At 42.8% G+C, this 144,179-nt stretch overlaps 1 protein-coding gene and 1 long non-coding RNA gene across 7 annotated transcripts; one reads left to right on the top strand and one right to left on the bottom strand.

The window, feature by feature from the left end:
- Positions 1–24,866: 24,866 nt before the first annotated feature.
- LOC143707250 (uncharacterized) lies at positions 24,867–25,352 on the top strand. Its single transcript, XR_013193132.1, has 3 exons — positions 24,867–24,989; positions 25,071–25,121; positions 25,193–25,352. It is a non-coding gene; the product is annotated as an uncharacterized LOC143707250 (long non-coding RNA).
- A 12,125-nt stretch (positions 25,353–37,477) lies between these two features.
- On the bottom strand, positions 37,478–139,031 carry LOC143706809 (uncharacterized). Of its 6 annotated transcripts, XM_077199150.1 has the most exons (10): positions 137,737–139,031; positions 137,283–137,310; positions 137,031–137,116; positions 119,098–119,221; positions 118,953–118,995; positions 118,356–118,450; positions 114,686–114,771; positions 114,507–114,601; positions 43,251–43,450; positions 37,478–41,427 (listed from the first exon to the last, which is right to left on the bottom strand). In XM_077199150.1, exons 8-10 carry the CDS (start codon positions 114,554–114,556, stop codon positions 41,093–41,095), a joined length of 585 nt encoding a protein of 194 aa, XP_077055265.1. In that variant the 5' UTR covers positions 114,557–114,601; positions 114,686–114,771; positions 118,356–118,450; positions 118,953–118,995; positions 119,098–119,221; positions 137,031–137,116; positions 137,283–137,310; positions 137,737–139,031; the 3' UTR covers positions 37,478–41,092. The 6 variants fall into 6 exon arrangements, 5 of the variants coding, with proteins under 5 accessions (XP_077055265.1, XP_077055263.1, XP_077055262.1 ...); XR_013193030.1 differs by lacking the exons at positions 37,478–41,427; positions 43,251–43,450; positions 114,507–114,601; positions 114,686–114,771 and adding an exon at positions 118,110–118,290 and having other exon boundaries at positions 137,031–137,133; positions 137,737–139,019; XM_077199148.1 differs by lacking the exons at positions 118,356–118,450; positions 118,953–118,995; positions 119,098–119,221; positions 137,031–137,116; positions 137,283–137,310 and having other exon boundaries at positions 138,922–139,031.
- Positions 139,032–144,179: the final 5,148 nt, after the last annotated feature.

The raw sequence follows: 144,179 nt of genomic DNA, 5'->3' as shown, positions 1-144,179 counted from the left end.
CATTAAAAATCCCAGGGCACTTCTCGTAAATAGTAGGGTTTAACCCCGGTGTCCTGGCCAAGTTCCATCCAATGGCCCTTGCCAATCATAATAATAATAATAATAATAATAATAATAATAATAGTAATACATTTCATTTGTAATGCGCTTTTCTTAAACAGAAAATAAAATAAAACAGAAATAAACAGAAACAACTAGGGCAATAAAACATTAATTAAAGAAACACAGCTTAAATAAAACACTTAAATAAATGTGTCTTAATCAACTTTTTAAAGAAAAGTCTCCTAGACCACCATCAGTGTCCTCAACCAAAAAAAAAGTCTCCTCAACCACCATCAGTGTGCAGCATTCACTTGAATAATGCGACAGCAGCCACAGTTCAATCATGGCCTCATAATAATCCCCATCCATTGAGGCCGAAGCAAGTCAATCACAGGCATGCAGGGAGTATGGAAGGGCGATGCAGCTCGAGTTCCCTTGAAAGGGAACTTCTCAGGTTTCGTATGTAACCCTGGTTCCCTGAGAGGGAACAAGAGGCTGCGTCGCCCTGCCATACTCCATGCATGCCTGTGATCGACTTGCTTCGGCCTATCAGAAGCTAGCGTGGTCTATTACCCTACATGCGGTGGGAACCCCATACCCACTACGCCATAATAGCAAATGCCTGTTCTGTGTGAAGTCATTGCGCACACTAAGAAGCAAGCAAACTAACAAATGTATGCGGTGATGACCAGCCTGCTGCATCACAGATGTCATGGAGGGAAACCCCCGATAATAAAGACTTAGAGGCAGCCATACTCCTAGTGAAATGGGCCCGGACAGCCAAAGGTGAAGCCGGACAGCCGCTTCATAAGCAAGTGAGATAGCCTCGACAACCCACTTACTCATTATCTGCTTGGAAGCAGGGTAACTGTTGTGTTCTCTAGTGGGGGTTTAATAATGCATTGAGTTAGTGTTCAGGATGGATAGAGTTTGATTGTGCTGGGAGCATTCTGTTATGCCTGAAGAATGCATGGTTCGTTTACTTGGGTCTGAAAGGACAGGAAGTTTTGAAGTAAAAGTTACGATAAGTTGATGCTACTCGCTGTGTCAGTGTGATCCTTCTCAAACATAACATTTGGCGACGAGGATGGCTGATATCACACTACCACCTCCCGCTCCTTTCCTTGGTCTACCTGGTGAGCCTCTGATTTCCTGAACTCGCTGGTTACAGTCCTTCGAGACTTTCATCTTGGCAGTGGGGATGACTGATGTGAGCACAGCCCGCAAAAAGGCGCTGTTACTGCATTGCTTGGGAGCCGAGGGTCAGCGGGTGCTGGGAACGCTTGAGTCAGACACACGAAGCGATTACGACACAGCTGTGGAACTACTGACCGCACACTTTGCGGCCCCACAGAACAGAAAACTATTGCGCCGTTTTCTGTTCCGCCAAAGACACCATCTGCCGGTGAGTCAGTACAACAGTACGTAGCCAACTTGCGTGGATTGGCTAGCACATGCAAGTTCGGTGTGTTACAGGACGAAATGATTCGCGACCAGTTGATTAAACATACCAACAACGCAAAAGTATGTGAAACTCTACTATTAGAACCGGATGATATATCACTGTCCAGAGCAATCACGATTGCATTACAAATAGAGAGTGCAGCTGCATGTGCGTCGGCTTTGACTAAACAGCAAACAGTCACAGACTACTCAGCCCCCTCCCCCATGCCCCCATCAACATTACAGCCCAGCCAGAACAACACTTTGGCGACAGTAGACTCCTCAGTAATGCTACTGAGACGCCCGCAGCGGTCTCGGCCACGCCCAAAGCACTAGTGTCATGACCCTGTGATAACTGTGGATCATCATCTCATCTGTCTAGAGCACAAAACTGCCCAGCCCATGGCCAAAAGTGTCGCAACTGTGGCAAACGTAAACATTTTGCTTCAGTCTGCCTCTCAGCTCCAGCTGAGACACCCACTATCATTCACAATGTCTACTCTGGACCAGTCCCATTTAAATCATGCTCAGTGCACCTAAATGATGGATGTATCCCACTGCTTTTGGACACTGGTGCTAGTGTGTCTCTCTTGAACAGGCACACATACAGTTGTTTTTTCAGAGCGCTGCCACTTTCGCCACCCTCTGCTTCACTCTGTGGCTATGGTGACTGAAAGATTGATCTAGTGGGTTCCATACAAGTGAATGTTGGGTATGGCAACAAGTTGATACCCAGCTTTACCTTCCATGTTGCCCGTCGCGGGGCCAATCTGATGGGTCTTGATCTGTTCTCGGCTCTGGGATTGCGATCCTGACAGTCTCCACCCCTTGGCAACAAAAATGGCCGTCCCTGTTTGAAGGCTTGGGTTGCCTCACTGCTTTTGCCCACCAGGTTGGTTACTCCTTAACCCCGTTGTTAAACCAGTCATTCAACCACTTCGCCGCATTCCCCTGACTGTCCGTGATGGTGTCTCAGCTGAACTTAAGCAGCTGCTGGACGCTGGCATTATCGAACCAGTGGATGCATCGCCCTGGGTCTCAAACCTGGTGGTAGCTTAGAAGAAATCAGGGGCCCTACGTGTGTGTCGACCTGCGAATAGCAAATAAGGTAGTGATCCCGGACAGGTTCCCACTGCCTACATCGGAAGAGCTCACTGCTCAGTTCCATGGCTCAACTGTGTTCTCTAAATTGGATCTCAGACAGGGCTACCTACAAGTGCCTCTCCACCCCATCAGCAGAAACCTCACGGCCTTCGTGACCCATGCAGGTGTGTTTCGTTACACGCGCATGCCATTTGGATTTAGCTCCGCCCCCAGCTGTTTTGAAAAAATCATGGTGTCAGTGTTGGCTAGTATACCTGGGGCGGCCATTTACCTGGGCGATGTGGTTATCCATGGGCCCACTCCTGAGAGTCATGATTAACGCCTCAGCAGAGCTTTTGACTGACTGTCAATGCTGAAAAATGTGTTTTCTCTGCACCGACCGCTGAGTATGTGGGTTTCCGACTGTCGCCGGAAAGTGTCACACCACTTCAGTCAAATGTAGAGACCATACTGGCAGTTCCCGAACCAGCTCGGCTGTACAGGTTGCCTCCTTCCTGGGCATGACAGGCTACTATCTAGCTGTGGGTGTGGTCACAGGCATGCTCTGAGGCTCAAGTGTGCTCAAGGTGCAACTCACTACAGCTCCAGTGTTGGTTCACTTCGAAATATCTAGCCCCACCTTGGTGACCTGCGATGCGTCAGCTACAGCCATAGGAGCAGTGCTGTCACAGACTCAGCGGGGCGTGGAGAAGCCCATCGCCTTTGCGTCGCAGGCCCTCAATCAAACGGAGCAGCGGTACTCGGTGGGGGAACGTGAAGCATTAGTCTGCATCTGGGCCTGCGAGAGGTGGCACTTGTATCTCTATGGCCGCGCTTTCACCCTGAGGACAGACCACCAGGCCCTGACTGCACTGCTTTCTACGTCAGGGACAGGCCACAGACCACTGCAGCTACACCGCTGTTCCGACCGTCTTCCCCAGTATAACTTTGACCTGAAGTTCACCCCTGGCAGAGACAATGTTGTGGCTGACCTACTGTCCTGCACTACTCAAACGCACCCTGACAAGCATACACACACTGACACAGACCGGGTGGAACGGGACATTGTCGAGATGTTACACACACCCCTCCAGGCTGTCGTATCGTTACAAGAACTGAGGGACGCATCTGAACAGGACCCGATTCTTTCTCAGCTCCGTGTCTATATTCGTAACGGCTGGCCTAAGGAGATATAGGAGGGGCTGGTAGCATTTTCCAGAATAAAGCAGGAGCTGTCCTGCTGGAACGACACCTGTGTGGCATGCGGCCTCTGCACAGTCATCCCCAGCACCCTATGTGCACGTGTCTTGGCAATGGCTCATGAGGGCCACCTGGGTATTATGAAGTTGAAACAGCGCAGCAGAGGCCGGGTTTTGGTGGCCAGGGATAGATAAAGACATTGAGGCACTGGTGAAAGACTGTGCCGCCTGTCTCTTGAGCGGTAAGACGGGTCACCAGGCCCCCCCACCCTTACGACCTCTTGCTTGGCCATCGCAGCCCTGGGATCACCTGCAGCTGGACATATGTGGTGAGATACAGGGAGTTCCTCATCACCAGCGCTTCCTAGTGGTTGTCTATGACCTGCACTCGAAATGGCCCGAGCTCATTGCCACCGGCTCTGTGACCTCCCAGGTCATAATCAACTTTCTGGACTCTCTGTTCTCCCGCTGGGGTCTCCCAAATACTATCACAACGGACAATGGCCCACAGCTGACCTCGGCTGAGTTCACTACGTACCTCTAACACAAGGGTATTCGCCACATCCGCACGGCATACTATCATCCCCAGGCTAACGGTGGCGTCGAATGCTTTCACCAGTCGATAAAAACTTATCTATCAGAGCACACCTGTTTCAGGGATTGACCTTCTCACAGGCCATCCGTTACGCACTGCTGCATTACAGGGCCAAACACTCTACAACGGGGGTCTCTCCAGCTTTCCTCATGCTTGGCCGTGAGCTCCACCTTCCCCTCGACAGGCTCAGCCCAGCACTGCCTCAGGGGCCATTACCAAGTGTAAGAGCCTTTGTTGAACGCCAGCAGAGGCGGATGAAGCAAAAATTCGATTTCTCAGCACACGCAAAGGTTCCTGACATAAAGGCCGCAGATTGGGTCAGGGTTCGCAGGCCCCACAGAGACCACAAACTAGCTTCGTATTGGACTTCCCCTCTCCAAGTTACTCAGCTTGGCCCAGTCACCTTCTTGCTTAGTGACGGCACGCGGTGGCTTACAAGCCGCCTCCGCAAATTACCGGCTCCGGCACATACAACAGGTGTTACATCTCAAGCCACACCCTCACCTTGGGGGGTGGTGATGGTGCAGTGGATAAGACACATGCCTTTGGTGTGAGAGACCCGGGTTCGAATCCACTGTGAGACACCGATGTGTCCCTGAGCAAGACACAGGCTGCCCAGCCTCATCCTTGTTTTTCACCACGGCCTGTTCGCACTCGTTCTGGCCCGGAGCACTTAGGACTTTATGTCAACATTTCATGTTTGAAAAATCTATAGGATGGGGGGGAATGTTGTGTTCTCTAATGGGGGTTTAATAATGCGTTCTCTAGTGGGGGTTTAATAATCCATTGAGTTAATGTTCAGGATGGATAGAGTTTAATTGTTCTGGGAGCATTCTGTTATGCCTGACGAATGTATGGTTAATTTACTTGGGTCTGAAAGGACAGGAAGTTTTGAAGTAAAAGTTACGATAAGTTGATGCTACTCACTGTGTCAGTGTGATCCTTCTCAAACATAATAGTAACCTTTCCTAGATGACCCGAAACAGAAAAATAGTTTTTCAGATTTATGCCACAGGGCACATGCACAGGCATCTGTGTACATAAGCATCCAAAGCCCGAACATGGGACAGCAGATTAAGTTTTTCCTGATCTTGTGTAATAAAAGGTGGAGGACAAAAGGCCTGCAGCATGATTGGGCCCGAAACATTAGTAGGGACCTTAGGAATATAACCCGGCCTAGGGTTAAGAAAAGCCTTCACCATGCCAGGTGCAAATTCCAGGCACGAGGGAGCAACCGACAAGGCTTGCAGATCTCCAATTCTCTTGATAGAAGAAATAGCAATGAGAAATAAAGTTTTTAGAGTAAGGAACTTTTCTGAAACCTCTTAATTGGGCTCGAAGGGAGCCAAAGCCAAGCCTTCCAATACAACGGCCAAATCAAAAGCCGGTGCTCTAGTAGGCAGTGCAGGCCTCAGCCTCAGTGTGCCACGAAGAAAACGAATAATGAGAGGATCTCTTCCTAATGATGCACAACCCAGAGGGGTGTGGTAAGCAGATATAGCTGCCACATACACTTTCAAGGTGGAAGGAGATAATCCAGCAGATAAACACTCTTGTAAATAATCAAGTATTGTACCAACAGGGCAGTGAACAGGATTCAGTTGCCGTTCTAAACACCAGTCAGAGAACAGTTTCCATTTCAGTGCATGAAGTCTTCTTGTGGAAGGAGCTCTAGATTGGAGTATGGTCTTAATGACCTCGGTCGAGAGACCAGATTCTATGAGCTGGGACCCCTCAGGGACAGTAGGTCCCTTCCTCATCAGCCTCCTCTGAGTGGCACGGCTGTGAGCCAGCTTCTCCTGGGCATGGAGATCCAATGGCTCTGTGGAGACCATACCACCATGGCTCCTCCCTCCAGCAATGCGGTGGTGAGATGCCATCCTGGTTGTGGCCTGGAGCACCATCAGGCCTTTCCTGCTCAATGCCATCCCTGGATCTGCACCTCCCTGGACTTTCTTCTGTTCCATACCATCCCGGACTACTGTCCTCTGCCAAAACTCCTCCATCCACCTGTCTGCGCAAGGTTGCGCCTTTCTGGGAGGGGGCGTAATGTCACAATCAGAGCTTTTAAAAAAAATTGTTTTAGTTACTTATTTATTATTTGTTTAATTAATTTTCTCTTCCTTTACTGTTCTTGTTAATTGTTATGATGGGAAAAAAGGAGAATGTATTGATACCAATAAATACATCTTTACAACATTTTTTTACTTAAAACTGAATTATAAAACATAAAATGTTAGCATATCACTTATTCGTTTATGAATGTATATTAATGTTTTGTAAATTATTAGTTCATCATTAACTAATAGCTTAAATGACTCATTACTGTACATTATTATAAAGTGTTACCCTGTCTTTCTCTTACACAGGCATGGTTAGTGTACTAGTTACCAAACCTGTAATATCCTACTGCCACCAAGCCATCACTCTGCACTGCAATGTATCTCTATCTGATGAAAAGGGTCGTGCATTCCAGGTTACTCATCTAAGCTGGATTAAAGAATCAAATAAAACAATATGCTCGGAAAGCAATACAGCAATCAGACGTTTTTTAAGCTGCCAATATATAGCAAACAAACAGCTGGTACTAACTATTGCCTATCCAAAACCAGGTGACATTGGACGCTATATCTGCAAACTCAGATCCTCCCATGGACATACAAATGCTGATACCAATGTGACACTGGGTATGTAGGCTGAAATTTTATGATAGGGAGTGAATGATCAACTTATTTATTCCTTCAACAAATCCTTCACCATTAGATCAAACTGTTCTAAGAACATGATAAGTCTATGCAAAATTGAGGGAATCATTTTTTATTTATTTATTTTGTGTTTGCTTTTCTTCAGAGCTATGGGCAAATTTTAGCCAATCCAATTTAACTTTGTCATTCAAGATGCATTTTAGCATCACAAGTCAACATTAATCAAACTATCTTTCTTTCATCAGAGTGTCCTCAGAAAATTGTCCAGATATATGAAGATAGGAACAGGGTGACATGCAAGGTTGAGAGGTCAAAGCATGATGGGCGCATCCACTGGTTTCATGGAACAATCAATCTAACAAGTCAATCAACTCAGGACATTTATTCTGCTGTTGATGGATCATATACAGTGATTAGTTCTCTCAATGACAGTTCAAACTGGAAAACGTATAACTGTTCATACTGGGTACCTCAAATTGAGCAATATATAGCAAGCAAGAACATTGTTATGGAACATAACACACACTTTAACAGACAGTCTCTCAATAGTGGCAGAAGGTCTGGTCTAGTCTTCTGTTTGTGTCTCCTATGGACGCTCATTCAGCCCTAATGGCAGCAATAACTGCAAAAAGCTAATTTTGAACCTTACATCAGCGGACGGATTACACACATTAATACACTAAAATGTACAGATCAAAGACACCAATTATATGTTCAAAGTCTTGGTCTGCCTAATCACAATGAGGTAATAACCTGATGATAACCTGAAAAAGAATCTTGGCTTGGGCTAGAAAATAAATCCAATTACATCATATAAAAAAAGAGCATGTATTGATACAAAGATAAAGCAACAATTAAATGAATCTGAATAACATTACAAACTAATGTAAATATTAACCAAAGTTGTTCTGGGAAACGTAACTAGTACAAAAACTCATCCCAAGTCTCAATGATATTAACAGCCAGCCAACACTCCCTACAACTGTTATTTTTAGCTTCCCTATATGGAGAACCTTAAGCCGGTGCATTAAAAATGTGATTCAAGCTAGTTACAAGTGTCAGCTGTTAAAACGCATAGTTGTTATCTTTGCAGCACAAACAGAAAATTCATGGTTTAGTTTCAAACAAAAGTGAAATGTTACAATTCACGCCATAGTCCGGGTTAGTTGTAACATACTCTGGGGTGAGATGTAACATTATGATATCCACCGGGGTGATATTTAACACTATGAAATAAGGATTTAGACCAAGAAAATATTTTGAAAGCTTTTTATTCAACACAGAATTTTTAATATAATTGATGCATGTAACAAAAATGAATAAAATGAGCAAATGTGACCAGCTTCAAGAATTGAACACTATTTGTGTGTGTGTGCGTGTGCGTGTGTGTGTGCGTGTGCGTGTGCGTGTGCGTGTGTGTGTGTGTGTGTGTGTGTGTGTGTGTTAAATTAGCACAAGGGTTCCCAACTATGTTCCTCGAGCTTTTTTACAACAAACCATCACTGAACTTACTTAAGCTGGACTGTGAAGCTGTTTTCTTCTTTAAACTAACTTTGTTGCATTATTTTCCTGTTATCTCTGTAAAGCTGATTTGAAACAATCTGTATTTAAAAAGCATTATATAAATAAAGGTGACTTGACTTGCATCATAATAAATGCTAATCATAATCATAATAAAACTGAAAAACGTGTGTGAGCATGTTTGTTACTGTCAGTCATTCTCAATAAAATTCCATACAATTTTTCCACAGATCTTACAGATTTCCCAGTACTTATACATCATCTGATGCTCTCTTCAAAAGTCTGAGAGAAACCCCACAGTTTGTCTTTCTCTCCCAAGACCTAGACCAGGGGTGTCCAATCCTGCTCATGTAGGACAGTTATCCTGCAGAGTTCAGCTTCAACACCAGTGTTGTGCAAGTTACCTCCAAACCTCCAAACTACATTATAGATTACTTGTTACTGTTATTTAAAAATAATTCTTTACCTTACAATATTACTGTCTCAGAATTTTAATGCGCTACATTACTCCTGTATTACTTTTTAGTTACTTTCACCAAAATAACTACAGAAGTGGACTTAACATTGTAAAATGAGAAAATGATTACAGAGCATTTTACATCCAGTAGAAGGCAATATGATGTAGCATGACTGTGGGCTATCCAGGCTACTAACAATGTAGCATATAATTGGCAAAGTGAAGGCTAAAGACAATGCAAGAAAGGATGACAGAATCACAAACGATCCAAGTCTGTTAAAAGCATGGTAGAGGTAAAGGGATTATCTGGCAAAATCTGGGAATGGCTTGGGTAGGGATGGGCATTTCAAGCAAAAATAATATTCGAAGATCGCTGGGTATTATTCGATTATTATTTGAAAATCGCACCCCTCCACCACATGCACGCACACATGCATGTATAGGCTACACACCAGAGCATGTGAACAAAGCGGAGCGGTGTGAAGCTTAAATATAAGTTTAAAAAAAACTTAAACATACGTTTCATATTTATATTTAACCCTCTGAGGTCTAAGGTGTTTTTGGGGTCCTTGAGATGTTTTGACATGCCCTGACATTTGTGGGGTTTTTTTTAGTTGCTTATAAACATATTAATGGCAAATGTGTAATTACACTCTATTTAGCACAAACAGGGCTACCATAATATGTGAGCAAAATGTATGTACATGTTTGTATTTTTGAGAGAATATTGTTTATGCATGGTTGTTGATAAAACTAAAAATTAAAGTTTCTGAAATAAGGCCACAAAACACATACTAAATATGTGTACACAATACTTTTGACTATTGGCTGTTGTGTCCTAGAGTTTTTGCTTCAAAATGATCTGAAAATCATCCTGCCTAATCATTCACATAAAACAATACATTGATTTAAATTTTGTAAAACACCTTTTGTTTGGAAAGGCAACCCCTTATCATGAATAATTCACACCTGAGAAGACAATGACTCGCATAATCAGCCTTTCATTCAGGTGTGTCACACAAGAAAGAATGTGAGGAGAAAAAAAAAAAAAAAAAAAAAAAAAAAAAAAAAATATATATATATATATATATATATATATACACACACACACACACACACACACACACACACACACACACACACACACACACACACACACACACACACACACACACACACACACACACACTGCCGTTCAAAAGTTTGGGGACGGTATGATTGTTAATGTTTTTAAAAGAAGTCACTTATGCTCACCAATTCTGTATTTATTTAATTAAAAATACAACAAAAAATCAGTAATATTGTGAAATATTATTACAATTTAAAATAACTGTTTTCGATTTTAATATATTTTAAAATATAATTTATTCCTGTGATTTTAAAGCTGAATTTTCAGCATCATTACTCCAGTCTTCAGTCACATGATCCTTCAGAATTCATTCTAATATGATGATTTGATGCTCAAGAAACATTTCTCATTATTATCAATGTTGAAAACAGTTATTTACATTTTTATTTCAGGATTCTTTGATAAATAGAAAGTTCAAAAGAACAGCATTTATCTGAAATAGAATATTTTGTAACATTAAACACTACCGTTCAAAACTTTGGGGTCAGTAAGTATTTTTATTTTATTTTTTTGGGGAAATAAATAAAATAAATCAATACTTTTATTCATTAAGGAGGAATTAAATTGATCAAAAGTGACAATAAAGACATTTATAATTTTATAAAAGATTCTATTTCAAATAAATGTTGTTTTTAACTTTCTGTTCATCAAAGAATCCTAAAAAAAATGTTACACAACTGTTTTCAACATTGATCATAATCATAAATGTTTCTTGAGCATCAAATCCTCATATTAGAATGATTTCTGAAGGATCATGTGACACTGAAGACTGGAGTAATAATGCTGTACATTCAGGTTTGATCACAGGAATAAATAATATTTTAAAATATATTAAAATCAAAAACAGTTATTTTAAATTGTAATAATATTTCACTATATTGCTGTTTTTTGTTGTGTTTTTAAATAAATAAATACAGCATTGGTGAGCATAAGTGACTTGAAAAAAAAAACATTTAAAAATCATACTGACCCCAAACATTTGAACGGCAGTGTATATCCAAATATAAATGAAAGTCAAAAGCACATTTTTAGTACATAGTCATACCTGGAAACAAATCCTGTTCAAATAGGCTATATGGGCCATTCTACAGAATTTGTTCAAAGTTAGAGTTCGAAACATCTTGAAAAGAAAATTGTTTTTCCCATAAATTTCTTATTAAGTATTCTTTTTAAAAGTAGGCATTTTATCATACATATTGTACAGTTAAGGATTCATTAGTTTGATATAGCTTACATTGGAACAAACACTATAATAACATCTTAGTTGATGAGTTTATTTTTGACAGAACATACTACAGGTGCTGGTCATATAATTAGAATATCATCAAAAAGTTGATTTATTTCAAGAATTCAACTTAACAGGTGAAACTAATATATTATATAGACTCATTACATGCAAAGTGAGATATTTCAAGACTTTATTTTTTATAATTTTGATGATTATGGCTTACAGCTTATGAAACCCACAAAATCAAAATCCCAGAAAATTAGAATATTACATGAAATCACACAGTAACTACATAGGAATACCATGGTCATTGAACTAGGTTTTGGTTATTTTGGCAGTGTGGGCAGGTGCAAATCCTCCTGGAAAATGAAGGAAGCATCTCCATAAAGCTTGTCTGTTGAAGGAAGCAGGAAGTGCTCTGTGCTGGACGGGACCAGCGGTGAAGGCCTTGAGCTGGGCGGGACCAGCGGCGAAGAGGGCCTCGGCTCTGGCTTGACGTGAAGCTCTGGCTGGACGTGGCTGACGTGAAGCTCTGGCTGGACGTGGCTGACGTGAAGCTCTGATGGTGACATGGCGTGCCACGGGATGAAGCTGTCCAGACATCTAGAGAGAGCCTCTCTCCAATCCAGACCAGCGATGTCTGGGAGTTCCCGTGGATCTACCTCCTGGGCCCCTAGCCGGTAACCAAGAAGCAACTAGGGGAACGAACCCCCATGTGTATTGGAACAGATCGCGGCTCTCCATCGCCAAAGCCGTGATCTGTCCAACAAGCTCCCAGCTCATCTTGTTTGTTTGGTCGGTCGTTCTGTCACGGTGTGTGTATGGCAGGAAACAGAAAGAGACGAGGATTTCCAGAAACAATCACTTTTACTTCTAAACAAAACAATAATTAGATGCAGGCAGGGCATACACTCAGGTAACATAGACAACGACCGACCAAGACTAACTGAACAGAAGGATACTAAATACAGATACAAATCAAACATAACAAGGTGAAGACAGGTGACACGGATGAAGATAAAGATGAACAGGCTGGTAATTGAGGGAGTGAGTACAGGTGTGGAAACAAGAGGGATTCTGGGTAGTGTAGTGAAGACCAAGACAGACAGGTGCAGACGAAGACTGTGACATTATATTTATTGAAAGTAATTAAAAAACTGTATTTATTGTTTTATTGACAGGAAAGTAATTAAAAAAGTGTATTTATTGTTTTATTGACAGGAAGCTTGCTTTTATGAAATTAAGTACACATTACCATTTACTGAAGTTAACTTTAATTTACTTATTTTTTTGCTGAGTTTTTCATTTACTTAATTCTAGGGAGTAGTATAAATGTATACACTATTTAAACATTGCTAATTTCTTTTTTTATAAATAATAAAAATAATAATATTTTTGTCTGCATCTCTCACAAATCACACAACTAAAATACAAGTAAACAGATGGTTTTTCAATCATCAACAAAGTTACTAAATTACATTCACAGTAGTCTTGACACAGATGGAGTCAGTAATACTTCATAACTAGTACAACTGCATTTCACCAGGGACTGTAACCCTATTCTTAAAAAAACAACAACAACAACATTTAAACCTAATAGCCTAACCCTCCAAAGCATTCAAGCATTTGGAACATTCAAACCAGCACTCTGAAATAGTGTTTTTTAAAGTATGCCATTAAAACCATAATGCATTAAAATATCTTCATAAGCAGCTGAATGTGTAAAAGGTTGAAGCTTGTAGTCATGCCATAGCATAGATAACGTCTCGGTTACGTATGTAACCCTCGTTCCCTGAGTAGGGAACGGAGACGTTACGTCAGATGACGACAAATGGGGTTTCGCTTAGAACACCTATCGACTTCGAGTATTACAAAACGAGCCAATGACAAAAAAATGCCATGGGTCTGCGGAATGTGCATAGCGTATCTACGCCTTACCTCGTGGGTATAATAGGAGGACGCTGGCAACATGCAGATATGTTTCTTCGCTGAGGAGCCGAGACTGAACTCAGGCGATCCCCGCGGCACAGCGGAAAGTGGCAGGAAGACGTAACGTCTCCGTTCCCTACTCAGGGAACGAGGGTTGCATACGTAACCGAGATGCTCCCTTTCGTTGTCACTCCGAGTTACGTCGGATGACGACGAATGGGGTTACCAGTCTAATCAAGCCACCTTCACACCTGTCTTCCCGTGCCCTGCGTAAATCTGAGATCCCCGTCGTAAGACTAGCAAGGACTCCTATTTAACACAGGAATACCAAGGTACACTGGGGAGCATATCCCACAGTTTAGAAGAAATATGCAAATATTGCCAGTCCAAACGGGGGGACTTAGAGAATACACATATGACCCGAAGGATGCATATGGAGAACATTGGGGTGTCCAGCCGCAGGTGGAATATTTCAACCCCAGGGGTGGCAAGGTGGCTTGCCAAGGGAAAGACACATGCTCAGAGAGGCTTACAGTGGAAATACACATGTGGGGGTCGCTCAGAAGAGGGACCATGCACACGGGAGGCACCTAGCCGACGCGCAGGCAATAGACACTGGCACCGACGTCAGGAGTGCTGGAGGAACTCAGGGCTTTCGGAGAAGCTCACCTGAGGAGAATATCGCACATATCCAGTCCGTGGAGTGGAATGGCGAGCAAGCGAAGACACCTGAGCGGGTCCAGTACTAGCTGGTTGAAGCGAGTACATGAGAGGACACTGGCTCCACTCGGAGATTGTAGAATCTGGCGAATGTGTTAGGTGTCCCCCAGCCTGCTGCTCTGCAGATGTCTGTTAGCGTGGCGCCATACGCTAGAGCCCAAGAGGACGCCACCCTCCGGGTGGAGTGGGCAGTCACACCAAGGGGCACGGTCGACCTTGCTGCTGGTATGCCAAAGCAATGGTGTCCACTATCCAGTGAGACAACCTCTGCTTGGAGAGAGCCTTCCCCTTCAGCTTCCCACCATAACAGACAAGAGCTGGTCTGAGGTCCTAAGGCTGGGTCTGCCTCCTCCGAGGGCAGCGCTTGCAGGTTCACCACCTGGTCCCGGAAGGGAGTGGTAGGAACCTTGGGCACATATCCAGGCCGGGGTCTCAGGATCACGTGAGAGTAAGCCGGCCCGAACTCCAGGCACGCTTCGTCAACGGAGAATGCGTGCAGGTCCCCTACCCTCTTGATAGAGGCCAGTGCAACCAGGAGCGCTGTCTTCATCGACAGGAGCTTAAGCTCCACTGATTGCAAAGGCTCAAAGGGAGCACTCTGCAGGGCAGTTAGAACCACGAGAGGTCCCAAGAGGGAACCAGAGGAGGGCGAGGAGGATTCAGTCTCCTCGCTCCTCTCAGGAACCTGATGATCAGGTCGTGCTTCCCCAAGGACTTACCTTCTACCAAGTCATGGAGTGCGGCAATAGCGGCAACATAGACTTTGAGGGTGGAGGGAGACAGCCTTTGCAAGGAAGCACGACACCGACCGAGCATCTCCGGGGGTCTTCTCGGCGAGAAGAGCACCAGCTGACAAAGAGGTTGCACTTCAACGCGTAGACGTGTCTCGAGGACGACGCTCTAGCGGAAGTGATGGTAGCCACCACTGCAGGTGGTAGGGTACTCAAATCCTGGTCCCGCCCATGAGCCACACGTGGAGGCTCCAAAGATCGGGACGAGGGTGCCACAGGGTGCCCCGTCTCTGAGAAAGAAGGTCCTTCCTCAGAGGAATGGGCCAAGGAGATGCTGTCGCGAGGAGTATGAGTTCGGAGAACCAGGTCCGGGTGGGCCAGTAGGGCGCAACCAGAAGGACCTGCTCCTCGACCTCCTTGACTTTGCGCAAAACCTGCGCAAGAAGGCTTACTGGGGGAACGCATATTTGCGGCCCCGCTGCCAGCTGTGCGCCAGTGCATCCGTGCCAAGCGTGCCCTTGGTCAGGGAATAATACAGGTCGCAATGGGTCGAGTCGTGAGAGGCAAACAGATCTATCTGTGCGTCCCCGAACTGGTCCCAAATCACCTGAACTGACTGGGGATGGAGTCACCATTCTCCAGGGAGGGGCTCAAGCCGTGAGAGCTCGTCGGCTGCACAGTTCAGGACTCCGGGAATGAAAATGGCTCGAAGCGACCTCAGATGCTTCTGACTCCATAAGAGGAGGTGGCGGGCGAGTTGCGACATACGGCGCGAGTGTAGACCACCTTGACGGTTGATGTACGCTACTGTGGCGGTATTGTGTGATCGGACTAGTACATGTTGACTCCTGAGCAACGCCCGGAAGCGGTGCAGAGCAAGGCGTACTGCCAGCAACTCGAGGCAATAGACATGCCATACTGCTCAACACTACATGCGAGAATCACTGAGCTTCAGGAGCAACCTTGCTCAACACCTAAGTGTGAAGAAATTCACTGAACTTCAGGAGCATTTCTGCTCAACACCTGGGTGTGATAAATCTCACTGAATTTTTCAGGAGCATTTCTGCTCAACATGAGAGTGAGACAGCATGTCCATTGCGCATGGCGCCCCAGCCCGTGGAGGCATCTGTTGAGACAACAACATGCCGGGAAGCTCGTTCCAGGGGCACTCAGACCCGAACTGAGGTTCGACCACGGGGTGAGTACTGACGGCAGGTCGGAGTAACTGGTACTCGGAGGGTGCCGTGTTGCCATGCCCACCTCGGGGCTCGGTCGCGAAGCCAAAGCTGAACCGGTCTCATATGAAGCAATTTGAGCAGCATACCGCGGCTGCAGATGCCATATGCCCCAGGAGCCTCTGAAAAAACTTCAGTGGAACCGCACTCTTGTCTCAGGCAAGTCAGCAATGGCTGAGTGGAGAAGGCGACCAAGTCCATACCGAGAAAAGAGCTCCTCTGCACGGGGCAAAGTTTACTCCTTTCCCAGTTGACCCGAAGGCCCAGACGAGCTAGGTGCCGGAGCACTGGGTCCCTGTATTCGCAAACCTGGTCTCAGGAGTGAGCTTCAGACAGCCAGTCACCGAGATAGTTCAGGATGCGAACCCCGTGTTCCCATGGAGGAACAAGGCTGCCTCAACAACCTTGTGAAGGCGAGAGGATTCAGGGCTAACCCGAATGGGAGAACAGCGTACTGATATGCGCGCGCCCTGACAGCAAACCGTAGGTATGGTCTGAGTCGAAGGAGAACGGAGACATAAAAATAGGGAAAAAAAATAGGTGCCCTTCAGGTCGATCGCTGCAAACCAATCCTGTGGCCGCACACATCCAGAAATGCGTTTGGCCAGGACCCACCAGACTTCTCCGGGACAATGAGGTAGGGGCTGTAAACCCGGACCTCATTTCGGCTGGAGGGACAGTCTCAATCGCACCCTTCGCCAGTAGGGTAGCAACCTCCGCTCTCATGATAGGGGCATAGCCATCGACCAAAGTGGAGCGGACTCCCCTGAAGCGGGGAGGAGACCGTGCGAACTGAATCGCATAGCCGAGCCGATGGTTCGCGCGACACAGCGGAGCAGATAGGGAAGCTCTAGGCAGGCTCCCAACTGTACCAGCGGCATCAAGAACCACAGACGTCCCCCCGGTGGTGCAGCGAAGCGGAATGACCGGCCCAGACGTGGACGGCATAGCAGCCCGGTGTGGGTGCAAGGTCATAACCGCACCCTGACAGAGGAGGCCAGGGAAGGACCAGCGTTCCACGGGGGCCTGCTCTGTCAGGGGTCTGGCAACAGAGGGGGACAGGGGCGAAGCGGCCCGTGGACGGCACGCCGTGTCAACCGCCTCTGGGACAGAGGGGGACGAGGAGAGCACGGCTTGTGGGCGGCACTCTGTGTCGTCCGAGAACTCTGTATGCTCAGAGACGAGAGAGTCAGCTCTTTCTGAATAAGTATTCTTCCCCAGCCCTCTACCGGGGAAAGGAGTGGCCCTGCTACCAACTCCTGGAAAGAACTGAGTCTCATCTCTTAGCAGCCCATCTCAAAAGTGCCGCTTAACCCGGCGTTTAGCGGGGGGCGGGGCTGGAGAGGGCTGTGGCATCCCCCCTACGGTCTTGGAACCGTGGGAGGGCGCCTTCGGCGTTGGGCAGACTGAGAGATCTGAGCGGACGGCGGGGCCGTCGGGCAGAATAACCTCAATTTGCTCACGGGCGGTTGAGAACTGTTGGGCAGAAGCACTCAACCGCACCGCCGAAGAGGCCGACCTGGGAGATGGGGGTGTCGAGCAGACGGGTCCGCCCGACATTCAGCACATCAGACCGGTCAGCCCCAGACTGGCGAACATCACCTGACTCCGAGAGCGTACGGCCACTTTCGTCGCTCGGAGAGCAAGGTCAGTGGTGGCGCGCAGCTCACTGAAGAGCCTCGGGTCAGTCCCGCCCTCCTGCATGTCCATGAGCATCTGGGTCAGGTAGACCAGCAGAACGGTCATGGGATGCAGTGAGGCGGCTGCCTGTCCTGTGGCACTATAGGATTTCGCCACAGATTAGTGTAGACGAAAAGACCTACAGGCTTGGACGGGTGCTTAGGATTACGCCGGGAAGCACTCTGAGGACACAGTAGCATGGCAACAGAGCGTTCAACCAGGGGGACCCCAGTGTACCCATGAGCAGCGGCCCCTGAAGGGAGGAAAGGCGGATGAGACCAACGAGAGGACCCATGATCTCATCATGCACGTACGGTAGGAAAGATATTGGGGTTTGCCGTGGACGCGGGTCGGCGGCCTCACCCAAAAAACAATCGTCCCGGGAAAGCATGGCCGTCATCTCCGGATCAGACTCAGGCACAGCCGTATGCACACCAGAAGGTGGCAGCTGTGACGAGTCATAACTTCCAAAAGAATCAACCCCACCTAGTGATGCTGCTATAGACACAGCATCATCCTCTGTAGCTTCAAATGAAAACACACGGGCCACCCGAGGGTAGACTCGTGGAATCATCAGTTCGCTAGCGGGCACCGTCATTAACCCTCTGAGGTCGGCTATCGCGCAGGCGCGATAGTCTCGCTTTTTTTATTATCAGTGCAAAAGAAACTCAAAATACTCTGTTGATTTTGATCTTACATATTAAGTGTTGTACATCATTAGATCCTGATAAGTGTCCATTTTTTGTGTGGATACTCACAATAAAAATAAAGTGTTGTGCTTGTCGCCAAATAAAGAAAAACAAACATGATGCGCGTTCTGCCTTCTCTCTGTCAGTTAAGTCCATTCTGAAACGCGTCCAGAAATTAACTGTAATTCCGCGAATACTTGTCATACAGGCACGAGTGTTTTTCCATAATGAAGCTTGAACTCTCTTCTTTTAAATTAATTAATTTATATAAAAAAACAAATATTCTCAGTTTATGTAATCTGTATGAAAAGAGAGAGATGTCAGTCTTTTTCTTTCCAGCTCATTATACCTGATTACGTGTTAATGTGCCACGCCCACGGAGAGCGCGCGGTATTCAAACGCAAATGATCTAAGGCAAGCCATTCAAACATGCCAACGCCCACCAGCTGGATTATACAACGCATCGTGTTCAGTAAGTATCTTACTAGAGCTGTGTACACAGTGTATCCCTACGCTGTGAGGAATAATACCATCTAATAACACTGTAAAATGTACCAGAAGTGCTGGTAATTTCATTTCGCGGAGCAACGGATCCCGCTGATGTAGTAAGTCATTTATTCTCAAGTGCTTTGTTCTAATCGCGATATTGAATAGTGTCTGACTGTAAACGGCAAAATGACTGTTTAAATATGAATTGCGTATCTGTGTGTAGGCTAAATGATGAATGAACGGCACAGGCGCGTGAGCGCTTTGTTTACTACAGTTATACAGCGCGTGTCTGTGCCGATCATTCACTCTCGCACCTACATTAGTAAACGTTATGTTTACATGAACACATCCAAACTATATTGCTATAGCCTACTAAGATGAGTAAAAATAGACTGAAATATGTTGAAATAAAATGTCTGTATAAGCAACAAACTGCAAATTCACATGTATATGCTAATATATCATACACAATATGTTACAAATATTGTAACAAAGACTAAATATGAATGTTTAGACAAGATTTTGTGATTAGTTTTGGATAGATTATAAAGTTTTGACTGTAAAAAAAGAGTACTGTCACATTAAATAGGTATGGTTTTGTTCACCAATTTCTGCTCATAGTTAAATATACTATAGTATGATGTTTTGTCAAAAATAAAGTAGGTATGTTGAATTATCAACTAAGATGTTATTATAGTGTTTGTTCCAATATTCAACTAATGAATCCTTACCTTCTTTAATACGTATGATAAAATGTATACTTTTTACAAAGAAATACACTTGAAATATTGTTAAAATTGTAATTGTTTTTGTAATTGTAACCTATTTGTAATTGTTTACAATTTCTAATTGTAAAATATGTATATATAGATAATTTATTTTGTCCTTGCATTCTTTGGGACCCAGTGACACACCTGTGTGAAAGGGCTAATTAATATGCAGCTCATTATGTATGTGGCACATTATCCGGCCTTTGTCTTCTCAGGTGTGAACACGCCTCCACGCATATTGCCTTTCCAAACAAAAGGTGTCTTATAAAATTTAAATCAATGTATTGTTTTGTGTAAATGATTAGGCAGGATGATTTTCAGATCATTTTGAAGCAAAAATTCTAGGCAACAACACCCATTAGTCAAAAGTCTTGTGGACACATATTTAGTATGTGTTTTGTGGCCTTATTTCAGACACTTTAAGTTTTAGTTTTTTCAATAACCACGCATAAACATTATTCTCTAAAAAATACAAACATGTACATACATGTTGCTCACATATTACCGTAGCCCTGTTTGTGCTACATTGAGTGAATTTACACCTTTGCCATTAACATGTTTATAAATAACTGAAAAAAGCACAAATGTCATAGCATGTCAGAACACCTCAAGGACCCCAAAAACCCCTTAGACCTCAGAGGGTTAAAGAGGGGGGGCTGGGGCGTGGACACAGAGTCGGCGCCTTGTTCCAGACCAACACCCTCAGGTCACCCTGGCCACCAGCCGAAGATCGGGTGGTGGATGAGGGGACTCTCACTCTTGCGAGTTCACAGAGTCTCGACCCAGATCGCCGTCACACCAACACCGGAGAGTGAAGCTCGTCTCGTAGAGCGAAGTCAGAGATGGCTGTGGAGTGAAGAAATACTCTTGGCTCCGAAGCGAAAACATATCTGCATGTTGCCGGCGTCCTCCTTTTATACCCATGAGGTAAGGCGGAGATACGCTACGCAAATTCCGCAGATCCATGGCATTTCTTTGCCTTTGGCTCGTTTTGTAATACTCGGAGTCGATAGGTGTTCTAAGCGAAACGCCATTCGTCGTCATCCGACGTAACTCGGAGTGACCACGAAAGGGAACTTAATCTTTAAAGATGAACTGAACTGAAAGAATCAACGTTGATAATGTGTTGTTTATGACAATTAAAAGTAAATTACACTAAAAAATTTTATTCAAAATATCAATATAGGTTTTTTTTAAGCAACACAAAAATTGCGCTTGTTAGTGTAAGAATGCTGGCAATTTCGATGACGTCACTGGCATGGTAGGACCCGAGAAGGTATATAGGCAACAGCTGCAGGTCCTATATACACACACGAAAATGAGTAATTTTAATGGCATGGGTTATGCATTTGAGCCTGTGAGGGACCGGCCAGTAGTATCTGACTACCACCACATGGAGCAAAATCAGTTTCAGGCTCCATCTACAGTACAGGATCGTTTGGGGGGGGGTGACTGGTGTGGGTGTGGTTGCTGCCGGAGCATGGACACTGCACCGGAAGCGATCTGTTGCAGAGAGGTCAACCTGGAACATTTATTGATCGGCGAAAAATGCATCACCATGCACCGTTCATTTTGGATGCTGTGCAGTGAGAGAGACATGCTGGAGGTGGCTGTGCTATCACTAAGGGCTGTCCGAGCTGAGACAGTGGAGCGCCCCATAAGTAGCAGGCATGTAACAGTGTATTTTACGAATTGGCGACTGGGCTAGGCTAGGCTAATTTGTTATATCCTTTTCTCAGACTGTTTAGGTTGACAGCATACCGGCGGATAGTCTCAGACTATTTACATGCTATGGCTTCCCTGCTAGTGTTGGTTGGCAACGAAGTAGCTTACCATGCCAGTGACGTAGCCGAATGTTGAAATCCAACATGGCGGCACCCGTGTAACAACAACAACATTTTCAACGTACCATTTAATCCCTTTTAACAAATTCTGCCATTTTAACAATTGTACCAATGAGAATAAATAAAATACATCTGTTGTATCACCTTTACTCAAATTTCAGTTCAGTTCATCTTTAATGCTTGCACTTTTGGGGAGAGTTTGATTCCATCAAGTTATATAATATTTTTTTCTTTCTTAGTTTCTTTCTTCTGTTGAACACAAAAGAAATTGTCATGATTCTGCCATCATGTCCTTGATTTTTCCTAGTCTTGTGGCAGGATCATGACAGACCCATGTTTTGTGTACAAGCGCATGGTCTGTTGTTTGGGCCATGTGCTTGTGTTGTCTCGTTCATGTAACTCCGCCCCCTTGTTACCCTCGTCTTGTCATTATTGTCTAGTCAGTTACACCTGTCCTCGTCATTAGTGTTCCCTATTTAATCCCCTTGTGTTTGCTGTCTTGTCGGTTCATTGTGATTCTTACCTGTGTGTTACCTTACCTGTGTGTTACCTTACCTGTGTGTTACCTTACCTGTGTGTTACCTTACCTGTGTGTTACCTTACCTGTGTGTTACCTTACCTGTGTGTTACCTTACCTGTGTGTTACCTTACCTGTGTGTTACCTTACCTGTGTGTTACCTTACCTGTATCATTCCTTGTAAGTATCCTGTCAAGTGTATTGTCTAGAGAAAGTTCTACTGTTTGTTTGTAGTTGTAAAATATCGTTCATTTTAAAAATAAACATCTATTCTAAATTTACTGAAACACAGTGGAACAATTATTTTAGTTTTAGATAAATACAAAATAAAGAAAATCATCATAAATTTTCAGAAAGTTGAAGAAGTAAATCCCAAAACATCATTGTCCACATAACGTATGGATTTATTTACAAAGATGCAATACGTTTAAAGTTTTGATACAAAATATCCCGAGTGTTTTTCTCCCACACCGGCGTTTTGACAGTCTGTGATTCAGAGTGGAGGAGGAATGTGTGTGTGTGTGTGTGAGCGCGTGTGTGTGTGTGTGTGTGTTCAGTGAGCAGTATGAGACGTTGTGAATTGTTTTGTTAGTTGTTTTGTTGACTTACTACATCAGCTGGATCCGTTGCTCCTTGAAATGAAACTACCAGCACTTCTGGTACATTTTCCAGGGTTAGGGATATTCTGTGTACACATCTGTAGTAAGATACTTACTAAACACGATGTGTTTTATAATCCAGCTGGTGGGCGTTGGTATGTTTGAATGGCTTGCCTTAGATCATTTGTGTTTGAATACCGTGCGCTCTCCGTGGGCGTGGCACATTAACGCGTAATCAGGTATAATGAGCTGGAAAGAAAAAGACTGACATCTCTCTCTTTTCATACAGATTACATAAACTGAGAATATTTGTTTTTTTTATATAAATTAATTAATTTAAAAGAAGAGAGTTCAAGCTTCATTATGGAAAAACACTCGTGCCTGTATGACTGTCAGGAATCAATCGGACTCATTTACATCCACCACTCAGAGATCACTCTCCCCGGAGTATTAACCACACACACCTGTGCACAATCAAATACCTCATCACCCAGCTCAATAAAACACTCACAGATACTTAAGTCTTTATCAACACTAGATTATCAACATTGATGATAATGAAAAATGTTTCTTGAGCATCAAATCATCATATTATACTGATTTCTGAAGGATCATGTGACACTGAAGACTGGAGTAATGATGCTGAAAATTCAGCTTTGATCACATGAATAAATTACACTTTACTATATATTTACATAAAAAAACAGCTGATTTACATTGAAATATTATTTCACAATATTACTGGGTTTGTTTTGTATTTTTTATCAAATAAATGCAGCCTTTGTGAGCATAAGTGACTTCTTTAACATTAAAAATCATACCGACCCAAACTTTTGAACGGCAGTGGGTGTGTCTATATATATATATATATATATATATATATATGTGTATATATATATATATATATATATATATATATATATATATATATATATATATATATATGTATATATATATATATATATATATATATATATGTATATATATATATATATATATATATATATATATATATATATATATGTATGTGTGTGTATATATATATATGTGTGTGTGTGTATATGTGTGTGTGTGACTGAAAAATCTAAAATGTATTCCTAGAATCGTGCAGCCCTATAGTTTGTCTTGATATCAACATGTTTACAGGTGTTTATTTATTTATTTTTTAGAAAGGGACCAGAGGGTTGTTTCATAAAAGCCGCTTAGAAAAGCGGGGATTAAAGTCCAAAACCTGACTTGAATGAGCTGAGCTAAACATCCGCGCTTAAATTGGTTCCATAACAGTAAGTTGAGGATCATGTGATCTTACTAATTTGAGTCAGGTTTAAATAGTCTAGATAATTGCGCGTGCACGCCATTGTTTAAAAGTCCTGAGAAGTCGAGCATGGGTCAATCGATTTACTGTGGGCTACCATGGCAACAATAGGAAAAGATAGAACAGCGATGTTCACAGCAACGGAACAGCGTTTGCTATTGGAAAAAATATGAAGAATTTAAAGATGTCATCACCAAAAAAGGCAATACAGCGGCAATAAATAAAGCAAGAGAGAAAGGTTGGTAGGAAATTGCTGATCGTCTCAATACGTAAGTAGCGGTGTAAACTATTTAAAATACTTTATCAACATTGAATGTGTGTCACAATACATTGCAAAGTTTGTGTGAATAACAGTAACGTTAATTGCTTTCACGCAGCAGCAACTTAAGTGAAGGAAAAAGAACCTGGCAGCAGATGAAAATAAAATATAAAAATATAGTTCAGAATGGTAAGTAAATCTAATGGTATGTACATATGTAATCAATGCCAGCTTGAAGTTACAACTATTCAGGTTTTTTATTATTATTATTTTTAATTGCAGCGACCAAAAAGAAGACTGAGGTTGCTGGCACTGGGGGAGGGCCACCACCAGCCAGCTTCATTCCTGCAGAGGAGCTGGCTTTGGAAATTAATAAAGGGAGGCCCGTCATTGAGGGAATAGAGAGAGGGGGGGGCGGCATCACCTAAAATCATATCACATAGTATAAGGACTGAGTATATAAAAGGTGTGTGTGTGTGTGTTTTATTGTCATTATTCCTTCCTGACTAACTGATTTCCTCCTTCCTTAGGCATTGTAAGCCTAAGTACATCATAGCAGTAATGTCATGTAGAGGTACTTGTGCTACTGTAATGGTGCATTTTGGCACAAAAATATATATATATTTTTCTATCAAGATTCTGTATGCTTTATGGATCCACCAGACATCATGTTGCCAGTGAGTATGAGACCTTTTAAATCAGTCATGTAAGCTAATGAGTTTAACTGAGTTTAATCAGTGGTCACAGGGAGAAGGCCCATCAGTTGAGGAGGATAAGGAGACTGTGTCTGTATGTTCAAGGAGGCCTGAGGTACTCACAGGTTCCATGCTATACTGTATTGAATATTAAAAAGTGTACTTGTGTGATAAAATGATCATAATCTGATTTCAGGATGCTGACACTGTTCTAGAGCCCTCTCAGTCTGGGACCACATGTGACAAAGTGAGTATTAAGAAATGAAAACAATGTGACAAGAGTATTCAATGAAATAACTTAAATCTATGTTGCTACAGAACCCAGAAAACATAAAAGGAGTGTATAAACGCTACGTCCTTACAAATGGAAGCGATTGATATCGACATCCAGTATAAAAAACTGAAGATGAGGAAGTTGGAGCTGGAAATTCAACAGCTACAGAAAAATGCAAGTAGAACTACCATTTAAAAAAAAAAAAAAAAAAAAACATTACCTTTTTGATCACTTCCCACAACATTTATTTGTGTGTTTTCACCCCTAACAGGCAGATTCACTCTGAATAAAGACAAATTACATTAAATACTTTGACTTCTGTGTGTTTGTTCAACTAAGGAGAAAGTTGAGGGGCCAGTGGAAAATTTTAAAGGCTACACATGGTTTAGTCTATATTAAGCAAAATAATTATTTGCATATGTGTCTCATATAAGTCTGCCTGTATCGTTTTCTTCCAATACTGCTTAATTTGCCCCAGTCTTCCTCTTGAACCATCATTGGTTGCCTCTCTCTCCTCAGACAAGCAATGTTATGGAGCACTACACAAGCAACTACAATGTCACATGCCCTAGGTGGAGTCCCTCTGAGGTGCTTCAGGCACTGAAACCTTGACTTTATCAGCCCAAATGCCATCTCAATACGACCTCTTGTGCGTGCATGGGCAATGTTGTAGCGGTGCTGTGCCTCTGTCTGGGGCTCCTGATAGGGAGTCAAGAGGTAAGGCAGGCATGGGTATCCCTTGTCTCCCAGCAAAACTCCTGAGAATTCTCCTGCATAGACAGAATGAATGAATATATATAGATATATAATGTAGTTTTTTTTTCTTCTTTTTTTTTAGGACTTTTTGCGATTAAGTGATTACTAGCATACCTCTTGCTAGTTGCTGGTAGAGAGATGAGGCTCCAAAGATTCTGGAGTCATGCACAGAGCATGGCCATTTGGCCTCTACATTTGTGATGATGCAATCTGCATCACTTATCATCTAAAATAAATTAAACCTGTAGGTCACTACATTTTAATTGTAATGAACTAAACACTGGTGCTCAGCTTAGTACAGAACACTCAGTGCTAGAGCATAGCCTTCAATATCAACTCAGTGGGATCATACCTGTACATTAATGCTGTGTACTGATTTCCTATTCACAAAGTCCGCTTCATGTGGACCAGACGGACACTTAATACACACATGGGTGCAGTCCAATGCACCGATAACATTTGGGAAACCTAGGAAAATTATTTGTTTGTTTTAAATATGTCCCATGTAAAATCAACAGTCAAGAAATATTTCCATGTTTTATAGATATTTGAACTTCATAGCTATTCCATGAAAGGCATGTTTAATGGTACGAATAGCTTTGTTGCCAGGGAATGTGATGAACACATTGAGTAGTCTTTTTAAAGAAAGGTACACAGTTAGTACAGAGCGGCAAACTGATGCTTTGCTGATATTCTCTGCATCTCCAACTGTGTACAAAAATGTTCCACTGGCAAAAAAGCGAAACGCAATGCACAGTCTGTGGGACTGTGAGCGCTCTGTTGCGGCGTGTATTATTTGCAATGTATGGGCTTAGTAATCTACAAATATATGCAATCCCATCTCTTGAGAACCCATATCGCTCATACAGGTAGCTGTCATTAAAAGCCAATGGGTCTGACCTGTCTCTGAAAGTTCTCTCTCTTTGAAATGCCCTCCGCAAGACTATAGCCCCCTCATCCACCACCTCATCTATGAAAGGACACGCCATGGTTAAGTTTGGAAATGAGTTCAGCTCCCTATTTATATACTTTTAATTAATTAATTACCAAACTCATTAACCAAACTCACCAATTAAACACACAAGTTTTGAACAATTCTTAGTGTATTTATACCTTATAATTTCTTTCATTTATTAGTAAAGTACATTTCCGTCTTTATTTATTTATTTTTTTTATTTTTTTATTAATAGTGGTTAAGTAAAATAAAATGACATCGAAATACCAGCAGGTGATTATAAATGGTATGCTCGTTAAGCCTGAACTCAGACTTAGCCTGACAGTTAGCCTGCCCCGGACCAGGTTAATTTGCCAGCATAAGTTGCCGGGGTAACTAAGTTTGAACTTTTTTAAGTTTGATTTATGAAACCGAATCTACCAAAAATTAGCCTGACTAACCGAAATAAGCCTGGCTTATACTCTAATCTTGGTGGAACAACCCTCAGATGCCACTGGATGAGTCCTGCTGACTTCAACATTCACATGAGTCTCTGTACATGAACATGGTAAAATGAAAAGTCAAACACCTTGGACATGACAGGTATGTAGGCTACTATGTTTCAGGAATGGCACAAAGGTGTGTGACTGTTTAAGTCTTTTTCTTTAGATCAGTGTGTTTACTAATGTGCTTTCTGTCCTTTTTTGTGTATCTTTGGATTATGTTGTGTTGTAAATAAATCCAGACAATCTAAAAGCCATTCTTTTTTTAATTTTTCCTCATTCTTTGTGAAAGGCTCCTCATAATGATCAGGCCTGATAGCACCTGATAGTAGGGCTGCACGATTATGGCCAAAATGATAATCACGATTATTTTTATCAAAATTGAGATCACGATTAATTATCACGATTATTTGTTGATTAACCAAAACAAATTTTATTGTCTAATTATAACTGCATTCACATCCATTTTGTGCTACATTCCTGCTGCTGAACAAATATGTGCATTAAAATAAAATAGGTCTTCTTATTTACCAAAATTCAGCGCATCTCCTTAAAGAATAAATAAAAACAAAATAAAACCATAAAGAAAATGTAAAAAAAAAAAAATTCAACAGGGCACTATTTTCCATTGTGTAAATATACAGTATTTAAGGAAGCAAAATATTAACTTGCATTGTACCTGCAATGGATGTGAATAAAACACAAAATATACAGTCGATAAAAAACAAATATAACATAACAGAATGTAAACAAATGAGAACATTTTACGGCAGAACTATGAAGAAAAGTCTAGTTTACAGGTTTTTGGAAAGAAACACTAGCCTATCGACATTTTCTGGCTTGAGGGATGAGCGAAGGCAGGTCACCACATTCCCCCCTGTGCTGAACACCCTCTCAGAGGGAGAACTTGTAGCCGGGATGCCCAAGTACTTCTTCGCCAGTTTTGAGAGACGTGGGAAGAGTCTCTGATGTTCCCTCCACCAGTCAAGCGGGTCCTCCTCACTGTCTAGGTTACCTGATTGTAGGTACGACTGAAGCTCAGAAGATATAGCTTGTTGTTCTTGGAGAGGACTGAGTCTTTGTGTGGCTCCCTCAGCAGCAGCAGTCTTAAAGAAACTCCCCAAAGTCTTTTTCTTTTTTGTTGTGGGTGCATTGGCATCCTCAGCAGTCTCACCATGAGGATCAGTTGGGCCCATCTCCTTGAAGTGTGTAGTAAATAAGATATGAATAATGAATAGCCCTAATAATCTAAATCTATTCAAGACTCATTTCCAGAGAGTACATTACACCACTGGATTTCATATAATTTTAATCCACTTATAAAAAAAAAAATCATTAATTTATCATACATTCTGTGAATCTAAAATCAATATTATTACTTACAGCCATGGTTGCAGGTGCAGTCCTCGCCATTTCAGAAGTCAGTCTGGCATGAATTTGTGCAACATTGTCCTCACTGACGTAGCTCAGCTTGAACCGTGGATCAAGCGCAGAAGCCAGATCAAGCAGTTCTTGTGTCAGAGGGTCATTGTATTTTTCATCCAGATAGCTCAGGATTTTTGTCTTGATGGTGCAGGTTAGGTCTGTCTCATCATCGTTCACTTTCAAGATGGAGGATCTGAAAAGGTGGAGGACTGGCTTCACAAAGGAAACGCTGACATACTTCTCACTGGAAAGCGCATCAGTAAATTCTGACAGAGGGCTGAGGGATTTATTGATGGCCTCAAGAACTTCTATGTCCTGCCAAGTGGGGATGAGGTGTCGGGCTTTTCTGTCATCGGACAAGACCTGAGATATTGCCCTCTGCTGCTCCAGGACTCGTGCAATCATAGCCTGCCTTGATCCCCACCTTGTGGGACACTCGGTCTTCAGTGTATGCTCTGGAAGCTTCAGTTCTATTTGTGCCTTTGTTAGCTGCTTTTTACGTCGCCAGCTGTACGAGAAACTGCTTACCAGCTTTTTGCAGAGACCCACTGCTCGGTCAATCCGAGGATCTCTCATTGCATACTCTAAGAAAGAACATGAACAAATAATATGCCAAATTAAACCAAATATTTGGTAAACAACCACAATCATATTATTCAAGATTTAAGTTAGTTCAATCCTATGTCAGACAACATGAGTAAAACTGTTTGGTTTCTCAACACTAGCAGAAATAACAGTTGTTATGGCTATATTGTTATTATCAGTAACATATTCACACACATTAACATAATAGGCACTGATTAACTAAAATTAATTATCACAAATATAGCATAAATGGTTAATTAATTATATATTTTTAATTAATATACAATTATTTTAATTCATTTTGCTCCTCGAAATGAAACCAAAACCAACACTTCTGAGGTAAACTTCTCCAGTATTATTATTAATATTAGGCTATTCTTATTCCTCAAAGCATAAAGTACATGAATCTGATGGATCACCTCAGATAATTTGCGTTTGAATAGCGCGCGCTCTCCGTGGGCGGTTTCACATTAGACTGACATCTCTCTTTTCATACAGATTACATAAACAGAGAATATTTGTTTTCACTTTTAATTAGAGAATTTAAAAGAAGACAATTACATGTTTATAACGATATATTGATCATGCATGTTTGCAATTTTACAAAAGCACAATGTTTTTTTTTATTGTAAGTAGATACATACAAAAGTAGACATCTTACAGATTATTTTTTCATATTTATTTTATTCTGTATGACCATAAATTACGGAGTAATTTAAGTATATTTTGCTAAGAATATATTGGAATATATTTTGGAAAAAAATATAAATTTATATTTTAAATTTATATATTTAATGTAATAAATATTTACAGCAGGGACAGCAGTTTGTAAGGGTTAATATAACTTTTACTCACCTATTACTAGATGTAGTCTGTGGCCAAAGCACTGTAGCCTAGTCCAGTTATTTAGAGAAGCTGCCTTAACCACATTAGCTCCGTTGTCTGTTGTAATGCAGACAAGCCTCTCCTCCTGCAAGCTCCAAGAGGCCATCGCCTCCCTCAGACCCTGGGCAATTGACTCTCCCGTGTGATCTTTCGGGAAAAAAGACGTTTGCAAGCATCGACTCTTCATTGCAAAATCCTCATCGATGTAATGAACTGTCAAACTCATGTACGGTTCCATTGTCCTGCTTGACCAAAGATCCGTTGTAGTTGCAAAGTACTGTACATTGGCAAGATCACTCTCTATTTCCCCTCTGCGTTTTTTGTACATCGCAGGTAGTGCCACCTTGGAAAAATAATTGCGCGAGGGGATCACGTATCGTTTATCCAGAGTGTTGACCAAGAATTTGAAGCCTTCGTTTGTCACCGTGTTTATTGGGCACATGTCTTTGGCCAAATAAAATGCGACTGCATTCGTTATTTCACTGTGTCTTTGGGAGGTGGATGGGTATGGCGATGCGCTAAAAAGGCTTGCTTCAATGGATGTCTGAGTTGATGTGGGATGATTAGTCTTTGCAATGCATTTCTTGTTCCTTATACATTCATCGTATTGAACTTTATGTTTTTTTTTTTAAGTGGTTAAAGAGGTTCGTTGTGTTGCTTTGTGGCGCCAACACAACTTTACGGCACTCTTTGCATATAACCTGTTGTTGTTTTGTGTCACTTGCCTTGAACCCAAAATGCTTCCACACAATGGATGACGATCCGATTCTCGGTACAAGCTCCTCAGCCTCGCCCTCTGCTACGTTAGACATTTTTTTTGTTTTCTTTGTTTATAGCCTTATGACCCGCTATCTGTTATACGTTACTCTGTTCTCTGTGACTGTCAACCAAGCTGCGCGCGCGCGGTGCATGGAATCACGTGATCAGACAGTGGTTTACAGAGCCTAGATTCGCTTACAAAAAGCTTTGATAAGGAACGCAATGACGCATTTTAAATATCGCTCGATCACGCGAATTTGATCGTGGGGAGCCAAAATCGTGATCGTGATTAAAATTCGATTAATCGTGCAGCCCTACCTGATAGGGCCATTAGGGGAGGGACTTTGTCTTTCTCAGGTGTAAAATGCATTCATATTAATGAGAGATCACGCCTCCTCGCATAAAGCTTTCTCACAGAAAACATGTGATACAAATTCTAAATCAATATATTGTCTTATATAAATGAGTATGCAGGATGATTTTCACATGGTTTTAGAGCAAATATTCTTTGCTATGTGATAAAATTTTCAAAAGAAATAATCACTATGGGTTTTATAACCTTATTTCAGTGACATTTGTTTTTTGTTCTTTTTGTTTCGTTTTTTTAAGTACATACATCAGGAAATGGTTGGGAGTTCCACGCTGCCTCAGCAGAGTGGGAGTTTATAGTAAAGGGGTATTGCAGCTGCCAGTCTCTGCTTTAACCGAGGAGTTTAAGTGTGCCAAGGTCAGACTGGAAATGACTTTAGAAGAGTCACGCGACAAATGTGGCAGCCCCTGTGGTAAAAACTGGTAGAAAGTGGTCCGCAAAGAAATCTGTAGTAGAGGCAAAGGCTGACCTTCAAATTGGGGATATCGTGGGACAGATTTAGCATGGAAGAGGGGGTTTTGGGCTCAGTTTAGCTCCTCCTAAATGGCACAAGGCAAGCCCAGCTCAAAGGAGGAAGCTGGTAGTCAACGAGGTGCGAAAGCAGGAGGAGAGGATGAGATGTATAAAGGTCATTTCCCAGGCCAAGCAGGGAGAGTGGATGAGATGGGAGAGTGTGGAACAGCGCAAAATGGGCTGGCAAGACCTTTGGTCAATGGAAGAGAGTTGGATCAGTTTCCTTATTAGGTCAACATATGATTTTCTCCCATCACCGCAGAACCTAAACCTCTGGGTAGGAGAGGATCCCTCTTATCCTTTGTGTTCATCACCTGCCACATTAAGGCACATTTTGACAGGATGTAAGGTGGCTCTTAGCCAAGGTCGGTTTACTTGGCGCCATGACCAAGTATTGCGATGTTTGGCTTTAGCATTGGAAGGCAAGCGTAGTATGCCCAATAAGTTGCCGCCTGTTCTAGCAAAACATTACACGCAGAAGTTATTTTTCCTCCGCCCAGGCGAGCAACCACCAAGAAAAGGTGCTAACACCAATTCTCGCCCAGGACAACTGGAAGCTGCTAGGGACTGGAAGATGCTGGCTGATCTTGATCAACGGCTTATTTTTCCACCTGAGATTGCCACCACTAACCTACGACCAGATATTGTTTTGTGGTCTGGATCAGCACGCATTGTTCAACTGATAGAGTTAACAGTGCCATGGATGGATGCGGTAGATGAGGCATATGAGAGGAAGAAACTGTGGTATGCTCATCTGGCCACTGAAGCAGAACAGCGAGGATGGAGAGTCTAGGTTTATCCATTGGAAGTGGGTTGTCGAGGTTTTGTGACACACTCTACAACCCGATTCCTCAGAGACGTCGGATTCAGTGGCCAAGAGTTGCGTCGCACAGTAAAGAACTTATCTGAAGCAGCAGAATGGAGCAGCAACTGGCTGTGGTTGAGACGGAAAGATTCTAGCTGGCTGTGTACAGGCCGCCATGCTACGGTTTCGTATAATTCTTGAAAACTTGAAGAGTCTGTTGGTGTATTTGGATAGGTTGTATAGTATTTACAGTCATTACGTTCCTGTGTATATTGCGTGAATGACGGGTGGTTGGGCAGATATTGTGTTTTGCGGTATGTGGTATGCCATACGGAACCGTTGCCACTGAAACTGTATATTAACGCACCAGTGGGGCTCGACAGCCTTAGTCAAACGGGTTGGCGCGTATGGTTGGGTTGCGGAGAGATTGTGAGATTGTGGTTAGGTCTCAGCAGCAGGAGGGATGTAGAGGTCAGTAAGCTGGGCTGAGTTGAGTAGGGGACGGAGGGAGGTGACTCTGGGACGCCAGAGTCACTGTCGAGCCCTCTTGAGGTGTCGTGGGCAAGTCGACAAAACACTGAGGATGGAAGGTGCCCACTTGAAGACCCTAGAGATTTCCCCTACTCAACTCAATCCAGACGGTTGTCATGGGGGGACCGCACTGTGGTTGCAGCCATTGTGTGTGCTGACGCGTGTTAACACTAGACAGAAGGAGATTTACATCACCATATGTAAAGAAGCGTAAATGGATGGAGAAGCATAGGTTACTGTAAAGCTATGTCTTAGTTGGTGCTTATCTTGGCGAAAGCCGAGTACCAATCAGCATGAAGTTTTAACATCTACTCTCGTGTAATGGAAATCTTGTTTTTTCAAAAAACCACGCATCAAAATTATCATCTTAAAACTCCAAACTTTTACATACATGCTGCTGACATATTACTGTAGCAGAGATTGTGCTGAATACAATGTAATAAGACTGTGGCAAACAGGACGGCCGAGGGACGTGAGAGAACGGCGCGAGGCCGGTGGTGCGATTGCTAATGAGCAACACCTGTGAAGCACACCGGTCTCGCATCTCTCACGGAGGAGCGGAAGCATAAAGGAGGAGAGACGACGTTGATGGTCGAGAGAGGAACAGGCCTGTATTTTAGTTGAGTTTTGTTTCATTCGGTAAATTATGACACTTTTAATGCAATGTTGACATTGTTTAAAATGTCTTTGTTATGACAACTTGACATTAACAAAGACAGAAATGTCTTTGTTATGACAGCTTGACATTAACCAAGAAATCATAACCTGTCAACCTGTCACAAATATGTCATAACAGGTCTAATTATCAAACTTAAAGTTATTTAGCTTTGTGTTAACATTACATTACCCTGTCATATGTTTTGGTTGGTTTTAACTTTGGTTGTCATGACACCATTATAACTGTGACATGAATATTTTACTTGTCCTCAAGTAAAGTGGAACACATTGTACTAGTTATAAAGATATCATTAAGGGTTATTACACTGTCAAATGCTTTAACAACAGTGTCATTAATATTTCCCCTTACCTCAAGTAAAGTGGAACACGTTGGACTAGTTATGATTTCTTGGTTAATGTCAAGTTGTCATAACGAAGACATTTTTGTTTTGGTTAATGTCAAGTTGTCATAACAAAGAAATTTTTTGTCTTTGTTAATGTCAAGTTGTCATAACAAAGACATTTTAAACAATGTCAACTTTGCATTAAAAGTGTCATAATTTACCGAATGACACTTAATGACAACAGTCATAAACATTCATAAAGACTCCTTCATGTTCATGACAGGTGTTATGTCATGTTTATGACAGTGTCATGTCAGTCTTATGCACACCCCTTCAAATAAAGTGTTACCAAACTAGGTTTAAATTGTTTGAATACATTTTAGTAACATATTTGTTATTATTCATTGAGTTATATACCTTATTTATAATAATTTATTTTTGAAAATTTAAAAATGCTGTTTTCTGTGATGGTCGAGTTTAGGTGTACGGAGTAGCATATGCTGTTACAGTACAAAAATCATTGACAGTTGTTATATTAATAAACATTATACTTTAGGTCACTGTTAAACAAAAATCATCACAGTAATCTTCTAAAAGATATATAGAAGGTACGACTGTATTAAAACTTTAAAGATATAATTTAAACAATCTTTTCATTTTAAAAGATCATATTTAAACTTTTAAGTTTATACTTTGAAATAAATTTTGTACGAACAAACCTTTTGCTCTGGAAAGGCGTTAGCAGACTACCATCACGCGATGCTCATCTGCTCTGTCACCCTATATCCTGAAGCTTGCATTATTGTCAGTATTTCTCTGAAGATGTGCTGGTGATCGGAAGGACCTCCTATCAATGGGGGGTCGGGCTGAGGCATCACGGATTCTAAATGTCATCATTGTTGCTCTCTCACTAATGATAGGCTAATGATACTACTTAAGGAATTATTTAACTTTTTCACACAAATGTGTGAGATGACTTGTGAGACCCCCAAAATTCAAAGTTCTTTACATGCACCCTGATAATAAAAAAATATAGTCAGGTTTTTACACACACCATCGATGTAGAATATTTGTTTTTATTAAGACTTTTAATAATTCATTGAATTTAATTTAAAACATCTTTTATTTTTAAAAGGTATAATTTAAACTTGATTAACTTTTAAGATTAACACTAACAAAACATTCACAACGTCTCATACTGCTCACTGAACACACACGCAAACACACGGGCTAACACACACACACACACACACACACACACACACACACACACACACACACACACACACACACACACACACACACACACACACACACACACACACACACACACACACACACACACACACACACACACACACACACACATTCCTCCTCCACTCTGAATCACAGACTGTCAAAATGCCGGTGTGGGAGAAAAACACTCAGGGATATTTTGTATCAAAACGTTAAACTTATTGCATCTTTGTAAATACATTCATACGTTGTATGGACAATTATGTGTTTGGATGTACTTCTTCAACTCTCTGAAAATGTACAATGATTTTCTTTATTTTGTGTTTATCTAAAACTAAAATAATTGTTGCACAGTTTGTGAACGGATTGTCAGGGTATTTATGGGTAGTCTTGATTAGTGGCAGCAGATGAAATTAATTAGAATTCTAGTGATTGAGATCAGGTGGGTGGAGTGATTAGATCTGGTGCTGAAGATGTTGTTGGCTGTGACACAAGCTTTATGATGGCAGTGAATGGGTATATATATTCCATAAGTCCATCAAAGACCATCCATGATAAAAGTGCTCTACACAGCTCTGGGGGGTTAATAAAGGCCTTCTGAAGTGAAGCGATGCGTTTGTTTAAGAAAACTATACATATTTAAAGCTGCAGTCCGTAACTTTTTTGGGTTATAAATTATCCAAAATAAATTTGAGCAAGTACATAACCAGCCAGTGTTCAAAACTATCTGCTTGCCTTAGCTCGATTCAAAACGTTAAATTTGTAACAATGTTTTGAATTCCAGTGGTACTGGTGGATTTCTGCAAGAAATTCGTGCATGTCTTTGCGTCATATCTGTACACATAGATGTCCCGGCTAGTAGGCTATACTGCATGTGAGGATGTTGGAGGTGGAGATTTATAGCTTTTTCTCACAGTACTTGATATAATTAAATTTATCAATTTGATGGCGGATCCAGTAAGGTTCAAACGACAATCACCAGTGACAACTGGAGATTCACCCGTTGTAAAATGCAAAAGACTTCGGACTTCGGAGTGGCTACAGAAAAAAAGAGACTGCAACCGGGCCCATGCATAAACAAGGATAAATATCGGTAGGGCTTTTAAAAGGCGTAACATGGGAACCACTGGCGGTTGCTGGTCTTTCAAACAGGGGAAGCTCTTTTTTTTAAAAACTCGACTGTCAGGTGTGGGGATGGAGAAAGGAGCGAGGACTTAGGTCGAGTCATAGCGCTGCCATAGTCATATTCCCGCAATGAGAACATGAGCTATTCACAAAAGTTGCCTCAGCGTGCTGAACGCCCAAACACGAGAGGCAACAATTGTGGCCGTCTGCTGGCGCCAGGGACCGACCGCATCCAGAAACGCACAAGCGGAATGAGATCCTGAAAAGGACGCAGGGTCACGCTTATGTTGCTCTTTTAGTTGAAAACAAAAAATATAAAAAAGAAAAAATAGCACTCTCAGTGCTGAAGCACCCAGGGATAGCCGCGGTGTAATCAGGGGACACACTCAAAGAGGAACGCCCACCGAGACCGACACATACACAGAGACACACAAACAATGCTGTGAAAACAGCAGTTGTGAGCTGTGATGCTCGCGGCCACCGCTGATCGCGCCTTCACACCAGCACTGGAACAGAGTATTTTCCTTTTGAAGCAGTCTTCAACGTCGCAGCAGTTTCCAGAAACTCAGATTTGAAACGAAAGGTCGGCGAAAGACAATGAGTGTGTGCGCCCGCTTCTTGTTTATACCCACGCTGCGGGGCGGGGCGCGTGACGCTTTTCACGCACGGCAACGTTCATTGGCTCGTTCTGTAGTAGACACTCAAAGTTGATAGGGCTCCCTGAAGTGATCCCAATAACGCCGTCACGCCGACGTCACGTCGAACATGAGCGACTGAAAGGGAACTATACTTACACAAATTTGCAACATTACACAAAAAAGATTTTAATGCAGAAGAAAACCAAAATGGTCTACACATAATGTTATGTGGATGCAGGAGATGAACCCAAATGCAGACAGAGTGCGATGAACACAAGGTTTATTGGTAACAAACAAGAAAACAAAACCCACGAGGGGGCAAAATACAGACAGGGCAGGGAAACTAAGACTGACAAGACTAGACTATGACTATACGAAAACAAACAATACTACTAATAAAATGTTCACAACAACACAACCTTCCACAAAGTATTCACAGGTAAGATAAGCACGGAGAATGATACACGCATTGTTTGATACACGCAAGGGGATTAAATAGGGAACACTAATGACGAGGACAGGTGAAACTGACTAGACAATAATGACAAGACGAGGATAACAAGGGGGCGGGGTTACGTGACGAGACCACACAACCACATGGCCCAAGCAAAAGGCCATGTGCTTGTACACAAAACATGGGTCTGTCATGATTCTGCCACAAGACCAGAGAAATCAAATGACATGATGGCAGAATCATGACAGAACCCCCACCTTAAGGAGCGGCTACCAGACGCTCCTCAAAGGGAAACTAAACACATGACAAGACAGACCGTGACATGGATAAAAACCAACAAAACATGGAAAACACTAATAAAGGCATACAAGAAAAAATAATAACAGGGTTGGGATGGAACAATAAAAATATCAAACATGGCAGGGGGGGGGGTGGAGGAATTACAGAGTTCATGGGGGGTGGTCCAGGGTGGATGGCTGTGCTGGGGGTCTTAGGTCCACGGGATGAGGGCTGGGAACGAAGAATCCGGGCAGGCTTGGAGGGAGACACACGAGGACGAGACTTAGGTAAAACAGTCCGGGGTTTCGTGGTGTCAGGGGGAACAGTCCGGTGACTAGTGGCGACAGGGACGAACGGGGAAACAGTCCGGGGATGAGACATGACAGAGGAGACAGGGGAAACAAACGAATGACCGGAGACAGCGGGGACTGCCGCAGCACGTAGTGGAACGGAGACAAGGGGATTATCAGGCGGTAGGGGGGCGGGAACAAGAACAGAGCTCCCAGAGGTAGACCCAGAATCAACTCTCCAGAACTCCGATTCGGTGACCGCCATAGGCTCTGAAACTGCACCCTCGGGTGCAGCGCTCTCGGCGGCAAGCTCGGGTGCAGCGCTCTCGGCGCCAGGCTCGGGGACTGAGGGCAAGACAGGACGGACAGGGACTTACACGACAAATAATCGGATAGGGTCCTGGCAGCTTTGATGAAAGGCATCTCATGTGTCTGAGGAAACAGACTTCAAAACTGCATCAGCCGCTCGATCGGCCGCGGCTCTCATGGCAGGCTTCACTGTCTCAGATCTCGCCCTCTCAGGAATCGCGCTTCCAGCAGCAAATTCAGGACAAGCGATCACAGATGCCACCTCAGGAACAGCGGTCACAGCAGCAGACTGAGGAACAGCGCTTAGCGTTGCAGCCTCCGGAACAGCGCTCTCAGCCACAGACTCTGGAACAACGCTTATGGTTGCAGCCTCAGGAACAGCGGTCGTGGCTGCAGACTCTGGAACAGCGCTTACTGTTGCAGCCTCAGGAACAGTGGTCGTGGCTGCAGACTCTGGAACAGTGCATACTGTTGCAGCCTCATTAACAGCACTTGCGGCAGCAGACTTTGGAGAAGATGGCGATGGAAAGCGGGAAGCTCACTTCTTTCTCCTCTTTCTCTTTGGCCGCGGGGCAATGGTCACAGCAGGGCTCGCGATCGGCTGGCCGGGCTCAACGGAAGACGAAACGGGAACAGGGAAGGCCACTTCTGGTTGGGTGAGGTCAGATGACGATGACTCCGAGGGGGAATCCCAAGAAACCCGTCTCCCTAGTTTCCCACGGAGGTCAGCGGGTGTGGAAGACGCCTCTGGTGTCGTGGGGGAATCAGCCTGGTCCCCAAGCGTTGCGACACCTATCATTCGACCCTCGGGAATGATAGGTAGGCGGGCAGAAGGTGAAGACCTCGAGGATGCCACCTCGGACTCCTCCCGGGAGAAGTGGTCATACAGACGAGAGAAGTTCGACAAGATCCATTCACCCTCGGGTGAGTATGGAAGGGTGACACTCCTCTTGTTGAGGGGAGAAGACTACCAGACTTCTCTAAGGGGGTTCGGATAACGCTTGGCAGGGACAGGCAAACGGTCTGCAGGGTTCGGTTGTGGTCGGTTCATTCTGTTATGTGGATGCAGGAGATGAACCCAAATGCAGTCAGATTGCGATGAACACAAGGTTTATTGGTAACAAACAAGAAAACAAAACCCACGAGGGGGCAAAATACAGACAGGGCAGGGAAACTAAGACTGACAAGACTAGACTATGACTATACGAAAACAAACAATACTACTAATAAAATGTTCACAACAACACAACCTTCCACAAAGTACTCACAGGTAAGATAAGCACGGAGCATGATAAACGCATTGTTGGACGCAATGAACCGACACAGGACAGCAAACACAAGGGGATTAAATAGGGAACACTAATGACGAGGACAGGTGAAACTGACTAGACAATAATAACAAGACGAGGATAACAAGGGGGCGGGGTTACGTGACGAGACCACACAAGCACATGGCCAAGCAAAAGGCCATGTGCTTGTACACAAAACATGGGTCTGTCATGATTCTGCCACAAGACCAGAGAAATCAAAAGACATGATGGCAGAATCATGACACATAAACCAAAAGTGCCATTAATTATGATCTCTGGGAACAGGTTACTTGGAAGAAAAAATAATAACACAATAACTTACACCCTCTTATAAGGAGGATAAATGTTACATGAGATTAAACTGTAAATTAGCTTTAGCTTTAAGTTTAAATTATTAAGGTCTGCAAACATTTCACCAATAAAACTTGTTCTGATGAAATGTAAATGCAAATGTTCTGCAACAGCCTCTGTATTCAGTGTCACAATTGTAATAGCTTCTATTACAGAAAGCTTTAAGTAAAATGCAGTCAGTGTAGGTAAGTGAATAAAATATCTTTGTCAAAAGCTCTAAGTCTTTTGCAAGCTCAATTTTGAACATAGCTGTCCAAATACAGAAGAGACATGAGCTATTTTTTTATTTAACACCTTGAACAGTTTAGTTCCATAATGGCTCTACCACACAATAGTGCTACTGGCTCCCAAATCCAGAATAAGAAATGATCACAATCAGCCCAATTATGTAATCATGCCATTACTGCATCTAAAATTAAGCAATTACAGAAGTTACTAAATTCAGGCCTGGTTTCAGTGACAGGGATTAGATTAAGACAGGATTAGGCCTTAGTTCAATTAGGACATTTAAGTACCTTTTATAAATGTACCTTAGAAAAACACAACTGGTGTGCATCTTGAGACAAAACAATGGCACTCACCTATTTTAAAATATGTCAGTGCAAATTGCTCTCAGTTAAACAGCTCAAACATGCATTTTAGTCTGGGACTAGGCTTAAGCCTTGTCTTTGAAACCTGGGGTCAGTGTTCTATCAGGTGATCTATCGAATGCAATCATATCTCAAGACATTAACCCATTGCATTAAATGCTATATATATTATATTATTATAGGTTTATATTCTTTTCATACTTTAAGGAGATCAAATTAAACAAGGAAAGCGAAATGCTAGCATTGGTTGGAAGGAGATACTTATAATAGAGAAAAAAGAGAAAAACTTATATTTTCAGTCAGAGTTCCGTTCATTCTTTAAGACCTTCTCTTTCAACAAGTCCAGTATGACCTGCCTTTCCTGACTCTCCAGCTCAAACCGTCGTTCCCGCTCTTTTCTCTCTGCTCCAAGACGCTCTCGATCCAGGGCAATCTTATTCCTCTGGATTTCTAGCTCCTCTCTTCTCAGTGCCATCTCCTCCTCTCGCAGACTCTGCTCTGCTTCAAAGCGCTTTTCTAGAAAGCTCAGGATCTCTGAATAAGTTTGGCAGCAGCACTGACATGGTTGTTTGGCTGTAGGAGCTGTGAGCTCGGGCTCCTCCTGCTCTTCAGGTGCTGGGCTTGGTATCACTGTTAAACATTACACAAATGTGTTTAAATTAGATGCAATAAAAGCTAATAATCTTCAGGCTGTATGTTGTTTAATGATATACAGGTCCTTCTAAAAAAATTAGCATATTGTGATAAAGTTCATTATTTTCCATAATGTAATGATCAAAATTAAACTTTCATATATTTTAGATTCATTGCATACCAACTAAAGTATTTCAGGTCTTTTATTGTTTTAATACTGATGATTTTGGCATACAGCTCATGAAAACCCAAAATTCCTATCTCAAAAAATTAGCATATCATGAAAAGGTTCTCTAAACGAGCTATTAACCTAATCATCTGAATCAACTAATTAACTCTAAACACCTGCAAAAGATTCCTGAGGCTTTTAAAAACTCCCAGCCTGTTTCATTACTCAAAACCCCAATCATGGGTAAGACTGCCGACCTGACTGCTGTCCAGAAGGCCATCATTGACACCCTCAAGCAAGTGGGTAAGACACAGAAAGAAATTGCGGCGTGGCATGGACTCAATCAGCCTGTGGCACTGCTGAGGTGTTATGGAGGCCCAGGATGCTTCGATAGCGGCCTTAAGCTCATCCAGAGTGTTGGGTCTTGTGTCTCTCAACTTTCTCTTCACAATATCCCACAGATTCTCTATGGGGTTCAGGTCAGGAGGCTTGGCAGCCCAATTGAGCACAGTAATACCATGGTCAGTAAACCATTTACCAGTGGTTTTGGCACTGTGAGCAGGTGCCAGGTCGTGCTGAAAAATGAAATCTTCATCTCCATAAAGCTTTTCAGCAGATGGAAACATGAAGTGCTCCAAAATCTCCTGATAGCTAGCTGCATTGACCCTGCCCTTGATAAAACACAGTGGACCAATACCAGGAGCTGACATGGCACCCCAGACCATCACTGACTGTGGGTACCTGACACTGGACTTCAGGCATTTTGGCATTTCCTTCTCCCCAGTCTTTCTCCAGACTCTGGCACCTTGATTTCCGAATGACATGCAAAATTTGCTTTCATCCGAAAAAAGTACTTTGGACCACCAAGCAACAGTCCAGTGCTGCTTCTCTGTAGCCCAGGTCAGGCGCTTCTGCCGTTGTTTCTGGTTGAAAAGTGGCTTGACTTGGGGAATGCGGCACCTGTAGCCCATTTCCTGCACACGCCTGTGCACGGTGGCTCTAGATGTTTCTACTCCAGACTCAGTCCACTGCTTCCGCAGGTCCCCCAAGGTCTGGAATCGGTCCTTCTACACAATCTTCCTCAGGGTCCGGTCACCTCTTCTCGTTGTGCAGCGTTTTTTGCCACACTTTTTCCTTCCCACAGACTTCCCACTGAGGTGCCTTGATACAGCACTCTGGGAACAGCCTATTTGTTCAGAAATTTCTTTCTGTGTCTTACCCTCTTGCTTGAGGGTGTCAATGATTGCCTTCTGGACAGCAGTCAGGTCGGCAGTCTTACCCATGATTGCGGTTTTGAGTAATGAAACAGGCTGGGAGTTTTTAAAAGCCTCAGGAATCTTTTGCAGGTGTTTAGAGTTAATTAGTTGATTCAGATGATTAGGTTAATAGCTCGTTTACAGAACCTTTTCATGATATGCTAATTTTTTGAGATAGGAATTTTGGGTTTTCATGAGCTGTATGCCAAAATCATCAGTATTAAAACAATAAAAGACCTGAAATATTTCAGTTGGTGTGCAATGAATCTAAAATATATGAAAGTTTAATTTGTATCATTACATTATGGAAAATAATGAACTTTATCCCAATATGCTAATTTTTTGAGAAGGACCTGTATGTGGTTATAACAATTTCCAAACTAAAAGCTCCTTACCAGCAGGTGGAGCTGTTGTTACTGACAGCACAGTGGATTTGTCAGGCTCAAGTGATGATAATCCTTCCAGTACTCTCTTCCTGAGCTCTTGATCCTGGTATTTATTTTCCCCACTCGCTAGAAGATACTTCTCAGCTTCCAGCTCCAGCACTTCGTGCAATAGGTCTTCTTTTTGTGCATATAGGCGCTCCGTACCAAACCTGAACATCATAAAATCATATCTAATAACTTATGCCACAAAAGCCACTCAGATTAAACTTGAATATTTTTTTCTTAAAATGTTATAAGCATTTAAATTAAGCTTTCTGGTAGTTCCTGACCTCAGCTTTTAAAAGCACTTTTCTGTGCACAAAAAAGTTAACTGACCAATGTAAAGCCTGGTTTATACTGGCCGCGTCCGCACAAGCACGAAGGTGTGCACGACAAAAAATGATGTCATCGCTGTGTGGGCAGTCGTGCGTGTTGAGTGAATTAATTTCGCGTGGTGGTGTGCATGGCATTTTTTGTAACTTTTTATGCAGCTCAGTTTCCAAAGATGCACAACTTCGAGCCAATTCTGTCCGAGCAGATACGTCTGCACCGTCATCTATACCGGTACCCAGTTTGCGCTTCTCTACATTTACAAAAGCTCGTTGAGAAAACATGCGACAACAAAAGTGAAAATCAGCGAAGAAATAGCTAGAGTTGCCGAGTTCCCCTTTAAGTCTTCTCACCACTGCTTCATGGTGGTTTGGAGGACAATTACTCTGAGTCGCCCCCACCCCCATCGTTTCTAAAAATAGTACAGTGGCGAGCGCGTCAAGTATAAACGCCTCGTCCGTTTGGGCAGGATCGCAGTCAGAAGAGGCTTGCCGTGCAGTGCGTAGCCAGATGAAAGTATAAACAAGGCCTCATACTCTAATGCCTCATTTAATAAGACATCTTAAAATCCAGTTATGACATCATGTATAACTATCTCACAGTTAAAGGTGCACAAAGTAATGTTTTTGGACTTCATTCTAAAACTTGCAACATCAAGCAAAAGCAAATATGTTCTGTTGACCAATGTCATTTTTAGAAAATCCTGTTTAACACCCATGTTGTTTCACAACCAAATTTTCAAAACCTGTTCCCTTTCAAGGGAGCTCGCGTTGCAATTGACGCAAAGGGAACGCTTTGCGTGATGATGTATTGAAGCACATGTAAAATCAGTCCAATGGTGTTTAAGTTTAAGTTTCAAGGGAGTAAAGCCTGTTTATGCCATTAAGAAAATTACATTCTGTCAAATCAATTTTGTTTTAAAGAAATGTTCATTTTAAAGCAGCGCTCATTCATCAGTGTATAATGTTACCCTAGAGATGCACACATCAACCGTCGCCGAGTCCGCTGTTGAAGGTGACGATCATCCATTTATAATCACGCGTAACAACACATAATGATTGTAATTTGACCACCGGGTGCGGATACTTAAATCAGAGAAAATTATTGGGGTGGATGGATGATTTGTTTTTGGCTGCGGATTCGGTTGACGTTGGAGCTTATCCGCTTACTCTAAAGCTTACAGCTTGGGGTGAAAATGGCTAACATGGTTTATCAAGTTAGTGGTATTACCTCCTGCATATTCTATTTGTGCATGACATGAGCGCACACAGGGCGTGTCTTCTCCAGTTCCTGCTTACCAGGTTGTTCATGAAACCCAAAATGTGCCCAGATGTAGGCTTTTAAAGGTGCAATGTGTATCTATTAACAGAAATGCAATATGACATCCATAACTATGTTTTCAGTGGTGTATAAAGAACTTACTTAATAAACCGTAATGTTTTTATTACCTTAGAAAGAGACATTTATATCTACATAACCGCGGGCACCCCCTTCTATGAAGGTCGACATATTGTGACGTCATGTTTCTACCATAGCCGAACGCGAACAAACAGCGCTACAGAGCGCGTTTCATCACTACCTTGAAAGAGAAGCAGCAGAAAGCTAGAAGCTAGCCATAAACACCGTGAGTACGGAGTAACACTTTTCCCTTGTCAGTGGTGTAAAATATGTAGTTGGATTGTTTCATGTAACTTAGTTCTTCTCCCTCGCTGTGTTGTGGCTTTGCTATGTGGGGATAAATGTGCTGGTTACGTTCGTGAGACAGCTGATTAGTACTCTTGTCATGGACCGTAAAACAGTAACATTACAGGAATCACCAAACCCGTCGATCGCGGTCGACAAATCGATCTTGGAAGCATTTTAAGTCGATCGCGAAGAGTTTTCAAAATCAGAGAAAAAAAGCCTATTGTGTGTAGTTAATGGTGTCTAGGGGATGCGGAGGCGCGCGCTGTTACAATCATGCCATTTTTGCCGCGCGCACCTTTGGGCTCATGTGGACGCGTCGAGTTTAAACAAGGCTTTACGCTTTAACCAGCTCAGCCACAGTAACAGCTCATATTCAGCCAGCTAAACTTTTACTACCCTGTTAGAAAAAATATATAGTTGCATAGTTTCATGTGGTTCTTCTCCCTCACTGTATTATGGGTTTGCTATGTGGGGGGAAATGTGCTGGTTACGTTTGTGAGACAATCCGCTGATTACTATTATTATATTATATATTAAGACCCCTGATCCTCACCTGACTATGGCTTTGTAAACTTTATCCATGATGTGGTTTATAATGGACTGTGGTACAGAAACAGTGACAATGTTACACACTCTTGGCTTACTCTGGCTATTCTCTGCTGTCTCAGACGACATGTTTATCCCATGTTAGACACCGTAGCTTCTTCGAAAGGGAGGGGTGAGCAGTGGGCTGAGCCCTTAGTGCAACTCGCAGCCGAACCGCTGGATGTCGCTAAAAATCACACACTGCACCTTTAAAGTAGTTGGAGCATTTTTAATTAATCGCACTCGCGCCTTGCCTCCCTCTGACATTGTATGCTACAAAGCACTGTAGTGTTACAAATTTATTAAATGTTTAATTTAGGTTCAACAGTATTTTAACTGAAAAAAGTTCACCCAGTCCTTACCATTTTGAGGCATAGATGATGACATTAACCTTTTGTTACTTCTCAAGAACAGCTGGGCATTTGTCTCTATGATAATGTTAAGGTTTGAGTGATTTAATCAGGTTGATTAGATTAGCATCTCAAGGCTCTGAGTTACACTGTCATGCTGATGTTTTAGAGTCTCTTCACCTCTATGTAAATCCCTCCCCCTTGAAAGGTATATAAACTACAATGTATACTGCCTTAGTTAGACTTGGACGACTACAGCATTGCAACAGCAAAGTCCTCAATAAAGAGTAACTTCTGCTTTGAAAGATATCCCAACGTCTCCTGGTCTCTGAAGAAAAAGTTTCCAAAAGCACATACGTGATAAATGACGTCAGAAAAGCATCAGTGCATTATAATCGGTTATGGTCTATTACTGAACCAATACTAAATCGTCCTTGTCTGCTACGCGATGCATCGTAAAAACGATTAATTTTGACACCCATAATATATATATATATATTATTCAGCTATGGCGAGCAAGCAGCAGTTCAGAATGTGTATGCACCCCAGCCCGCGTTATTTAACGGGTGGGGAAACACACGTTCTTTGTGTTGTTTGTTTGGGAGAGGAGCATGCACAGTCAGCGCTCGAGGGCGCTGGCTGTGAGCACTGTGATGTGCTTCCATTGCGGACGCTCCGATCCCGCCTGGCGTTCTTTAGCGAGGACGCCCAGGCTGGCGTTCCCCAAGGCTCTGGTCCCGCTGCTGCTGAGGCACAGCGAAGGCTTCACACTTGGGGTTAACAAATGGATCTGTCAGCGGGGTTAGAGACGGGCTCTGCCTTATCTCTGCCCTCACCTGACAGAGCCAGTACACTGTATCAGCGTTTGGAAACAAGCGCTGCGGTTTCTTCTGCCCAGATACAGGCACCAACACTACAACTATCCAGTTCCGAGGATCCAGTCTAATCGGCGACGCCGTTAATTCGGTCGTCGAAAGGTTTCAGGAGTCAACCAAAGAGGCTGCCAGACTCATGTCTCCGGGGCTGCTGAGCGGGAGCAGCCCCAAACATCTAAAGCCAGCTCCTCACACCGTTCCACTCAGAAACAGAGTGTGGCTTCCCGTGCTCCCCCGGGACACAGAAAGCCCACTCAACAGCAGCCTTCTGGGCCTAAGACGGATCTGAGGACAGTCATTATGTCCAAGAAGGCAGCAAAGAGAAGGTCCTGACGTCCGAGGAAGCAAGCCATCTAGGCCAGTCGCTCACTGTACAACAGTTTCAGAGACTGTTGGGTCTGATGGCAGCAGCGTCCAACATGATAACTTTTGGCCTGCTGCACATGAGACCCTTGCAGTGGTGGCTCAGGACCAAAGGGTTTTCCCCGAGGGGGAACCCTTTTTGCATGATCAAGGTTACGTGGCGATGCCTACGTGCCCTGGTTATGTGGAAGAAACCTTGGTTCCTGTCCCAGGGCCCCATGCTGGGAGCTTCTTGTCATCGCAGGATGCTAACGACAGATGCCTCCCTCAGAGGCTTGGGAGCGATCCTAGAGGGACACTCGGCTCAGGGTCTATGGGGGGACCGTCACCTCTCCTGGCATATCAATCGCCTGGAGATGATGACCTTTTTTCTTGCTCTCAAGTATGTCCTCCCAGACCTCAGGGGCCACCATGTGTTGGTCCACACAGACAATACATCAGTGGTCGCCTATATAAATCATCAAGGGGGTTTGCGTTCGCTGTGCAAACTGGCCAAATCCTCCTGTGGTCCCAGGGCAAAGTTCTTTCACTCAGAGCAGCCTTTCACTCAGAGCACCTTATATCCCGGGGGCCCAGAACATAGGAGCAGACATCCTGTCGAGACAGGGGCCGAGGCCCGGGGAATGGAGGCTCCACCCCAAGGTGGTGGAGCTGATATGGAGGGAGATTGGCCAGACCCAAGTGGATTTGTTTGCGTCTCGAGAGACGTCTCACTGTCCACTTCGGTTCTCCCTCACGCATCCAGCTCCTCTCGTACTGGATGCGATGGTACAGATGTGGCCGAGGCTCCCGGGAGTTCTGGAGACAGTTCGCAGGGACCATCTCCGCTTGCTTCTTATAGCCCCACGGTGGCTGGGCAGAATTTCGTTTGCAGATCTAGTGTCTCTCCTCAACAGGAATCCTATGGAGCTTCCCACCAGGAGAGACCTGCTGTCCTAAGCAGAGGGCTCGATATTTCACCCTCGTCCCGAACTATGGAACCTGTGGGCTTGGCCTCTGAGGGGGCCCAGCTCATAGGGACAGGTCTCTCAACCAAGATTGTGGAGACCATTCTATAATCCAGAGCTCCCTCCACAAGGAAACTTTATGCCCTGAAGTGGAAGGTTTTCACTTCATGGTGTAGTGGCCGTCAGTTAGACCCAGTTAACTGCCAGGTTGGTACAGTGCTGGAGTTTCTGCACGATCGGTTCACTGCATGTCTATCCCCGTCCACTCTGAAGGTCTATGTGGCACCCATAGATGCTTACCACATTCCTTTGGGTGGGATGTCTTTGTGTAAAGATCCCTTGGTATCTCGTTTCCTATGTGGCACGTTGAGGCTGAGGCCTGCTGCGCGCACGAGGGTTCCGACTTGGGACCTGGCGATTGTCCTCCAAGGCCTTTCCCAGGCTCCCTTTGAGCCCTTGGAGGAGGTTCCAGACAGTTTTCTGACTTTTAAAACTCTGTTCCTCCTCGCTATTTCGTCTCTAAAAAGAATAGGAGATCTTCAGGCTTCAAGCAAAGAATGAGCAAGTGGGTGGGAAGACTATCTCACTTGCTTATGAGTCGACCGGACAACCTTCACCTATGACTGTTTGGTCTCACTCAACTAGGAGTTTGGCGGCCCCAAGGCCTTATTGTCAGGAGTGCCTCTACAAGACGTCTGTGATGTAGCAGGCTGGTCCTTACCGCACACATTCGTCAGGTTTTATTCTTTGGATTTGGACTTGTTGAAGATTTTATTAGTTAGAAAATAAGTAATTTAGCTATATATTTATACACAATTATTTCCTCTCTGTGTGACTTTGGATTTCCTTTTCTCTCTGTGTGACTTTGAATTACCTCTGTGTGTGATCTTTGAGAGGCCTGGAATGTTGCTGGCTGCAGAAAATTCTATTCTAAGAAGTCACGTGGGAAAAGACCTTCTCCACAAATAATCTATAGATTTGTGACCATCTTGGTGGAAAGGCTTGGTATATAAGGGAGAATGAGAAAGACCTCGAGAGCGTGTCTTCTGCAGAGAATGTTAGGCTTTATTTGTTCGAAAAAAAAAGTCTGTTATTTCTGAAATCCAAGATCTCTGAAGTTATTTCCACAAAGATTGAAAACCACAACATTTGGCACCCCAGATGGGACACCCGTAGGAGCTGGTGACGAACAGTGGCGGGCTTTGCCAGAACGAGCGATACAAACAAAAAGTGGCCACAAGGTAAGCAATTTTTGCTTATAGTTTGTGTAGTTCGCCCGGATATTTGCCCGTTACGGTGAGACACTTAAAAAAGCTTCTCCAAAATTAAAGAACTACATATTTTAATCAGAGGTCTCTGATTTCGAAATAATTGCATACAGTGTGATGCCTAATAAGAAGGCCTTGGGGATATAAAATAAATTGTAAAAACGGAGCTCTCGTTTGCCAGTGTTTATATAATCTGATGCAGGTTGTATGAATACTGGTATAAATTTGGTGCTAATGGTTTTATCATACGTACGTACATATTTTAGTTTACTGATAAAGGTTATCAGTTTTTTGTATATTTTAGTTTACTGATAAAGGTTATCAGTTTTTGTAGATTTGAGTTAATGATAAAGGGTCTCATTAAGTATACTGGTAAATGGTATCAGTTTTTTGTAGCTTATGTATAATGATATAGGGTATCATTGAGTTTAATGATATAGGGTATCATTAAGTATACTGATATAGGTTATCAGGTCTCTGTGTTACTTATTGAGAGGGCTTTGAGGATAATAAGTTAATTGCATGTGCACAGATTAATTTTGGTTTATTGTTACCCCCTTGTTATAGGTTAACAAGGGACTAGTATATGACTCTGTTGTGTTGGAGGAAGTGAATTGCAGAGGTCTATGATAGTTTTGAAGTTTTTTTCACTGTGTCTTTGGAAGTGTATCAGCAAATATTATAGTTTAAAGTGTATTTTTTTCAGTGAATCTTAGAATGTATTACTTAAAAAGAGAGTAAAACTGACAGAGAGTGGAATAAAGACTAGTTTATGTGTGTGTGTGGATGAGCTCCGGGTGCCAGTGGTTAACCCTCTGGGGTCGAGAAACGCGCCGGCGCGTTTTGCTAGATTTTTTTCAAATAGCAGGAAAATAGACTTAAAATACTCTGTCATTTTTGGTCATTCAGACTTAAGAAATATAAAAAAATAAACTGTTGAATGTCTATTTTTTATGTGTCCACTTACAATCAAAATAAAACATTGTGCTTTTGTAAAATAAAGAAAATAAACAGGGTGTGCTTTCTGTCTCTCCATCTCCGTTAACCTTTTTTCCGGAGCACGTCTCTAAACTTAAACATAACTCAGTACTATTCACCCAAGCATGAGCAATATATCTTTATAATCATTTAAGTTTGTAATTTTAAAATATCTAATTCAAAACTAAAATAAATATTCTCTGTTTATGTAATCTATAAAAAAAGAGAGAGGTGTCAGCCGATCTCATTATCGTTCTCTCAGCTCATTATTCTGCTAATGTGACACGCCCACGGACAGCGCGCGGTATTCAAACGCAAATGATCTAAGGCAAGCCATTAAAACATGCCCACGCCCACCAGCTGGTTTATAAAACACATCATGTTTAATAAAAACGTGTACTTTACCTCGTCTTGCTACCTGTGAGGAATAATACTATCTAATAACCCTGGAAAATACCCAGAAGTGCTGGTAGTTTCATTTCAAGGAGCAACGGATCCAGCTGATGCAGTAAGTCATTTATTCTTAAGTGCTTTGTTCTAATCGCGATATTGGATAATGTCTGTAAACCGCAAAAAGACTATTTAAATATGAATTGCATGTCAGTGTGTAGGCTAAATGATGAATGAACAGCACAGATGCACGTGCGTTGTTTACTACAGTTATACAGCGCGTGTCTGTGCCGTTCATTCACTCTCGCACCTACATTAGTAAACGTTATTTTTACATGAACACATCCAAACTATATTGCTATAGCCTACTAAGATGAGTAAAAATAGACTGAAATATGTTGAAATAAAATGTCTGTATAAGCAACAAACTGAAAATTAACATGTATATGCTAATATATCATACACAATATGTTATAGACTAAATATGAATGTTTAGACAAGATTTTGCGATTAGTTTTGGATAGATTATAAAGTTTTGACTGTAAAAAAAGACTACTGTCACATTAAATAGTTAAGCTTTTTTTCACCAATTTCTGCTCATATGTTAAATATACTATAGTATGATGTTTTGTCAAAAATAAAGTAGGTATATTGAATTATCAACTAAGATGTTATTAAAGTGTTTGTTCCAATATTCAAACTAATGAATCCTTACCTTTTTTAATACGTATGATAAAATGTATACTTTTTACAAAGAAAGAATACATTTGAAATATTGTTAAAATTGTAATTGTTGTTGTAATTGTAACCTATTTGTAATTGGTTACAATTTCTAATTGCAAAATATGTATATATAGATAATTTATTTTGTCCTTGCATTCTTTGGGACCCTGTGACACACCTGTGTGAAAGGCTAATTAATATGCAGCTCATTTTGTATGTGGCACATTATCCGGCCTTTGTCTTCTGAGGTGTGAACACGCCTCCACGCATATTGCCTTCCCAAACAAAAGGTGTCTTATAAAATTTAAATCAATGTTCCCTTTCGTTGTCACTCCGAGTTACGTCGGATGACGACGAATGGGGTTTCGCTTAGAACACCTATCGACTTCCAGTATTACAAAACGAGCCAATGGCAAAGAAATGCCATGGGTCTGCGGAATTTGCATAGCGTATCTCCGCCTTACCTCGTGGGTATAAAAGGAGGACGCCGGCAACATGCAGATATGTTTTCGGTTCGGAGCCAAGAGTATTTCTTCACTCCACAGTCATCCTGACTTCGCTCTACGAGACAAGCTTCTCTCTCCGGTGTTGGTGTGACGGCGATCTGCAGCGAGCTCACAGTGCCTGCTGATCTGTGCAGTGATCTGCCAGTCTGTGTGTGTGTCTCCCTGTGTGCTTCAACATCGCAGAGTTTTTTTTTCTCCTCTCATAAAAGAGCTTGCACGCGGCACATCTTTTTAAAGACGGCTCGCCCGTACATTTCTGGTTGCAGCGGACTGGTATCGGACTCTGATGGGGACGAGCGCTGTCTAGTGTGTTTGGGCTTTGATCATACTTGAACAGCGCTCGTGGGTGACTCATGTTCTCGCTGGGAACGTGATCATCGCGTCATATATAGGTCGGGACTCTGTGAACTCGCAAGAGTGAGAGTCCCCATATCCACCCCCCGATCTTCGGCTGGTGGCCAGGGTGACCTGAGGGTTATGGTCTGGATCAAGGCGCCGACTATGTGTAAGCGACCCCAGCCCCCCTCTTCAATGACGGTGCCCGCTAGTGAACTGCTGATTCCCGCGAGTCTACCCTCTGGTGGCCCGCGTGTTTCAGTTGAAGCTACAGAGGAAGATGCCATGTCTGTTGCAGCATCACTAGGTGGGTTTGAGTCTTCTGGAAGTGAGGGCTCGTCACAGCTGCCACCTTCCGGTGTGCATACGGCTGTGCCTGAGTCTGATCCGGAGATGACGGCCATGCTTTCCTGGGACGATGGGTTTTGGGTAAGGCCGCCGACCCTTGTCCACGGCAAACCCCAATACCTCTCTTCCCGGACGTGCATGATGAGATCTCGAAGTCCTAGAAGACCCCCTTTGTCTTCTCGGGACCGCTCGCTGATCTCATCCGCCTTTCCTCCCCTCGATGGGGCCGCTGCCCATGGGTACACTGGGGTCCCCCCGGCTGAACGCTCTGTTGCGATCCTATGTGTCCTCAGAGTGCTTATTCTCGGCGCAATCCTAAGCACCCGCCCGTGGCCTGTAGTTTTTCGTCTACGCTTGTGGCGAGATCCTACAGCGCCACAAGACTGGCAGCCGCCTCACTGCATGCCATGGTCATTCTGCTGGTCTACCTCACCCAGATGCTCATGGACCTGCACGAGGGCGGGACTGACCCAGGGCTCTTCACTGAGCTGCGCGCCGCCACTGACCTTGCTCTCTGAGCGACGAAAGTGGCCGTACGCTCCCTGAGTCAGGTGATGCTCACCATTCTGTGGCTGAACCTGTCTGATGTGCTGGATGTCGAGCGGACCCGTCTGTCCGACATTCCCATACCCCAGGTCGGCCTCTTCGGCGGTGCGGTTGAGGGCTTGCCCAACAGCTCTCAGCTGCCAATGAGCAGACTGACGTTGATTCTGTCCCGACGGCCCCGCCGTCCGCTCAGATCCCTCGGTCTGCCCACCGCCGAAGGCGCCCTCCCGCGGCGCGCAGCTCAGTGTTCACGGGCCGGCTCTGGGGGCCGCGGGCGGACGCCACAGCCCTCTCCAGCCCCGCCCCCCGCTACACGGCAGGTTAAGCGGCGCTCTTGAGACGGGCTCCTCGGCGATGGAGCAGACTGAGGCTGGTTCTGTCCCGACGGCCCTGCCGTCCGCTCAGATTCCTCGGTCTGCCCACCGCCGAGGGCGCCCCCCCGCGGCTCCCACCCCGCCCGTTCACGGGCCGGCTCTGGGGGCCGCGGGCGGACCACAGTCCTCTCCAGCCCCGCACCCCGCTACACGCTGGGTTAAGCGGCACTCTTGAGATGGTCTCCTCAAAGATGGGTCTCAGTTCTTTCCAGGAGTTGGTAGCAGGACCACTCCTTCCCCGGGAGAGGGCCGGGGAAGAATCCTTATTCTCCAAAGAGCTGACTCTCCCGTCTCTGAGCACAGAAAGTTCTCGGACGTCACAGAGCCCCGCCCACAGGCCGTGCTCTCCTCGTCCCCCTCTGTCCCAGAGGTGGTTGACACGGCGTGCCGTCCACGGACCGCTTCGCCCCTGTCCCCCTCTGTCGCCAGACCCCTGGCAGAGCAGGCCCCCGCGGGACGACCAGCCTGGTCCTGCACTGGCCCCCTCTGCCAGGGCGCGGTTGCTAACTGTGCCCCCACATCGGGCCGCTATGCCGTCCACGTCTGGGCCAGTTACTCCGCTTCACAACCCCCCCCGGGGGGACGCCTGTGGTTCGCATGATCCCGCTGGTTCAGTTCCTGGGAGCCTGGTTAGAGCTTCCCCGTCTGTCCCGCTGGGTCGTGCGGACCATCAGGCTCGGCTATGCGATTCAGTTCGCACGGTCTCCTCCCCGCTTGGGGAGTCCGCTCCACTTTTGTCGGTGGCTATGCCCCCATCATGAGAGCAGAGATTGCCACCCTGCTGGCGAAGGGTGCAATCGAGACTGTCCCTCCAGCCGAGATGAGCTCCGGCTTCTACAGCCCCTACTTCATTGTCCCCAAGAAAACCGGTGGGTTACGCCCAATCCTGGACTTGCGCGTGCTGAACCGCTCCCTTCACAGGATGCCGTTCAAGATGCTCACCGCCAAACGCGTTTTCGAATGCATACGGCCCAAGGATTGGTTTGCAGCGATCGACCTGAAGGACGCCTACTTTCATGTCTCCATTCTTCCTTGACACAGACCGTTCCTTCGGTTTCTGCTTTCGCGGGGCAGGCATCCAGTACGCGGTTCTCCCTTTCGGAATAGCCCTGTCTCCTCGCATCTTCACGAAGGTCGTCGAGGCTACCCTTGTTCCCCTTCGGGAACACGGGGTTCGCATCCTGAGTTATATCGACGACTGGCTGATCATAGCTCACTCTCGAGTTCAGGTTTGCGAACACAGGGACCTAGTGCTTCGGCACCTAGCTCGTCTGGGCCTTCGGGTCAACTGGGAGAGGAGCAAACTTTGCCCCGTGCAGAGGATCTCTTTTCTCGGTATGGATATCGACTCGGCCGCCATGTCAGCGCAGCTTAGGAGGAGTGCGCGCAGTCACTGCTGACTTGCCTGAGACAGTTCGAGGGCAAGAGTGCGGTTCCACTGAAACTTTTTCAGAGGCTCCTGGGGCAAATGGCTTCTGCAGCCACGGCAACGCCGCTCGGATTGCTTCATATGAGACCGCTTCAGCTTTGGCTTCGCGACCGAGTCCCGAGGTGGGCATGGCAACACGGCAACCTCCGGTTAACAGTTTTTCCGACCTGCCGTCAGACCTTCACCCCGTGGTCGAACCTCAGTTTTTTACGGGCCGGAGTGCCCCTGGAACAAGCTTCGAGGCATGTTGTTGTAACGACAGATGCCTCCTCCACGGGCAGGGGTGCCATGTGCAATGGACGTGCTGCCACGGGCTCCTGGACAGGACCCCGTCGCCTCTGGCATGTCAATTGCCTCGAGTTGCTGGCCGTTCGTCTTGCTTTGCGCCGCTTCCGGGCCGTGCTCAAGAACCAACACGTACTAGTCCCCTTAGACAATACCGCCACTGTAGCGTACATCAACCATCAAGGTGGTCTACGCTCCCGCCGTATGTCGCAACTCGCTCGCCACCTCCTCATATGGAGTCAGAAGCATCGGAGGTCGCTTCATGCCATTTATATCCCCGGAGCCCTGAACTGTGCAGCCAACGAGCTCTCACGGCTTCAGCCACTCCCTGGAGAATGGCGATTCCATCCCCAGTCGGTCCAGCTGATTTGGGACCAGTTCGGGGACGCACAGATAGATCTGTTTGCCTCCCACGACTCGACCCATTGCGCCCAGTTTTATTCCCTGACCGAGGGCACGCTCGGCACGGATGCTCTGGCGCACAGCTGGCCGCAGGGCCGTAAATATGCGTTTCCCCCAGTGAGCCTTCTTGCGCAGACCTTGCGCAAGGTCAGGGAGGACGAGGAGCAGGTCATTCTGGTCGCGCCGTACTGGCCCGCCCTGACCTGGTTCTCCGAACTAGCACTCCTCGCGACAGCACCTCCCTGGCCGATCCCTCTGAGAGAGAACCTTCTTCTTCAGGGACGGGGCACCTATGGCACCCTCGTCCCGATCTCTGGAACCTCCACGTGTGGCTCCTCGATGGGACGAGGCAGGTTTGAGTACCCTACCACCAGCGGTGGTGGCTATCATCACTTCCGCTAGGGCATCGTCCACGTGACACGTCTATTCGTTGAAGTGGAACCTCTTCGTCAGCTGGTGCTCTTCTCACCGAGAAGACCCCCGGAGATGCTCGATCAGCGTTATGCTTTCCTTCCTTCAACACAGGCTGGAGCGAAGGCTGTCTCCCTCCACCCTGAAGGTCTACGTTGGCGCTATTGCCGCACACCATGACCTCATCGAAGGTAAGTCGGTGGGGAAGCGCGACCTGGTTATCAGGTTCCTGAGAGGAGCGAGGAGACTAAATCCGCCTCGCCCTCCTCTCGTTCCCTCTTGGGACCTCTCAGTGGTTCTAACTGCCCTGAAGAGTGCTCCATTTGAGCCCCTGCAATCAGTCGAGCTTAAATTCCTGTCTATGAAGACAGCGCTCCTGGTTGCACTGGCCTCCATCAAGAGGGTTGGGGACCTGCACGCATTCTACGTTGATGAAGCGTGCCTGGAATTCGGGCCGGCTTACTCTCACGTGATCCTGAGACCCCAGCCTGGATATGTGCCCAAGGTTCCTACCACTCCCTTCTGGGACCAGGTGGTGAACCTGCAAGCGCTGCCCCTGGAGGATGCAGACCCAGCCTTGCACTGCTCTGTCCAGTACGCGCTCTCCGCGCCTGTATAGACAGGACACAGTGTTCCAGGACCTCAGACCAGCTCTTTGTCTGTTATGGTGGGAAGCTGAAGGGAAAGGCTCTCTCCAAGCAAAGGTTGTCTCACTGGATATTGGACGCCATTGCCTTGGCATACCAGCAGCAAGGTCAACCGTGCCCCCTTGGTGTGACTGCCCACTCCACCCGGAGTGTAGCGTCCTCTTGGGCTCTAGCGCATGGCGCCTCGCTAACAGACATCTGAAGAGCTGCAGGCTGGGCGACACCTAACACATTTGCCAGATTCTACAATCTCTGAGTGGAGCCAGTGTCCTCTCATGTACTCGCTTCAACCAGCTAGTACTGGATCCGCTCAGGTGTCTTCGCTTGCTCGCCATTCCACTCCACAGACTGGATACGTTCGATATATTCCTCAGGTGAGCTTCTCCGAAAGCCCTGAGTTCCTCCAACACTCCTGACGTCTGCGCCAGTGTCTATTGCCTGCGCGTCGGCTAGGTGCCTCCCGTGTGCATGGTCCCTCCTCTGAGCGACACCCACATGTGTATTTCCACTGTAAGCCTCTCTGAGCATGTGTCTTTCCCTTGGCAAGCCACCTTGCCCCCCCTGGGGTTGAAATATTCCACCTGCGGCTGGACACCCCAGTGTTCTCCATATGCATCCCTTTGGGTCATATGTGTATTTTCTACGTCCCCCCCCTCTGGGTTGGCAATAATTGCATATTTCCTCTAAACTATGGGATATGCTCCCCAGTGTACCTTGGTATTCCTGTTAGGGGTGTGCCATATCATACCGTCCACGATAATACCGGTATACATTTTTACATGATAAAAAAGTGTCATAACGCGATATCAATGATATAGCGACGCGATGACGTATGGCGCATTTACGTTCCCTAGGACGCACAACAACAACACCTGTCTGAGCGCGAGAGCAGCCTGTCAGCCTCCGATGACGATTTAGCAATTTCACAAACAGCTTGAGTGTTCAGCGGGGCTGCCGATGCGTGTCTTCTCTCGCGCGCGTTTAGGAGTCGGGACATGACTGAATGGTCTCTTGCACAATCTAGCCATCCGTGCATCGTAACTAAAGTTTATAATTTTCAAGTCTTCTTAATTCTTATCAGTTTAAACATTCAAGCTGTTTTAAACTATCCAGTAAGCTACTCGCGCACTCTCTGAGAGAGTTGCACTGCGTGCATAGAGTAGGCTACAGCTCGCGCGAAACTAAAGTTATTTTTCGCGGATTATATCGCTTTAATGTGGGGGATAACGCAAAATTGTGTAAAACTTCCGGTCTTGGTAAGTATACTCATAAATACAGTCGGTTATGTATAAAACGCATGTGACAGTGTGACAGACAGTATAATGAAAACAGCAATGGATCCGTGCACTAGCTGTAAAAGTGACAGCAGCCATAGGCTATGCGTCTGTCATTAATGTTGTCGTCAAAACAACAAAAGATAGCTTTAATTGTAATGAATGAGAATTATTAGCCTATGTATTTAATTTAATCAGGAAGCAGAACTAAAAGACTATGTGTTATTTTACATTTGATGCTTTATTATGTTTCTGTAGTATTTCTGAATACTGGTGTTAGACCTACACACATTTAACATTTAATTCAAAGATTGAAATCAAGCTTCCTTGTGTTGTGTAAACTCTTAACGACAAAATTACCACATTGTAAAAACGCAATGAGTGAGCAAACATTTAGGCGAAATAAACATAATAAGAAAATTTTCAACAACAACAAAAAAATGTCTATATCATCATAAATATCATTATCACAAATATTCTTGAAATATCGTGATAGAATTTTGAGGCTATATCGCCCACCCCTAATTCCTGTGCTAGATAGGAGTCCTTCGTCCGTGCCAATCTCACGACAAGGATCTCAGATTTACACAGGGCACTGGAAGACAGCCGAGAAGGTGGCGTGCTTAGACTGGTAACCCCATTCGTCGTCATCCGACGTAACTTGGAGTGACAACGAAAGGGAACGTCTCGGTTACGCATGTAACCCTCGTTGTCTGAGTAGGGAATGGAGACGTTATGTCTTCCTGCCACTTTCCGCTGTACTGCGGGGATCGCCTGAGCTCAGTCTTGGCTCCTCAGCGAAGAAACATATCTGCATGTTGCCGGGGTCCTCCTTTTATACCCACGAGGTAAGGCGGAGATACGCTATGCAAATTCCGCAGACCCATGGCATTTTTTTTTGGCATTGGCTCGTTTTGTAATAATCGAAGTCGATAGGTGTTCTAAGCGAAACCCCATTCGTCGTCATCCGACGTAACGTCTCCGTTCCCTACTCAGGGAACGAGGGTTACATACGTAACCGAGACGTATTGTTTTGTGTGAATGATTAGGCAGGATGATTTTCAGATCATTTTCAAGCAAAAACTCTAGGCAACAACGCCCATTAGTCAAAAGTCTTGTGGACACATATTTAGTATGTGTTTTGTGGCCTTATTTCAGACACTTTAAGTTTTAGTTTTTTCAATAACCTTGCATAAACAATATTCTCTCAAAAATGCAAACATGTACATACATTTTGCTCACATATTATGGTAGCCCTGTTTGTGCTAACTAGAGTGTAATTACACCTTTGCTATTAATATGTTTATAAGCAACTGAAAAAAGCACAAATGTCAGGGCATGTCAAAACATCTCAAGGATCCCAAAAACACCTTGGACCCCAGAGGGTTAAAAATAAGCTCTGCTCCTTGTGAACTTTGACCCCTTGCTGACCGTCACAGACTGCGGTCTGGTGTTGAGGTGAAATTGTTCACTTGAGAAGAGATAAGGAGTGTATGTATGAGTCCTGAGGATAAAGTAATAAGCCTCAGGAACAAGTGTGAAAGAATAAAAATTGTCCCCATTCAATAATAAAGGACTTTTGTGAATGATTTGAATGTTGTAATACTGTGAATGTGGGAAACACCAATTTAGAAACCTAGCTTTGCAACATAGAATATTATATGAGATATCCAGACGACTGGTGCTAAAATAATTATTTATTCTGCTTATGCAAAGTATAAAAGACAATAATAGGAAAATACTCTAATCTAAAAATAAAGAAGTTGCTTTTATTGGTTATTGGCAATATTCAAGTATAAAGTAATTAAAGAAATAGAGAAAAGCTGTATAAACATTTAAATACAAGCTATAGGAAAAGAGAAAGGAAAATGTTATTACATCATATTTTGAATGCCTTTGCAACATAATAATTGAAACTAGAAATACAAAGAGTGTTTTAAGCCAAAGGTAATTACTTCATAAAATATTAATTGATTAGAGGAGAATTATGGCCTCTCCAGTAGAAATGCTGGGGTTAAAATACCCATTGTGTAAGGAATTAATTTTTAAAATGTCAAATAAATGGCAGAAGAGAACTCAAGATATGATAACAAAATGGCCTAAGCAAGGAACATTTGATGTTTCATTATGCGAAGGAATGGAAACTTTGATAAAAAAAATTATAGAATAAAGAATAAGAGCCTAAAAAGAAAAACTAGAGAAGAAAAACGTGAAAAAGAACAGGCAGTGCTGGCATTGTTCAAACAAGAGGGAGAAGAATTATTGAAAAATATTAAGCAGGCAAGGAAAATAATAAAAGAGACAGACAAGGAAACAAAGAAAAAAGAGGAAATCTTCGCCAAACCACCTTCAAATAAACTAGAAGTAGAAGTTATTGGAGAAATGAAAATGAAGGGACAAGTTGAATTAGATAAAGACAAACAAACCGGACCAGATGTGAGACAAAAAAATACTCAAAATAAAATGTTTAAGAAAAGCTTGCCCTTAGATTGCTATACAGAGGCGCAGAAAGCATTAGAAAAATAAAAACACAATATGAGGAGAAAAAAATAGAAAAAGTAGAAGAGGAGATTAAGATAGTAACACAAATGCTTGATGATGAGATAGATCAAACAATTCAAGAAACAGAACGATTTATAGATGATACAGACAAATTAGTCTAAAATAGAAGTAGACTATTGGACAGTATAAATATAGGAAGTGAACAGGAGTTGTCATTTGACGAGGAAAGGTGGAAAAAGGGAAGAGAAAAGGGAAGGCTGAGATCTCTGGCAAAACAACTCCCAATTCTAATTAAAGGTACTGAGGGTCAATATGTGTCCTGGGCCTCACAGGACCTTGAGGGCTTAGTCACTCGCCTCCCTATCATTCATGAGGGAGCTGGAAAGTGGATCAAAGTGTTTGAAGAAGAAACAATGGGCAAACTGTTATCTGTGGGGGACATTAAAGCACTTCTGGCAAAAATCTTAGGTGGATCAAAAATGGAAGAAATCCTTCAAGTGTCTGATTTAGACAGAGCTGTTGATTCATATTACATGGATGGGACTGTTTTTGATGCATACCGTCCAGCAGTATGGCAGGCACTGCGTGATGAGTATCCGAACAGAATAGACCCTAAAGCATTAAAAGGGGATCAACTGGGAGATACAGAAAGCCCAATTGCATATATACAGAGACAATTGAAAAGATGGAAGCAAGAGACTGAAGGAAATCCAGAAGGAGACCCATTAATGGCTACATTGTTCAGAAATGCTGTGGTAGATGCTATACCACAAACAGTAAATAGCAAACTGGAAGATGTAGTCGGTTTAAACTCAAAAACACACAAAGAATTTTGTGACCATGTGACTCATGCTTCAGAATAATACAGGAAAAATGAACAGAGAATAAAAATTCAAGAAAATGAACTACAGAGAAAACTGACTCAGTTACAGATTGAACAGCTGACAAGCAATAATAAGAAAACGATTCAAGCTACTGTAAAAAGAGAAGAGTCAGAACAAATGACAGTGATGTGTCCTATGAGTGCTCCACAGTCAGCTATGCAGCAACCCCCACCTCTAGCAATACCTCAAAATACACACCAGATCCCTGTACCCACTGTCAATGTGTATGCTCAACAGCAGCGGCCAATGGGATGGAAAAGTGCTTCACCACAAGGGGGACAAAAAGGAAAAGGCAAGCCAAATAAAAACTTTCCAGGAGTGTGCTTGGGGTGTGGACCGCATGGACATAATAAAGCCAACTGCCCCTTCAATCCATGGCAACAGTCACCAGTGAGTGGGAGGGGGGAGAGATGGCAACAGCCTTTTCAGGGTCCATGTCAAGGCCCAGTAAACCCTTGGGGAGGTCCAAATCAGGGATATTAGGGGTGTATGCCTCACATCTCCCTTTGTCTGGAAAATTTGCAAAGACAATAGGATTCTCAGGACAAATGCAGCTAATTCCTATGACCGCCTCAGTTTGTTTACAAACTGAAAATAAAAGTGTGACACTACCTGTCCTTGTATAAAATCAGACTCATGTTAATTTGCAAGGAAGAGCTGCATTATGTAAATTGGGGCTTCAAATTTGGTGTTCTTCAGAAGGAGTGTATATAGACCTGAAAGGAACAAAAACTCAAATGATGATCTCTGAACAAAAAGCAAATGTATACTGGATAGGACAAATAGAAAATGAGGTAAGACAAATAATTAACACATGGGGAAAGTTCATTGAAGCACAGATTTTTGAAGCACAGGTGCCAAAGTCAGAGTTTCATTGTTCGTATATGACCCTAAGAGAAATGAAAAACTAGAAAAACTATGGCAAGAAAAAACTAAAAGTCAAAAAATTGAACTAAATTTGAAAGATATCATAATAGGAAAAACAGGGAGCAGCAATGAGTGTAATACAAACTACTAAATTTATAAAAGATTGGTTCAATGTACATGATTCTGTGCCACATATATCCTTATATATAGGAAGTAATTGGGAGACAAAAGATTTAGGGCCAATGATGAAAAAAGCAGAACAATGCCAGTGGGAGCCAACAATAAATCCGCAAATTTTTCATTCAGATGACAAAAAATTCATTAAAATTTTTTATACATCAAAATTAATGGGGTCTCCTCAGGAAATGACAAAAACAAATGATAACAAAATCCAAATCAATAGAGACTATAGATAATTAACTATTTAAGGAAACTGAGCAACAAGTACCAACTGAGTTATGGTCTCAACATGACACTGATGTGGGATTGGTTAAATCAGCGAGTCCAATAACAATACAACTTAAGCCAGGTGCACGCCTGCCTCGTAAATCACAATATCCTTTAACCCTCTGGGGTCTAAGGTGTTTTTGGGGTCCTTGAGATGTTTTGACATGCCCTGACATTTGTGCTTTTTTCAGTTGCTTATAAACATATTAATGGCAAAGGTGTAATTACCCTCTATTTAGCACAGACAGGGCTACCATAATATGTGAGATGCATGTATGTACATGTTTGTATTTTTGAGAGAATATTGTTTATGCATGGCTATTGATAAAACTAAAAATTAAAGTTTCTGAAATAAGGCCACAAAACACATACTAAATATGTGTACACAATACTTTTGACTATTGGCTGTTGTGTCCTAGAGTTTTTGCTTCGAAATGATCTGAAAATCATCCTGGCTAATCATTCACATAAAACAATACATTGATTTAAATTTTGTAAAACACTTTTTGTTTGGAAAGGCAAAATGCGTGTGGGCGTGAACGGCCCAACCCCTATCATGAATAATTCACACCTGAGAAGACAATGACTCACATAAGCAGCCTTTCATTCAGGTGTGTCACACAAGAAAGAATGTAAGGTGGAAAAAAAAGAAAAATTATATATATATATATATATATATATATATATATATATATATATATATATATATATATACACTGCCGTTCAAAAGTTTGGGGTCGGTACGATTGTTAATGTTTTTAAAAGAAGTCACTTATGCTCACCAATGCTGTATTTATTTAATTGAAAATACAACAAAAAATCTGTAATATTGTGAAATATTATTACAATTTAAAGTGACTGTTTTCGATTTTAATATATTTTAAAATATAATTTATTCCTGTGAGCTTAAAGTTCAGCATCATTACTCCAGTCTTCAGTGTCACATGATCCTTCAGAAATCATTCTAAAATGCTGATTTGATGCTCTACATTTCTAATTATTATCAATGTTGAAAACAGTTACTTAAATTTTTATTTCAGGATTCTTTGATAAATAGAAAGTTCAAAAGACAAGCATTTATCTGAAATAGAATCTTTTGTAACATTAAACACAACTGTTCAAAACTTTGGGGTCAGTAAGTATTTTTATTTTATTTTTGGGGGGAAATAAATAAAATAAATCAATACTTTTATTCATCAAGGAGGAATTAAATTGATCAAAGGTGACAGTAAAGACATTTATAATGTTTCAAAAGATTATATTTCAAATAAAGGCTGTTGTTTTTAACTTTATGTTCATCAAAGAATCCTAAAAAAATGGTACACAACTGTTTTCAACATTGATCATAATCATAAATGTTTCTTGAGCATCAAATCCTCATATTAGAATGATTTCTGAAGGATCATGTGACTGAAGACTGGAGTAATGATGCTGAAAATTCAGCTTTGATCACAGGAATAAATAATATTTTAAAAGATATTAAAATCGAAAACAGTTATTTTAAATTGTAATAATATTTCACTATATTACAGTTTTTTTGTTGTATTTTTAATTAAATAAATACAGCATTGGTGTGCATAAGTGACTTCTTTTAAAAACATTAAAAATCGTACCGAACGGCAGTGTATATATATATAATCCAAATATAAATGAAAGTCAGAAGCACATTTTTAGGACATAGTCATTCCTGGAGACAAATCCTGTTCAAATAGGCTATGTAGCGACAATGAGAATGAACCAAACACAATTGAAGCTTTTAGGTGACTGTTCATACATAATCCCACAAAAAGTCTTCACATTCCAGAATCAAATCACCAGACCCAGAGCCATGGACTCCAGAGAATCTGCAACCGGAAGTACCTTTTATCGTTTAACTAAAGGAAGAACGTTGTCAATTTTTTATAATTTGGCAAAACAGATCTGTTCAGAAATAGTGTAACAAGAGGCCCTAACAAGAGGTCACCTGACCCCTGCGACTAACAGACTACGTCTTTCTTAAGGACCAAGGTTCCATGACAGAGATGTAAAACAGACTTCCCCCTTCTTGAAGACCTTTGAATGACCTCATTGTTGAGACCTCTTAAAAACCACAGAGACAAGAGACTTTTCATATAAAAATGCATACAATCATCACAAACAATTATTGACGAACTTATAATCAAACATCGTTCACCTACATAATTCTATAGTGTGTCTATGACCCCTGTATGTGTCTAAAATGCTTAATCACATATAAGTCACCTAATTGTTGTAACTATTACCTGTGTGAATGAAAGGGTATCGTGTTTCCTATCATTATGCTCATATATTATTAATTCAGAAGTTGGCTTGATTGAAATCTGTGTAAAAATGTTTATGTTCTTAAAATGGAAATTATGTCTAAACTGAATCCTCTGTTCGAGCTGATGAGTAAGCAGACCACAGATAACACATGATTCACGATAAGAGAAAGGGGGGGGATAGAAAAGACCCCCTTCTCAAATAAACTTATAGTATCTTATTGTCCGAATTCCAAATTCCTCCAGGAGGCGGGACAAAACACTTAAGTTTAAAACCTTAGACCCGAACAGGACTTTAGTAGAATAATGCGCTAGAAGAATAGAACAGAAGTCGGGCGGGCTCTGTCTCGAAAAAGGTCTCGACAGAACAACAAGTCGGGTGGAGCAGACGATGGTTATAGTAACCATGTAGTCGCGTAAAGACAAAGAACCCAAATTAAGATCAGAAGAACGGGTTCAACAGTGTTTCAAGCCATCATCATATACTCTCGTCTAAATTTTCTTTCTTTCCTAAATTTTTCTTTATTTTCTCGTTAAAAGTCTCGGTTCTAACTTAAGTTTTGCTGCAAACTTTCGTTTTAACGTTTCAACTGCAAAACCAGCTTCCAACTTATAAGACTTTCATTCATCCACGCCAACACACCACGTGACTGGCTGTCCAAGATCTATCCAGGCACACGAGAAAATCAGCCAAACGAACGGACCGGGAAACCCCCTTTACGACGAAAAAGGAATCCCCAAAAGCAACGCAAGGACAAGCAAGTAGCCTCCAGACTCTTAGTTGAACTGGTGTATATTGATAAAATTGCATAACCCGCCTAAGAAACGATAGAAGGGTTAAATTAATGATTGATGGTTCGTTCAGGTCATGTCTTATAAGTGCATATAGAAACTTGGGATTTCACCATCTCACTCTTAAAACTCATTCTTTCCACTCTCTCTTCACTCGTATGAATGTTTGTGTGCGTGTGTTTGTGTTAGATAGTAGTTTTATGTTCTAGAATAATCAATAAAGTCTTGTTTATATTTTAAAGATAATTGTCTTGTGTTATGTGCTTACGGATTTATTGTCTTGAACTGCGATCTAAAGCTACCTATGCTTTTACCCTTGAATTATTTCTAAATTTAGCTGTTAGCTGGGAATTAGTCTTTCTTGGCCAGGAAGATATTATATTTCCTAGAATTAATAATTGTTTATGTTTTCCGTTCATTGGATGAACTGATAAAATGATCATACTATTGATTCTGCTACAGTAAATTCTGAAAACAATTAAACTAATTATTATTGACCATAATCTGTTATGAATAATAATTAGTTATATTTATACGGGCGTATAAATGCTACATTTTATTGGTGGAGAATGCGGGCATTTAACCTAAATTGTAAGCATATACAAAGTAATTTATCTTTTCATTTTGTGCGGATGAGAGATCCGTACCTCAAGAGTCTGTGTGTGACGTATGGAGAGCGTGCAGCGCGCGCCCTGTTTGAATGAATTGGATTCTGCTGCTTGAGTTAATGCACCCCAGAGAGAGCTGTTACTCTAGTCTGTATGCCTCCATATATGTTTTTATTTTCAACTGCAGTAAAATAACCCAATATATAAAATATCACACAACAATAAGGTAAGAATTGAGCGTGTTCCTCAATTTCTGAAATACCTTGATTATAGCTTACTGACGTCTGCGTGTTCCAGCGTCTTTCAAAGCTATGTGTGTGTATCAGCCAGAGAGCTTAATGAAATTATACTGCAGGAATTAAAATAACCATATAAGAACGAATATTCTCACAGAGCGATGAGCGTGTTCCTCATCTAACGTTATATATTTTTATCCGATTCACAGTGCGTGTTCCACTGCGATCCGTGATAAACATAGAAGCAGTTATATTTATCTGATTGTCAATGCGTGTTCCATTGCAATCCCAGTAATAAATAGCTGTTTGTCTATGTTTGCTTGAATGGTTGTCTGTTCAATGAATTATCGTGCAAACACTGCGTGTGTCCGAGTGTAGTTGAATAAGAGTTATTTGTATTGTGTTCAAGTAAAGCTTGACGTTGAAACTAACCAACAGTGAAGAACCCTGTTGTTTTTGTGCTCAGATAACATTGCATCGAGACGATCCGCCAGAGATCGCTATTTCCCCATCTATATTACAGCGCAAAGCTGTCCTTTAAAGTTAAACTCACTCTTAAAAAACTGAGTGAAGCCCCACGTCGTAAGAACAGCTACGAGTGGTGTCCCTTATTTGTACAGTTTGAAATGCGCCGACATTTCACGTGATATGATCGACTGTACGTGCATATTCTTTAAACATTGTTGAAATGCGCCGACATTTCATGTTATGCGCAACTGTTTACAAACTTGCAATTCACATGTTTGCCCACTAGCGTTTGTTTGGTCGCCCTAGTTACGATCGTGACACGGAAGTCTTAACCAACGCTTCTGGGGGAACTCTGACCTCTCGCATGATCTGGCCACTGTGTAAACAAACCCTTTGGTGGCTAAGCTAGCTACCCCTTTGGTAAGCTAAACTAAGCAGGTGTTACAGTGAGGCCTATATGCTAAAGCCTTAAGCATTATTTACGGTTATCAGCAGTACTAACCTCAGTGGTTACACAGTGTCTGTGTGAACAACGTTAAAGGGATTTAACCATTTAAACACTTGACTCTACACTTGTTGGTCTTTTCTTCTTTCTTATTTACCTTTCTCATATCTTAACCATATTTTCCGTGAAAGGGAAGTCGTTTGCAATTATTAATTCCTTTACCTGCATTTTACTTGAGAAAGAAAATACTGGTTTATGATTATTAATTGTCAAATTTGAATTTGAGTTAAAAGAGGAAATATTAAATGAAAATGAAAATTTTATTTTCCTAAACAGGTAATTTATAATGATTTCTCGATTTATTTTTAATAAATCTAATTTCATCATTTCTAAATTTCTCTTTTAGGTCTAATCACTTCAGGCGAATAAGTCTTAAATTTTGAAAGTTAAGAACTTATTCCACCAACATTTTCCCTATTACAAAATATTGTTAGACTCATACTTGCTCCTTATTGTTATTGCGTTGTATCCTCCTGTCCTCATTTCTTTCAGTTGTGGTTATAAACTTAACCATTCTATTTTTCTTATTCATTTACCTCTTTATTTAATTTCCCTTTTTCTTATTTTATCTATTATCATTATTACTTTCTTTCATCTTTATTACCTTTTCCTTTCCTTTTTTTAGTTTAGCTTGGGAGTAACACACCTGAGCCTCAAGAAGAGACATTGGTATCTCACTACGAGCTTCAAATAAATCAGAGATAACCCTCTCTTACAAAGTTTTATTTGTGAATGTTTAGTTGTTTGGCAACTGTCAATTCTATACTCGTAGTTCGACAAAGGCTCCAGGAGCCATTTGTGGATCCAATCTCCTTCCCTCCTTCCCTTCTCACATCTTTCCTGTGCCGTCCTGCTTTATTCAATCCCGTTCTTCGCACTTGTAGGGAAGGAACATACCTGGGAGAACCATCAATTGATTCAAAAGAAAGAGAAAGATAATCTTTCCAAAGAAATCATTAGGTATTTGATTTTTAATCAAACCCTCTCTTGTTCTCCATACTCTCCCTGCATTTGAAAATGTAATTTACAATTTGACATCTCATCCAAGATCAATTAACAGAGACAAGTGTTGAGCAACCGTCGCCTTCAAAGCATCCTTGCTGTAAGCGGTCCAACTGACGGTGTCAATCCTGTCAAACTCAGAAAAGAGGTATCAGCATTATTATTGTATTATTTTTCGTTGTAAACATAAACAATAATATTGTTTACCTTTCTGGAAACAGATTCTCTTTGATAGGAAGCATCTACGAGAAAAATAATATTTCTCCTAGTTAAGAATTTTCTTTCTTGTTTTTTTTTTAACCTGTTAACCGTTTCCAGAGCGTCGGCGCACTGAAGCGGTTTTTTTTTTTATTTAGTTCAAATTTACTATCAGATTTAATGTTATACCTTGACAAACTATACATCATTAAAAAGATATAATACTCAAGATTCAGTATTTGACCACTATTGTATTCTGAGAAACTTATAGTGACAGTTATGTCTTAATTTGTGTCAGGAGTTATGAAATGGAAAAATGAGTCGATACCTTTAATATGAATTATGAGCGTCAGCTGGTCCATTCATAAAAAACACTCCAAGCTGTCGTCATGACAGCGATTCGCAAAACATCGTCCCTCAGGGCTTTAGCTCAAAAATGTGCAGACTTGGAGAAATATTGATATATTCTCATAGATTCACATCATATTTCTATAGACAGGAATAATATTTGTTGAATTTATACCCAAATGCGTCGATGTAATCATTATGATCGCTTCTTACTGAGATGTGCTGTGTTTTCAATTCATACCAATAGCCTGAGGGCGCTATATGCACAATAACAGTCCATATATGGATCACGAAGAAGACCCATAGTCATGTGACATTCCAGGACGTCACTGATACAGAAAGTAGCTGACAGAGATCGCTGTAACATGCAGATAAAGATGTTTTGAAGACAATAAACATGATTGCAATGATATTTGAGTTACCTGTGTTCTTCAAGCCATGCCAGGTATTTCATAATAATAGATTATATTTATAATGCAATGCTAATCGATATAGATTTCATCATCGTGCAGAACACTATAAATAATAAATTTTCTGTCGGATTTTTTTTTTATCTGAAGCCAAATTAGATCACAGAAGATTATTTAAAACACTCGACTTGCGTTATAAAGTAAGTTTGGAGCACAAACATGGTTTTAATCTCATAAATGGTCGTGTATTGATGGTGTGCTAAGCTAACATGCTAGCTAGCCCAGGTGCACCTGCCACCAGCAGTTATTGTTTTATGATTTTTTTCTAAATAGGAATGCTTACTGAAATGTTTCAGTGCATTTGATACCAGTTTCAAATATTTAGTGAGAACTTTGATAAAAGAAATTAGGGTTTGAAACCCTATGAATAGCCTGTGAATAGCCAGTCGTTAGTAGCTATAATACAGACAAAAGAAATGCATATTTAGAGCCATAACCAGTCTGGAGAGGTGTAAATGTGTGCAGGGGAGACTCACACTGAATGGGGCTCGTTTGCACCACAAAATAATAGAGACAATAGACTGATTAGATGACTCAGAAGATGACTAAACATCAGTTTGCATTTTAGAGTCTAATCAAAATAAAGTAATTTGACATGATCTTGAAAAACATTTAACTAAATACAGAGTTTTAGACTTATCATTTTCAGATTTTAAATATAAAATGGTCACACATATGGCTTTAGCTGCAGTGCATTTCTAGATTGCTCCAGGGCCAACTTCAATTTTATTTTTATGAAGATGTTTCATGAAAGTAAATTTCTAATAACTTTACAAAACTTTGAAGCTATTTAAACATTTTTTTTTCATTATGACAATAATTATTTCTACATTTACAATAAACTACTAGGTGTCAGCTTTCAAATGAGATCATACTTGTGCTTTTAGTGCAAAGGGTTCATGAACTGTATCTGTTTAAGTTTGGGTATGCCATTTCTGGGGATTTTTCAAAAGTGGCCTTGAAGGTTAACAGGTTAAAATTGTTTTTTAACCTCTCTCTCTCTCTTTTTCCCTTACTCAGTTGAGTGACATAGTCCTCACATCACAAGTTGAAACCAGCTTTACATTGATTATAAAGCTTTATATTGATTATATTTATAAAAAAATATTTTTCCCATTGAAAAAAAACCTTACAATTGAGATTTGTTTTAACCTTTTTCTCTCTCTTTCCCTCACTCAGTTGAGTGACGAAGTTTCCCCATCACTAGCCTACCTGTCTACACTGAGACCAACACGTAGACATTACAACATTTCACTATTGGTGTACCGTCACTGAAACGACACTTAGCTGTTTAACCACATATAGGCTTACATTCCACACAGGTCTGTGTCAGTCTCTTCACCCCAGCGTACCAACATGTCGTGGACGACGAACCCCACTGCCCAAAGGGACGACGCGGACGCCTGGCTCAGAGGCATTACAGACTGCCTCACACAAAAGACAATTGAACTGTTATTATTTTTAATAATAATCATAATTCTGAGAAGATTCCTGGCACATGATTCAAGCCAGAACCACAACCATGTGGAACTAACCAAGATCACCTGTTCCTTAAGCAATGCCTTCACAGCCCAGCTGAAACTAAGCGACAAGCACATCACCCACCTTCAGGAGGAGCTGAAACGTGCCCAGAGCCGCATAGACAAGCTGGAAGTGAAAGTCCAGGACGACTTCAAGTGTCAGACCACTGAGTTCTTGAGAGAGCTGATGCACACTCAACACTGCACAGACCAGCTCAAAGCAAAAGCTCAAGACAAACTCAAAGTGCCTGATGAAGTGGAGCAAGAAACAAAGAAACAACTCGACAAGCTCCAAGAAGCCCTTGCAGTCACTGAACATGACAAACAAGAATTAAAGACTGTTCAGAAGCACCTGGTAAACCAACTCGAGTCTGCTGAACATCAGCTAGAGAAAGCCAAAGCTGACATTAAAGATAAGAACTCTGAAATGAATGCTCTGAAAGACCACCTGGAAAGGTGCAGCGCTGAAATGGACCATCTGACCCAAGAGCGAGATGACGCCAACGACAAGCTCTACACGGTCAGAGATGAACTCCAGCACATTTTCCAACAGAAACCAGAGCCAAAAAGGGAGAGACCTCCCTCAGCATCACCCCTGCTGAGCAGAACAGAGTCCTCCATCCAAGAACTGGCATACAGTGAAAGAAGTGAATGGCCACAATCCAAAACGTCACAGGCATTCACCACAGGACTGTTCACTGCCAACAAGCAACGAGACCTCATCCAGGCAGACTCCAAAGCTGCACAGGGGATGACCTTTAAATATCTCAACCAGCTGGTTAAGAATATCACTCAGTTCAACCCGAACTCCACAGAGGGTCCCGACATCCAGACCTACATCCGAGATATCAACTTCCACCTAGAGGTGAGACCACATATGACTGACAGAGACAGGTTCTACCTCCTTAGATCCACATCCAGTCCAGAGGTACGAAGCTTCCTAGACCGACAACCTGCTCATGTCAAGTCAGACTACCAGCTGCTATGTGAGACACTGATTAAAGAGTTCACAGGCCCAGAGTCGGAACATGGTGTGTTAATCACCTTGGAAACCAAACAAGGTCGACAAGAGACTCCCCAAGCCTACTACCACCGCTTTCGACAAGCTTACTTTGGTGCAAATAACAAACCTGAACATGAAGAGGATGTGAACTTCAAAACCCTCTTCCTGAGAAACCTGCACCCGGGATTGAGTTATCATCTTGGTGTCATGGCCAGCGCAGACACAATGACAATCCAACAGCTATGTGACCTGACACACAAGGCCTACATCAAACAAAAGATGTCCTCAAAGAAAGGTTTGAAAACATCCACAGTTTCGAACTCCTTTAGCCAAGACACAAGTCTTGCACTGGAAGACAACCAGTGGCATGACAACATAGTTCTTCGTAAGAAGCACAGAGAACGTGACTCCCATGCCGCTGACAGATGCCACACCAACCGCATGGAAAAGTCATGGGACCAGCCACGCTTCTCAAGTAACCCACAAGAAGGAAACCACTGGAAACCTAACTGGACATCCAAAGGCCATCAACCAATGCATCCAGAATCACTCCATGTGGGTACTCAACAAAGAAACCCACCTTGGCACCACTCAGTTAAACACAGCACCGAGTATGCCCAAGAACCAGGCAGTTTACCCTTTGAAGACATGGAGCAACTAATGAGGCAACTGAAAGTTTTCATCGGAAATGAGTTAAACATGGATGACGAACAGGAAGGCGATGGAACGGAAGACCACCGATTCATCTGATACACCTTCATAATGAAGATGAGGACCACTTGTTCTACAACAACACAGAACAAAGTGGTCTCTCACAGTCAACCACTGACAAACACCCAGAAGTACCAGAAAACACCATCCTGGCTACCCATCACTCATAAAGAAACCACCAAACGAGCTCCAAACTCAAGAACCATGTGTGTGCTACAGCAACAACAGTAAGCATAGAAGGTCAGAAAGTCTGTCACAACCAGAAGGCATCATCGAAGGAATGCAACAACGGAGACCAAGTTTCGCACTACATCTTCACACATCCTTGCCAAACTACCTCCCAATGTCTGCCAGAGAAATTCCTGCCTTACTGGATTGACCCCCAGCAGATCACAGAAGATCCCTTTTCCAAGGCAAAGATGCAACAAGCTCATCAGAGCTAAACCATCAAGCAAAGGGGGGAGCAAAACAGACTGAAACAGATCTGACCATACATACATAAATACATACATGCACTACACAACACCCCTAACATACTCACTAACATACAGAAGTTATCCCCCTCTACCGTGCAAAACATTCAACAAATATGTTTTCCCCCACAGGTAGAAACTAACTTCAGAAACTAGCTTAACAACTTAGCTACACTTACCATAGGAAACATGGTAACTACCCATCCAACAAGTACACCTGAGAACACCTCTCATTACATCATGATACCTGACACCTTAGCTGCGCAACCGTAGTTATAAGTCCTATCAGGAACACTCAACTGCTTTGTTTTGTTTTACTTCTTCCTTCCTTTCCTTCTCCTTTTATTAGGTAAAATGCCTTTCCACCCCATAAGGGTCAAGGTCACAATAATAGGTTTGACACACCACTCCTATATTTGAAAGTCACCTTAAAACGAATGTGAGCCAGAGAACTCCCTGCATCATTCATATCACAAATTGAAAGGCAAATGGGTCTAAACCTAGAACAATTTAGAAGAGAATAAAACAAACAAATCAAATTTAGTCACAAAGTTGATCAATTACCGTACCAAAACAAACTAGAATAACGGTCCTAAAATTGAACTAAACTTTATTTAATGTGATTGACTATATTGTGAGAGTGAACCTGTTTAGGCCTAAATAATCTAATGCCCTGCCAGAGGTGGAAAGAGTAATAAAATATTCTACTCAAGTAAAAGTACTACTACTTCAATGAAATTTTACTTAAGTACAAGTAAAAGTACCGGTCAAAAAATCTACTCAAGTAAAAGTAAAAAGTAGCTCATTTAAAATTGACTCAGAGTAAAAGTTACTGAGTTACTTTTTTAACAGCGGGGGTGGGGTGGGGGACCCTCCCGTGTAGGGTTGTAATGGTATGAGATTTTCACAGTATGGTAACGTTTCAGAAAATATCACGGTTTACAGTATTAATCAATTGTTAAATAAATAAACTGTATTATTAAATTATGGGTATTATTATTATTATCATCAGTTAAAATGACAGTTAAATTAATGAAAACAGGATTTTTTTTTTGGTTGAACAAATGCTTTTATTATAACAAACTTGAAATAATTTGTTTATTAAAATTTCAATAAAACATGTCTAATCAATTAAATTTGATAATTAATAATGAATTAGATTAACAACTTATTTTTAACATTAATAATTTATTAAAATGTTTAAGAATAATATTGTCCTATGAAATGTATTTTATTCAGAAAATTAATGTTTCTTTTTATTAGGGTGATATTCGAACCAAACCGAAGAACTGCGATACAGAACCCACGATTCGAATGGCGATACTCTCATGGCGTACCGAACACGCCCCGCCCTGCAAGCTACCCCGGCCCCGCCCAGCCCGGCTCATTGATTGGACCTGGAATCAGTGTTGCCAAGTCCGCTTATTATAAGCGACTTTGGGCTTGTTTTGCTGTAAAGTCGCTTACAAATATTGGTAGTCGCGGATCGCGTTTTTTTTTTGGGCTTGTTTCTAAAGTGTAGTTGCTTATTTGAGCTTGTTCTCAGCTCGTTGTCAAGCAGATATTTTCTATATGTTATTTAAACGTAGGAGTTTGTCTTGCCTGTTCCCTCTGTCTCTCCCCTTTCCCCACCCACATCCTGCTTCTAATTGGCTCTGACCCAGATGGCAATGAGTACTAGCCAATCAGAGGCAGAGCAGGGCAATCGTTTTTTTTTCTGGTTAGGAAAACGTCAGTGAGTGACGTTTAAATGAAAATACGTGCGAGTCGCGACCGTCGCGAATGATGGTGACTGGACTGTAGGAGAGTTTTTATATATAAATTATATTTTAGATATTATAGATATAGATATTATAGTTTAATATTGTTTAACCCTTTAACTGTCACTCCCCCTTTTTTCGCATAGACATGAAAATCACTATTCAAACTTAAATGGTTGTAATTCAAGAATGCTTTCGAATATAGACCTATGGTTGGTCTTGTTTTAAAGAAGACATTTGCCAGATTAATGTTGAAGTGAAGTATTATGAAGTTATGAAAGTGAAACAGAAAAAAAGTTATACAAGTTTGAGTTTATGAAAATGAATAATGTAAAAATATAATTATTTATATTTTATATAAAATATATATATTACAAAATATATTTTACTCTAAAACTGCCAGAAAATGTAAGCCAAAAATCTGAAGAAGTTGTGTTCCAAATTTTAGGTTGATATCTCAAAAAAATGAGCTTTCAGTAAGATTTTATTTGGCCGCAGTACCAACATTTTTCACTAGATGGACAGCCAAGCTTCATTACAGAAGAAAAATAAACTACCGTGTGCACAGTTTTACAAAACTAGGCACAGTTTAACAATCTGTCCACATGGATGTAAATTGACAATCTGTACCCACAGTTTAAAACTATCTGTCACCACGGATTGTAACAGTAGCGGCAGCGCGGAGTAAACGCGATCATCTCTTCCTCAGTTACAGAATAAACATGAATGGACACCTATGTATGTTGAAAAATACAGTATACTTACTGAAAGGCATCACAACTCGTGTAATCGCTCAATCAGCGTTTCAGCAGCGCAAAGACGTCAATAAAACTGCATAGCTTGTCACTAGCATTATATTTACCTCAGCAGGCTAGTGATTAAGTGTCCACAACTTGTTGGTTCCTAGAGAAATTAACTCTTGCACTAAATAAATGCACAATATTATCCTATATATTATATTTTTACTTAACCTGTTAATTATATCTTGATTATTTAAAGTACGTTTAAAATATCTTTAATGAAAATGACAGCAACTGTGTAAATTATTATATTTCAATAACAAATTAGAGTAAAGTTAATGCAAAAACTGCCTTATGTTCAGTTTACATGTTTTCATACAATGTGTTGGGTGTTGATTATTATATCTAAAAAATAAATAGCATCTAAATTTAGGCTCTGTTGTTAACCTTTAATGTTATAGTAATGTGCGGCTCCCTATACAGCATTAGCAGATTTTTAATCCTTGCAAAACGTTTATTTGTAATTGAATTAATTTCAAGACAAAGACACAATTTTTTCATTAAACCACTGTTTAATTTTTTTTTTTAGCTTTCTAAACCGAACCGAACCGAGACGTCAAAACCGTGGGAAAACCGAACCGTCAGTTTTGTGTATCGTTATTCGTTACACCCCTACTTTTTATGATTTAATCCAAATATATTATCAAAAACGGTGGTAGGCTAATCAAATGTAAATTTAAACTTGTGTCCTTTTATTTTTTTGGGGAAGCGCTGCAAAAAAAAGATTTACTAAATTAAACCATGGACAAAAAAAAATATTCCTATAAATAATGTTCAAATAAAATGTATTATTATTGTTATTATTATTATTTTGAGAAGTAGGCTACGTTCTACTGTATGCCTACAATAGTAATATATTTATGTCATAATTTCTCCTAGTAAAACCGAACTTTTATTTTGACGGGTTGTGGAGACCTGTTAAAAGTGTATTTGACAATGGATTTTCTCAAATAAAATTATGAAAATGCTCATTAGGCGTTCTCTCAGAGCAGCTCTGGAAATGTTCATGTATTCCTCAAATTGTTTGTGAGACGCTGAAAACACCATGAACGTCACGAGTACTTGAGTATGTAGTAGACAAACGCAGCTCAGCAGAACAAATAGGGTTATATATTTACTTGCAGTATTTTTGTGCTTAGCTTAAATATCCACAGACCATGTCGCGATTGGATTTATTGCACAGTTCTACTTTCCATGTATTCATCCATCCATTATTTTGCATGTTTTACGTGACATCTGCATTAAGTGAATTCCATTTTCATGACTGGATTCTGGGATTCCCTTTGCATCACGTAAATCGGGACATACCTTTATCTGCAGGAGGGATGGTGTCCTATATCCTCTTTTTGCAGCCACTTTGCGTCCACATTTTTTGCAAATTGGATATCCATCCTCGAGGACAACCACGCTTTTTTTCTACTTTTCATACTGGCCATAATTCGCTTGGCGCTTAGCTTTCAGCTTCAGCTGGGTCTGCGTCAACTTTTTTGCGCGTTTGTTCTCCCGCCCTTCAATCAATTCAGTAGTTTCCGGAGTGTGTGATTTTTTTTCCCCCCTTGTATTATTATTTTTTACTCAGTAACGGATATGATTTCAAATGTAGCGAAGTACAATACTTCAAAGAAAACGTACTTAAGTAAAAGTAAAAGTTCAGATTTTAAAAACTACTTTAAAAAGTAGAAGTACACAAAAAAACTACTCAATTACGTAACGCGAGTAAATGTAATTCGTTACTTTCCACCTCTGATCATTACATTATGGAAAATAATTAACTTTATCACAATATGCTATTTTTTTGAAAATGACCTGTATTTCAAGTGTATTCTTTCTTTGTAAAAAGTATACATTTTATCATACATATTAAAAAAAGGTAAGGATTCATTGGTTTGAACATTGGAACAAACACTAAATAACATCTTAGTTGACTATTCAATATACCTACTTTATTTTTGACAAAACATCCCATACTATAGTATATTTAACATATAAGCAGAAATTGGCGAACAAAAGCCTATTTAATGTGACAGTAGTCTTTTTTTACAGTCTTCTATAATCTTTTATAAAACTTTGTAATCTATCCAAAACTAATCACGAAATCTTGTCTAAACATTCATATTTTAGTCTGTAACATATCGTGTTTATGATATTATATTAGCATGTTAATTTGCAGACATTTACAGACATTTATACAGACATTGACTTATACAGACATTTTATTTTGACATATTTCAGTCTAATTTTACTCATCTTAGTAGGATAGCAATATAGTTTGGATGTGTTCATGTACATGTTTACTAATGTAGGTGCGTGAGTGAATGAACGGCACAGACACGCGCTGTGTAACTGTAGTAAACAACGTGCGCGAGCCTGTGTCGTTCATTCATCATTTAGCCTACACACAGACACGCAATTCATATTTAAACAGTCTTTTTGCGGTTTACAGACACTATTTAATATCGCGATTAGAACAAAGCACTTAAGAATAAATTACTTACTACATCAGCTGGATCCGTTGCTCCTCGAAATGAAACTACCAGCACTTCTGGTACATTTTCCAGGGTTATTAGATAGTATTATTCCTCACAGTGTAGGGATACGCTGTGTACACAGCGGTAGGAAGATACTTACTAAACTTGATCTGTTTTATAATCCAGCTGGTGGGCGTTGGCATGTTTGAATGGCTTGCCTTAGATCATTTGCGTTTGAATACCGCGCGCTCTCAGTGGGCGTGGCACATTAACGCGTAATTAGGTATAATGAGCTGGAAAGAAAAAGACTGACATCTCTCTCTTTTCATACAGATTCCATAAACTGAGAATATTTGTTTTTTTTAAATAAATTAATTAATTTAAAAGAAGAGAGTTCAAGCTTCATTATGGAAAAACACTCGTGCCTATATGGCAAGTATTCGCGGAATAACAGTTAATTTTCGGACGCGTTTCAGAATGGACTTCACTGACAGAGAGAAGGCAAAACTAGCATCATGTTTATTTTTCTTTATTTGACTAAAAGCACAATACTTTGTTTATATTGTGAGTATACACAAAAAAATACACACTTAACAGGATTGAATGATGTATAACACTAACACATAAGATTAAAATCAACAGAGTATTTTGAGTCTCTTTTGCACTGATAAGAAAAAAAGCGAGACTATCGCGCCGGCGCGGTAGCAGACCTCAGAGGGTTAAGCAGATGGAGGTGATAAAATGCCAAGAAAATGGGAAAATAACTTTAGAGGACAGCCAAGGTATATACTATCAGGGCACCAATTGGATTTTACAAGCATTGGACAATGATTCAAGTACGTCAGTTGAGGATGAAAAAGATGATTGATAAGCCAGACCCTGGGTGTAAGTACTGGCCCACCCTCTTCCCAGTGGTAACTCTCTAAGAAGCGCAAAGCCTCTGAGTCGAAGAAGATGTCTACCCCACAAGAAAAATGTTTTAAGAAAATAATGCATGATTTGATGTTTGATGTACAATGTATTCTACATAACTGTGGTAACCACAGGCAAGGCTGAACAAAATACACGCTCACACTTATAACAATGTTTTAATGTCAAGTTTAGTTAATGAGTAGAGAATCTTTTACTCTCTCTATTGAAAGAAAAAAAAAGAAAAAACTGAAAGAAAGAAAAATGTTTGGAGAGAGATGTTTGGTTCTTATACTCCTCAAAGTGTGGTGGCAATAATCTGGTTTTTGGAAAGAAGAGGGGGTGACTAAATTGAGTCATCAGGTAGTATAACTGAAGGAACTGGATTTTGAAACTACACTCTGAAAAAGGATAGTGAAAGTGGCGCTTAAGAAAGCCCCAGAGAGGGGAATGTTGAAGATTTTAGAAAATAAGTAATTTAGGTATATATTTATACACAATTATTTCCTCTCTGTGTTACTTTGGATTTCCTTTACTCTCTGTGTGACTTTGAATTACCTCTGTGTGCGATTTTTGAGAGGCCTGGAATGTTGCTGGCTGCAGAAAATTCTATTCTAAGAAGTCACGTGGGAAAAGACCTTCACCACAAATAATCTATATATTTGTGACCATCTTGGTCGAAAGGCTTGGTATATAAGGGAGAATGAGAAAGACCTCGAGAGCGTGTCTTCTGCAGAGAACTCTACACCAGGGTCCCGGGTGCTGTAGTCCTAGTGCTGCTCGCCTTTATATCACACTGGACAGTCACTTCTCGCTATGGCGGCATTGGTATAGACGTTCCCTTAGCGTCAATCGACGCAACGCGAGTTGCCACGAAATGGAACGCCTCGGTTACGACTGTAACCTTGGTTCCCTGAGGAGGGAACGAGACGTTGCGTCACCTGCCATATCTCCTACCTGCCTGTAAGTGACTTGTTCAGACCTTATGAAGCTGGTGCGGCTGGGTTTGAACAGGCTTATATAGTTTCCTGGTTCATGACGTCACCCCCCTCTGACGTTCCGTCACACCATGACTGATTTTACATGTGCTTCAATACATCATCACGCAAAGCGTTCCCTTAACGTCAATCGACGCAACGTCTCATTCCCTCTTCAGGGAACCGAGGTTACAGTCGTAACCAAGGCGATCTCGACATGGCAGCCACCATAGAGGGAGCCCACCTTTATGTAGAAAAAAATTGCTTTTTTAGGCAAACTGATATTACTGGAATCGGTAATGCTTTAGATTACAGTACGAAAAGTACTGCGTGAGTAAAATTAATTTACAACATAACTTTCAGTAATTAGAGTGTAACTATAACTGTAGTTTGGGGAATAAAAGGAACAAGCAGGAAAATTAACAAATTATTTATACTGTATTTTAGAACTAAGAGGTACTTATTCTGCTATTATAATAGACAACAATCTTATGTTTAGGAGCAATTTAGTGAGAACACCTTTGTACCTTTTTGTAATAATAGTGTATCAATACATAAAGGCTTTTTTTAAATTACGGGGAACATTTTGTAATGCGTCTGGTGGCTGTAGAAAGGCGCACAACGAAGGAAATGGTGATGGATGCAAGTCTTGTAATACAATGACAAACTTCACACCATGTTCACACAAACAATAACCAACAAGGGGCATGAACAGAACGAGGAGTATAAGTACACAAGGCAAATGAGGTAACTTAACAGGAACAGCTGACAACTAATACAGACAAGGCAGAAGCTACTGAACATAAATGTGACATATCAGTGCATTTATACAGTATTTTTTTACAACAAAAGTGCACTCATTAAGTTTGGTCTTCCGTGTTTCAAGGCAAGTAAAACTAAAACTATTGCAATTTTTTTAATAAATACTTACTGGGGAAAAATACTCTTGTTCCATGTAATTACAGGGTAAGTGGTGCTTGTTACCCTCTTGTTCCATGTAGATGCAAGGTAAACATGACCGGTGAGCAGAAAAATTAAAATGACGCTTGTTTACCCTTTCGTTCCGTGAAGTTAGAGGGTAAGTACAATAAAAATACATGCACACAATCTGATATCACTGACTAGGAAACTTTTATTTGAAAAACAACTTATTTCAAAATAGACTTACAACACTTATTAGTTTAAAAATATATATATTTTTTAAATCATCATTTAATTTCAAATACTGACAGTCCTACCGAAAGTAAATATGCTTTTGTCAGGACAGATGACACTTTAATTTGAAATATATATATTTTAAATGAATAAGAAATGTTGTAAATCTGTTTTGAATTTTGAAAGTTTTTTTTTCAAATAAAGGCTTCAGAAGCAGTGATATCAGATTGTGTGTATGTATTTTTATTGCACTTACCCTGTTACTTGAACGAGAGGGTAAAAAAGCACTTAATTTACAGCCCGCAGATGTCACACTTACTGTACCCTGTAATTTAATAGAAAAAGAGGGTAACAAGCACTTCTTACCCTGTAAGGCTTGGTGTCATAGTCTGAGTTTGTGTTAATCATGTTTATTGTTTGTATTTATGTTTGATTCAGTTTCATTTTCATGTTCTAGTATGTCACTGCTTTTAGCTTGTTAGTTTAGTTCTGATCTCCCTGCTGTTTAGTTTCCATGGTCACTTATTGATTTAGTATTCTGTTCAGGTGTGTCTTGTCAATTAACTCATTAGTCATGTGTGCTTAAGCCTTCAGTTTCTGACAGTTCTTTGTCTGGTGTTGTTTGTGTATGGTTCACACTGTTACGGCCGTTTCACACCGCAAGCGTCAGCGGCAACTATATCGTCACTGAAGCTGCAGACGCGCGCGAGTATTCACACTGGAAGCGTTTGTACCATAGGCGCCGATTTATGTTTTCCTCCGTGGGTGCTCATGGGCGCACGCCCTTTAAAAAAAAAAAAAAAAAGTAACGTTAGGCCTAGTCAAAAAATGTTTGCATTTCAGAACCGAACGAGAAGCGCAGCGCTGCGTCTATGACAACTCGAGGTAGCCTATCGCACACCGGACGCGCACTTTGTCAGTTTATGGCCAGCAATATTGTAATGTTATGTTTAAGGACATTAAGATAATGTCTGTAGGCTACTATGTTACGATTGTACTGTACAATTAAATACAACCGGGGGGTCCGTTAACTGAATGAATTGAGAATATCACCTGAAAATCCGATAACATCAGCAATTTTCATTCAAGCAGCTGATTTCTGTAAATGAATGTAAAATAAATGTATATTGCAGCACAGGTTGAAGTCAGTACATTAACGACGATTTGAGACAAATAAATGTAAATGTAATATAAAACTATGTAAATCACGCTCTGTGGCACGGCAGGATTTTGACCAAGGTCCTATAGCCGTAGCTGGGCGCCGCCGGTGTGTGTAAGTTACACTCATAGAGAATAATGTGTTCGACTTTTAAAAGACATGGCACTACGCGGCACTGCGCTTCTCGTCCGGTGTGCGACCACTTTTAGGAAATGGACAGCCGCCGACACGAACGCACACACCCATTTACTTGATAATAAAGCCGTAAAGTAGACTATCTTTCAACTCAGGACCATAGCTCAGGACAGCGCCACTTCTCACAAATACAGACAGGATTGGAGATCAAAAGTTTAACTGACACGTAACCGCGATTAGAGGCGTTTTCATCTGAGAAACGCTGTGATTGGTGGATAGGATATGGAGCAGGGGACTGACAGCAACATAACGAATCACAGTGTGACAGACGCTTCACATAGCACCAACTGCAATGTTTAATTTTAAATGAATGTAGCCTAATGGCAGTCTGGCACACACGTGGGTGCTCGAGCCCCGGAGCACCCACGGTATCGGCGCCTATGGTTTGTACAGCGTCACAACAGCGGCTCCAATGCTACATATAAGGCTACATATAAGCAAGCATTTCTTTACAAGGACTTTTGAAAATTTTGTTTTTAGAAGTTGGTGGTCATAAACACATTTGAAGTTTGTTCAAAGCCCAGTCTGAATAATTAAAAACAAAGTTTGATGGGTGCATTTTCTATAAAATGTTATTTTCTTTATGTTAGTCTTCATTTCCTTTTCTGACATACTGCAATTCTTGTTAAAACACACTAGACATGCAAATTCTATGCGTTTTGGGCACTTTTTGTGTGAAATCATATTAATTGTGTCCATCAAAAGTGTGCTTTCACTTTAATTGAGCGTGAACAGCGCAGCAAAAATAGACTCGAAGCCGAAACCCCCGCTTCACTGCTACTCACGCGACGCTCCTGCTTGACGCTCACGCGCTGCTCCTGCTCGCGGTGTGAACGCACTCATTGATTAACATGCACGCCGAAAAAAATACACGCTGCTCACGCGCCGCTGACGCTTGCGGTGTGAAACGGCCGTTACACTTGGTCTTGTTGAAATACTGCTTTTGTTTGTTTTACTGTAGTTATAAATAGAGTGGGGGTTCAATCTTCAGCTGGCTGGCAGGAGCCGCCACTGGCATGTCACGTGACCTGTCAGTGGCTGATCATTTAATATGTATCTGTTGATATGATTATGTTCTTTTGTATGATTGATGTTTTGGAGCCGGTAATCCCAATTAAAGCAGTCAAATGGCCTGATCATGTCTGGTTGCTTACTGACGCTTTCATGGACTCTCAATGTTGAACTGCGAGTATAACACGTTGTCTGTAACTCTCGCTGCAAGGAAATATATTGTTCCCTTTCGAGGGAACTCGCACTGCGCCGTTAAAATGACTCTTTGGGGACGCTCCCTTAGCGTGCGCCTCTGAAGTATGAATTAAACTATTCCAATCCTGATTGGTGTTGCGTCATGACTTAACATGTGACGGCATACCCGGAAGTATAAAATGACATCGGCACACACACGCGTTAACTTTCGCTCTTCAGCAAGCGCTCTCTGTTGTGTACTGTTCTATGTGGTGTAGTTTGTCACGTATCAAAGCAGATACATATATATATAATGGTGAGTGAACAATTCATAAAGTGTGTGCACCCCTGCCCTAGATATATTACGGGTGGGGACACACACCAGTTATGTGTGAATTGTTTGGGAGTGCAGCACTCTTGACAGAGCTGCTTGTGGTGATTGTGAAGCACTTCCTACGAGAGTGCTGTGCTCCCGCCTGGATGTCTTTGATGAAGACGGCCAGGCTCGCGTTCCCCGCGGTTCTGGTCCCACGTCCGTTGAGGCGGCGTGGCGACTCAGATCGTGGGGTTTGCAAAGGGATCTTGCAGACGAGAATGAGACTGCTGGGGCACCTTCTCATTCTTCATCTGAAGGTTCTGAAGCCCTTGTTCATGGTGCAGAAGCCTGTGGCTTCTTCTACCCGTGACGAGGCCCGGTGCTTGAGATGTCTGCTTCCAAAGAAGTGGATGTGCTCAGCATCGAGGCGGATGAACGTGAGCTAGACTCGCAGGTTCACGCTCACGCTTATGAGGAGCTCCTTGAGGTTTTGACGTGTGCTGTAGCCAGACTTAACATCAGCTGGCCACATGATGTGCAGGGATCTCAAAATAAAAGTAAATTAGATGAGCGTTTTCTGCAGCACCGGTCATAACCTCATCGCCATTTTTTCCAGACCCTCACAGAGAAATATCTAAGTCCTGGGAAAATCCCTACTCTTCCCGCGTTTCTAATCCATCTGCTGTGGATTTTAGTAATGTTTTGGGCGTAAGAGAGATGGGGAATGGGAAGATGCCGAAGATGGAAGAGGCTCACGCTGGTTACCTTTTAGTTGAGGCGGCATCGTCATTGAAAGCCGCGGCGCTGCCCAGCAAACTGTGCAGAGACACCTTTGCATTGGTTGGAAGGGCTTATATGGCGGCAAGTCGGACTGGTTCATGTCTGCACTCGATGGCTATCTTGCAGGCATACCAGGCCGACCTCCTGAAAGATTTAGATGAGGGTGAGGGACCAACACCTCAAGATATTGCGGAGTTACGTAAAGCCACAGATTTGGGGCTCGTGCTATCGGCCGCTCCATGGCAGCTCTGGTAGTCACAGAGAGGCATCTGAGGCTGAATTTATCTGGCATTAGAGAAAAAGATAAATCCTTTCTCCTGGATGCACCGCTCTTGTCTTCTGGCCTGTTTGGTGATGCAGTTGCTACTGTCATCAACAGGTGTTATGAGATGAGGAAGCAATCTGCGGCGTTCCAGCAATATCTCCCTCGCCGCTCGAAATCAAAATTTAAAAAGGCTGTACAAAGTGGTCAACCTCAGCCGTCATCGAGCTCTGCACACTGCCAAGAGCAGAAAGAGAGCGTTGGCTCTAGAGCCCCTCCTTTGGGAGCTTGGCAACAGAGGAAACGCTCTCACTCAAAGTCCTCTAACCAGAAGGGCGACTTGAGAGACGTCCTTCAGGCTAGGAGGGCTTCGGGAAAGAGGTCCTAGCTGGAGTAGTAGGACCTCTGAGGGCTGTCCCCCCCGCGGCAGAGCAACCGGGGTTGTTTTCGCAGCGGAGCTCTCAGAAAATCGCTGTCATTTTCCCGCCGTCTCTGACGTTTCAAGCCACATCAATATCCAGCGAACGCACACGTGTCGTTCGTTTCAAAAACTAGCAAACGTGCATGTCAAGGTCAGTGGCGGCACGCAGCTCAATGAAGAGCCCTGGTTCAATCCGGCCCTCCTGCATGTTCATGAACACATGGGCCAGGAAGACCAGCAGAATGGCCATGGCATGCAGTGAGGCGGCTGCCTGTACTGGGCACTATAGGATTTCGCCACATGTGTAGACGAAAAACTACAGGCTTCGGACGGGTGCTTAGGATCGCGCCGAGAAGAAGCACTCTGAGGACACAGTTATTTTAGAATCACAGCAGAGTGTTCAACCGGGGACCCCAGTGTACCCAGAGCAGGGGCCATGGGAAGGAAGGGCGGAGGAGATCAACGAGGGATCGCTGGAAGACATGGGGGTCTTCGAGGATTTCGAGATCTCCTGATGCACATCCGGGAAGAAAGGTATTGGGGTTAGACGGCGACGAGAGTCAGCGGCCACCCCAAAACCAATCGTACAGCAGCGAGCGCTCAGGACAGGGTGGATGGTTCCATTCTAGTCCGATGCTCGCAGCGCCCCGGGAAAGCATGGCCGTCATCTCAGGATCTGACTCAACAAATTCCATATGCACACCCGAAAGTGGCAGCACTGTCAAATCTTCACTTCCTGAAGATTCTTGCCCGCCCTGTGATGCTGCGATGGACAACAGATCTGATTCTGGAACGTCAAAGGAAAGCCGCGGGGGGTCCGAAGACGTGCCCGCATGCGTCACGTGATCGTCCACGGGTTGAATCAATGAAGAGGGGGGGCGTGGTGCACGGACGGATAGTCGGCGCCTTGTTCCACACCAACACCCTCAGGTCACCCTGGCCACCAGCCGAAGTTGCACCTCACGTGGAGAGTGTTAGATCGGGGTGTGGTTGAGGGGACTCTCTCTCAAACGAGATCATTGAGTCTCGACCGTAATGACGCGATGGTCACGTTCCCGCGGGGAGAACGTGAGCCATCCACAAACGCTGTCTAGCGTGATCAAGCCCAAGCACGCAGAGCAGAGAATGTGCCCATCAAAATCAGAAATGAGTCAACCGCCACCAGTAAATACACGGGCGAGCCGTCTTTAAAAAGACTCGCCGGGAGATCGCCGTCACACCAACACCAGAGAATCTCGCTCGTCTGTAAGAAGCTGACAGTTCAGAGATGGCTTGTGGAGTGAAGAATTAACTTGGCTCCGAAGCAAAAACATATCTGCATGTTGCCGGCGTCCTCCTTTTATACCCACGAGGTGGGGCGGAGATACGCTATGCAAATTCCGCAGACCCATGGCATTTATTTGCCATTGGCTCGTTTTGTAATACTCAAAGTTGATAATCTTTCTAAGCGAAACCCCATTCGTCATCATCCGACGTAACTCGGGGTGACAATGAAAGGGAACCAATGCTACATATCTGAAATTCTGCCAGATTTTAGGTTGATGTCTCAATAAATGAATTTTAGGAAAGATTTATTTGTGTGCAGTACCAAACTTTTCCACTAGATGACATCCAGACTCCACCGATGACTCTTCGATTTCCATACATGTTTTTAGTGATCTGAACCTTATATGTAGTACACATTATATTATGAAGTACACATCCTGTTCAGAAATAGTTAGGGCAGTAATGTTAATATTTGATTTCAATTCAATCTCTAAAACATAAAAATGTACGGAAAGAATCAAAGCACATGTTATAATTTACCTCCACATCACAAATGAAGAATATATTGGTATTTATATATTGCTGTCATTTCTTTTGATAATTAGTCTTCAAATATGAATAATAGAGTCTGGTAGCTTTTAAATTATATCTAGTCAAGATTACTTTAGGTTTAGACTAAGATATTATTGTTATAAATGTAGAAAGGCAAGTGTCCCACGGGTGTCAGGGAGGGGCAGTCTTAAAAATAGTGGTTAAAAACATTTTTATAAATTATAAATTCAGATATTTATTCTTTGAATTGTGTGAAAAGTATTGATATTAAAAGTTAGTTATTTTTAACATTTTATGTTTAAAATTTTCTTTTTTATATACAGTGTGATTTTTGGGGAATTGTATTGAATCCAATTAGGGTCAATGTGACCCGGCCCACAGTAACCAGAGATGGAGCAGTGCATGAGGGTCAATGATGAACTGATATCACTTGTTTCTTCCACACACAGTGAGTGATCAGGTCGGCACAGCAGAGGCAGTCACAGATGATGGAGCAGGAGATGTGTAAAATACAAAGCTTCATAGTGTTAACATTCTAACTGAGTTTTACATTTTTATTCACTGAAAGATTATTTTTTGTTATCCACTTGGTCTAATCCTGCTCCTCGGTTCGCATTGCCGGCAGTAAGTCAGATTTGTTCCCGGTGCATGTTGGACTCCGGCAGGGCTGCCCTTTGTCGCCGGTTCTGTTCATAATTTTTATGGACAGAATTTCTAGGCGCAGCCAGGTACATGTGGAGGGTGTCCAGTTTGGGAACGACACGATTTCATCTCTGCTCTTTGCGGGTGATGTTGTTGTGTTGGCCTCATCAAACCAGGACCTTCAGCATGCTCTGGAACGGTTTGCAGTCAAGTGTGAAGCGGCCGTGATGAGAATCAGCCCGTCCAAATCCGAGGCCATGGTTCTCAGTCGGAAAAGGTTGGCTTGCCCACTTCAGGTTGGTGGAGAGTTCCTCCCTCAAGTGGAGAAGTTCAAGTATCTTGGGGTCTTGTTCACGAGTGAGGGAAGGATGGAACAGGAGATGGACAGACGGATCGGTGCAGTTTCTGCAGTAATGCGGTCGATGTACCGGTCTGTCGTGGTGAAGAAGGAGCTGAGCTGCAAGGCAAAGCTCTCGATTTACTGGTCAATCTACGTTCCTACTTCACCTATGGTTATGTGCTGTAGGTCATGACCGAAAGGACAAGATCCCGGATTCAGGCGGCCGAAATGAGTTTTCTCTGCAGGGTGGCTGGGCGATCTCTTAGAGATAGGGTGAGGAGCTCGGTCACTCAGGAGGAGCTCAGAGTAGAGCCGCTGCTCCTTCACATCGAGAGGGCCAGCGGAGGTGGCTCATGTATCTGTTCCGGATGCCTCCTGGATGCCTCCCCGGGGAGGTGTTCCGGGCGCGTCCCACCGGGAGGAGGGAATATGTCTCCCGGCTGGCCTGGGAACGCCTCGGGGTCCCGCCGGAAGAGCTGGAGGAAGTGTCTGGGGAGAGGGAAGTCATGGATAAGCGGAAGATGAGTGGATGGATGGATGGATGGACTAGGTCTAATAGTTTTATTATTTTATAATTTCTGGTTTGCTGTAGAATTGATACAATAAAAATGGTAGACATTGTTGCCGGTAATCAGTGCAATTATGCTCTAGGTATAAGGCCAAATACGATTTGAGTTTCACAAAATATGAATCCACAAAACTACATTTTGAAGTTCTGAGTTAAGATGAACAGAAGCGAACTATAATTGATATAGTCTAATTGCAGCTATTTAGGCCACACCACCTACAAGCTACTTTGTTTGGGGTACTTGTAACGGTCACTTTGTGTCTTATGGCAATATGAGTTAAAATAAGAACTGCGCATGTGCGTAAAATGTCAGTTAGATTTTGACAAGTGAGGAGAGGAGATAACCGCTCTGCCGACTCTCTTTGTATTCTTTCATTTATTTCCTTCTTCTATTGTGACCAGAGTTGGATGTTTGTTTTTGTGTACTTTTTCTCGCTCTATCCCCATGTATCCGGACGAGTGTGACGTTTGAGTGGTTTTATTAAACGCGGGGAAAATACGACAACTCTCGTCTCTCGTGCATCTTTTCATCCGACATCTAATGTTTTTCTCTCTGGGCAACATCTCAACATTGCGTCACAAAGTGGCGCCCGAACAGTGTGGATCTACCAAGGTTATCTAATTTTCTCTTCTCTCCCGACGGGTTATCTGCCGACGTGTTCGTGCTACCGTGGTGTATCAAGTCAACCGGCATCGTAACCGTGCTGGCCGTGCGGCGTCTGTTGGATGGATCTGTGATTGCAATTCGTGGATTTCCTGCTGTTTAAAAAAAAAAGAGGACAAAAAAAAAGAAGAAAATTTGTTCGAGCTCGATCGGATTTGCAAGTACAAGGAGTGCAGGTGACATTTGATCTTTTTGTTTCGTTTAGGTTGGATTGTTTTTTTTCCGACTGGACGGACAGTGTATTGTTCTATTAGGCTACCTACGAAACATTGACAAAAGAGAAATAAGAAGGAAAAGGACACTTGGAAGATTTGCCTTTTTTTTTTTAAGAACAACAACAAACATTAATTTTGCATTTTTGCTGTATTGGACATTTCTGGAGTGACGCACAAGACTGTTGGTCACTGTTTTTCGTTCATTTCACATCACGTGACCTGACAAGCGCGAAAAGGAGAACTGTTTCTGAGGAAAAATATATCGAAACAAACTAGAGGATGGCTGAAAATTACGAACTAGACTCGCCCCCAGGGTCGCCTCGGGTTGGGCGACCGGGCATGGTCCAATCCATTTCACACAGACCTGCTAGACTTAAAGTGAGGAGGTTAATGGGGTGTGTGTGTGTTTTGTTTTCTAAGACACTGTATTAACATGACTCCGTGCCATGTTCTAATTGGTTTCTAGGTTGACTAATATTGTTGTGTTTTGTTCTTATAAAATGGAAACTTATCCTGTAAAATGTATATTCCCGGGGGTTTATGAAAAAAAAAATTCTGTTTCCTTGTGACATTTTCTTTTTGTAACCTTGGATAAAGGGGTTCAGATGAGTTAATAACTCATGTATGTCAGTATTTCTCACAATTTTTCCTTGCATTTCTGTGAGGTGGGATTATTCGACTATTCATGTATGAAGTTGTTTATTTCCTGTATTTTCACAGTGCTGTTGGCTGAGGGCAGCCAATATTTTTCCAGGGGGGACTCTGTAACGTTCACTTTGTGTTTTATGGCAATCTGAGTTAAAATGAGAACTGCGCATGTGCGCAAAGTATCAGTTAGATTTTGACAAGTGATGAGAGGAGATAACCGCTCTGCCGACTCTCTTTGTATTGTGGCGGACTACTGTCATCCCGACATCAGTCGCCGCTGGCAACACACACAGAGCAGCTGGCCAGAAATCAACACACAAGGATGACGTGATGACGTACTGACGTACTGACGTAGTGTGTGTGTGTGCGCGTTGGGTGCGAAATTCAACATGGCAGCGCGCCGCTGCTAGATAAGACAAACAAACTTTGTATTTTTTTTTATTTTTTTTTTCTCTTCTCTTTCTTTTCCGCTACAACATCACCCGCGTTAACCCTAACTTAAAACCTGGATTTCAACTCGGAACTGGACCAACTGGAGGATTACATTGACCATCACTTCAACAGACTCTGTAACGTTGCAATGGGCCGATCAAGCAAAGCCAAAAAACCACGCACCTCGGATTCACCCTTATCAACCGATTCACCGCCGTCACCAACATCACCAGCTTCCACGCCGATCAAAACAAACTGCTGTTCCGACGTACTCTTATCAATCAACGAGCGCTTAGCTAACCTGGAATCTAGACTCTCACTAATCGAAGTACTGCACAAAGAATTTCAAAACCTCCGCCACAGCCTGGAATACAGTCAACAACAAGTCGATTCGCTCACTGAAGAAAACAAATCACTGAAAAGCTCCGTGGACACACTCACTACAAAACTCTCAACAGTAAACAGTCAACTTACCTCCGTCACCGCTGAGAACAAAGCCATGCAAGAAACCATCCTGGATATACAGTCACGCAGTATGAGAGACAATCTAATCTTCTCCGGCATCCCTGAATCATCCACCGAGGACCCCGAAAAATCTGTTAAGGACTTCCTGATCAACCAGCTCAAACTTTCACCAGAGACTGTAGAGCACATCACTTTCCATCGCGTTCACCGTTTAGGACAGAAACACATCAACTCCACCCGTTCCCGCCCCATCATCGCCAAATTTGAACACTTCAAACAAAAAGTACTGGTACAGCGACAAGGACGACAGCTCAAAGGGACTCATTACGGACTCAACGATCAATATCCACAAGAAATCATCCGCAGACGTAAGCTACTTTTCCCCATCCGTAGGACAATGATCAATCAAGGTAAAAAAGCAATCATCACAGTGGACAAATTATATATTGATGGACAATTATTTAGAGACAAAGACACTACTCCCTGGCTTTACTAATAATTGAAAATAGCAATGTAACATTTCCAATCCGTTTATGCTCAATTTATAGTCAATTCATAATCTTCATATTCTTTCATTAACCCAATTGCACCACACACGCACATTGTATTCTAAATGCACCTAAATAGCCTTGCTCACTGTTTATATGTTCTGTATTTGTTGTTTATAGGTATCCCTGTTTTATTTGTCATTTGTTGTTATAGATTTACACACACACACACACACACACACACACACACACACACACTCAACCACATTCACATCCACACACACAGACTTATATTCACACAAGGTAACTATGAAATATACATTATAGGTTCATGCAATTGAAATTCATAACTTGGAATATTCGTGGTGTTGGTTCACAAACAAAAAAAAATAAAGTTTTAAATTACCTAAAAAATACACAAGCGGATATATGTCTAATACAGGAAACACACCTCTCTCAATATACACAGAACAGCTTAAAAACTACACATTTTAACCACTGTTTTTCCTCCCACTATAATTCAAAACAAAGAGGAGTATGCATCTTAATAAACAAAAAAATACAGTTTAACCACCATACAACCATTTCAGATCATGAAGGCCGTTTTATCATTATTAACATTTCAATCAATAATAATCCAATTACAATTGGCAACATTTATGGGCCAAACTCTGATGATTCCTCCTTCTTTGTAAATTTCTTCTCTTCTCTTTCAAACATTTCTAACGGTCCAATAATTATAGGGGGAGACTATAACACTGTAATCAATCCATCACTTGACAGGTCAAAACACACAGGAAAATCTGGGCAATCTTCCAAAACAATAAAACAGTTCATGAGTGATTTTGGTCTTTGCGATGGTTGGAGGCTACAACACCCACTTGCCAGAGAATACACCTTTTATTCTAATGTCCACCAAACCTACTCCCGCATTGATTTCTTTCTAACCAGTAATTCAATCATACCAAATATTTTAGAAACCAAAATACATCCGATCATTATTAGCGACCACTCTGCGGTAACTCTAACATGGAACCTATCTGCAATACAAAAGCACCCCACCAGATGGCGTTTTAATACATCACTCTTGAAAGATCCAGAATTTGACAGCTACTTCAAGAGAGAGTGGACATCCTTCCTTGAAATAAATGACTCTCCAAAGTCATCAGCATCGCTACTCTGGGAAACATGGAAAGTAGTTTTACGGGGGAAAATTATTTCATATTCAGTACATAAAAAAAAAAAGGACAGAGAAAGAGAAACCCAACTGGAAGAAAGAATAAAAGAATTAGAAATTTTACATGCAAATAATCAATCAGAAAGCATCTATAAAGAAATTAGAGAAAAAAAAATATTGCTCAATGAAATAATAAACAAAAGAAACCAGTTTCTGATTCACAGGCTCCGTCAAGAAACTTTTCACCATAGCAATAAATCCGGAAAATATTTAGCCAGTCAAATTAAAAGAAATAAAGAAAGAACAGCCATAACCTCCATCAGAAACTCGGCAGGGAAGCTAACCAACTCACCAGTTGAAATAAACAAGATATTTCAAGATTACTATACAAAATTATACTCATCTGATCTTGATCCAAACCAAGAAGACATAACCCAATTCCTCGATAACACCATTCTACCAAAACTCAACATGGAACAAATAAACACACTAGAATCACCAATCACTGAAAAAGAACTTCATTCCGCATTGAAAAGCATGCAAAATAATAAAGCACCAGGTCCGGATGGCTTCCCTGCTGAGTTCTATGAACATTTTTGGTCAACTTTATACCCACTATTTAGCAGAACAATAACAGACATAAAACATAACGCAAAATTCCCTTCCCACATGAATACAGCACTTATATCACTCATCCCCAAACCTAACAAAGACCACACCTTCACATCCAACTATCGTCCTATCTCACTTATGAATGTCGACATAAAAATTATTAGCAAAGCACTAGCCCATAGAATTGAACAAATTATACCGTATATAATCCATCCTGATCAGACCGGCTTCATAAAAGGTAGACATGCATCTAATAATACCCGCAGATTATACAACTTAATGCACTACTCATCAGTACAACAGAAAGATACTCTCATTACCACATTAGACGCCGAAAAAGCTTTCGATAGGGTCAACTGGAAATTTTTATTCAGCACGTTACAAAAATTCGGCTTTGGAGAGTCGTTTATTAACTGGATCAAGATTTTATACACATCACCATCGGCCACAGTAACAACGAACGGACTAACATCACAAAGCTTCACACTGCACAGGGGAACGAGGCAGGGATGTCCACTCTCTCCATCCCTATTCACCATTTTTATTGAACCTTTAGCAGCAGCTATCCGTCAAAACCCAGCAATCAAAGGTATTGAAACACCACAACAAACACATAAAATCTCACTCTATGCAGATGATATCCTACTATATATACAAGAACCCCTAACATCTACTCAAGAAATAATTAAAACAATTCAGTCCTTCTCAAAAATATCCGATTATGCAATAAACTGGAATAAATCTTCCACCCTCCCTTTACATAAAACCAAATGGGATGTGGCTCCCCAGCAATCACCAATACCTATTTGTCAAGATCACATCACTTACTTAGGCATTAAGATTTCCTCCAGACTGTCAGAGTTGGTAACACTCAACTTCACACCATTGCTAAAAAAAATAGAAGACGACTTGCTCAGATGGCTCAATCTCCCAATCTCCATAATCGGCAGGATAGCAGCAATAAAAATGACGATTTTACCGAAAATTAATTACCTATTCTCAATGATTCCAACCCACCCCACACTCACCTGGTTTAAATCACTAGACTCCATTATAACTCGCTTCTACTGGAAAAATAAAACGCCAAGGATAAAACTCACTACACTTCAAAAAAGTAAGGTTCAAGGAGGACTAGAAGCACCAAATTTCCAATATTACTCAATGGCTAACCAACTGCAATACATATACAAATGGATTCGCCCCACCCAATCTGATATTGTATGGCTAGATATAGAACAATCATTATGCAAAGAATTAAATATAGCTGACATACCATTCCTCACCAAATCAATTAAACAACACACATGTTTTAAGGCAGTAACTATAGCCACCACTCTGACAGCCTGGTGGAAATTTCACCAAATCACTAATTCTACATTAGCTCCATCTAACCTCACCCCACTGTGGAACAACCGTGACTTTATAAGCAATAAAAAAACATTGAACTTTCACACATGGGCGGAAAAGGGTATCACCCACATTAAGCATATTTTCAAATCTAACACATTTAGACCATTTCCGGAACTGGCCCAGGAGTATGGCATCGGGAACAACGAATTTTTAAAATACCTACAACTCAAATCTTCTGTTCTGACAAAAATAAACATCAGAGACACAAATTTAGAACTTCCACCGGCAATATCAGACTTGGTCAACATTTCCTCTCCAAAGAAACTTCTCTCTAAAATATACAAAATGATCTCAAATCAACTTCAGACCATATACTTACCAACAATAAAATGGGAAAACGATCTATCAATAGCCCCTGATGCCAACTTCTGGACCCAAATCTGTAAAAACATCTATCACATGTCCAAAAATTCGAATCTTCAGTTAATACAATACAAAATACTTCACAGAACGCATTACACGGGCAATAGATTAGCTAAAATGGGATTCACATCAGAAATTTGCACACATTGCAATCAAAATTCTACAGATACATACATTCATGCAACCTGGCACTGCACTCCAATCAAACACTTTTGGGAAGAGGTCACACAGGCACTATCAACTATAGTTGGCTGCCACATCCCAATGTCGCCTTCCCTTTGCTTGCTGGGGGACCTCACAATAATAACTGATAAAACCATAAACTCTAAAATACTCCTCACAGCTCTAGCCATCGCCAAGAAAACTATCCTCATGAACTGGAAAACCAGAAATAAATTACACATTAACATCTGGAAAAATCTTATAACAGACTTCATGGCAATGGAACTCGCATCTCCCCTTCATAATAACACATCTGAAACTGATCCCTGCCGTCCAACACTTTCTGACCTCTTACAGCTATGAATCCTTTCTCTGTTTTCAACTCTGACTTCTCTCACCTTCTTACTCAACCCACGAATATTCATATTAGTTGTTTAAACTTGTTTCTGTCATCATTGTTATTGCTATCTTTACTGTTACTGTTATGATTACTAATTTCACTTTTTTTTTTTTTTTTTTTTTTTTTCATTGTTGTAACTACTGTTGTTGCTGTCTTTTGCTCTTACCGTTATGATCACCACTGCCATCATCATTGTCATTTATTATTATTATTAATATTATTATTATTATTATCATCATCAATATTGCCATTGTCAATGCTGTTTTAGAATTAGATATCATTGTCATCACTAGTGCAATAACTTCCCCCTTATCTCTTCATGGGTTTTTAATGCACCACAACATAGAATAAAAAAAAAAAAAAAAAAAAAAAAAAGAAGGATTAAGGATATATGGAAAAACCTCACAAACACCAAGGCAGGCTAGACAGGCGAGAAGTGGTTTCAACGGGACAGCATCTCTGTCCCAATTTGAGACACTCTCGCACTGTACTCCCTATTTTAATGCACCTTAGACATTGCACATAACACACATAACACAAAAAAAAAAAAATTAAAAAAAAAAAAAAAAAAAAAAATAGGAAAAGATATGGACTGATGAGATGAGGGGGAAGGTTATATTATATTATCTTATATTATATTATCTTATTATGTCGTATTTTATGCAGGATTGACAATGGCAATTATTACATAGGAGGAAGGATGGAAGTAAAAAATCTACCAACACAATATTGGCAATATGGTGGTAGTGGGAAGTGGGATGGTGATGGTAATAACAATGGTAATACATAATAAACGGTTACTTTGTTTACGCATACACACACATACACATAACCACACTCACACCCGCACACATACACACTTAAACACTTAAATCACTCTTGTCACTGCTGGAAGTATGGATTTACAAGATTGCTCACTACTGCACTATGTTGGTTTGTTTGTATGTATGCCTGATTGTTAAATAAAAAAAAAAAAAAAAAAAAAAAAGAAAAAAAAAAAAAAAAGAAATCAACACACACACCTGACAGCTATCTCTCTTCATCCCGACATCAGTCGCCGCTGGCAACACATACACAGCAGCTGGCCATCAATCAACACACACACCTGACGGCCATCGACCAATTCATCATTGGGGCTATATAAACACCAGTGAAGAAAGGCCAAGTGGGTTGTGTGATCTCCCAGACACTCACTAACGTCTGTTTATCCCTTTGTTTCTTACAGAAAGTGACTAATGAGAAGGAACCTGGAAGCCTTGACAAACTCTCTGCCATACAAGCCAACTCTCTGCTGTCTGGCTGAAGTTTGCCGTCTTCAATCCACTTTCTCCAGCACTCTCACCACAGGAGCACAAGAGCACCGATACTCCTACAGCCCTCACTATTGCACAACAAATAAAACACACCCCCTGGGTTTAACCACTTACGTGTTTTATTCTCCTTTTTCCCCAAGCGCCCGCTACACTGGTGGAGAATGCGGGCCGGAGATCAACGACACGAAGCCCCCCCAGAGGCAGCTTCCCTCCCCAGCGCGGAAGACGTCATCCGCCACCTTGCTGAGGTCTCCGTGCGGCAGCAACAGCTGTCAGAACAGTTGTTGCTGGCCAAAACCAGGTGGATGGGGAGCTTTTGCGCCTACGAACAGAGACTGCCCGGCTTACACCACTGGAGCCAAGAGTTTCTGCACTGCAAATTCTCCCGAAAATGACAGACCAGGATGATGTGGAAGCCTTTCTTCACACTTTTGAGGTTGTTGCGGATCGAGAAGAATGGAACCAGCGTGAGTGGGCACGTTTGCTGGCCCCATTGTTGACTGGTGAACCTCAGCGTGTGTATTATTCCCTCCCGCTTGAGGATTCTGCAGACTATGACTCACTGAAGAAGGAGATCCTTGCCCGGCTAGGACTGTCTCCGGTGTGCGCATCCCAGAAAGGGCATGAGTGGAACTTCGAACCCAGGGTCCCTGTACGTGTCCAGGCCGCCCAGCTTGCCCGACTGGTCAAACTTTGGCTTTTGCCTGGCCAAGCCTCTGCTGAGGAAATGGTAGAGCGCGTCACTGTGGACCGGCTGTTACGTGCTTTGCCTCGCCCTCATCGCCGCACCGTCGGTCTCACCAACCCACGGACCCTGAATGATTTAGTGGAGACCGCAGAGCTGTCAGAGGCGGCCCTCGCCAGAGACTCCGGGGAGAGAGTGGTTCCGTTTATCCGAAAGGGCGCTGGCGAGCGTCGTGTTGTGGGTGGCAGTCCCAAGCCGGTGAGCCTAACGACTCCCCGGGGGAGTATGCCTGATGAACCGATGCCCACGGACCCAGGTCCACCAGTGGGAAAAGCCTGGATGGCGGGCTGCATTGTTCACCACAATGTCCCAGACAGTGCCCCCAAGCGAGAAGTTCAAATCAACGGACGCCGTGTTTGGCCGTTCTTGACACAGGTAGCAGCGTGAGCTTGATCCAGCCTCAGCTCCTCGGACCAGAAAGGCCAGGCCGAGCACTTCTTCCCATTACCTGTGTCCATGGGGATACTAAGTATGTCCCTGCCTGCACTGTCTCTGTTTCAGCTGCGCCAGGTACCTGGTCGATTGAGGTGGGTGTCATCAGGGATCTTCCTGTTCCTCTGCTGTTGGGGAGAGACTGGCCGGGGCTTGACCAGTTACTAAGACGACCAGAGAAGCCTGTTCGCCGGAAAGGACCCCCAGGGCCCAGGAAGCCACGCGGTCACCAGGCTTACCTAGCCTCGGAAAGTGAGAGCGCGGGTGAGTCAACTAATAACCACCTGGATGTCTTTTCTGATCTATTCCAGCAGGTTACAACGGGGGGCTCCCTGGCCAGAGAGCAGCGCGAGGATGACAGACTCCAACACTGCTGGAAACAGATCAGAGTTTTAGAAGGAAAGGACCATATGCCACCTCCCCACCCCTCTCCGCACTTTGTGGTAAAGAACGGCCTGTTATATTGCGTGGCCACCAGGAGGGGAGAAGAGAAGGAGCTCCTAGTCCTGCCAAGGGGGAAAACTGATATGGTGATTTCTTTGGCTCACACACACCCAATGGCTGGCCACCTCGCAGCGGACAACACTCTTCAAAGACTCAGGGACCGCTTCCATTGGACAGGAATCAATGCGGATGTGCGACGGTACTGCAAAGCCTGTCCTGTCTGCCAAAGAACTGCCCCTCAGAAGCCAGCCCCGGCCCCCCTGGTTCCGCTTCCTGTTATTGATGTACCGTTCACACGTATTGGGATGGACCTCGTGGGACCACTGCCCAAGTCAGCTCGGGGTCACAAGCCTATTCTAGTAATTGTTGACTATGCCACCCGCTATCCCGAGGCCATCCCCCTCAGACGAGCAACGTCAGCAGTCATCGCCCAAGAACTCTTCCTGTTGTGTAGCCGGGTGGGGATTCCTACAGAGATCCTGACTGACCAAGGGACTCCCTTTGTCTCCCGGATAATGGCCGACCTCTGCAGATTACTAAAAGTGAAACATCTTCGAACCTCAGTCTACCACCCCCAGACTGATGGTTTAGTGGAGCGATTTAATAAGACATTAAAGCAGATGCTGAAGAGGGTGGTTTCTGAGGATGGGCGTGACTGGGACCGGATGCTGCCTTATGTGCTTTTTGGAATAAGGGAAGTCCCCCAGGCTTCCACTGGTTTCACCCCCTTTGAACTACTCTTTGGACGCCAGCCCAGGGGACTACTCGATGTCGCCAAAGAAGCCTGGGAGCAACAGCCCTCTCCCCATCGCTCCGTCATTGAGCATGTCCGTAACATGAGGGAGAGAATTGACAAGGTAATGCCTCTGGTAAAGGAACATCTGCTCGAGTCCCAGCGTGTCCAACAACGCCTGTATGACCGGCCTGCGCAACCCCGTGAGTTTCAACCTGGGGACAAGGTCCTTGTCTTGATTCCTGACACTACCTGCAAGTTCCTTGCCTCCTGGAAAGGTCCCTACACGGTCATAGAGCGGATCGGCCCTGTGAACTACCGTCTCCGCCAACATGGGAGACGAAGGCCAGAGCAGATCTATTATGTTAACCTCTTAAAAAAGTGGGTCACAGCCCCCACTGCCATGGCCCTGTTAGCAGAGAAGGACGAACACGTCGTGGAGCTCGGGAACCAGCTTTCGGCCAATCAGCGAAAGGAGCTTGAGTCCCTGGTTCACAGCTTCAAAGATGTCTTCTCGAATCTTCCAGGTCACACCACAGTGGTCTCCCATGAGATTCGGACCCCACCTGGTGTCATTGTCCGACAGCGGCCCTATAGGGTTCCGGCTGCCCGTCGACAAGCCATTGAGGACGAGGTCCAGAAGATGCTCCAGCTGGGGGTCATAGAACCTTCAAACAGCCCCTGGTCTAGCCCGATTGTGTTAGTCCCGAAACCTGATGGCACCTTCCGCTTCTGTAATGATTACAGGAAGCTGAATGACGTCTCCTTGTTCGACAGCTACCCCATGCCCCGAGTGGACGAACTGATTGAGCGACTAGGGAGGGCCCGATACATCTCCACCCTGGATCTCACAAAGGGATATTGGCAGGTACCCCTAAGCTCAGATTCCAAGCAGAAGACTGCTTTTAACACCTCCTCAGGGCACTGGCAATATCGGACCCTTCCTTTCGGCCTGCACGGGGCTCCCGCTACGTTCCAGAGATTGATGGATGTGGTTCTAAGGCCCCACCAACAATACGCTGCCGCCTATTTGGATGATGTGGTCATCCACTCGGAGAGCTGGGAGGACCATCTCACTCGGCTGAGGGAGGTGCTATCGGCACTGCGTCAAGCTGGACTCACCGCCAACCCCCTAAATGTCACTTGGGCCTCTCTGAAGCACGTTACCTGGGGTACCGAATTGGCCGGGGCCTCATCCTACCACAGGAAGACAAGGTAAAGGCAATCCATGAATGCTCCCGGCCCATGTCCAAGATACAGGTACGTGCATTTCTGGGGTTGGCAGGGTACTATCGCTGTTTCATACCGGGTTTTTCCTCTTTGGCCTCTCCGCTCACAGACCTAACAAAGAAAGGCCAACCCGACAAGGTGCAGTGGAGTCCCGCAGCAGAGGAGGCGTTTCAAAACCTAAAAGCCGCTTTGTCTTCCTCTCCAGTGCTGCACACCCCAGACTTCTCTCATCCCTTCACTCTCCAAACCGATGCCTCTGATACTGGGCTAGGAGCAGTCTTATCCCAGACTATCAATCGAGAAGAACACCCCGTGACATACATCAGTCGAAAGCTCACCCCTCCAGAGACCCGGTATGCTGTCGTCGAAAAAGAAGCACTGGCTATAAAGTGGGCTGTGCTGGAGCTACGCTACTACCTCCTAGGGGGCCCTTTTACCCTAGTGACCGACCATGCACCGCTCCAATGGATGTCCAAAGCAAAGGATACCAACGCAAGGGTTACCAGGTGGTTCCTAGCACTCCAGGACTTCCACTTTAAGGTAAAACACCGGGCCGGAATATCTCACGGGAATGCTGATGGTCTGTCCAGGATGTTCTCGGGCTGGTCAGGTCTGTCAAGGGTCGTTCCCACCCCCCCTCCACTAACTTGTGCCCTTACTTACAGGAAGTCCGGCTCCACACAAAAGGGGGGGGGGAATGTGGCGGACTACTGTCATCCCGACATCAGTCGCCGCTGGCAACACACACAGAGCAGCTGGCCAGCAAAAGGTAAAAGGGCCCCCTAGGAGGTAGTAGCGTAGCTCCAGCACAGCCCACTTTATAGCCAGTGCTTCACAAGAGCACCGATACTCCTACAGCCCTCACTATTGCAGAACAAATAAAACACACCCCCTGGGTTTAACCACTTACGTGTTTTATTCTCCTTTTTCCCTAAGCGCCCGCTACAGTATTCTTTCTTTTATTTCCTTTTTCTATTGTGACCAGAGTTGGATGTTTGTTTTTGTACACTTTTTCTCGCTCGATCCCCATTTATGCGGACGAGTGTGACGTTTGAGTGGTTTTATTAAACGTGGGGAAAATACGACAACTCTCGTCTCTCGTGTGCATCTTTTCATCCGACATAATGTTTTTCTCTCTGGGCAACATCTCAACTTTGCGTCACATACTCCAAAGACAATGTCATAAAAAGTTAAACATTGTCTCATTTTAAAGATGACGATTGGCAGATTATTTAAAAAGTGAAACAAAAAAAGCTATATAGGTTTAAGTTTATGAGAATTATTTATGAGCAATATTGTATATAAATCATATTTTATGAAACATGTTGAAATCAAAAAGTGCTAGAAAACGCCATGAATCTAAATAAGTTAATAAGAATAATAAATTGCATAATAAGAATAATAAGTTGAATAATAAGTTCTAAATTTGAGGTTGATATCTCAAAAAACGAGCTTTTAGTAAGATTGTTTGGACGCAGTACCAGATTTTCCTCAATAGATGCAGCAAAACTCCACTGGGACACAGTACAGTAGAGTTTTTCTCTCTCAAATATTACATGCACACACACACACACACAAACACAAACACACACACATGCACAAAAGTAGTTATAAACTTTACATAAGGGATGTTTTGTCGTACAACACAATTTAGTTGTTTTATTTTGTGACTCTTCAAACATTTGCCGCAATATTTTTGTCTTGTTTGCATTAGTAGACAGAGGACTCCTAACAAACAACAGAAACAAACTTTCTCTGTCTTGCAGTCTTCATTTGTGATGTGGAGGCAAACTATAACACGCGCTTTGATTCTTTCCGTACGTTTTTATATGTTTTAGAGATTGAATTGAAATCAAATATTACCATTACTGCCCTAACTATTTCTGAATAGGATGTGTACTTCATAAATATTTGGGATAGTATGGAAATATAAGGTTCAGATCACTAAAAACATGTATGGAAATCGAAGAGTCATCGGTGGAGTCTGGATGTCATTTAGTGGAAAAGTTTGGTACTGCACACAAAAAAATCTTTCCTAAAGCTCATTTATTGAGACATCAACCTAAAATCTGGCCCAGAACTTGTTCAGATATGTAGCATTGGTTTTCTAGACGTTTTAGAGTTGAAAATGTTTTGTAAATATATATAAAATACAACAAAATGTATTTTATATATTTTTTAATTTTCATAAACTTCTAAACTTTTAAACTTTACTTTTACAACTTTGTTTTACTTCTTTAATAATCTGAGAAGTGTGCCCTTTTAGTACCCTGTTAGTTCACAGTGCATTAAGTAATGTGAACAAATACAACTTTTTATTTTAATAATCAATAGTAAACGTTGAAATTAACATTAGCAAAGATCAATAAATGCTGTAGAAGAGCAGTTCATTATTAGTTCATGTGAACTAATGTAGTTAAATAATGTATGAAACCTTATTGTAAAGTGTTACCCAGATTACAACTGTAAAATTTGCGAGATGCATCTCGAATGAAGGGATTAAGGGACTGTCCGAGGTGCTGAAATAAAAAACAGTGAACGTGAAACCGAGAGTTGTTTTTATTTTCTTGTTTCAAAAATACTTTTAAAAAAAACACCCCAGCCGACAGAAACAATCTCATTATGTCAATCTGAGTGGGAAGAGGCAAAGCAATACAACAACAAACCTCAGAGAAGAATACAAGAGGTGAGAGAAGTTTGGAATACAGTATATAGCCACTGCTATCTGTAGCTACATAGCCAAGCTGATCAAAAATGTGGAATATTTTATTGGCTCCAACTGAGCGTTAAAGCTTACAACTACCTTACAAACTTTAGGCCAAAGACATAGCTATATGTATCCAATGTCATCCCCCCACGACCATTTTAATGAAAAGTTTCATGTTCTCATTGCAAAACTGTCTGTTCCCTTTCGTTGTCACTCCGAGTTACGTCGGATGACGACGAATGGGGGTTTCGCTTAGAAAGCCTATCAACTTCGAGTATTACAAAGCAAGCCAATGGGAAAGAAATGCCATGGGTCTGCGGAATTTGCATGGCGTAACTCCGCCCTACCTCGTGGGTATAAAAGGAGGAAGCCGGCAGCAAGCAGATATGTTTTCGCTTCGGAGCCAAGTGTATTCTTCTCTCCACAAGCCATCTCTGAATTGTCAGCTTTACAAACGAGTACCTCGAGTGTTGGTGTGACGGCGATCTACGGCGAGAGCGTGCTTCCTGCTGATCTGTTGCAGTGGTCTGCCAGTCGGTGCGTTTCTCCCCGGGTGCTTCAACACTTGAGTTTTCTCTCACAAAAAGAGCATACACGTGGCACGTCTTTTTAAAGATGTCTCGCCCGTGTACTTCTGGTTGCGGCAGATTGGTATCGGACTCTGATGGGCACGAGCGTTGCATAGTATGTTTGGGCATTGATCATGCTAGAGCAGCACTCGTGGATGACTCATGTTCTCTCTGTGGGAACATGACCATCGCGTCATTACGGTGGAGACTCCATGAACTCGCAAGAGTGAGAGTCCCCTCATCCACCCCCCGCCCTGCGGCTGGTGGCCAGGGTGACCTGAGGGTTACGGTCTGGAACAAGGCGCCGACTATGTGTCCGCGACCCCAGCCCCCCTCTTCAATGTCGGTGCCCGCTAGCCAACTGCTGATTCCCGCGGGTCTACCCTCTGGTTTACCCTCCACCCTGTCCTGAGCGCTCGCGGCTGGACGATTGGTTTTTGGGTAAGGCCGCCGACCCTCGTCCTCGGCAAACCCCAATACCTTTCTTCCCGGATGTGCATGATGAGATCCTGGAAGACCCCCCTGTCTTCTCGGGACCGCTCGCTGGTCTCATCCGCCTTTCCTCCCCTCGATGAGGCAGCTGCCCGTGGGTACACTAGGCTTCCCCCGGTTGAATGCTCTGTTGCCATGCAACTATGTCCTCAGAGTGCTTCTTCTCGGGGCGAGCCTAAGCACCCATCCAAAGCCTGTAGATTTTCTTCGACCCTGGTGGCGAAGTCTTACAGAGCGGCGGGACAGGCGGCTGCTTCACTGCATGCTATGGCCACTCTGCAGGTCTACCAGGCCCAGATGCTCAGAGACATGCACGAGGGTAGGACAGACCGAGGGCTCTTTGATGAGCTGCGCGCCGCTACCGACCTTGCTCTCCGGGTGACGAAGGTTACCGCGCGCTCCCTGGATCTGGTGATGTCCACAGCTGTGGTCCAGGAGAGACATCTGTGGCTGAACCTGGCTGACATGCAGGACGCGGAGCGGACCCGTCTGCTTAACGCCCCCTTGTCCCAGGCCGGCCTCTTCGGCGGTGCAGTTGAAGATTTTGCCCAACAGTTTTCAACTGCCCAGAAACAGACCGAGGCCATCAAACCCATTCTGCCCCGCCAGCCCGCTGCCCCCACCCAGCCGGCCGGGCAAACGCCTCGACCTGTTTCCCGCCGAGGGCGCCCTCCTGCGGCTCCCGCCCCTCCCGCCCGGACCACGCAACAGCCTCCACCCAGGGCCGGTCGCGGAGGAAGCCGCAAGAAGGCGCCTCAGCCCTCTCCTGCCCCGCCCCCGCTAAACGCCGGGCCAAGCGGCGCTCCTGAGACGGGCTGCTCAGGGATGATGGTTGTTTCTCAGGAGGTAGTAGCAGGACCACTCCTTCCCCCGGTGGAGGGCCGGGGGAGAATCTTTTGTTCTCCCACCCTGATGTGGTTAAAGACAGAAACAATCCCCTCTTCCCTGTGCTCACAGAGTTCTCGGGCGACACAGAGCGCCGCCCACAAGCCGTGCTCTCCTCGCCCCCCTCTGTCCCAGAGGCGGTTGACACGGCGTGCCGTCCACGGACCGCTTCGCCCTTGTCCCCCTCTGTCGCCAGACCCCTGGCAGAGCAGGCCCCCGCGGGACGACCAGCCTGGTCCTCCCCTGGCCCCCTCTGCCAGGGCGTGGTTGCTAACTATGCCCCCCACACCGGGCCGCTATGCCGTCCACGTCTGGGCCAGTTACTCCGCTTCGCTGCCCCTCCGGGGGGACGCCTGTGGTTCGAATAGTCCCGCTGGTTCAGTTCCTGGGAGCCTGGTTAGAGCTTCCCCGTCTGTCCCGCTGGATCGCACGTACCATCAGGCTCGGCTATGCGATTCAGTTCGCACGATCTCCTCCCCGCTTCAGGGGAGTCCGCTCCACTTTGGTCGGTGGCAATGCCCCCATCATGAGAGCATAGATTGCCACCCTGCTGGCGAAGGGTGCAATCGAGACTGTCCCTCCAGCCGAGATGAGGTCCGGCTTCTACAGCCCCTACTTCATTGTCCCCAAGAAAATCGGTGGGTTACGGCCAATCCTGGACTTGTGCGTGCTGAACCGCTCCCTTCACAGGATGCCGTTCAAGATGCTCACCGCCAAATGCGTTTTCGAATGCATACGGCCCCAGGAATGGTTTGCAGCGATCGGCCTGAAGGACGCCTACTTTCATGTCTCCATTCTTCCTCGACACAGACCGTTCCTCCGGTTTGCTTTCGAGGGGCAGGCATACCAGCACGTGGTTCTCCCTTTCGGGCTAGCCCTGTCTCCTCGCATCTTCACGAAGGTCGTCGAGGCTGCCCTTGTTCCCCTTCGGGAACACGGGGTTCGCATCCTGAGTTATATCGACGACTGGCTGATCCTAGCTCACTCTCGAGATCAGGTTTGCGAACACAGGGACCTAGTGCTTCGGCACCTAGCTCGTCTGGGCCTTCGGGTCAACTGGGAGAAGAGCAAAGTTTGCCCCGTGCAGAGGATCTCTTTTCTCGGTATGGACATCGACTCGGTCGCCATGTCCGCGCAGCTTACGAGCGAGTGCGCGCAGTCACTGCTGACTTGCCTGAGACAATTCAAGGGCAGGAGTGCGGTTCCACTGAAACTCTTTCAGAGGCTCCTGGGGCATATGGCATCTGCAGCCGCGGTCACGCTCCTCGGATTGCTTCATATGAGACCGCTTCAAGTTTGGCTTCGAGACCGAGTCCCGAGGTGGGCATGGCAACACGGCACGCTCCGAGTACCAGTTACTCCGACCTGCCGTCAGTTCTTCACCCCGTGGTCGAACCTCAGTTTTCTCAGGGCAGGTGTCCCCCTGGAACGAGCTTCCCGGCATGTTGTTATCTCAACAGATGCCTCCTCCACGGGCTGGGGCGCCATGTGCAATGGATATGCTGCTGCGGGCTCCTAGACAGGACCCCAGCGGCTATGGCATGTCAATTGCCTCGAGTTGTTGGCAGTACGCCTTGCCCTGCACCGCTTCCGGGCGCTGCTCAGGGGTCAACACATACTAGTCCGATCAGACAATACCGTCACAGTAGCGTACATCAACAGTCAAGGTGGTCTACGCCCGCGCCGTATGTCACAACTCGGCCGCCACCTCCTCCTATGGAGTCAGAAGCATCTGAGGTCGCTTCGAGCCATTTTCATTCCCGGAGCGCTGAACTGTGCAGCCGACGAGCTCTCACGGCTTCAGCCACTCCCTGGAGAATGGCGACTCCATCCCCAGTCGGTCCAGCTGATTTGGGACCAGTTCGAGGATGCACAGATAGATCTGTTTGCCTCCCACGACTCGACCCATTGCGCCCAGTTTTATTCCCTGACCGAGGGCACGCTCGGCACGGATGCTCTAGCGCACAGCTGGCCGCAGGGCCGCAAGTATGCGTTTCCCCCAGTGAGCCTTCTTGCGCAGACCTTGCGCAAGGTCAGGGAGGACGAGGAGCAGGTCATCCTGGTTGCCCCTTACTGGCCCAACCGGACCTGGTTCCCCGAACTAGTACTCCTCGCGACAGCACCTCCCTGGCCGATCCCTCTGAGGAAGAACCTTCTTTCTCAGGGACGGGGCACCCTTTGGCACCCTCGTCCCGATCTCTGGAACCTCCACGAGTGGCTCCTCGACGGGACGAGGCAGGTTTGAGTTCCCTACCACCAGCGGTGGTGGCTACCATCACTTCCGCTAGGGCGTCGTCCACGAGACGAGTCTATGCGTTGAAGTGGAACCTCTTCGTCAGCTGGTGCTCTTCTCACCGAAAAGACCCCCGGAGATGCTCGATCAGCGTTGTGCTTTCCTTCCTTCAACAGGGGCTGGAGCAAAGGCTGTCTCCCTCCACCCTGAAGGTCTATGTTGCCGCTATTGCCGCACACCATGACCTCATCGAAGGTAAGTCGGTGGGGAAGCACGACCTGGTCATCAGGTTCCTGAGAGGAGCGAGGAGACTAAATCCGCCTCGCCCTCCTCTCGTCCGCTCTTGGGACCTCTCAGTGGTTCTAACTGCCCTGAAGAGTGCTCCGTTTGAGCCACTGCAATCAGTCGAGCTTAAATTCCTGTCTATGAAGACAGCGCTCCTGGTTGCTCTGGCCTCCATCAAGAGGGTAGGGGACCTGAACGCATTCTCCGTTGACGAAGCGTGCCTGGAATTCGGGCCGGCTTACTCTCACGTGATCCTGAGACCCCGGCCTGGATATGTGCCCAAGGTTCCTACCACTCCCTTCCGGGACCAGGTGGTGAACCTGCAAGCGCTGCCCCCGGAGGAGGCAGACCCAGTCCAGTACGCGCTATCCACGCCTATGTAGACAGGACGCAGTGTTTCAGGACCTCACACCAGCTCTTTGTCTGTTATGGTGGGAAGCTAAGGGGAAAGGCTCTCTCCAAGCAAAGCTTGTCTCACTGGATAGTGGACGCCATTGCTTTGGCATACCAGCAGCAAGGTCGACCGTGCCCCCTTGGTGTGACTGCTCACTCCACCCGGAGTGTGGCATCCTCTTGGGCTCTAGCGCATGGCGCCTCGCTAACAGACATCTGCAGAGCTGCAGGCTGGGCGACACCTAACACATTCGCCAGATTCTACAATCTCCGAGTGGAGCCAGTGTCCTCTCATGTACTCACTTCAACCAGCTAGTACTGGACCCGCTCAGGTGTCTTCGCTTGCTTGCCATTCCACTCCACGGACTGGATACGTGCGATATTCTCCTCCTTTCCCGAAAGCCCTGAGTTCCTCCAGCACTCCTGACGTTGGCGCCAGTGTCTATTGCCTGTGCGTCGGCTAGGTGCCTCCCGTGTGCATGGTCCCTCCCCTGAGCGACCCCCACATGTATATTTCCACTGTAAGCCTCTCGGAGCATGTGTCTTTCCCTTGGCAAGCCACCTTGCCACCCCTGGGTTTGAAATATTCCACCTGCGGCTGGATACCCCAGTGTACTCCATATGCTCCTTTGGGTCATATGTGTATTCTCTAAGTCCCCCCCCCCTCCGGGTTGGCATTAATTGCATACTTCCCCTAGCTTGGGATATGCTTCCCAGTGTACCTTGGTATTCCTGTGTTAAATGGAGTCCATCGTCCAGCCTCGACAGGGATCTCGATTTACGCAGGGCACTGGAAGACAGCTGAGAAGGTGGCGTGATTAGATTGGTAACCCCATTCGTCGTCATCCGACGTAACTCGGAGTGACAACGAAAGGGAACGTCTACGGTTACGCATGTAACCCTCGTTCCCTGAGTAGGGAACAGAGACGTTACGTCTGCCTGCCACTTTCCGCTGTACCGCGGGGATCGCCTGAGCTCAGTCTTGGCTCCTCAGCGAAGAAACATATCTGCTTGCTGCCGGCTTCCTCCTTTTATACCCACGAGGTAGGGCGGAGTTACGCCATGCAAATTCCGCAGACCCATGGCATTTCTTTGCCATTGGCTCGTTTTGTAATACTCGAAGTTGATAGGCTTTCTAAGCGAAACCCCCATTCGTCGTCATCCGACGTAACGTCTCCGTTCCCTACTCAGGGAACGAGGGTTACATACGTAACCGTAGACGTTTTCTTTCTTCTTTTTTTTTTAACCTAAATGCTAACTATACTGGATTATAATAACTCACCAATTATAATCCTCTCCATCGATAATTCCATGCCGTTTTGCTTGGGTTTAATGATAATACAAAAATCCTAAACCACATATAGGGACAAAAGCATGACAGAGTCGATCAATAAGTGAGCACACGCTTTCGACATGTGATTTCGAGAACAGAACGAGCAAACACACACGTTTGCACTGCCTGTTAGGTTTACCTGTTTACACGTTCATAACGTGCGTTTTATCCTACTCAAAACACACATATTCAACGCCCATTTTTGTTACGATAAACGCGCTAAACACGATAAACACGTTAAGAACGCGCGCTTTTATGGTAAATCGTGCGTTTGGCTGTCGAAACGCACGCTTTTCACAGGTCAGTGTGCAATCAGACGCCTGACCAGGCTTTTATGAATACTTTGACTTGCCATAAGTCAGTAAGCAACCAGTCATGATCACGGCCATTTGACTGCTTTAATTGTGATAAAATCCTTGCAGCGACAGTGACAGGCAACGTGTTATACTCGCAGTTTAACCACAGCTGGCTGGATTGAGCGTCAGTAAGCAACCACACAGCCATTTGACTGCTTTAATTGGGATAACCGGCCCCAAGACATCAATCATACAAAATAACATAATAATTTCAACAGATGCATATAAATGAGCTAGAGAGGGAGGAACACAAAACACAAAAACTGCCAAAAATAAATGGTTTCTAAAACTTGCCAAGGCAGACTTCCAGCCAGCCACTGGCAGGTCAGATGACATGCCAGAATCAGACTGCCAGCTGCCAGCCAGCCACTGGCAGGTCACTGACATGCCAGAATCAGCACTGGCAGGTCACTGACATGCCAGAATCAGACTGCCAGCTGCCAGCCCGCCACTGGCAGGTCACTGATTCTGACATGCCAGAATCAGGCTGCCAGCTGCCAGCCCGCCACTGGCAGGTCACTGACATGCCAGAATCAGACTGCCAGCTGCCAGCCAGCCACTGGTAGGTCACTTGACATGCCAGTGGCGGCTCCTGCCAGCCAGCTGAAGATTGAACCCCTATTGGGGTAATATCTTTACTTGAGCTTAATTATCCTTGTCTTCATCCTTTTTGGGAATTCCAGTGACAAATGGAAGGCCAAACTAAAACAGCTGTAATATTACTAGAATTTTTTTAATTTTTATAAGTGTACTGTTATGTACCCCGAAATTTTAAAAAAGCCTAGTTTATATGTATTGGTACACTATTATTACAAAAATGTATGCAGTGTTCACACTAAATTGCTCCCAAATGTAATATTGTTCCCTATCACAGACTGATCTCATGAAATGGCGTATGTATGACACGCCAATTCGTATTTCCATTTTTGGCGTGCTATCAACACGCATAATCGCTTTTCAGCGTGTTTACCAACGCCTTTGACTTAACGTTATATTACTGTATTATGTATATATAGATATATGACCTACCCCAACCCCGTCCCTAAACCTACCCGTCACTGGGGTTAATACCATTTATGAGTGTTCTCCTACCATCCTAGGAAAAAAAAGATCGCTCCACAAATGTAGATATAGATTTTGCTTCGTTTCGCTCGGACATTTAACGGCGTACACATACACGCGGAATCACTCGGACATTTAATGGCGTAGACATACACGCAAAAGATTTCGGCGTGGACATACACGCGGATAGCTCAAAATGCGTATAGATAACACGCCACTTGACTTGAAATACTCGGATGTAATACTCGGATGTACTAACAGTGAAATTAACGTGAGAATGTGCGTTCCTCCGCGCCAATTTCATGTCTGGCGTACGTACATTTCTCATAGTTTTTGTCCGTTGGTGACTCTTGCAGGCAACGAAGTTAAGTTGCAAACATTACACAACGAATTGTTCTACAAGTCTATCGCACTACCACCTGCAATTTATAAAATAATTTACATATATTGTCACACGAGCCTTATGGGAATATTCTATCAATTATGCAATTAAGTAAGAACATATAAAAGCATATGCAAATTGATACAACCCTTAGTCTATGGCAATGGCAGCTTTGGCCTTATTAGAGGTCATTGCTATGGCAGAATCCGAAGAGAACGAGTTTTTAGGGACCACAATGATTTTCTGGCCCAGGATGATGACTGGCTTATCTGCCGTTTCAGATTTCCAAGGGCTATCCTCTTGGAGCTCTGTGCTGAGTTGGGTCCGAATCTAGAGAGAGAGAGACAGCGAGGAGCCACGCAATACCCGTTCCCTTGCAGGTGCTGACAACACTTGGTTTCCTGGCAACTGGTTCTTTCCAAAGGGAACTGGCAGACCGTTCAGGAATAAGCCAGTCGTATTTGAGCCGCGCAACGCCAGCGTTATGGGTCGGGATCATCCGCATGTCTACCAGGTATATAAGGTTCCCATATGATGCAGTTGACCAGCCAAACATTAAAACGCAATTTGCAGCGATAGCCGGTTTTCCTAATGTAATCGGACCGATCGACTGCACACACATTGCTATAAAGGCGCCATCTGAAGAAGAATTTGCATATGTGAATCGGAAACATTTCCATTCAATAAATGTGCAGATAATATTGGTTACCTTCGTGGCAGTCCTGTAGTAAATCCGAGTCTCCCACAGCAGCAGATAGGCTACTCCAGAGAGTAAAGTGTCACCCATAATTGAGGCAACTCTCTGCTCAAAGGGTGTAAGTTCATCGACCCCTTTAACACTGCCTGTTCTGCCCACACTTTGTCGGTGCGCAGCAGTTCTAAATTTAACGTCCACCTTTATATCAGACAATTTCTTTTTAAGGTCATTTACAGTGCGACTTTCAGATCCTACCGCATTGACGACATCAGCCAAACTCTCCCACTCATATTTTATCCTTTTGTTATAAATTCCGGACGACAAAGTTCAAAATATTTTTTTTTCTCGTTTCTACCTCCGATAGTAGCACCTCCGATTCACTTTCTGTAAAGTTTCACTTCTTGCCGCTTGCTTTAGCCATTTTCTTACTCCTTTCTTTTGCCAAAGTGGACTCATTACCATTTTTAAATGTATTTAATTAAGGGAGGAGACTGGGTGGAGTGTTGTGCTCGTGCATGTGCGGTCATTTTTACGTTAATTGGGATGTACAAAGAGAATATGCGTGGGATCCTTCATACGCAGAGATTCATACATCTGTTTTTTTTTGTGCGTACGCACATTTACAGCTTTGTCCGTACGCAATGTTTTAGTATGAATTCAACGCAAGTCTTTGTACATGAGGCCCCAGGTCTTTAGGGGTCCACTTGGATCCGAAATCCTGAAGTCTGACCCGAGCGGGTTCGGGTCCAAAACTTCAACAAGTGCCTTGGACACTGATTGGATTCGATATTAGTGGCCTCAGGTGCCGGGTAATTTAAAATAAATGTGCACCGAATAGACCTGTGAAGACCCGAATTCTTTATAACTATATTGGGCATTTAACAAAATTGTATTATTTAAAAGAATTCTATGACTACATTATTATCTCACTTTTTCTAAGTTCTCTCTGAATCTGCACTTCTACATACAATGGACTTTACTCACAATTGCTTCTGCATTTTGACTGAGTTGCTCCACATTTTTTTCCTATCTATTCCTGTTTCAACGAGCGCTGTCAGCATGGATTTTAGAATGACTGCTTGCAAGATCTTCCACTGATTACGGTGAGCGATATCAATCGAAGTGTCATCTCTCACACCCTCTTTTAAATCAGATGTTTCAAGTTATGTATCTAACAACTTTGAGGCAAGTATTCTCAAGCTAACAAGCTACCTAGCTTTGTTTGTGACAGTTCATACTCTAATATGTTTAGTTTTCTGTTTAACCTTTTTAGATCTTCTCTTTTAATAGTTTAACTAATGTTATTATGTATTATACTAGTATAATACACATCTAATTTAGTTTTTATCATGCTATCACTTTTATTTTTCCAATCCACTGGTCCCAATTAAAAGCCAAACTCAGAAATAACTTGTATTCATCGGTCAAGCAATAATATTAAGTAATAATAAATAAGTAAATAAATAAATAAAAGTAATGGAGCAGTGGCCAAATCAGTCAGCAGGACACCATGATTTTCCCTGACTGAATGCGGGGCTGAAGGCTGTGGACATAATTTGGATTGGATCGGGTACAGCTTTTAGAACCTGAGAAGACCGCTACTTTGTGGGCTTTAATCTAAAGCGTTACCCAGTAATCTTCATTACATCTGAAAAAGTACACACATTAAAGAATAAACTACTAATCATTTATTTACTTCCATTCACTTATTTCAAATATAAAAAAGTACTTAGTGCACCTTCAAGGCAGGTAAACAAGTGAATTTGACCTCTCATTACCTGCGCAGACTGGCAAAGTCCTGTTTTTTATAATAATCCAGTAGTAGCATAGTCCTCTCTCTGCATCTGCGTCCATCCACCTCAAAGTTCTCGTCCTGTAGGGTAGAAGTAATAATTTCACCCACCCTTGCCCAGATCCGGCCTGACTCTTTAGAAGTGAAGGGGTTCTGTGCTATCACCTCACGTAGGAGCAGGATGTCATGACGTGCTGAAAATCGCACCTGACGTTTACGAGGATTAGAAGAAGGTCCTGCTAGAGAGAAACCTGCATATGGACAGAAAGATGTGAGAGACTTAAAGTAAAATCTGGCCACTGGATTTTTAAACATTTACATGCATATGAATCTGTGAATATTCTTTCATATACTGTATCAGCATTAATACACCTTAGTAACACTGTTATTATAGTGAGGATAAAATTATAGTCCGTACACTTTTCTTTTCTTGTGGTGTGTTCAAGTCATGTAGAAAAGATCACATTTACCAGTTGAATGCACATAATCGCTACCACAGTCATGTACGAGTGGTAAGCAAGGGATTTTTGCTGCCTTGCCTTCACGTCGGAATTATACGAGTTTCCTGGTTGAAAATTGGATTTCAACGCCCTCTCATGTAATATTTACCACTGGGAAGCTTGGGGATAATTTTGATACCCAAGTTCCCGAGTTGGGCGTACCATAAACATTAAACATGGCGGAGTTCAATGATTGCTGCTGTGACTGGTATTCTGTATTAGTTATTTCACAACATATTTACATGAATAATTATTTGAAGCACATTGTACAGCAAAAATAGCCTGTATTTGACTGAAAATCTAGATAGTACGGTAAATGTTTATTGTTGTCAATGAATGGGAGGCTAAATATAATTTTGGCTTTAATAAGCATTCTACAAAATAGGCTTCAGAAGTGGGAAATAGAAAATATCCAATAGCACATGCAGGCAGCAATTATTTAAGCCCAAATCTTATGTGTCTATAAATTGAATGTATTGTTGTTGTTTTTTATAACAAAATATGCTAATTCCCTGCACAAATATATATATATATATATATATATATATATATTATAATTAAAAACATTAAAATTGTGTAGTTTATTAAGAGAATGTGCAGAATTCAAACGCACCTGACGTCCTAATCACACTTCCTAACTCATAAAATACGAAATTCCCAGGAGGACTTGAATGCATCATTGGTCCAATAGTATGGTACAGACTTTTACTAGTAAAGAAACACAACTGTAATTAGTTTGCATATGGTTTATTGTATCAAGTCAAGTCAAGCCAACGGAAGTCACATATATTGAAATATATTAGTAATAAATACATTTCCATGTATTTAAATCTATTAATTCTAAATAGAAGAAAATATTTTTTACTTGTATTTAAATACATTTTGAAATGTTAAAAATATATTTAAATATTTGATTTTGGCCCCTTTTTAATATTTTTCACATATATTAAGCATATGTAAATATATTTGTATTGCAAATATTTCAATATATTTATTTTCTTAATGTCAATATGTTTAGATATCCATCTATGTAAATACATTAATGTTCAATATATGTGCATATTAATTTATAATATATGTTAATAAATTAGTTATCTGTATATGTTAATATATTAATGTAATATATGTTAATATATTAGTTATCTGTATATGTAAATATATTAATTTATAATATATGTTAATATATTAGTTATCTGTATATGTAAATATATTTATAAATGTACTGTTCAAATATTTAAGTAATGCCCCATAGTATGAGTGTCTCCATATGTAAATATTTTCATATATATATATATATATATATTATATTTATATATAAAATGTTACCCTCCCCTGTAAATCAAACAGTCAAAATGCTATTTTCAGGAATACAAAGATGTTGACCCAGTGGGCATAATCGAAATGTGCTAGTTATTGGACAATGCATTAAGGGGTTACAGAGAACACCTACAACACAAACATAATGTGGAATTTTTATTTATGTTAACAAAAAGTAAAAGTACACAGCATACATAAAATTATCTGCAAAATAACAAAATGATTATAAGTATACCAAAAAATAAAATAATAAATAAATAAATAAAAATATAGACTTTTTCTCAGGCTACTTTCCTGCTGGGACACGTCCCCTCAGTCGGAGGGGCAAAACATCCTTAAAGGGCACCTATTATGGCCCTTTTTACAAGATGTAATATTGGTCTTGGGTGTCCCCAGAATGTATTTGTGAAGTTTCAGCACAAAATACCCCCCAGTTAATTTATTATAACCATTTGAATGTGTCATTTTTGGGGCCTGTTTTGAAACAAGCTGTTTTGAGGCAGACGACCTTAAATGCAAATGAGCTGCTAATCCCCACCCTGCCGCTGGATGTGGGCGTAACTTGCATAACTATGGCAATTAACAGTCGGTAGAACCATAATGGCCGAGAGTGATAGAGCCGCAATTGTGTATGGCATTCGGCCGTATGTTTGAACCAGAGTCCGACCCAGATGACGAAGAGACTCCGGCTGAAGAAACACGATCGAGAATGTACCAGGATGTCTCGGAATGGTTATTTTTATACATTTATGAACTCATTGCGTTGTCATCGCTGTGCAACACACACACAGACACACACAAACTGTGATAACGTTGACGCAAATGTTTGAAAACACAAACACAAATACCGATAATAACAATAACAATATCTTAAAAAATATATGAAAACGTGTGGTTATTTAAAAGGTTTAAATTACATAAATCATACGACGACAACAACATTTGTTGTCGATGACTATTAACGTTACCTCAGAAATCATAAAATACACTTACTTCTTCAGGAATTGTCGTTGGATCGCGAACACTAAGCAACGATCCACCCTTGAGGATTAATTTTGTAGCAAGACCTGCTTTGAATTGACCGCCGTTCAAAAAACAGTCACTCTCAAAATGATTTGAGCAAACATAAACGTACTTCGGGAGTGTAAGAGGCGCATTTCCTTCATAAATAAAACCCACCCACTGCGTTTTCAGTGGCTCTGATGTCGGAAGCAAGTGCAAACAACTATGCGAAGTATTACAGCCCACAACAAAACACTTATTTTTCTTAGGAGGCATTTTCTAGAAGGCAGCACAAATCTTCAGAACAGCGGTCCGGCTGTCGTTGAAACAACAATGGAGGATCAGATCACTGAGGGAGGTACCAACCACCAACCACACTGTCAATCAAACCCCTTTCCCATGTTCTACGTCACAAAAAGCTGAATCTTAGAACAGCTCATTCTGAGAGAGTGCATATGAATTATTGAGATTGTAAAAAAAAACACTGGGTGCATTTTTATCATACTAGGGTGGTTTTGCTCACACACTGCCAACACAGATTTATGTTCAAACAGCATGTAAAAGTGAATTTTGCATAATAGGTGCCCTTTAAGCATTACTGGCTTAAATAAGGGAATTTGCAAAAACAGGAGTAAAACAAGCAACAAAAATTTTTGCAGTTGGACTCGACACTTATACAACTTACCAAAAAGTCTGTGGTCAATGGACATTGACATATGCCCAGGAATCGGGTTAATAAAAACTGACAAGAACTTTACAGTTATCCAGAATATTAGATGGTAAATATTTAATTTATGAGTTGCCAATACAATATATGACCCAGGATATGATTTTACCCCTAAATTCAACATAATTTTAACCCATTCACTCCATGTTTTGCTGCCTGGATCCCAGATGTTTCTGCGAATTGCAGCAATCTATTCGCTTCTCTTTTCTGTAACTTTTGGCAGTCTGTAAAAAGATAGTTCTTGTTAAATCTATTTGTACAGTCGAACACACAGCTCTCAAGTGCATACCCTCTTATTCTGGAACCTCAGGTCTGACAAATTATTATTCATGGCCTGGCCCAACTGTACAGCAGTTGCCTTCTCATGCCGATTTATGGCAGCATCTGTAAAAGAAAACAAGAAAGAATGTTTGTCAGTGGTTACTTGAGGTGGTTCTGGTTAGATTGCTTCAGACATACTACGTTCCATTGTTTCTGACAACAGCATCAGAAACAAGTGGATGGTTTATTTAAATAGTGTCCCAGATAGCTTTGGAGGATTTTATGTTTGTTCAGAGCATTTTGTTTAGTAAACGAGGCACAGTGTAATTGACAGTTCACAAAGAAACCGTTGTTAAAAGAAGCAGCGACTGTAGTAAATTAAGTAAATTATTAAGTAGATTATAAGTAATATAATAAATAATAAGTAAATTATTAACATTATAGGTGTTCATATGACAGGCTATTTCAAGGTATACAGGGTATTTCTGTAAAGTTTTAGCTGTAAATGTATATGAAGGACAACTCTAGGAAGAGTGTATGATGGTCTTGAATGAGACATCAGAGGTAAATTGCAGCCTAATGCATTTTTTAAAAGTTTTAATGTAAAAAAACAATAATAGCTTACCGTGAAATGATGTAGTCTTTCCTTCACAAACGAATCCATTTGTCTAAAACATAAGTTTAACACATTTAGTACAACACATTTAATGTATGCATTTAATTACCAACATTGTAACAATACAAAGAGACTTAAAAATCTGTGACCTTACCCTAAAGGAAATGATTATATTATATAGGGTTAGTATTTGGGCAGTTTTGTATAGTGTAGGTGTCATCGGAAGTCTTCACAAGTGAGGCTGAATCCAAACTGGAAGTGGCTTAATATCTAATTACCTTGGGATGGGCATACCAAGATAAAAACAGGAAATCAAAAGAAGAAAGATTAGCATAGCTGGAGAGCTACACAATTAAATCATTAAAATATCACAATTTTGATTCACTCACACACGCGGTCATATTCTTAAATGACAATGATTCAGTTAGCTCTATTACACCGGTTTCACATCACGTGTATTTTGCACCATAGGTCCAGTAGTCCCTATTTTTGCCTACTTAGGTTTATGTGGTATAAAATTACAATCAGATTTTTTCAAGATCCCTTAGTAAATGTATTATTTGTCCTCACTGCTCAGAGTCTCTTTGGAATAGACTACATATGCTATAGTATTAGGGGTGTAACGATTTACTCGTTTTCTCGATGCATCGATTACAAATCCTGACGATGCATATGCATCGATCTTGAAACATGTATTTTGAATCGTGAATCGTTTATTTCGGTCAATATTCGATTTAAAATGCTAGGAATTGAATAATTTGTGATTCTATAGAGATTCAGTGCTTTAAAATATATAAACATTAAATGACTACATGCGCGAATTAATGGAGGCGTTGTGCGGCGTCATTTCGCATCCTCACAGCTCTCCTTCACAGATACTCGCTGCACTGTTTACCATCTTTCACTTGATTTCGCTCGCGCTCGGTCCCATATAGCTCTCAACTACAGATTTTTGAGCAGTCCATGTTTGAGCTCTCCTCAGGACAGCCACTGATGTTCACATGAGCAGATGACAGCTCTCTATCGAGAAAGCAAGTCTTGAGTCTTGAGTCAAACCGATCAAGATATTGATAAAGCTGCCATGTCATTGCGCGGGCACTGCTATGAAACAACGCCGATATTTTCTTTAAGATAAGATACTGAAGTTTTACGGAAATGGGTCATACCCGTCCTGAGCAGCTGAAGTAAAACCCCACTTATTCAAGGGTGCGCATTTATTACATGGAAAGAGCTAACGCATAATATGTGTCTAAAATGCACACGCTTCCGATGAATGATGAATGATGAATGAAATTTAACTTAATGTTGTTAAACTGAATGTACGAAGGAAACTGCTGAAATAATTACAATATTAATTACACTGAAATAAGAGCGCGTGGTTTATCCATCAGTCAGATGCGCATTAAAATTGCATTCGTAATCGTTACTATAGCACAAGTAGACACCCGGCGCGTTTTCTTTCAGAATCATAAGGAAAATGTTCAGTATAAAGAGAAAACAGAGTATTCCATGAGGAAAAGTTAGTTAAGGTTTAGTTGGGAAAGTTCATTTTAGTCTCACAATGGAAGGATGTTTAATGTACCAGGAACACTTTAAGGTTGTGTATCCATTAACACTATCCTACAAAATAGTTAGCATGATGAACTAACAATACTTTTAAAGCCTTTTTAAATTTTGGCTTACATTTCTTCAAATGCTAATTTATAGGCTTTGGAAATATTTTTTTTATAATAATATATTCATTAAAAACTAACATGAACTAACATTAACAATAGACAAAATGTGTTTGTTTTTTTGTCCCCACTCTCTGACCCCCGAAGACCACTGTGTAATTCACACCCTGACTTAGACCCATTGGGGGAAGCATTTAAATAATCCTATGAATGCATATAAAAAATGAAGAATCGAATCGAATTAATCGAATTGCATCGAATTTTAATGTGAATCGCATTGAATCGAATCTTTCTGAATTTGCAAAAATCGGTCTTGAATCGAAAACGTATGAATCGTGTATCGAATCGATTCGCTGTGCCAACCCAAAGATTCACAGCCCTATACAGAATAATTTAAGTGAGAAGAACATAAGCCATCATAACATAATAACTTACCACCATAGGGATGGTATCATTAAGGTTTTAACGGTATTACTACTCTTACGATACTGCTTATCGATCCGGTACTTTAACGGTATTCTTATCGGTTCTTTTTGTTTATATATATATATATATATATATATATATATATATATATATATATATATATCTGTTCTCTATATTAAACAAAGATAAACAATTAATAAAAGATACATATACAGGTGCTGGTCATATAATTAGAATATCATCAAAAAGTTGATTTATTTCAGTAATTACGTTCAAAAAGTGAAACTTGGATATTATATTCATTCATTACACACAGACTGATATATTATAAATCTGTTCATTCCTTTTAATTTTGATGCTAATAACTGACAACTAATGAACACCCCAAAATCAGTATCTCAGAAAATTTGAATATTGGGAAAAGTTTCAATATTGAAGACACCTGGTGCCACACTCTAATCAGCTAATTAACTCAAAACTCCTAAAAAGGCCTTTAAATGGTCCAGTTCTGTAGGCTACACAATTATGGGGAAGACGACCATTGACATCTTGCAAAAGGAGGGCAAGACACAAAAGGTCATGTCTAAAGAGGCTGGCAGTTCAGAGAGCTCTGTGTCCAAGCATATTAATAGAGAGGCGAAGGGAAGGAAAAGATGTGGTAGAAAAAAGTGTACAAGCAATAGGGATAACCGCACCCTGGAGAAGATTGTGAAACAAAACCCATTCAAAAATGTGGGGGAGATTCACAAAGAGTGGACTGCAGCTGGAGTCAGTGCTTCAAGAACCACATATGCACAGATGTATGCAAGACATGGGTTTCAGCTGTCGCATTCCTTGTGTCAAGCCACCCTTGAACAAGAGACCACATCAGAAGCATCTCACGACAAAAAGGACTGGACTGTAGCTGATTGGTTCAAAGTTATGTTCTCTGATGAAAGTAAATTTTGCATTTCCTTTGGAAATCAAGGTCCCAGAGTCTGGAAGAAGAGAGGAGAGGCAAAGTTTCCACAGTCAGTGATGGTTTGGGGTGGCATGTCATCTGCTGGTGTTGGTCCACTGTGTTTTCTGAGGTCCAAGGTTAACGCAGCCGTCTACCAGGAAGTTTTAGAGCACTTCATGCTTCCTGCTGCTGACCAACTTTATGGAGATGCAGATTTCATTTTCCAACAGGACTTGGTACCTGCACACAGTGCCAAAGCTACCAGTTAGGGTTGGGCGGTATTTCGGTAATATCGTATACCGCGGGGTCTTAAAATAGCAACGGTATCAGTTTCAATACCGTCATTACCGGCACTTATTCACCTTTTTCACGGGACGCGAAATCATGCTTTGCGCGTGCGTGTAGACTGGATGCTCGAAACTTCCGGTTCACGGTTTGATGTTTATGTAGGCGTTATTGGACATTTCTGAAAACGAAGTTTGTAATAATCTCTTTTACTTACTTTTAATGTCAAAAATGGCAACAAGCAATGGCAACATTAGTTTGCGGTGGCAGCACGGGCAAGATTATTTAACGAAAACCGTTAAAAACGTAACTTTGTCTGTCCCTCATCCTACGAAGTTGACAAGCGCCACCTCCTGGATTGATGATATGACACAATGGCCATCAGTCACATATGTTGACATATTTAATTACTTTGTTTTGTCTGAGGGTGTCGACGGCGAGGAGCTTAGAAATTATGAAAGCACGAAAGCATACAATTACTTACACATTAATAAAATTGGACGAATTCTTTGCCATAATCATCAGCAGTTCACAATCTTAAAAGCGGAGGTAGAGCCGAGTCAGACTATCAATAAACCCTATCACATTGCGTGGGTTATGTTATATATGTGTAAAATAACGGAGTAGTGAAAACAGCTGGATGCTCCTGCATACCTGGCCTTGGTAGGTCGTGTAGTCATGCTGCTGCTGTGTTGTGGAAGGTGGGTATTTATAAATAGAGCAACACTGCTAGTCTGGCTTAACATACAGCAAATACTATGTGCAGCGTGATTCAACGTGAAGAATTAATTTTTACAGCAATATTTAAACAATAATAAATGTAAATTATAATAAATCTTTTGGCTTGAAAAAAACGTTTTGTGTACTAATGGTGATGTACTGTGCAATAAGCAATGAAGTAAACAATATTTTCTGATTTTTGAAAGGTGCAGAATGCAGTGGCCAGTGGTATAACAGGGATATCTTGCACTGATGAGCAGCGTAGATGGAATGCAGGGACCAGAAGAAATCATGAACAAAAACGAATCAGCCAGATAACATTTAGACATCACAGAGCGGAGGAAGTATATGATGCGTCATCAGCCAGGGAGGGAGAAAGACTAGCACCGACACCATGCTATGACACGCATCATGACTTCAGGGAGAGAGTCAGTTCTTCAGATACAAAAGCTTTGTTTGAACTAAAAAATAGTCTTTTAGAAAAGTGCTACAATGCAAATGTGCCGGAGCAGGCAGATGAAATTGATAGTGTAGAACCCCACCAGCCACATGGGGAGACTTTGACTTGCAGTAAATGTACAGGTCCTTCTCAAAAAATTAGCATATTGTGATAAAGTTCATTATTTTCCATAATGTAATGATAAAAATTAAACTTTCATATATTTTAGATTCATTGCACACCAACTGAAATATTTCAGGTGTTTTATTGTTTTAATACTGATGATTTTGGCATACAGCTCATGAAAACCCAAAATTCCTGTCTCAAAAAATTAGCATATTTCATCCGACCAATAAAAGAAGTGTTTTTAATACAAAAAAAAAAGTCAACCTTCAAATAATTATGTTCAGTTATGCACACAATAGTCAATACTTGGTCGGGAATCCTTTTGCAGAAATGACTGCTTCAATGCGGCGTGGCATGGAGGCAATCAGCCTGTGGCACTGCTGAGGTGTTATGGAGGCCCAGGATGCTTCGATAGCGGCCTTAAGCTCATCCAGAGTGTTGGGTCTTGCGTCTCTCAACTTTCTCTTCACAATATCCCACAGATTCTCTATGGGGTTCAGGTCAGGAGAGTTGGCAGGCCAATTGAGCACAGTAATACCATGGTCACTAAACCATTTACCAGTGGTTTTGGCACTGTGAGCAGGTGCCAGGTCGTGCTGAAAAATGAAATCTTCATCTCCATAAAGCTTTTCAGCAGATGGAAGCATGAAGTGCTCCAAAATCTCCTGATAGCTAGCTGCATTGGCCCTGCCCTTGATAAAACACAGTGCACTAACACCAGCGGCTGACATGGCACCCCAGACCATCACTGACTGTGGGTACTTGACACTGGACTTCAGGCATTTTGGCATTTCCTTCTCCCCAGTCTTCCTCCAGACTCTGGCACCTTGATTTCCGAATGACATGCAAAACTGAGCAACAGTCCAGTGCTGCTTCTCTGTAGCCCAGGTCAGGCGCTTCTGCCGCTGTTTCTGGTTCAAAAGTGGCTTGACCTGGGGAATGCGGCACCTGTAGCCCATTTCCTGCACACGCCTGTGCACGGTGGCTCTGGATGTTTCTACTCCTGACTCAGTCCACTGCTTCCGCAGGTCCCCCAAGGTCTGGAATCGGTCCTTCTCCACAATCTTCCTCAGGGTCCGGTCACCTCTTCTCGTTGTGCAGCGTTTTTTGCCACACTTTTTCCTTCCCACAGACTTCCCACTGAGGTGCCTTGATACAGCACTCTGGGAACAGCCTATTTGTTCAGAAATTTCTTTCTGTCTTACCCTCTTGCTTGAGGGTGTCAATGAAGGCCTTCTGGACAGCAGTCAGGTCGGCAGTCTTACCCATGATTGCGGTTTTGAGTAATGAAACAGGCTGGGAGTTTTTAAAAGCCTCAGGAATCTTTTGCAGGTGTTTATAATTAATTAGTTGATTCAGATGATTAGGTTAATAGCTTGTTTAGAGACCCTTTTCATGATATGCTAATTTTTTGAGACAGGAATTTTGGGTTTTCATGAGCTGTATGCCAAAATCATCAGTATTAAAACAATAAAAGACCTGAAATATTTCAGTTGGTGTGCAATGAATCTAAAATATATGAAAGTTTAATTTTTATCATTACATTATGGAAAATAATTAACTTTATCACAATATGCTAATTTCTTGAGAAGGACCTGTATAGCATTTTACAGCAACTACATAGAGATGAACAGCGACCAGGCAGCAATATTGGAGATTCAAACACAAAATCAGAGCTTGTCAGTGTCATAAGTCTGTCCTGTCATATGTAGTACATGTGGTGTTCTGTGTTCCTGTCTCTGTCTTGACTCCTCCTTCCTTGTTATCTGATTAATGGTTAATTTGTCTCACCTGTTTTTCCTCGTTACCTTCCTTGTTTGCTCCCCTATTTAGTCTCCCTGTGTTTGTAGTCCTGTGCTGGTTCGTTGTTATCATGTTCCTTGTGTTTCCTGCTGATCTGAATTATTCTTTTTCTGTTTTGTTTGTTAGTTTTTGTACTTATATTTACTTTATTAAATCCTCTTCCTGCATTTGAGTCCTCGATCCCTTCCACTACCCAGCCGTGACAGAACGAACCACCCCTGTGAGGACTCAGCGGAAGACTTCGGGTCAACCACCAGTCGTGCCGATTGACTGCCCGCACTATGACCGGATCATGAAGGTCTCTGCATTGGTTTCCTTGCACCAGGAGGGGAGGAATGTGAGAGATTTTGCCCGGGAATTTTTCTCCGCCAGTGAGGGTTTAGGGTTGGGGAAGATGGCTCTTAAGGACCTCTTTAATTATGCCCTGGATAAGCCATTTGATGTGTCGGAGATGGAAGTGCTGAGAGCTTTTGACTTTTGGGCTTTTATTAATATTTTAGACCCACAAGGGAAACCACCATTGTGGCAACAGGCAGCTACTCCGGAGGCAGTTCATCCCACACCGTCTCACATTTGTCGGCGGAGGAGAAGGAAGAAACCCTCCGTACTAGTTCCGGTGGTCCCGAGTCCGGTGGTCCCGAGTCTGGTGGTGCCAGTTCCGGTGGTCCCAGTTCTGGTGGTCCTGAGTCCGGTGGTCCCGAGTCTGGTGGTCCCGAGTCCGGTGGTCCGGAGAAGGAGACACGTCCCGTTCCAGAGCCGGAGGCAGAGCCAGTGCCCGTTCCAGAGCCGGAGGTAGAGCCAGTGTCCGTTCCAGAGCCGGAGGTAGAGCCAGTGCCCGTTCCAGAGCCGGAGGCAGAGCCAGTGCCCGTAGCAGTGTCTGCTGTTCCAGGGCCGGAGCCAGTGTCTGCTGTTCCAGGGCCGGAGCCAGTGTCTGCTGTTCCAGGGCCGGAGCCAGTGTCTGCTGTTCCAGGGCCGGAGCCAGTGTCTGCTGTTCCAGGGCCGGAGCCAGTGTCTGCTGTTCCAGGGCCGGAGCCAGTGTCTGCTGTTCCAGGGCCGGAGCCAGTGTCTGCTGTTCCAGGGCCGGAGCAAGTGTCTGCTGTTCCAGGGCCGGAGCCAGTGTCTGCTGTTCCAGGGCCGGAGCCAGTGTCTGCTGTTCCAGGGCCGGAGCCAGTGTCTGCTGTTCCAGGGCCGGAGCCAGTGTCTGCTGTTCCAGGGCCGGAGCCAGTCTCTGCTGTTCCAGGGCCGGAGCCAGTGTCTGCTGTTCCAGGGCCGGAGCCAGTGTCTGCTGTTCCAGGGCCGGAGCCAGTGTCTGCTGTTCCAGGGCCGGAGCCAGTGTCTGCTGTTCCAGGGCCGGAGCCAGTGTCTGCTGTTCCAGGGCCGGAGCCAGTGTCTGCTGTTCCAGGGCCGGAGCCAGTGTCTGCTGTTCCAGGGCCGGAGCCAGTGTCTGCTGTTCCAGGGCCGGAGCCAGTGTCTGCTGTTCCAGGGCCGGAGCCAGTGTCTGCTGTTCCAGGGCCGGAGCCAGTGTCTGCTGTTCCAGGGCCGGAGCCAGTGTCTGCTGTTCCAGGGCCGGAGCCAGTGTCTGTTCCAGGGCCGGAGCCAGTGCCTGTTCCAGGGCCGGAGCCAGTGTCTGCAGTTCCAGAGCCGAAGGCAGAGCCAGTGCCTGTTCCAGAGCCGGAGGCAGAGCCAAGGCCTGTTCCAGAGCTGGAGCCAATGTCTGTTCCAGAGCCAGTGTTTGTTTCTGTGTTTGTCTGTTCTTGTGACTGTTACAGCTCTTGTATCTGTTCCTGAGCCGGTGTCTGTTCCTGAGCCGGTGTCTGATGTTCCTGAGCCGGTGTCTGATGTTCCTGAGCCGGTGTCTGATGTTCCTGAGCCGGTGTCTGCTGTACCTGAGCCGGTGTCTGCTGTTCCTGAGCCGGTGTCTGCTGTCCCTGAGCCAGTGTCTGCTGTTCCTGCGCCTGAGTCACTGCCCTGGCCGCCCGAGGGGTCTTCACCTTTGCCCTGGCCGCCCGAGGAGTCTTCACCTTTGCCCTGGCCGCCCGAGGGGTCTTCACCTTTGCCCTGGCCGCCCGAGGGGTCTTCACCTTTGCCCTGGCCGCCCGAGGGGTCTTCACCTTTGCCCTGGCCGCCCGAGGGGTCTTCACCTTTGCCCTGGCCGCCCGAGGGGTCTTCACCTTTGCCCTGGCCGCCCGAGGGGTCTTCACCTTTGCCCTGGCCGCCCGAGGGGTCTTCACCTTTGCCCTGGCCGCCCGAGGGGTCTTCACCTTTGCCCTGGCCGCCCGAGGGGTCTTCACCTTTGCCCTGGCCGCCCGAGGGGTCTTCACCTTTGCCCTGGCCGCCCGAGGGGTCTTCACCTTTGCCCTGGCCGCCCGAGGGGTCTTCACCTTTGCCCTGGCCGCCCGAGGGGTCTTCACCTTTGCCCTGGCCGCCCGAGGGGTCTTCACCTTTGCCCTGGCCGCCCGAGGGGTCTTCACCTTTGCCCTGGCCGCCCGAGGGGTCTTCACCTTTGCCCTGGCCGCCCGAGGGGTCTTCACCTTTGCCCTGGCCGCCCGAGGGGTCTTCACCTTTGCCCTGGCCGCCCGAGGGGTCTTCACCTTTGCCCTGGCCGCCCGAGGGGTCTTCACCTTTGCCCTGGCCGCCCGAGGGGTCTTCACCTTTGCCCTGGCCGCCCGAGGGGTCTTCACCTTTGCCCTGGCCGCCCGATGGGTCGTCTGCTTCGCCCTGGCCGCCCGAAGGGTCGTCGGCTTCGCCCTGGCCGCCCGAAGGGTCGTCGGCTTCGCCCTGGCCGCCCGATGGGTCGTCTGCTTCGCCCTGGCCGCCCGATGGGTCGTCTGCTTCGCCCTGGCCGCCCGATGGGTCGTCTGCTTCGCCCTGGCCGCCCGATGGGTCGTCTGCTTCGCCCTGGCCGCCCGATGGGTCGTCTGCTTCGCCCTGGCCGCCCGATGGGTCGTCTGCTTCGCCCTGGCCGCCCGATGGACTGTCTGCTTCCGCCCTGGCCGCCGGATTAACCATCACCCCCTGTCTCTGTTCCCTTCCATGGACCTGGCCCCTCATCCCTCCCCCTTATCCTCCACCGTGTCACCTCCCGCCTGGACTCTTGTTTTGTATGTTACGTCTTGGAGCGTCTGGTAGCCGCTCCTTAACCCTCTGGGGTCCTATGTGTTTTTGGGGTCCTGGAGGTGTTCTGACATGCTCTAACATTTGTGCTTTTTTCAGTTATTTATAAACATGTTAATGGCAAAGGTGTAAATTCACTCTATATAGCACAAACAGGGCTACCATAATATGTTAGCAAGATGTATGTACATGTTTTTTATTTTTGAGAGAATATTGTTTATGCATGGTTATTGAAAAAACTAAAACTTAAAGTCTCTGAAATAAGGCCACAGAACACATACTAAATATGTGTCCACAAGACTTTTGACTAATGGATGTTCTCGCCTAGGATTTTTGCTTCAAAATGATCTGAAAATCATCCTTCCAAATCATTCACATAAAACAATACATTGATTTAAATTTAGTAAAACACTTTTTGTTTGGAAAGGCAATATGCGAAATGGGCGTGACTCATGTATAATGGTCTGATTCACACCTGTGAAGACAAAAGACCTGCTTAATGAGCTGCATAATGAGCTTTTCACAGGTGTGTCACTGAGCCACAAGAAAGAATACAAGGACACAAGAAAAGAAATGTGTATATATACTACAAAATTGGTTCACAGTTGGAAACATCTATAAAAAATAGTGTTTTTCCACTTGTATTTTTGCTTGCAAATTGTATAATATCCAAGGTGAACATTTCTAGTAATTGTGTAGATAATTCTCATACTGTATTTTCAGAAAGTTTTGGATATGTATCCTCTCCCCAAATTTGTCACTAATAAAACACAATACAAATAATTTGAAGAGAAGGCTTATATTGACCTTTTAAGATTTTGTTTACATCTACCTTGTAAATATATTATTTGCTATTTTATTAAAAAGGTTACAATTACAGCAACAATTAAAATAATAATATTTCAAGTGTAATATTTCTTTGTAAAAACTAAAGTATACATTTTATCATACATATTTCAAAGTTAAGGATTCATTAGTTTGAATAAAGCCTAAATTGGAACAAACACTATAATAGCATCCTAGTTGATGACTTTATTTTTGACAAAACAAACATAGCCTAATATATTTAACATTTGAGCAGAAATTGGTGAACAAAAGCTTATTCAATGTGGCAGTAGTCTATAGTTTAGGCTACAGTAAACAGTTAATAATCTATCCAAAAACTAGTCAACGAAATGTTGTCTTTCATATTTCTTCTGTAACATAGGCATATCGTTTGTTGTTTTTATGATAGCCTATATTAGGGCATATAAATATTAATTTGCAGTTTAATACGTTGCTAATACAAAGACATTTTAACGTTATTTCAACATATTTCAGTCGATTTTCACTCATCTCAGTATAGCAATAGGGTTTGGTAAAAACTGTTCAGTTCATTCATTCACACACAGACGCGATTCATATTTAAACAGTCTTTTTGCGGTTTACATACACAATGATAATCGCAATTAGAACACTAATAAAAAAACTTACTTCTCAGATGGATATTTCATATTTCTTTGTAAAAACTAAAGTATACATTTTATCATACATATTTCAAAGTTAAGGATTCATTAGTTTGAATAAAGCCTACATTGGAACAAAGACTATAATAGCATCCTAGTTGATGACTTTATTTTTGACAAAACAAACATAGCCTAATATATAGAACATTTGAGCAGAAATTGGTGAACAAAAGCTTATTCAATGTGGCAGTAGTCTAGTTTACAGTAAACAGTTAATAATCTATCCAAAACAAGTCGACGAAATGTTGTCTTTCATATTTCGTCTGTAACATAGGCATGTCGTTTTTTGTTTTTATGAGCCTATACTAGGGCATACATATTAATTTGCAGTTTAATACGTTGCTAATACAAAGACATTTTAACGTTATTTCAACATATTTCAGTCGATTTTCACTCATCTCAGTATAGCAATAGGGTTTGGTAAAAACTGTTCAGTTCATTCATTCACACACAGACGCGATTCATATTTAAACAGTCTTTTTGCGGTTTACATACACTATGATATCGCGATTAGAACAATAATAAAAAAAAACTTACTTATCAGATGGATCCGTTGCTCCTCGAAATGAAAAAAAAAAAACAGTACATGTTCTGAGGTAAATGTCCCAGGATTATTCCTCACACAGCCTCGCAAGAAGAAATAGTCTACATTAATCTGATGATTACATTTGTTGGGTTATCGCGTTTATGAGGGGCGTTGACACTTTGCATGTGTTGCTTCAGATCATTTGCGTTTGAATACCGCGCGCGCTCTCCGTGGGCGTGTCAGATTAGCAGAATAATGAGCTAAGAGAACGATAATGAGATCGGCTGACACCTCTCTCTTTTTTAATAGATTACATAAACAGAGAATATTTATTTTAGTTTTGAATTAGATATTTTAAAAATACAAACTTAAATGATAATAAAGATATATTGCTCGTGCTTGTGTGAATAGTATTCGCTGAGCTTTGTTTAAGTTTAGAGACGTGCACCAGAAAAAAATTTAACGGAGACAGAGAGGCAGAAAGCACACCCTGTTTATTTTCTTCATTTTACAAAAGCACACGGTTTTGATGTTAATGTGAGTGTACACAAAAAAAAGAAGACCCTCTATAGTTTATAATCATGTGTTGATTTTATTTATATGACCAAAAATGACGGAGTATTTTAAGTCTATGTTGCTGCTATGTGGAAAAAAAACAGCAAAACGCGCCGGCGCGTTTCTCGACCCCAGAGAGTTAAGGAGGGGGTAATGTCACAAATCTGTCCTGTCATATGTAGCACATGTGGTGTTCTGTGTTCCTGTCTCTGTCTTGACTCCTCCTTCCTTGTTATTTGATTATTGGTTAATTTGTCTCACCTTTTTTTCCTCGTTACCTTCCTTGTTTGCTCCTTGATTTAGTCTCCCTGTGTTTGTAGTCCTGTGCTGGTTCGTTGTTATCATGTTCCTTGTGTTTCCTGCTGATCTGATTTATTCTTTTTCTGTTTTTGTTTGTTAGTTTTTGTACTTATATTTACTTTATTAAATCCTCTTCCTGCACTTGAGTCCTCGATCCTTTCCACTACCCAGCCGTGACAGTTCCGGTGGTCCCGAGTCCGGTGGTCCCGAGTCTGGTGGTCCCAGTTCCGGTGGTCCCAGTTCCGGTGGTCCCGAGGCCGGTGGTCCCGAGTCTGGTGGTCCCGAGTCCAGTGGTCCGGAGAAGGAGGAGACACGTCCCGTCTGCCCAGTCAGAGACTGTTCACGTCCCGTCTACCCAGTCAGAGACTGTTCACGTCCCGTCCGCCCAGACAGAGACTGTTCACGTCCCGTCTACCCAGTCAGAGACTGTACTGTTCACGTCCCGTCTACCCAGTCAGAGACTGTTCACGTGCCCGTGTCTGCTGTTCCAGAGCCGGAGGCAGAGCCAGTGCCCGTTCCAGAGCCGGAGGCAGAGCCAGTGCCCGTTCCAGAGCCGGAGGCAGAGCCAGTGCCCGTTCCAGAGCCGGAGGTAGAGCCAGTGTCTGTTCCAGGGCCGGAGGCAGAGCCAGTGCCCGTTCCAGAGCCGGAGGCAGAGCCAGTGCCCGTAGCATTGTCTGCTGTTCCAGGGCCGGAGCCAGTTTCTGCTGTTCCAGGGACGGAGCCAGTGTCTGCTGTTCCAGGGACGGAGCCAGTGTCTGCTGTTCCAGGGACGGAGCCAGTGTCTGCTGTTCCAGGGACGGAGCCAGTGTCTGCTGTTCCAGGGCCGGAGCCAGTGTCTGTTCCAGGGCCGGAGCCAGTGTCTGTTCCAGGGCCGGAGCCAGTGTCTGTTCCAGGGCCGGAGCCAGTCTCTGTTCCAGGTCCGGAGCCAGTGCCTGTTCCAGGGCCGGAGCCAGTGTCTGCTGTTCCAGGGCCGGAGCCCGTGTCTGCTGTTCCAGAGCCGGAGGCAGAGCCGGAGGCAGAGCCAGTGCCTGTTCCAGAGCCGGAGGCAGAGCCAAGGCCTTTTCCAGAGCTGGAGCCAATGTCTGTTCCAGAGCCAGTGTTTGTTTCTGTGTTTGTGTCTGTTCTTGTGACTGTTACAGCTCTTGTGTCTGTTCCTGAGCCGGTGTCTGTTCCTGTGCCGGTGTCTGTTGTTCCTGTGCCGGTGTCTGTTGTTCCTGAGTCGGTGTCTGCTGTTCCTGAGCCGGTGTCTGCTGTTCCTGCGCCTGAGTCACTGCCCTGGCCGCCCGAGGGGTCTTCACCGCCCTGGCCGCCCGAGGGGTCTTCACCGCCCTGGCCGCCCGAGGGGTCTTCAACGCCCTGGCCGCCCGAGGGGTCTTCACCGCCCTGGCCGCCCGAGGGGTCTTCACCGCCCTGGCCGCCCGAGGGGTCTTCACCGCCCTGGCCGCCCGAGGGGTCTTCACCGCCCTGGCAGCCCGAGGGGTCTTCACCGCCCTGGCCGCCCGAGGGGTCTTCACCGCCCTGGCCGCCCGACGGGTCTTCTCCGCCCTGGCCGCCCGAGGGGTCTTCACCTTCGCCCTGGTCGCCCGAGGGGTCTTCACCTTCGCCCTGGTCGCCCGAGGGGTCTTCACCTTCGCCCTGGTCGCACGAGGGGTCTTCACCTTCGCCCTGGTCGCCCGAGGGGTCTTCACCTTCGCCCTGGTCGCCCGAGGGGTCTTCACCTTCGCCCTGGTCGCCCGAGGGGTCTTCACCTTCGCCCTGGCCGCCCGATGGGTCGTCTGCTTCGCCCTGGCCGCCCGATGGGTCGTCTGCTTCGCCCTGGCCGCCCGATGGGTCGTCTGCTTCGCCCTGGCCGCCCGATGGGTCATCTGCTTCGCCCTGGCCGCCCGATGGACTGTCTGCTTCGCCCTGGCCGCCGGATTAACCATCACCCCCTGTCTCTGTTCCCTTCCATGGACCTGGTCCCTTATCCCTCCCCCTGATCCTCCACCGTGTCACCTCCCGCCTGGACTCTTGTTTTGTATGTTACGTCTTGGAGCGTCTGGTAGCCGCTACTTAAGGAGGGGGTAATGTCACAAGTCTGTCCTGTCATATGTAGCACATGTGGTGTTCTGTGTTCCTGTCTCTGTCTTGACGACTCCTTCCTTGTTATCTGATTATTGGTTAATTTGTCTCACCTGTTTTTCCTGGTTACCTTCCTTGTTTGCTCCCCTATTTAGTCTCCCTGTGTTTGTAGTCCTGTGCTGGTTCGTTGTTATCATGTTCCTTGTGTTTCCTGCTGGATCTGATTTATTCTTTTTCTGTTTTTGTTTGTTAGTTTTTGTACTTATATTTACTTTATTAAATCCTCTTCCTGCACTTGAGTCCTCGATCCTTTCCACTACCCAGCCGTGACAGTCAGAGGTTTGGCTTAGTGCAAGACAGATAAGAATCACTGCTAGTTCAGCTAAAGGTGTACCAGTACGAGCAACAACAAATCCTGATAAATTCATGAGAGAGCATCTCTTCCCTACCTTTCGGGGTATTGCGGCTACAAAGTATGGGAGTGAGAATGAGGTAATAGCTCGAAACCTTCTTGTAGAACAAGGTCTACAGGTCTCCCTCTCAGGCACCAGGGTCAGCCTGACAGAGCCATGGCTGTCTGCAAGCCCTGATGGCATAATTAATGGTGTAGAACTTCTGGAAATAAAGTGCCCTATCCCTAAGAACAATACCACCTCTCTAGCAGACCATTTCACAATGAGTTATAGTGACATCAAAGTGGTTGATGGGAAACCTGAATTACAGAGGAATGGAGTCAGGGGCTACTACAGACAGATACAATTAGGCATGTTTTGTACTGGGCTAAGAATGGCAAAACTACTTGTCTGGTCATCAAAGGAACACATTCTGTTAAATGTACCATATGATGCAGAGTATTTAGCAGAGCAGGATACTCGTCTCAGAGGCTTTTACTTCACTGTGATGCTTCCTAGAGTAGTGGATGAATTAATTGCCGGTCGACTCAAACTGAATGGCAAATACCTACATATTGTCAGAAAAGCATAAATTACTGGTACAAAGACTAACAGTTTTTTGTGTATAAGTGTATAGATCCTGACATTTAGGTGGAAAAAGGTTTTGGCAATGTGTCAATGCAAGTTTTCAAAAACATTGAATTTATTTGATATTAGTTCCTTGTTTACAGGTTTTGCACTTAAGTTTTGTATAGTATTTTTTTTAAATTAACAATTATATATCTATCTATGTACATTGTACATAAAAACAGAAAACATTGAAAACATATTAAAAAGCATTTGGTTAACAGAAAATACATTGTTATTTTCCAACATCCTACATGTTCTGTGTACCATATTGATCTGTCCACCTAAAACACATTTTTAGTAAAAAAAAAAAAAAAAAGCAAGGTAGAATCGATTCCCTATTTTCGTTTTTGAAACTTGTGTTGCCTGGTCCGATCGATTGTGCAATCGATTTTCGAACGTAAAGTGACAGTCGAACGTAAAGTTGAATGTTTAGTTCTGTCCTCCGTCGTCACTCATTAAGCAGGGCTCGTGTTGTGCACACTGTGGCACCACGTGATAGAGATCTCTCTCTCTCGGACTGTGAATAGCAAAATATTATTGTACATAGAAATGGCTGGCGAGATTAAAAAAAATTGTCTTTATAGCAATAATAAATAGTGTGTATTTTCTTAATTTCTCCAGTACCGACAGCAGAACCGATAACGTCCGAGCTTATGGATCCAGCGGTCTTTCAAAATTCAGCCCCGGTGCCCGTTTAATACCGGGTTTCGGTACCCATCCCTAACCATAATAAAAGTTAGGGGTCAGTAAGATTTTTCCTCTTTGAAAGAAATCTCTTATGTTCACCAAGAAGACTGCATTTATTTGATAAAAAAAAAGTAAAAACTGTAATATTGTGAAATATTACACTTTAAAATAACTTTTTTTCTATGTGAATATATTGTAAAATGTAATTTATATCGGTTTGGTAAAGCTACTGAACTTTCAGCATCATGGATCAAGGATCATGTGACACTGAAGTAGGGCTGGGACGGTTACCGCATTACCGCAATACCGCGGTCACGTGACTCCAACCGCGGGTCTGAGCTCGTCACCGTCATCACCGCAAAAAAAAAAAAATAATAAAAGGGGGTCGCACACAGGACGAGAAGCGCAGCGCCATGTCTTTAAAATTCGAACACATTATTCTCTATGAGTGTACACACACCGGCGGCACCATTCGGCGTCTGTCCGCGGCGCCCAGCTACGGCTCAGGACCTGTTCAAAACCCTGCGGTGCCACAGAGCGCCATTTACATTGTTTTATATTAAATTTGCATTTATTTGTCTCAAATCTTCATTAATTTATATACTGACTTCACCCTGTGCTGCAATATACATTTAGTTTTACATTCATTTACAGAAATCAGCTCCTTGAATGAAAATTGCTGATGTTATTGTATTTCATATTTAACGGCTCTGATTTTCAGGTGATATTCTCAATTCATTCAGTTAACGGACGCTCTGAGGTAAGTGTGTTCAGACTGCAGACTTAGCAACGATTGTATTTAATTGTACAGTACAATCATAACTTAGTACAGACATTGTCTTAATTCCATAATGTCCTTAAACATAACAATATTGCTGGCCGCGCAATGTTCCATGACAAATAATAACATTCCATTCGTATTAGAGATGCGCGGATGGGCTATTATTATTTCATTCCCAACCGCATCACAAAACTCATGAGTTTTGCGCTACACATCAAAACTCAGTAGCGAGGCGCTGCTGCCGCGAGGCTAGACAGCTCTTGGCTGTTCTAGAAAGAACACTGATCCAATGCAGCAAAGATATTTAAAGGCTAAAGTCCCTAGTATATAGGCTATGTTGTGTCCCCAATATCAGCAGTGACAGCCGTCTCCGATCGGTGCACAGGGATAAATATGAATAAGTAAATAGCCTATAATGCACATCGGCAAACCTGACCTTACCTGACTAGGCTACTGTAGCCTAAAATGTTATCATTTCGTTTTGAATTTTGTTTAAAAGTAGACATTTAGGCCTAGCCTACGCCGAGTTTCGGTTCATTTATGAGACAAGGTCCAGTTCACGCGCAAGAGACCGCACCTGCTATATTTGCTTCTTATTTATTAATTCCAGGCAATTAGTTAATGAAACAGTGATTAAAATTACCAAACAAAACTTAATAAAGTGGTCAAAATCGTGTCTGACCCATCTTGTGATCCTATCCTACTCATGCTGTTCACTTTTCATATAATCAACATAGATTAAATAAAAAATAACACTATATTATGTAAACATAAATATGCAGTATAATATTTGTAATTAAGACATGTTGCAAAAGGTGTTCATCTTTCATTTCCAATGTGAACATCATGTAGCCTATTCTCCAGAAAATGATGAATTCAATCAATGCGAATGTTTCTGAGAATATTCTGAAATAAGGAAATCTATTCAGTGATTCATGCATGCAATGAATTACTTTTTTTAAATATATTAAATTAGAAAATACAACAAAAAAAATATCATTAATTATACTGTTTTACTGTATTTTTTAAAAAATGCGGCTGTGGTGGGCATAAGAGACATCTTTAAAAAATATCTCAAATCTTACCGACACAAAACTTTTGAACAGTTGTGAGGTTTTACTTACTTTTTGTCATATGGTTCTTAGCGCCTTGGAGATGTTCTTCGTCAGGTCTGCTAAACTCTGCTGCACGGCCATCAGCATGCAAGAAGCTAGGAACATGAAAAGTCTGTCACAGAATATTTAGTATGAAATGTCACATTTATTAGAAATAAACAAACTAGAGCAGAGGTGAAATCCAGAAAAGAGAAAGAACAATATACAGAATATAAAACAAAAAATGCATATTAAGTTATTTAAAGAGCTTGCTCAGCTCACCTGTTTCCTTGTAAATTTTCTGATGCTCCTGAAATCAAAGAACAGTTTTTTTTATCATTATGTGCTTATTAACATGAAAGATCAAAACGTGTTTGAAATAGTGTCAGTCCGTTTTCCCGCTCCAACACTACAGTGCATGTGTAGATGATTAATTAGCTTAACATTCATCCATTGACAAATTACCAGCACAACCTTTACAAAACTATATATAAAAAATTCTCATTTACTCATAAGATGTGATTCAAAGCACAAACGTCTATTAAAAATGAGCTCAAGTCTAACGTTATAGCCAACCTCTTATAGTTAGCCTGACGGCTAAGATGCCATCGGTCTTTTTCGAAGACACTAAACCATTTCTGTAAACTAAATATTCACCAGGAGCGTATCAATTACATGTAAGAAAGTGTCAGGAACAGTGTGTGTATTATTTATGTAACTTTAGGAATAAACTTACCTGAAAGCCGTGAAAACAACAGTGAGACAGTTTTGCAGCTTGTGGTCATTTGAGTCCCGTTTGGCGTTTCCGTAGTAACTCCCTCTCCAGTCAAATCAAATGCGACTCGAATGTTCAGCACGCACGCCCATTAAAGCGCATCGTTAAGTTACCATATGCAGAATTTACATGAATATACATCTAGAATTAAAACGTTAAAAAATACTGATGGAATGAATTATAAGAAAAAAAGCTAAAATCTCCGGAAACTTTTTTTTTAGTTGACATTTTTTTAAGTGTATAGTAGGCTTAATGTACATGGAATGAGAATATGAAAGCAGTATAACCATAAAACAATAGCCTAAACATGGTGTAGAAACAAAAGTAGGCAACATATTTGAAAAACACACTAATTCAAAACTTCACATGATATAAGTCACAAATATATTTTCACATATATGTACACATATTTAAACGAAGAACAATTTAAGCTTTATTATGTTATAAGCATTTTAAAAATATATTTTCACAATATATTTCAATATTTAACAGTGTACCACATATATGTGAATATATTACATTTCTGTATGGGAGACACCTTTATTTAGCGATGTATAGGCTGCATATTGTTTCAAAGCAGCTTTACAGGGATAACGGGAAATTAATGCAACAAAGATTGTTTTGGCTGTAGAGCAGCTCTTGAAGAAAGTCATTGTCCAGTAAGTTCAACGTTGATTCATTTCCGTTGTAAAAATCATAGTTATCTGGTGAAAACATGTCATCATCCAGCTCAGTTTAATTATCTTTGTCAATTTTGTCTTTGTGCATAACTATTTCGAGTTCTGACCATTATTTTTACTAATATGTTACTTTTAATAAGACAAATACACTGTTTTCTATAACAAATAGCGTCATGGTGCCTTTATTGACTACTGTCACAGCAGTGCAGCCTATAGGCTTTTACAGCTCGTTAATTGTATGACGTCGCTAAGCATCGTAGTGCAATGCAGAAGTAAAGAATATTATCTCCGCGCTAAAGAGAATCTCAATAAAACAGGTTCTAATGACTCTAGATTCAAGAATAGAATCAAAGCATTATATTCAAACGTTGAATATATTAGATTCTATACATTCTAGATTGAAGACTACAATCAATAGATTCCTTTCTATTCAAAGGTTGTGGTTTTTCGGCACGGCAGGTCTTACCGCGTTCCATGTCTTCCCGTCTGTATTTGTCAGCTGATACGCACAAACTGCTGAGGTCACTGTACACGTCCGCTCACCAGTACAAGTTCCATTCTGACGTGTACCTCAACTTCTCGGGAAATCTGGCATAACTGGAAGATAAAGTAATGCAGGCGCACCGTTCATCCTCAAGAGGGCAGAAGATGATCAAATTAATTGATTTTGACCTAAAACCGGTGCTACTCCTATCTAAAACACAGACATGTTGTCAACTCACCAGCTAAGTTAAAATATCAGTTTTCCTGTAAACAATTTTCTAGTGGTTTTAGTTATGTAATATGAAATAGGAAAATTGTAGCCTATATGAACAAAAATACACAAATCTGGTTCAGCCAGTTCTTAAACATTTTACTGATTGATATATTGGTAACACTTTACTGTAAGGTTCATTAGTTAACTACCTTAGTTAACATGAACTAAGAATGAACAATACTTTTCCAGCATTTGTTAATCTTAGTTAATATTAATTTCAACATTTACTAATCTCACTAAAATCAAAGGTTGTATTTTTTAAAGGTGCATTGCGCAACAATTCATGTTAAAAATACACGTTTTCTAACCCATACATGCATAAACAATTGCCTGATGGACTGAATGAGCCCTTCTCTGATCACTGCAATTGCCTCTATAATCCTGTACAGTAAAATAAATAAGAGGGATTCGGGTTCGAATTTGAGACTGGGCGTGACGTCATGCGCGTTCACGCTCACCAGGCTATGTCTTGCAGGTTTGTGTTTTCGCCGGCGCCGCCATTCTCCGCATCAGCGAAGACAACTCGTGCGTCAAAGGTAGAAGATGGATTCAAAGAGACCGGCTTGTAGTCCATTCCAAACCCCAACGCAAACTCCACGTAAAGTAAAGAAAAGAAAATTGTCGTCTAGTGCCACCAAAAGGTCCAAATTGGAGTCAGACAGGCGTCGGAGTAAGATGAGAGTCAACCTCGGGAAGGCATTCAACAAATGGAGAGATCTCCGGTCTGCTCTTGGTCTCAAACGGGATCCTCAGTTGGCTTTTTTCTTGATAAAACGGTAAGATATAGCCCAGTCTCTAATGTTTCATACGGCCAATCTATGTATGACAACAAATGACGATGCGTAAAATGTGTAATGCTTTAGCGTAAGCTAGATACATGTACAATCAGAATTGGTTTTACTACCATTGTTAGTGAACAGTTTCATAAACTAGGAATTGTATTCGGAAGAATAGTACAACATGAAACATAAAACATATCCAATAAAAGATGCTAACTATGTTTTTGTGTATGTCCTACCGGTAACGTTAGCCTTGTGTCCATTGCTAACATGCTAAGGTGTTCATGTCATTGACCAACAAGGAAGAACGCCGTTGCATTGGCTATATTGTATTTTTCGGTAAAAATAGTAAATTGTTCCCGTGAATGTGGTACATTTTGTATGTAGTATATATGAGGTATGTGGGAGCTCGTATTCTATCAAAACGAGGAAAACGTAAAATATTTTGGTATTGTGATAAAATACATGTTTTATTCTGAACATTGCAGGAAGGGAAATACAATGGTAAAGGGGTAAATATTTTTACTTTACTCATACTGTTTAGCAGACTAACTATTTACTAAATAAAGTATTGACACATTTCACATTAATGTTTGTCAGTGTGTATTGTCCCTGTCAAAATATCTACTAAATAAATCAGCGCTACATGTAGTTTAGTGATTAGCAAAACAGTTCAAGATTCTTGAGTGTGATATAACATGCTGATAAAATGACCGATAATTAGACAGAAATTTTGAGTAAATTATAACAGAAAAAGGATGTATTTTTATTGGAATATTCTACTTAGCAGATCAATAACAGGCTGAACCCCGCAAGTCTTCGGCGGATTAGCCTGTTTGGCTTTTATGAAAACGTCATGGTGACATTTTATTGTTTATTACCTTGAGACATTTGAGTGAACGTTGTTGACCAACTGTGTATGGTATGATTATTATTTTGAGCTTTTGCGAAGTAATCAATTATATTGTTAATGAACGTGTTTTCATAACAATACAATCATAGGTGGATACAGTAAAAACATAAACAAAGTTTTCTACTACCCCCGTTTTTCCCCTCACACATAAGAGTAATTTACTCAAATGTCTTTCCTTCCATATTTTTGAAATGACTTGCAGATTTATAACTTTATTACCACTGAAGACATTTTGGCTGTACACCAAAGATCTGTGCGGCAGATGCTCCTTTAGTTATGAACAGCTCGTGCTCGTGCATGCGTGCGTGTGCGTGTGGTCCATGAGCGTGCACAACTATGGTTGCAGTTTCGCTTGTCGCCAGAGGGGGCGTAGTTCTGCAAAAACTCAGAGACTTGCGTTTTGCACCTTTAACATTAGTTAATGCACTGTGAACTAACATGAACAAACAGTGAACAGCTGGATTTTTATTAACATTAACAAAGATTAATAATTTTATTATTGAAGTATTTATACTTTGACAAATGTATGTCTCTGGGACAGTGTCAAACGCTGGAGTGGATTCGTGGATTGAAGTGGACTCTGGAGCGGACTCTTAAACTGAAGCACAGCGCACGGCCCAAACACACCAAATGGCCATCGCCCTAACAGGGAGTACAGTCGTCAGCGGGACTCCTCCAGACTTGATGCCACTGCAGAGATACCAGCTGCATCTGCGGTGTGTCTTCTAGGCTAGATGCCAGTCTCAAACGCCTAGGGGTTACCTTAATGGTTTCATGTGCAAAGTGCATGACGCCTGGGAACACTGATGCTCTGGTGTAACACCCATGATGGCTGAAAACTCTAGCATGGCTACCATGATGGTTGGGGGCTCTAGAATGGCGCGACCATGACAGCTGGTGTGGCAGCCATCTTGGCTGAAAAGTCAGGCGTGGCGGCCAACGTAGCTGAAGACTCAGGCGAGGCAGCCATCTTGGCTGAAGGCTCTAGTATGGCAGCCATGTTGTTAACCGGCTGTGGTGTGGAAGCCATGTTGTGAAACGGCTCTGGTGTAGCGGCTATGTTGTGAAATGCCTCTGGCGGCATGGGAACCACAGGGAAGGAAGGTACATATGCGACCATTAAAACAGGAAATGATGGTGATCGTGGTGGGCTAGATTCCGAGGTGCATGGTGTTGTCAACAAGGAAATGCTGTGGAACACAAGTCAATAATTTGCAATGAGAGAATGAACAGACAGGGTTTATATAGGGTGAGTAAACAAGGTAATGAGTAGCAGCCAAATGCAATAAGTGTTGAGTCGGATGATGGGTAATGCAGTCCATGACAGAGTGACAATAGTCTGGGGTGGAGTGCCCTCTGATGGCTATCAAGGGCACTCCAACTGGTGATTGTGACACTTGGCTCTTTAATTAATTCAACATTTTCTGTCCTGACTGGAGATTCTACTGGAGATCCACCAATGTTGTATAACCATCATATTTAAACTGCCTAACATTCTGTTGATCCTTTTTTCCAATTTTTGCTGACATTTTTAAAAATACCAGCACACAGAAAAAAACAAAAGAACTGTAAGATCACTGCATTTGACACTCACACTTTCTCTGCCTCTTTACTAATAACAGAAGACTGAGAACAGTGAAATTTCAACTGATGAATAAATTTTTATTCGTTAATTAGGCTCCCTAGACACAAAATACAACTGAAGCTCTGTTCACTGAACCATTTGAATGATTCTCACTAAATAATTAAAGGTCTGGAGCTCAATTATGCCCAAGTTCACCCCTTTTTGCTCCACAGACAGATGACTGGAATTATCTTGTTGGACAGATTTAGTCAGATGTATGTCCTTTCCTCTCTTTTTGTGTCCATCTCTCCATATGTCATGCTTGCTGTCTTCACTATAGCTCTGCACCAAATAGACACATTTAAAGACAAGTATTCAAGATGGTGTTTGTGAATACGTGACTGAGATTACATTGGTTATGCTTTGTGTCAGTATCCTCTTTTATTACTATACTTTAAAAAAATAAGTCTGTTGTGCTTGTTTATATGAAGTAAAACTAAAAAAAAAATAAAAAATAAAAACTATAGATGACCAGCGTTATAATTTGGGTTGTGGTGTAAATAAAGCAACATCATTGCATAATCTCACAAATATTCACAGCAGTGCATTTCATCAGGGCAAATTACATCTCAGGTATACAGACACATTTCTGTAAATAGTAGAAAGCAGTTTTGTGTGTGTGTGTGTAAAACAGTGGTCCTTTAATATTTTTTTTCCCAAAAAGACCATATGATTATTGTTAATTTGTTATTTTGATTTCTATAGACCCTCTTGGTGAGAAGTAATTATCTTCATTCTTTAGGCAAGACTGTCCATCTCTTGATCCGGACATATTTTCTTCTGGCTCAATGAAATCAATCAATCGATCAATCAATCAATCAATCACTAAATAAATAAATAAATCAATAAACAAACAAATAAATAAACAAATACAAATAATAATAATAACATTAAAAAATATATACTTTTGTGACAAAATCTTTGTCTGAATTTATGTGTATTTTATTTAGTGTAATAGGCTTCATATTCATGTTATACCTTTTTAAAGAATGTGATTGTTGAATATGAGCTTGTGTATGTTTGGAATCTGTGAGTGTAAATGCACAGCTCGGAAAGGCTTGATAGGAAACAAAGGAATTGTCATGCTCTCTCTCTCTCTCTCTCTCTGTCTCTCTCTGTCGGAGTGCATGCTGGGAGTTTGTGAGTGTGAGCGTGAGCGTGAGTGGTGGCTCGTGCTTGTTTTTCTTTTTTCTATCTTTCTCTTTCTTTTTTTTCTTTTCTTTTTGTGTATGGTTTAGAAGTTTTAGTTTTGTAGGGGGTGTTTTTTTTTGGTGTGTGAGTAGTGGGAAGTTCGGATCATTTTACTGACTCGAATCTTTGAGTCTCGTTCAGCAAAAAGAACGAATCTTTTTTCGAGTCATTTCGTTCATTTCGTTCATTTCAGCATAATATAATTAAAATGGCATGTTAAATATCCCAACACATCTAGTACTTACGAAAATATTGATTACATTTGTAAAAAGAATAAAAATAAACTATAGGGTAATGCAGCCAAAGCCAAATTATAAGAAACCGAAATGTTTTATTAATTGATTAGTTGTTGGGTCTTAAGTTCAGGCTATTGCAGTCTGATTCTGTTAGTTCACCTCACCTCCTGATCCGAGACCTTCTTTCCTTTGCAACTTCATATTTATCAGGTTAGTTCTCCTCT

This window comes from Siphateles boraxobius, unplaced genomic scaffold (genome assembly GCF_051911475.1).
Source record: "Siphateles boraxobius isolate OS27281-9 unplaced genomic scaffold, OSU_SipBor_1 41, whole genome shotgun sequence".
In the NCBI taxonomy this organism is placed as follows: domain Eukaryota; kingdom Metazoa; phylum Chordata; class Actinopteri; order Cypriniformes; family Leuciscidae; genus Siphateles; species Siphateles boraxobius.
This window is presented reverse-complemented; position numbering and strand designations above follow the sequence as displayed.

Excerpts from the sequence above, each read along its gene's own strand:
- LOC143706809 (XM_077199145.1), bottom strand. The coding sequence starts at position 115,700 with ATGATGCATTCAAGTCCTCCTGGGAATTTCGTATTTTATGAGTTAGGA. Across the intron at positions 43,451-114,506 it reads GACTTTGCCAGTCTGCGCAG|GTTTGGTACGGAGCGCCTAT; the intron begins GTAATGAGAGGT and ends TATGATGTTCAG. Across the intron at positions 41,428-43,250 it reads AACAACAGCTCCACCTGCTG|TGATACCAAGCCCAGCACCT; the intron begins GTAAGGAGCTTT and ends AATGTTTAACAG.